Consider the following 140,221-nt stretch of genomic DNA (forward strand, 5'->3'; position numbering starts at 1 on the left):
AGTCAGCTTTGCAACGGTGCCATCCGCATTGCTGTCGCTCCTCCATTTCCCAACTCAAAGTCCATTACAATGGAACCTCTTTGGCACCCGTACTCGGCTGCCCAGCATCCCAGGGAGTAGAGCACGAACGGTTGGCCTCTACTCCCACAGCCGAAGAGCCAGGGCAAAAAACTTGAGCTGTGCCTCTTCTGCAGAAAGTCAGCTTTGCAACGGTGCCATCCGCATTGCTGTCGCTCCTCCATTTCCCAACTCAAAGTCCATTACAATGGAACCTCTTTGGCACCCGTGCTGGGCTGCCCAGCATCCCAGGGAGTAGAGCACGAACGGTTGGCCTCTGCTCCCACAGCCGAAGAGCCAGGGCAAAAAACTGGAGCTGTGCCTCTTCTGCAGAAAGTCAGCTTTGCAACGGTGCCATCCGCATTGCTGTCGCTCCTCGATTTCCCAACTCAAAGTCCATTACAATGGAACCTCTTTGGCACCCGTGCTCGGCTGCCCAGCATCCCAGGGAGTAGAGCACGAACGGTTGGCCTCTGCTCTCACAGCCGAAGAGCCAGGGCAAAAAACTTGAGCTGTGTCTCTTCTGCAGAAAGTCAGCTTTGCAACGGTGCCATCCGCATTGCTGTCGCTCCTCCATTTCCCAACTCAAAGTCCATTACAATGGAACCTCTTTGGCACCCGTGCTCGGCTGCCCAGCATGCCAGGGAGTGGAGCACGAACGGTTGGCCTCTGCTCCCACAGCCGAAGAGCCAGGGCAAAAAACTTGAGCTGTGCCTCTTCTGCAGAAAGTCAGCTTTGCAACGGTGCCATCGGCATTGCTGTCGCTCCTCGATTTCCCAACTCAAAGTCCATTACAATGGAACCTCTTTGGCACCCGTGCTCGGCTGCCCAGCATCCCAGGGAGTAGAGCACGAACGGTTGGCCTCTGCTCCCACAGCCGAAGAGCCAGGGCAAAAAACTGGAGCTGTGCCTCTTCTGCAGAAAGTCAGCTTTGCAACGGTGCCATCCGCATTGCTGTCGCTCCTCCATTTCCCAACTCAAAGTCCATTACAATGGAACCTCTTTGGCACCCGTGCTCGGCTGCCCAGCATCCCAGGGAGTAGAGCACGAACGGTTGGCCTCTGCTCTCACAGCCGAAGAGCCAGGGCAAAAAACTGGAGCTGTGCCTCTTCTGCAGAAAGTCAGCTTTGCAACGGTGCCATCCGCATTGCTGTCGCTCCTCGATTTCCCAACTCAAAGTCCATTACAATGGAACCTCTTTGGCACCCGTGCTCGGCTGCCCAGCATCCCAGGGAGTAGAGCACGAACGGTTGGCCTCTGCTCCCACAGCCGAAGAGCCAGGGCAAAAAACTGGAGCTGTGCCTCTTCTGCAGAAAGTCAGCTTTGCAACGGTGCCATCCGCATTGCTGTTGCTCCTCGATTTCCCAACTCAAAGTCCATTACAATGGAACCTCTTTGGCACCCGTGCTCGGCTGCCCAGCATCCCAGGGAGTAGAGCACGAACGGTTGGCCTCTACTCCCACAGCCGAAGAGCCAGGGCAAAAAACTTGAGCTGTGCCTCTTCTGCAGAAAGTCAGCTTTGCAACGGTGCCATCCGCATTGCTGTCGCTCCTCCATTTCCCAACTCAAAGTCCATTACAATGGAACCTCTTTGGCACCCGTGCTGGGCTGCCCAGCATCCCAGGGAGTAGAGCACGAACGGTTGGCCTCTGCTCCCACAGCCGAAGAGCCAGGGCAAAAAACTGGAGCTGTGCCTCTTCTGCAGAAAGTCAGCTTTGCAACGGTGCCATCCGCATTGCTGTCGCTCCTCGATTTCCCAACTCAAAGTCCATTACAATGGAACCTCTTTGGCACCCGTGCTCGGCTGCCCAGCATCCCAGGGAGTAGAGCACGAACGGTTGGCCTCTGCTCTCACAGCCGAAGAGCCAGGGCAAAAAACTTGAGCTGTGCCTCTTCTGCAGAAAGTCAGCTTTGCAACGGTGCCATCCGCATTGCTGTCGCTCCTCCATTTCCCAACTCAAAGTCCATTACAATGGAACCTCTTTGGCACCCGTGCTCGGCTGCCCAGCATGCCAGGGAGTGGAGCACGAACGGTTGGCCTCTGCTCCCACAGCCGAAGAGCCAGGGCAAAAAACTTGAGCTGTGCCTCTTCTGCAGAAAGTCAGCTTTGCAACGGTGCCATCGGCATTGCTGTCGCTCCTCGATTTCCCAACTCAAAGTCCATTACAATGGAACCTCTTTGGCACCCGTGCTCGGCTGCCCAGCATCCCAGGGAGTAGAGCACGAACGGTTGGCCTCTGCTCCCACAGCCGAAGAGCCAGGGCAAAAAACTGGAGCTGTGCCTCTTCTGCAGAAAGTCAGCTTTGCAACGGTGCCATCCGCATTGCTGTCGCTCCTCCATTTCCCAACTCAAAGTCCATTACAATGGAACCTCTTTGGCACCCGTGCTCGGCTGCCCAGCATCCCAGGGAGTAGAGCACGAACGGTTGGCCTCTGCTCTCACAGCCGAAGAGCCAGGGCAAAAAACTGGAGCTGTGCCTCTTCTGCAGAAAGTCAGCTTTGCAACGGTGCCATCCGCATTGCTGTCGCTCCTCGATTTCCCAACTCAAAGTCCATTACAATGGAACCTCTTTGGCACCCGTGCTCGGCTGCCCAGCATCCCAGGGAGTAGAGCACGAACGGTTGGCCTCTGCTCCCACAGCCGAAGAGCCAGGGCAAAAAACTGGAGCTGTGCCTCTTCTGCAGAAAGTCAGCTTTGCAACGGTGCCATCCGCATTGCTGTTGCTCCTCGATTTCCCAACTCAAAGTCCATTACAATGGAACCTCTTCGGCACCCGTGCCCGGCTGCCCAGCATCCCGGGGAGTGGAGCACGAACGGTTGGCCTCTGCTCCCACAGCCGAAGAGCCAGGGCAAAAAACTGGAGCTGTGCCTCTTCTGCAGAAAGTCAGCTTTGCAACACTGCCATCCGCATTGCTGTCGCTCCTCCATTTCCCAACTCAAAGTCCATTACAATGGAACCTCTTTGGCACCCGTGCTCGGCTGCCCAGCATCCCAGGGAGTAGAGCACGAACGGTTGGCCTCTGCTCCCACAGCCGAAGAGCCAGGGCAAAAAACTGGAGCTGTGCCTCTTCTGCAGAAAGTCAGCTTTGCAACGGTGCCATCCGCATTGCTGTCGCTCCTCCATTTCCCAACTCAAAGTCCATTACAATGGAACCTCTTTGGCACCCGTGCTCGGCTGCCCAGCATCCCAGGGAGTGGAGCACGAATGGTTGGCCTCTGCTCCCACAGCCGAAGAGCCAGGGCAAAAAACTGGAGCTGTGCCTCTTCTGCAGAAAGTCAGCTTTGCAACGGTGCCATCCGCATTGCTGTCGCTCCTCCATTTCCCAACTCAAAGTCCATTACAATGGAACCTCTTTGGCACCCCTTCTCGGCTGCCCAGCATCCCAGGGAGTGGAGCACGAACGGTTGGCCTCTGCTCCCACAGCCGAAGAGCCAGGGCAAAAAACTGGAGCTGTGCCTCTTCTGCAGAAAGTCAGCTTTGCAACGGTGCCATCCGCATTGCTGTTGCTCCTCCATTTCCCAACTCAAAGTCCATTACAATGGAACCTCTTTGGCACCCGTGCTCGGCTGCCCAGCATCCGAGGGAGTAGAGCACAAACGGTTGGCCTCTGCTCCCACAGCCGAAGAGCCAGGGCAAAAAACTGGAGCTGTGCCTCTTCTGCAGAAAGTCAGCTTTGCAACGGTGCCATCCGCATTGCTGTCGCTCCTCCATTTCCCAACTCAAAGTCCATTACAATGGAACCTCTTTGGCACCCGTGCTCGGCTGCCCAGCATGCCAGGGAGTAGAGCACGAACGGTTGGCCTCTGCTCCCACAGCCGAAGAGCCAGGGCAAAAAACTTGAGCTGTGCCTCTTCTGCAGAAAGGCAGCTTTGCAACGGTGCCACCGCATTGCTGTCGCTCCTCGATTTCCCAACTCAAAGTCCATTACAATGGAACCTCTTTGGCACCCGTGCTCGGCTGCCCAGCATCCCAGGGAGTAGAGCACGAACGGTTGGCCTCTGCTCCCACAGCCGAAGAGCCAGGGCAAAAAACTGGAGCTGTGCCTCTTCTGCAGAAAGGCAGCTTTGCAACGGTGCCATCCGCATTGCTGTCGCTCCTCCATTTCCCAACTCAAAGTCCATTACAATGGAACCTCTTTGGAACTCGTGCCCGGCTGCCCATCATCCCAGGGATTAGAGCACGAACGGTTGGCCTCTGCTCCCACAGCCGAAGAGCCAGGGCAAAAAACTGCAGCTGTGCCTCTTCTGCAGAAAGTCAGCTTTGCAACGGTGCCATCCGCATTGCTGTCGCTCCTCCATTTCCCAACTCAAAGTCCATTACAATGGAACCTCTTTGGCACCCGTGCTGGGCTGCCCAGCATCCCAGGGAGTAGAGCACAAACGGTTGGCCTCTGCTCCCACAGCCGAAGAGCCAGGGCAAAAAACTTGAGCTGTGCCTCTTCTGCAGAAAGTCAGCTTTGCAACGGTGCCATCCGCATTGCTGTCGCTTCTCCATTTCCCAACTCAAAGTCCATTACAATGGAACCTCTTTGGCACCCGTGCTCGGCTGCCCAGCATCCCAGGGAGTAGAGCACGAACGGTTGGCCTCTGCTCCCACAGCCAAAGAGCCAGGGCAAAAAACTTGAGCTGTGCCTCTTCTGCAGAAAGTCAGCTTTGCAACGGTGCCATCGGCATTGCTGTCGCTCCTCCATTTCCCAACTCAAAGTCCATTACAATGGAACCTCTTTGGCACCCGTGCTCGGCTGCCCAGCATGCCAGGGAGTGTAGCACGAACGGTTGGCCTCTGCTCCCACAGCTGAAGAGCCAGTGCCAAAAACTTGAGCTGTGCCTCTTCTGCAGAAAGGCAGCTTTGCAACGGTGCCATCGGCATTGCTGTCGCTCCTCCATTTCCCAACTCAAAGTCCATTACAATGGAACCTCTTTGGCACCCGTGCTGGGCTGCCCAGCATCCCAGGGAGTAGAGCACGAACGGTTGGCCTCTGCTCCCACAGCCGAAGAGCCAGGGCAAAAAACTGGAGCTGTGCCTCTTCTGCAGAAAGTCAGCTTTGCAACGGTGCCATCCGCATTGCTGTCTCTCCTCGATTTCCCAACTCAAAGTCCATTTCAATGGAACCTCTTTGGCACCCGTGCTCGGCTGCCCAGCATCCCAGGGAGTAGAGCACGAACGGTTGGCCTCTGCTCCCACAGCCGAAGAGCCAGGGCAAAAAATTGGAGCTGTGCCTCTTCTGCAGAAAGTCAGCTTTGCAACGCTGCCATCCGCATTGCTGTCGCTCCTCGATTTCCCAACTCAAAGTCCATTACAATGGAACCTCTTTGGCACCCGTGCTCGGCTGCCCAGCATCCGAGGGAGTAGAGCACGAACGGTTGGCCTCTGCTCCCACAGCCGAAGAGCCAGGGCAAAAAACTTGAGCTGGGCCTCTTCTGCAGAAAGTCAGCTTTGCAACGGTGCCATCGGCATTGCTGTCGCTCCTCGATTTCCCAACTCAAAGTCCATTACAATGGAACCTCTTTGGCACCCGTGCTCGGCTGCCCAGCATCCCAGGGAGTAGAGCACGAACGGTTGGCCTCTGCTCCCACAGCCGAAGAGCCAGGGCAAAAAACTGGAGCTGTGCCTCTTCTGCAGAAAGTCAGCTTTGCAACGGTGCCATCCGCATTGCTGTCGCTCCTCGATTTCCAAACTCAAAGTCCATTACATTGGAACCTCTTTGGCACCCGTGCTCGGCTGCCCAGCATCCCAGGGAGTAGAGCACGAACGGTTGGCCTCTGCTCCCACAGCCGAAGAGCCAGGGCAAAAAACTGGAGCTGTGCCTCTTCTGCAGAAAGTCAGCTTTGCAACGGTGCCATCCGCATTGCTGTCGCTCCTCCATTTCCCAACTCAAAGTCCATTACAATGGAACCTCTTTGGCACCCGTGCCCGGCTGCCCAGCATCCCAGGGAGTGGAGCACGAACGGTTGGCCTATGATCCCACAGCCGAAGAGCCAGGGCAAAAAACTGGAGCTGTGCCTCTTCTGCAGAAAGTCAGCTTTGCAACGGTGCCATCGGCATTGCTGTCGCTCCTCGATTTCCCAACTCAAAGTCCATTACAATGGAACCTCTTTGGCACCCGTGCTCGGCTGCCCAGCATCCCAGGGAGTAGAGCACGAACGGTTGGCCTCTGCTCCCACAGCCGAAGAGCCAGGGCAAAAAACTTGAGCTGTGCCTCTTCTGCAGAATGTCACCTTTGCAACGGTGCCATCGGCATTGCTGTCGCTCCTCGATTTCCCAACTCAAAGTCCATTACAATGGAACCTCTTTGGCACCCGTGCTCGGCTGCCCAGCATCCCAGGGAGTAGAGCACGAACGGTTGGCCTCTGCTCCCACAGCCGAAGAGCCAGGGCAAAAAACTGGAGCTGTGCCTCTTCTGCAGAAAGGCAGCTTTGCAACGGTGCCATCCGCATTGCTGTCGCTCCTCCATTTCCCAACTCAAAGTCCATTACAATGGAACCTCTTTGGAACTCGTGCCCGGCTGCCCATCATCCCAGGGATTAGAGCACGAACGGTTGGCCTCTTCTCCCACAGCCGAAGAGCCAGGGCAAAAAACTGGAGCTGTGCCTCTTCTGCAGAAAGTCAGCTTTGCAACGGTGCCATCCGCATTGCTGTCGCTCCTCCATTTCCCAACTCAAAGTCCATTACAATGGAACCTCTTTGGCACCTGTGCTGGGCTTCCCAGTATCCCAGGGAGTGGAGCACGAACGGTTGGCCTCTGCTCCCACAGCCGAAGAGCCAGGGCAAAAAACTGGAGCTGTGCCTCTTCTGCAGAAAGTCAGCTTTGCAACGGTGCCATCCACATTGCTGTCGCTCCTCCATTTCCCAACTCAAAGTCCATTACAATGGAACCTCTTTGGCACCCGTGCTCGGCTGCCCAGCATCCCAGGGAGTAGAGCACGAACGGTTGGCCTCTGCTCCCACAGCCGAAGAGCCAGGGCAAAAAACTGGAGCTGTGCCTCTTCTGCAGAAAGTCAGCTTTGCAACAGTGCCATCCGCATTGCTGTCGCTCCTCGATTTCCCAACTCAAAGTCCATTACAATGGAACCTCTTTGGCACCCGTGCTCGGCTGCCCAGCATCCCAGGGAGTAGAGCACGAACGGTTGGCCTCTGCTCCCACAGTCGAAGAGCCAAGGCAAAAAACTGGAGCTGTGCCTCTTCTGCAGAAAGGCAGCTTTGCAACGGTGCCATCCGCATTGCTGTCACTAATCCATTTCCCAACTCAAAGTCCATTACAATGGAACCTCTTTGTAACTCGTGCTGGGCTGCCCAGCATCCCAGGAAGAAGAGCACGAACGGTTGGCCTCTGCTCCCACAGCCGAAGAGCCAGGGCAAAAAACTGGAGCTGTGCCTCTTCTGCAGAAAGTCAGCTTTGCAACGGTGCCATCCGCATTGCTGTCGCTCCTCCATTTCCCAACTCAAAGTCCATTACAATGGAACCTCTTTGGCACCCGTGCTCGGCTGCCCAGCATCCCAGGGAGTAGAGCACGAACGGTTGGCCTCTGCTCCCACAGCCGAAGAGCCAGGGCAAAAACCTTGAGCTGTGCCTCTTCTGCAGAATGTCACCTTTGCAACGGTGCCATCGGCATTGCTGTCGCTCCTCGATTTCCCAACTCAAAGTCCATTACAATGGAACCTCTTTGGCACCCATGCTCGGCTGCCCAGCATCCCAGGGAGTAGAGCACGAACGGTTGGCCTCTGCTCCCACAGCCGAAGAGCCAGGGCAAAAAACTTGAGCTGTGCCTCTTCTGCAGAAAGTCAGCTTTGCAACGGTGCCATCCGTATTGCTGTCGCTCCTCGATTTCCCAACTCAAAGTCCATTACAATGGAACCTCTTTGGCACCCGTGCCCGGCTGCCCAGCATCCCAGGGAGTGGAGCACCAACGGTTGGCCTCTGCTCTCACAGCCGAAGAGCCAGGGCAAAAAACTGGAGCTGTGCCTCTTCTGCAGAAAGTCAGCTTTGCAACGGTGCCATCGGCATTGCTGTCGCTCCTCGATTTCCCAACTCAAAGTCCATTACAATGGAACCTCTTTGGCACCCGTGCTCGGCTGCCCAGCATCCCAGGGAGTAGAGCACGAACGGTTGGCCTCTGCTCCCACAGCCGAAGAGCCAGGGCAAAAAACTGGAGCTGTGCCTCTTCTGCAGAAAGGCAGCTTTGCAACGGTGCCATCCGCATTGCTGTCGCTCCTCGATTTCCCAACTCAAAGTCCATTACAATGGAACCTCTTTGGAACTCGTGCCCGGCTGCCCATCATCCCAGGGATTAGAGCACGAACGGTTGGCCTCTGCTCCCACAGCCGAAGAGCCAGGGCAAAAAACTGGAGCTGTGCCTCTTCTGCAGAAAGGCAGCTTTGCAACGGTGCCATCCGCATTGCTGTCGCTCCTCCATTTCCCAACTCAAAGTCCATTACAATGGAACCTCTTTGGCACCCGTGCTCGGCTGCCCAGCATCCCAGGGAGTAGAGCACGAACGGTTGGCCTCTGCTCCCACAGCCGAAGAGCCAGGGCAAAAAACTGGAGCTGTGCCTCTTCTGCAGAAAGTCAGCTTTGCAACGGTGCCATCCGCATTGCTGTCGCTCCTCCATTTCCCAACTCAAAGTCCATTACAATGGAACCTCTTTGGCACCCGTGCCCGGCTGCCCAGCATCCCGGGGAGTAGAGCACGAACGGTTGGCCTCTGATCCCACAGCCGAAGAGCCAGGGCAAAAAACTGGAGCTGTGCCTCTTCTGCAGAAAGTCAGCTTTGCAACGGTGCCATCGGCATTGCTGTCGCTCCTCCATTTCCCAACTCAAAGTCCATTACAATGGAACCTCTTTGGCACCCGTGCTCGGCTGCCCAGCATCCCAGGGAGTAGAGCACGAACGGTTGGCCTCTGCTCCCACAGCCGAAGAGCCAGGGCAAAAAACTTGAGCTGTGCCTCTTCTGCAGAAAGTCAGCTTTGCAACGGTGCCATCCGCATTGCTGTCGCTCCTCGATTTCCCAACTCAAAGTCCATTACAATGGAACCTCTTTGGCACCCGTGCTCGGCTGCCCAGCATCCGAGGGAGTAGAGCACGAACGGTTGGCCTCTGCTCCCACAGCCGAAGAGCCAGGGCAAAAAACTTGAGCTGTGCCTCTTCTGCAGAAAGTCAGCTTTGCAACGGTGCCATCGGCATTGCTGTCGCTCCTCGATTTCCCAACTCAAAGTCCATTACAATGGAACCTCTTTGGCACCCGTGCTCGGCTGCCCAGCATCCCAGGGAGTAGAGCACGAACGGTTGGCCTCTGCTCCCACAGCCGAAGAGCCAGGGCAAAAAACTTGAGCTGTGCCTCTTCTGCAGAAAGTCAGCTTTGCAACGGTGCCATCCGCATTGCTGTCGCTCCTCGATTTCCCAACTCAAAGTCCATTACAATGGAACCTCTTTGGCACCCGTGCTCGGCTGCCCAGCATCCCAGGGAGTAGAGCACGAACGGTTGGCCTCTGCTCCCACAGCCGAAGAGCCAGGGCAAAAAACTGGAGCTGTGCCTCTTCTGCAGAAAGTCAGCTTTGCAACGGTGCCATCCGCATTGCTGTCGCTCCTCCATTTCCCAACTCAAAGTCCATTACAATGGAACCTCTTTGGCACCCGTGCCCGGCTGCCCAGCATCCCAGGGAGTGGAGCACGAACAGTTGGCCTCTGCTCCCACAGCCGAAGAGCCAGGGCAAAAAACTGGAGCTGTGCCTCTTCTGCAGAAAGTCAGCTTTGCAACGGTGCCATCCGCATTGCTGTCGCTCCTCGATTTCCCAACTCAAAGTCCATTACAATGGAACCTCTTTGGCACCCGTGCTCGGCTGCCCAGCATCCCAGGGAGTAGAGCACGAACGGTTGGCCTCTGCTCCCACAGCCGAAGAGCCAGGGCAAAAAACTTGAGCTGTGCCTCTTCTGCAGAAAGTCAGCTTTGCAACGGTGCCGTCCGTATTGCTGTCGCTCCTCGATTTCCCAACTCAAAGTCCATTACAATGGAACCTCTTTGGCACCCGTGCCCGGCTGCCCAGCATCCCAGGGAGTGGAGCACCAACGGTTGGCCTCTGCTCTCACAGCCGAAGAGCCAGGGCAAAAAACTGGAGCTGTGCCTCTTCTGCAGAAAGTCAGCTTTGCAACGGTGCCATCGGCATTGCTGTCGCTCCTCGATTTCCCAACTCAAAGTCCATTACAATGGAACCTCTTTGGCACCCGTGCTGGGCTGCCCAGCATCCCAGGGAGTAGAGCACGAACGGTTGGCCTCTGCTCCCACAGCCGAAGAGCCAGGGCAAAAAACTGGAGCTGTGCCTCTTCTGCAGAAAGGCAGCTTTGCAACGGTGCCATCCGCATTGCTGTCGCTCCTCGATTTCCCAACTCAAAGTCCATTACAATGGAACCTCTTTGGAACTCGTGCCCGGCTGCCCAGCATCCCAGGGATTAGAGCACGAACGGTTGGCCTCTGCTCCCACAGCCGAAGAGCCAGGGCAAAAAACTGGAGCTGTGCCTCTTCTGCAGAAAGTCAGCTTCGCAACGGTGCCATCGGCATTGCTGTCGCTCCTCCATTTCCCAACTCAAAGTCCATTACAATGGAACCTCTTTGGCACCCGTGCTGGGCTTCCCAGTATCCCAGGGAGTGGAGCACGAACGGTTGGCCTCTGCTCCCACAGCCGAAGAGCCAGGGCAAAAAACTGGAGCTGTGCCTCTTCTGCAGAAAGTCAGCTTTGCAACGGTGCCATCCACATTGCTGTCGCTCCTCCATTTCCCAACTCAAAGTCCATTACAATGGAACCTCTTTGGCACCCGTGCTCGCCTGCCCAGCATCCCAGGGAGTAGAGCACGAACGGTTGGCCTCTGCTCCCACAGTCGAAGAGCCAAGGCAAAAAACTGGAGCTGTGCCTCTTCTGCAGAAAGGCAGCTTTGCAACGGTGCCATCCGCATTGCTGTCGCTCCTCCATTTCCCAACTCAAAGTCCATTACAATGGAACCACTTTGGAACTCGTGCTGGGCTGCCCAGCATCCCAGGAAGAAGAGCACGAACGGTTGGCCTCTGCTCCCACAGCCGAAGAGCCAGGGCAAAAAACTGGAGCTGTGCCTCTTCTGCAGAAAGTCAGCTTTGCAACGGTGCCATCCGCATTGCTGTCGCTCCTCCATTTCCCAACTCAAAGTCCATTACAATGGAACCTCTTTGGCACCCGTGCTCGGCTGCCCAGCATCCCAGGGAGTAGAGCACGAACGGTTGGCCTCTGCTCCCACAGCCGAAGAGGCAGGGCAAAAACCTTGAGCTGTGCCTCTTCTGCAGAATGTCACCTTTGCAACGGTGCCATCGGCATTGCTGTCGCTCCTCGATTTCCCAACTCAAAGTCCATTACAATGGAACCTCTTTGGCACCCGTGCTCGGCTGCCCAGCATCCCAGGGAGTAGAGCACGAACGGTTGGCCTCTGCTCCCACAGCCGAAGAGCCAGGGCAAAAAACTGGAGCTGTGCCTCTTCTGCAGAAAGGCAGCTTTGCAACGGTGCCATCCGCATTGCTGTCGCTCCTCCATTTCCCAACTCAAAGTCCATTACAATGGAACCTCTTTGGAACTCGTGCCCGGCTGCCCATCATCCCAGGGATTAGAGCACGAACGGTTGGCCTCTGCTCCCACAGCCGAAGAGCCAGGGCAAAAAACTGGAGCTGTGCCTCTTCTGCAGAAAGTCAGCTTTGCAACGGTGCCATCCGCATTGCTGTCGCTCCTCCATTTCCCAACTCAAAGTCCATTACAATGGAACCTCTTTGGCACCCGTGCTGGGCTGCCCAGTATCCCAGGGAGTGGAGCACGAACGGTTGGCCTCTGCTCCCACAGCCGAAGAGCCAGGGCAAAAAACTGCAGCTGTGCCTCTTCTGCAGAAAGTCAGCTTTGCAACGGTGCCATCCACATTGCTGTCGCTCCTCCATTTCCCAACTCAAAGTCCATTACAATGGAACCTCTTTGGCACCCGTGCTCGGCTGCCCAGCATCCCAGGGAGTAGAGCACGAACGGTTGGCCTCTGCTCCCACAGCCGAAGAGCCAGGCCAAAAAACTGGAGCTGTGCCTCTTCTGCAGAAAGTCAGCTTTGCAACGGTGCCATCCGCATTGCTGTCGCTCCTCCATTTCCCAACTCAAAGTCCATTACAATGGAACCTCTTTGGCACCCGTGCTCGGCTGCTCTGCATCCCAGGGAGTAGAGCACGAACGGTTGGCCTCTGCTCCCACAGCCGAAGAGCCAGGGCAAAAAACTGGAGCTGTGCCTCTTCTGCAGAAAGTCAGCTTTGCAACAGTGCCATCCGCATTGCTGTCGCTCCTCGATTTCCCAACTCAAAGTCCATTACAATGGAACCTCTTTGGCACCCGTGCCCGGCTGCCCAGCATCCCAGGGAGTAGAGCACGAACGGTTGGCCTCTGCTCCCACAGCCGAAGAGCCAGGGCAAAAAACTGGAGCTGTGCCTCTTCTGCAGAAAGTCAGCTTTGCAACGGTGCCATCCGCATTGCTGTCGCTCCTCCATTTCCCAACTCAAAGTCCATTAAAATGGAACCTCTTTGGAACTCGTGCTGGGCTGCCCAGCATCCCAGGAAGAAGAGCACGAACGGTTGGCCTCTGCTCCCACAGCCGAAGAGCCAGGGCAAAAAACTGGAGCTGTGCCTCTTCTGCAGAAAGTCAGCTTTGCAACGGTGCCATCCGCATTGCTGTCGCTCCTCCATTTCCCAACTCAAAGTCCATTACAATGGAACCTCTTTGGCACCCGTGCTCGGCTGCCCAGCATCCCAGGGAGTAGAGCACGAACGGTTGGCCTCTGCTCCCACAGCCGAAGAGCCAGGGCAAAAAACTGGAGCTGTGCCTCTTCTGCAGAAAGTCAGCTTTGCAACGGTGCCATCCGCATTGCTGTCGCTCCTCCATTTCCCAACTCAAAGTCCATTACAATGGAACCTCTTTGGCACCCGTGCTCGGCTGCCCAGCATCCCAGGGAGTAGAGCACGAACGGTTGGCCTCTGCTCCCACAGCCGAAGAGCCAGGGCAAAAAACTTGAGCTGTGCCTCTTCTGCAGAAAGTCAGCTTTGCAACGGTGCCATCGGCATTGCTGTCGCTCCTCGATTTCCCAACTCAAAGTCCATTACAATGGAACCTCTTTGGCACCCGTGCTGGGCTGCCCAGCATCCCAGGGAGTAGAGCACGAACGGTTGGCCTCTGCTCCCACAGCCGAAGAGCCAGGGCAAAAAACTGGAGCTGTGCCTCTTCTGCAGAAAGTCAGCTTTGCAACGGTGCCATCCGCATTGCTGTCGCTCCTCCATTTCCCAACTCAAAGTCCATTACAATGGAACCTCTTTGGCACCCGTGCTCGGCTGCCCAGCATCCCGGGGAGTAGAGCACGAACGGTTGGCCTCTGATCCCACAGCCGAAGAGCCAGGCCAAAAAACTGGAGCTGTGCCTCTTCTGCAGAAAGTCAGCTTTGCAACGGTGCCATCGGCATTGCTGTCGCTCCTCCATTTCCCAACTCAAAGTCCATTACAATGGAACCTCTTTGGCACCCGTGCTCGGCTGCCCAGCATCCCAGGGAGTAGAGCACGAACGGTTGGCCTCTGCTCCCACATCCGAAGAGCCTGGGCAAAAAACTTGAGCTGTGCCTCTTCTGCAGAATGTCACCTTTGCAAGGGTGCCATCGGCATTGCTGTCGCTCCTCGATTTCCCAACTCAAAGTCCATTACAATGGAACCTCTTTGGCACCCGTGCTCGGCTGCCCAGCATCCCAGGGAGTAGAGCACGAACGGTTGGCCTCTGCTCCCACAGCCGAAGAGCCAGGGCAAAAAACTGGAGCTGTGCCTCTTCTGCAGAAAGTCAGCTTTGCAACGGTGCCGTCCGTATTGCTGTTGCTCCTCGATTTCCCAACTCAAAGTCCATTACAATGGAACGTCTTTGGCACCCGTGCCCGGCTGCCCAGCATCCCAGGGAGTGGAGCACCAACGGTTGGCCTCTGCTCTCACAGCCGAAGAGGCAGGGCAAAAAACTGGAGCTGTGCCTCTTCTGCAGAAAGTCAGCTTTGCAACGGTGCCATCGGCATTGCTGTCGCTCCTCGATTTCCCAACTCAAAGTCCATTACAATGGAACCTCTTTGGCACCCGTGCTCGACTGCCCAGCATCCCAGGGAGTAGAGCACGAACGGTTGGCCTCTGCTCCCACAGCCGAAGAGCCAGGGCAAAAAACTGGAGCTGTGCCTCTTCTGCAGAAAGGCAGCTTTGCAACGGTGCCATCCGCATTGCTGTCGCTCCTCGATTTCCCAACTCAAAGTCCATTACAATGGAACCTCTTTGGAACTCGTGCCCGGCTGCCCATCATCCCAGGGAGTAGAGCACGAACGGTTGGCCTCTGCTCCCACAGCCGAAGAGCCAGGGCAAAAAACTGGAGCTGTGCCTCTTCTGCAGAAAGTCAGCTTTGCAACGGTGCCATCCGCATTGCTGTCGCTCCTCCATTTCCCAACTCAAAGTCCATTACAATGGAACCTCTTTGGCACCCGTGGTGGGCTTCCCAGTATCCCAGGGAGTGGAGCACGAACGGTTGGCCTCTGCTCCCACAGCCGAAGAGCCAGGGCAAAAAACTGGAGCTGTGCCTCTTCTGCAGAAAGTCAGCTTTGCAACGGTGCCATCCACATTGCTGTCGCTCCTCCATTTCCCAACTCAAAGTCCATTAAAATGGAACCTCTTTGGCATCCGTGCTCGGCTGCCCAGCATCCCAGGGAGTAGAGCACGAACGGTTGGCCTCTGCTCCCACAGACGAAGAGCCAGGGCAAAAAACTGGAGCTGTGCCTCTTCTGCAGAAAGTCAGCTTTGCAACGGTGCCATCCGCATTGCTGTCGCTCCTCCATTTCCCAACTCAAAGTCCATTACAATGGAACCTCTTTGGCACCCGTGCTCGGCTGCCCAGCATCCCAGGGAGTGGAGCACGAACGGTTGGCCTCTGCTCCCACAGCCGAAGAGCCAGGGCAAAAAACTGGAGCTGTGCCTCTTCTGCAGAAAGGCAGCTTTGCAACGGTGCCATCCGCATTGCTGTCGCTCCTCCATTTCCCAACTCAAAGTCCATTACAATGGAACCTCTTTGGAACTCGTGCCCGGCTGCCCAGCATCCCAGGAAGTAGAGCACGAACGGTTGGCCTCTGCTCCCACAGCCGAAGAGCCAGGGCAAAAAACTGGAGCTGTGCCTCTTCTGCAGAAAGTCAGCTTTGCAACGGTGCCATCCGCATTGCTGTCGCTCCTCCATTTCCCAACTCAAAGTCCATTACAATGGAACCTCTTTGGCACCCGTGCTGGGCTTCCCAGTATCCCAGGGAGTGGAGCACGAACGGTTGGCCTCTGCTCCCACAGCTGAAGAGCCAGGGCAAAAAACTTGAGCTGTGCCTCTTCTGCAGAATGTCACCTTTGCAACGGTGCCATCCGCATTGCTGTCGCTCCTCGATTTCCCAACTCAAAGTCCATTACAATGGAACCTCTTTGGCACCCGTGCTCGGCTGCCCAGCATCCCAGGGAGTAGAGCACGAACGGTTGGCCTCTGCTCCCACAGCCGAAGAGCCAGGCCAAAAAACTGGAGCTGTGCCTCTTCTGCAGAAAGTCAGCTTTGCAACAGTGCCATCCGCATTGCTGTCGCTCCTCCATTTCCCAACTCAAAGTCCATTACAATGGAACCTCTTTGGCACCCCTTCTCGGCTGCCCAGCATCCCAGGGAGTGGAGCACGAATGGTTGGCCTCTGCTCCCACAGCCGAAGAGCCAGGGCAAAAAACTTGAGCTGTGCCTCTTCTGCAGAAAGTCAGCTTTGCAACGGTGCCATCCGCATTGCTGTCGCTCCTCCATTTCCCAACTCAAAGTCCATTACAATGGAACCTCTTTGGCACCCCTTCTCGGCTGCCCAGCATCCCAGGGAGTGGAGCACGAATGGTTGGCCTCTGCTCCCACAGCCGAAGAGCCAGGGCAAAAAACTTGAGCTGTGCCTCTTCTGCAGAAAGTCAGCTTTGCAACGGTGCCATCCGCATTGCTGTCGCTCCTCCATTTCCCAACTCAAAGTCCATTACAATGGAACCTCTTTGGCACCCCTGCCCGGCTGCCCAGCATCCCAGGGAGTAGAGCACGAACGGTTGGCCTCTGCTCCCACAGCCGAAGAGCCAGGGCAAAAAACTGCAGCTGTGCCTCTTCTGCAGAAAGTCAGCTTTGCAACGGTGCCATCCGCATTGCTGTCGCTCCTCGATTTCCCAACTCAAAGTCCATTACAGTGGAACCTCTTTGGCACCCGTGCTCGGCTGCCCAGCATCCCAGGGAGTAGAGCACGAACGGTTGGCCTCTGCTCCCACAGCCGAAGAGCCAGGGCAAAAAACTGCAGCTGTGCCTCTTCTGCAGAAAGTCAGCTTTGCAACGGTGCCATCCGCATTGCTGTCGCTCCTCCATTTCCCAACTCAAAGTCCATTACAATGGAACCTCTTTGGCACCCGTGCTCGGCTGCCCAGCATCCCAGGGAGTGGAGCACGAACGGTTGGCCTCTGCTCCCACAGCCGAAGAGCCAGGGCAAAAAACTGGAGCTGTGCCTCTTCTGCAGAAAGTCAGCTTTGCAACGGTGCCATCCGCATTGCTGTCGCTCCTCCATTTCCCAACTCAAAGACCATTACAATGGAACCTCTTTGGCACCCGTGCTCGGCTGCCCAGCATCCCAGGGAGTAGAGCACGAACGGTTGGCCTCTGCTCCCACAGCCGAAGAGCCAGGGCAAAAAACTGGAGCTGTGCCTCTTCTGCAGAAAGTCAGCTTTGCAACGGTGCCATCGGCATTGCTGTCGCTCCTCCATTTCCCAACTCAAAGTCCATTACAATGGAACCTCTTTGGCACCCGTGCTCGGCTGCCCAGCATCCCAGGGAGTAGAGCACGAACGGTTGGCCTCTGCTCCCACAGCCGAAGAGCCAGGGCAAAAAACTGGAGCTGTGCCTCTTCTGCAGAAAGTCAGCTTTGCAACGGTGCCATCCGCATTGCTGTCGCTCGTCGATTTCCCATCTCAAAGTCCAATAGCGTGGAACCTCTTTGGCACCCGTGCTGGGCTGCCCAGCATCCCAGGGAGTGGAGCACGAACGGTTGGCCTCTGCTCCCACAGCCGAAGAGCCAGGGCAAAAAATATGAGCTGTGCCTCTTCTGCAGAAAGTCAGCTTTGCAACGGTGCTATCTGCATTGCTGTCGCTCCTCCATTTCCCAACTCAAAGTCCATTACAATGGAACCTCTTTGGCACCCCTTCTCGGCTGCCTAGCATGCCAGGGAGTAGAGCACGAACGGTTGGCCTCTGCTCCCAGAGCCGAAGAGCCAGGGCAAAAAACTGGAGCTGTGCCTCTTCTGCAGAAAGTCAGCTTTGCAACGGTGCCATCCGCATTGCTGTCGCTCCTCGATTTCCCAACTCAAAGTCCATTACAATGGAACCTCTTTGGAACTCGTGCTGGGCTGCCCAGCATCCCAGGGAGTAGAGCACGAACGGTTGGCCTCTGCTCCCACAGCCGAAGAGCCAGGGCAAAAAACTGGAGCTGTGCCTCTTCTGCAGAAAGTCAGCTTTGCAACGGTGCCTTCGGCATTGCTGTCGCTCCTCCATTTCCCAACTCAAAGTCCATTACAATGGAACCTCTTTGGCACCCGTGCCCGGCTGCCCATCATCCCAGGGAGTAGAGCACGAACGGTTGGCCTCTGCTCCCACAGCCGAAGAGCCAGGGCAAAAAACTGGAGCTGTGCCTCTTCTGCAGAAAGTCAGCTTTGCAACGGTGCTATCTGCATTGCTGTCGCTCCTCCATTTCCCAACTCAAAGTCCATTACAATGGAACCTCTTTGGCACCCATTCTCGGCTGCCCAGCATGCCAGGGAGTAGAGCACGAACGGTTGGCATCTGCTCCCACAGCCGAAGAGCCAGGGCAAAAAACTGGAGCTGTGCCTCTTCTGCAGAAAGTCAGCTTTGCAACGGTGCCATCCGCATTGCTGTCGCTCGTCGATTTCCCATCTCAAAGTCCAATAGCGTGGAACATCTTTGGCACCCGTGCCCGGCTGCCCAGCATCCCAGGGAGTGGAGCACGAACGGTTGGCCTCTGCTCCCACAGCCGAAGAGCCAGGGCAAAAAACTGGAGCTGTGCCTCTTCTGCAGAAAGTCAGCTTTGCAACGGTGCCATCCGCATTGCTGTCGCTCCTCGATTTCCCAACTCAAAGTCCAATACAGTGGAACCTCTTTTTCACCCGTGCTCGGCTGCCCAGCATCCCAGGGAGTAGAGCACGAACGGTTGGCCTCTGCTCCCACAGCCGAAGAGCCAGGGCAAAAAACTGGAGCTGTGCCTCTTCTGCAGAAAGTCAGCTTTGCAACGGTGCCATCCGCATTGCTGTCGCTCCTCGATTTCCCAACTCAAAGTCCATTACAATGGAACCTCTTTGGCACCCCTTCTCGGCTGCCCAGAATCCCAGGGAGTGGAGCACGAACGGTTGGCCTCTGCTCCCACAGCCGAAGAGCCAGGGCAAAAAACTGCAGCTGTGCCTCTTCTGCAGAAAGTCAGCTTTGCAACGGTGCCATCGGCATTGCTGTCGCTCCTCCATTTCCCAACTCAAAGTCCATTACAATGGAACCTCTTTGGCACCCGTGCTGGGCTGCCCAGCATCCCAGGGAGTAGAGCACGAACGGTTGGCCTCTGCTCCCACAGCCGAAGAGCCAGGGCAAAAAACTTGAGCTGTGCCTCTTCTGCAGAAAGTCAGCTTTGCAACGGTGCCATCCGCATTGCTGTCGCTCCTCCATTTCCCAACTCAAAGTCCATTACAATGGAACCTCTTTGGCACCCCTTCTCGGCTGCCTAGCATGCCAGGGAGTAGAGCACGAACGGTTGGCCTCTGCTCCCAGAGCCGAAGAGCCAGGGCAAAAAACTGGAGCTGTGCCTCTTCTGCAGAAAGTCAGCTTTGCAACGGTGCCATCCGCATTGCTGTCGCTCCTCGATTTCCCAACTCAAAGTCCATTACAATGGAACCTCTTTGGAACTCGTGCTGGGCTGCCCAGCATCCCAGGGAGTAGAGCACGAACGGTTGGCCTCTGCTCCCACAGCCGAAGAGCCAGGGCAAAAAACTGGAGCTGTGCCTCTTCTGCAGAAAGTCAGCTTTGCAACGGTGCTATCCGCATTGCTGTCGCTCCTCCATTTCCCAACTCAAAGTCCATTACAATGGAACCTCTTTGGCACCCGTGCCCGGCTGCCCAGCATCCCAGGGAGTAGAGCACGAACGGTTGGCCTCTGCTCCCACAGCCGAAGAGCCAGGGCAAAAAACTGGAGCTGTGCCTCTTCTGCAGAAAGTCAGCTTTGCAACGGTGCTATCTGCATTGCTGTCGCTCCTCCATTTCCCAACTCAAAGTCCATTACAATGGAACCTCTTTGGCACCCGTGCTCGGCTGCCCAGCATGCCAGGGAGTAGAGCACGAACGGTTGGCCTCTGCTCCCACAGCCGAAGAGCCAGGGCAAAAAACTGGAGCTGTGCCTCTTCTGCAGAAAGTCAGCTTTGCAACGGTGCCATCCGCATTGCTGTCGCTCGTCGATTTCCCATCTCAAAGTCCAATAGCGTGGAACATCTTTGGCACCCGTGCCCGGCTGCCCAGCATCCCAGGGAGTAGAGCACGAACGGTTGGCCTCTGCTCCCACAGCCGAAGAGTCAGGGCAAAAAACTGGAGCTGTGCCTCTTCTGCAGAAAGTCAGCTTTGCAACGGTGCCATCCGCATTGCTGTCGCTCCTCGATTTCCCAACTCAAAGTCCAATACAGTGGAAGCTCTTTTTCACCCGTGCTCGGCTGCCCAGCATCCCAGGGAGTAGAGCACGAACGGTTGGCCTCTGCTCCCACAGCCGAAGAGCCAGGGCAAAAAACTTGAGCTGTGCCTCTTCTGCAGAAAGTCAGCTTTGCAACGGTGCCATCCGCATTGCTGTCGCTCCTCGATTTCCCAACTCAAAGTCCATTACAATGGAACCTCTTTGGCACCCCTTCTCGGCTGCCCAGAATCCCAGGGAGTGGAGCACGAACGGTTGGCCTCTGCTCCCACAGCCGAAGAGCCAGGGCAAAAAACTGGAGCTGTGCCTCTTCTGCAGAAAGTCAGCTTTGCAACGGTGCCATCGGCATTGCTGTCGCTCCTCCATTTCCCAACTCAAAGTCCATTACAATGGAACCTCTTTGGCACCCGTGCCCGGCTGCCCAGCATCCCAGGGAGTAGAGCACGAACGGTTGGCCTCTGCTCCCACAGCCGAAGAGCCAGGGCAAAAAACTTGAGCTGTGCCTCTTCTGCAGAAAGTCAGCTTTGCAACGGTGCCATCCGCATTGCTGTCGCTCCTCCATTTCCCAACTCAAAGTCCATTACAATGGAAGCTCTTTGGCACCCGTGCTCGGCTGCCCAGCATGGCAGGGAGTGGAGCATGAACGGTTGGCCTCTGCTCCCACAGCCGAAGAGCCAGGGCAAAAAACTGGAGCTGTGCCTCTTCTGCAGAAAGTCAGCTTTGCAACGGTGCCATCGGCATTGCTGTCGCTCCTCGATTTCCCAACTCAAAGTCCATTACAGTGGAACCTCTTTGGCACCCGTGCTCGGCTGCCCAGCATCCCAGGGAGTAGAGCACGAACGGTTGGCCTCTGCTCCCACAGCCGAAGAGCCAGGGCAAAAAACTGGAGCTGTGCCTCTTCTGCAGAAAGTCAGCTTTGCAACGGTGCCATCGGCATTGCTGTCGCTCCTCGATTTCCCAACTCAAAGTCCATTACAGTGGAACCTCTTTGGCACCCGTGCTCGGCTGCCCAGCATCCCAGGGAGTAGAGCACGAACGGTTGGCCTCTGCTCCCACAGCCGAAGAGCCAGGGCAAAAAACTGGAGCTGTGCCTCTTCTGCAGAAAGTCAGCTTTGCAACGGTGCCATCGGCATTGCTGTCGCTCCTCTTTTTCCCAACTCAAAGTCCATTACAATGGAACCTCTTTGGCACCCGTGCTCGGCAGCCCAGCATCCCAGGGAGTGGAGCACGAACGGTTGGCCTCTGCTCCCACAGCCGAAGAGCCAGGGCCAAAAAATTGAGCTGTGCCTCTTCTGCAGAAAGTCAGCTTTGCAACGGTGCCATCCGCATTGCTGTCGCTCCTCCATTTCCCAACTCAAAGTCCATTACAATGGAACCTCTTTGGCACCCGTGCTCGGCTGCCCAGCATCCCAGGCAGTGGAGCACGAACGGTTAGCCTCTGCTCCCACAGCTGAAGAGCCAGGGCAAAAACCTTGAGCTGTGCCTCTTCTGCAGAAAGTCAGCTTTGCAACGGTGCCATCCGCATTGCTGTCGCTCCTCGATTTCCCAACTCAAAGTCCATTACAATGGAACCTCTTTGGCACCCGTGCTCGGCTGCCCAGCATCCCAGGGAGTAGAGCACGAACGGTTGGCCTCTGCTCCCACAGCCGAAGAGCCAGGGCAAAAAACTTGAGCTGTGCCTCTTCTGCAGAAAGTCAGCTTTGCAACGGTGCCATCCGCATTGCTGTCGCTCCTCCATTTCCCAACTCAAAGTCCATTACAATGGAACCTCTTTGGCACCCCTTCTCGGCTGCCCAGCATCCCAGGGAGTGGAGCACGAACGGTTGGCCTCTGCTCCCACAGCCGAAGAGCCAGGGCAAAAAACTTGACCTGTGCCTCTTCTGCAGAAAGTCAGCTTTGCAACGGTGCCATCCGCATTGCTGTCGCTCCTCGATTTCCCAACTCAAAGGCCATTACAATGGAACCTCTTTGGCACCCGTGCTCGGCTGCCCAGCATCCCAGGGAGTAGAGCACGAACGGTTGGCCTCTGCTCCCACAGCCGAAGAGCCAGGGCAAAAACTGGAGCTGTGCCTCTTCTGCAGAATGTCAGCTTTGCAACGGTGCCATCCGCATTGCTGTCGCTCCTCCATTTCCCAACTCAAAGTCCATTACAATGGAACCGCTTTGGCAACCGTGCCCGGCTGCCCAGCATCCCAGGGAGTAGAGCACGAACGGTTGGCCTCTGCTCCCACAGCCGAAGAGCCAGGGCAAAAAACTGGAGCTGTGCCTCTTCTGCAGAAAGTCAGCTTTGCAACGGTGCCATCCGCATTGCTGTCGCTCCTCCATTTCCCAACTCAAAGTCCATTACAATGGAACCTCTTTGGCACCCGTGCCCGGCTGCCCAGCATGCCAGGGAGTGGAGCACGAACGGTTGGACTCTGCTCCCACAGCCGAAGAGCCAGGGCAAAAACCTTGAGCTGTGCCTCTTCTGCAGAAAGTCAGCTTTGCAACGGTGCCATCCGCATTGCTGTCGCTCCTCCATTTCCCAACTCAAAGTCCATTACAATGGAACCTCTTTGGCACCCGTGCTGGGCTGCCCAGCATCCCAGGGAGTAGAGCACGAACGGTTGGCCTCTGCTCCCACAGCCGAAGAGCCAGGGCAAAAAACTTGAGCTGTGCCTCTTCTGCAGAAAGTCAGCTTTGCAACGGTGCCATCCGCATTGCTGTCGCTCCTCCATTTCCCAACTCAAAGTCCATTAAAATGGAACCTCTTTGGTACCCGTGCCCGGCTGCCCAGCATGCCAGGGAGTAGAGCACAAACGGTTGGCCTCTGCTCCCACAGCCGAAGAGCCAGGGCAAAAAACTGGAGCTGTGCCTCTTCTGCAGAAAGTCAGCTTTGCAACGGTGCCATCCGCATTGCTGTCGCTCCTCCATTTCCCAACTCAAAGGCCATTACAATGGAACCTCTTTGGCACCCCTTCTCGGCTGCCCAGCATCCCAGGGAGTAGAGCACGAACGGTTGGCCTCTGCTCCCACAGCCGAAGAGCCAGGGCAAAAAACTTGAGCTGTGCCTCTTCTGCAGAAAGTCAGCTTTGCAACGGTGCCATCCGCATTGCTGTCGCTCCTCCATTTCCCAACTCAAAGTCCATTACAATGGAACCTCTTTGGCACCCGTGCTCGGCTGCCCAGCATCCCAGGGAGTAGAGCACGAACGGTTGGCCTCTGCTCCCACAGCCGAAGAGCCAGGGCAAAAAACTGGAGCTGTGCCTCTTCTGCAGAAAGTCAGCTTTGCAACGGTGCCATCCGCATTGCTGTCGCTCCTCCATTTCCCAACTCAAAGTCCATTACAATGGAACCTCTTTGGCACCCGTGCTCGGCTGCCCAGCATCCCAGGGAGTAGAGCACAAACGGTTGGCCTCTGCTCTCACAGAAGAAGAGCCAGGGCAAAAAACTTGAGCTGTGCCTCTTCTGCAGAAAGTCAGCTTTGCAACGGTGCCATCCGCATTGCTGTCGCTCCTCCATTTCCCAACTCAAAGTCCATTACAATGGAAGCTCTTTGGCACCCGTGCTCGGCTGCCCAGCGTCCCAGGGAGTGGAGCACGAACGGTTGGCCTCTGCTCCCACAGCCGAAGAGCCAGGGCAAAAAACTGGAGCTGTGCCTCTTCTGCAGAAAGTCAGCTTTGCAACACTGCCATCCGCATTGCTGTCGCTCCTCCATTTCCCAACTCAAAGTCCATTACAATGGAACCTCTTTGGCACCCGTGCTCGGCTGCCCAGCATCCCAGGGAGTAGAGCACAAACGGTTGGCCTCTGCTCCCACAGCCGAAGAGCCAGGGCAAAAAACTGGAGCTGTGCCTCTTCTGCAGAAAGTCAGCTTTGCAACACTGCCATCCGCATTGCTGTCGCTCCTCCATTTCCCAACTCAAAGTCCATTACAATGGAACCTCTTTGGCACCCGTGCTCGGCTGCCCAGCATCCCAGGGAGTAGAGCACAAACGGTTGGCCTCTGCTCCCACAGCCGAAGAGCCAGGACAAAAACCTTGAGCTGTGCCTCTTCTGCAGAAAGTCAGCTTTGCAACGGTGCCATCCGCATTGCTGTCGCTCCTCCATTTCCCAACTCAAAGTCCATTACAATGGAACCTCTTTGGCACCCATGCTCGGCTGCCCAGCATCCCAGGGAGTAGAGCACGAACGGTTGGCCTCTGCTCCCACAGCCGAAGAGCCAGGGCAAAAAACTTGAGCTGTGCCTCTTCTGCAGAAAGTCAGCTTTGCAACGGTGCCATCCGCATTGCTGTCGCTCCTCCATTTCCCAACTCAAAGTCCATTACAATGGAACCTCTTTGGCACCCGTGCTCGGCTGCCCAGCATCCCAGGGAGTGGAGCACGAACGGTTGGCCTCTGCTCCCACAGCCGAAGAGCCAGGGCAAAAAACTTGAGCTGTGCCTCTTCTGCAGAAAGTCAGCTTTGCAACGATGCCATCCGCATTGCTGTCGCTCCTCCATTTCCCAACTCAAAGTCCATTACAATGGAAGCTCTTTGGCACCCGTGCTCGGCTGCCCAGCATCCCAGGGAGTAGAGCACGATCGGTTGGCCTCTGCTCCCACAGCCGAAGAGCCAGGGCAAAAAACTGGAGCTGTGCCTCTTCTGCAGAAAGTCAGCTTTGCAACACTGCCATCCGCATTGCTGTCGCTCCTCCATTTCCCAACTCAAAGTCCATTACAATGGAACCGCTTTGGCACCCGTGCCCGCCTGCCCAGCATGCCTGGGAGTGGAGCACGAACGGTTGGCCTCTGCTCCCACAGCCGAAGAGCCAGGCCAAAAAACTGGAGCTGTGCCTCTTCTGCAGAAAGTCAGCTTTGCAACGGTGCCATCCGCATTGCTGTCGCTCCTCCATTTCCCAACTCAAAGTCCATTACAATGGAACCTCTTTGGCACCCGTGCCCGGCTGCCCAGCATCCCAGGGAGTAGAGCACGAACGGTTGGCCTCTGCTCCCACAGCCGAAGAGCCAGGGCAAAAAACTGGAGCTGTGCCTCTTCTGCAGAAAGTCAGCTTTGCAACGGTGCCATCTGCATTGCTGTCGCTCCTCCATTTCCCAACTCAAAGTCCATTACAATGGAACCTCTTTGGCACCCGTGCTCGGCTGCCCAGCATCCCAGGGAGTAGAGTACAAACGGTTGGCCTCTGCTCCCACAGCCTAAGAGCCAGGGCAAAAAACGAGCTCTGCCTCTTCTGCAGAAAGTCAGCTTTGCAACGGTGCCATCCGCATTGCTGTCGCTCCTCCATTTCCCAACTCAAAGTCCATTACAATGGAACCTCTTTGGCACCCGTGCTCGGCTGCCCAGCATCCCAGGGAGTAGAGCACGAACGGTTGGCCTCTGCTCCCACAGCCGAAGAGCCAGGTCAAAAAACTTGAGCTGTGCCTCTTCTGCAGAAAGTCAGCTTTGCAACTGTGCCATCCGCATTGCTGTCGCTCCTCGATTTCCCAACTCAAAGTCCATTACAATGGAACCTCTTTGGCACCCGTGCCCGGCTGCCCAGCATCCCAGGGAGTAGAGCACGAACGGTTGGCCTCTGCTCCCACAGCCAAAGAGCCAGGGCAAAAAACTGGAGCTGTGCCTCTTCTGCAGAAAGTCAGCTTTGCAACGGTGCCATCCGCATTGCTGTCGCTCCTCCATTTCCCAACTCAAAGTCCATTACAATGGAACCTCTTTGGCACCCGTGCTCGGCTGCCCAGCATGCCAGGGAGTAGAGCACGAACGGTTGGCCTCTGCTCCCACAGCCGAAGAGCCAGGGCAAAAAACTTGAGCTGTGCCTCTTCTGCAGAAAGTCAGCTTTGCAACGGTGCCATCCGCATTGCTGTCGCTCCTCCATTTCCCAACTCAAAGTCCATTACAATGGAACCTCTTTGGCACCCGTGCTCGGCTGCCCAGCATCCCAGGGAGTAGAGCACGAACGGTTGGCCTCTGCTCCCACAGACGAAGAGCCAGGCCAAAAAACTGGAGCTGTGCCTCTTCTGCAGAAAGTCAGCTTTGCAACGGTGCCATCCGCATTGCTGTCGCTCCTCCATTTCCCAACTCAAAGTCCATTACAATGGAACCTCTTTGGCACCCGTGCCCGGCTGCCCAGCATGCCAGGGAGTGGAGCACGAACGGTTGGACTCTGCTCCCACAGCCGAAGAGCCAGGGCAAAAACCTTGAGCTGTGCCTCTTCTGCAGAAAGTCAGCTTTGCAACGGTGCCATCCGCATTGCTGTCGCTCCTCCATTTCCCAACTCAAAGTCCATTACAATGGAACCTCTTTGGCACCCGTGCCCGGCTGCCCAGCATCCCAGGGAGTAGAGCACGAACGGTTGGCCTCTGCTCCCACAGCCGAAGAGCCAGGGCAAAAAACTTGAGCTGTGCCTCTTCTGCAGAAAGTCAGCTTTGCAACGGTGCCATCCGCATTGCTGTCGCTCCTCGATTTCCCAACTCAAAGTCCATTACAGTGGAACCTCTTTGGCACCCGTGCTCGGCTGCCCAGCATCCGAGGGAGTAGAGCACGAACGGTTGGCCTCTGCTCCCACAGCCGAAGAGCCAGGGCAAAAAACTGGAGCTGTGCCTCTTCTGCAGAAAGTCAGCTTTGCAACGGTGCCATCGGCATTGCTGTCGCTCCTCTTTTTCCCAACTCAAAGTCCATTACAATGGAACCTCTTTGGCACTCGTGCTCGGCAGCCCAGCATCCCAGGGAGTGGAGCACGAACGGTTGGCCTCTGCTCCCACAGCCGAAGAGCCAGGGCAAAAAACTTGAGCTGTGCCTCTTCTGCAGAAAGTCAGCTTTGCAACGGTGCCATCCGCATTGCTGTCGCTCCTCCATTTCCCAACTCAAAGTCCATTACAATGGAAGCTCTTTGGCACCCGTGCTCGGCTGCCCAGCATGGCAGGGAGTGGAGCATGAACGGTTGGCCTCTGCTCCCACAGCCGAAGAGCCAGGGCAAAAAACTGGAGCTGTGCCTCTTCTGCAGAAAGTCAGCTTTGCAACGGTGCCATCGGCATTGCTGTCGCTCCTCGATTTCCCAACTCAAAGTCCATTACAGTGGAACCTCTTTGGCACCCGTGCTCGGCTGCCCAGCATCCCAGGGAGTAGAGCACGAACGGTTGGCCTCTGCTCCCACAGCCGAAGAGCCAGAGCAAAAAACTGGAGCTGTGCCTCTTCTGCAGAAAGTCAGCTTTGCAACGGTGCCATCGGCATTGCTGTCGCTCCTCTTTTTCCCAACTCAAAGTCCATTACAATGGAACCTCTTTGGCACCCGTGCTCGGCAGCCCAGCATCCCAGGGAGTGGAGCACGAACGGTTGGCCTCTGCTCCCACAGCCGAAGAGCCAGGGCAAAAAATTGAGCTGTGCCTCTTCTGCAGAAAGTCAGCTTTGCAACGGTGCCATCCGCATTGCTGTCGCTCCTCGATTTCCCAACTCAAAGTCCATTACAATGGAACCTCTTTGGCACCCGTGCTCGGCTGCCCAGCATCCCAGGCAGTGGAGCACGAACGGTTAGCCTCTGCTCCCACAGCTGAAGAGCCAGGGCAAAAACCTTGAGCTGTGCCTCTTCTGCAGAAAGTCAGCTTTGCAACGGTGCCATCCGCATTGCTGTCGCTCCTCGATTTCCCAACTCAAAGTCCATTACAATGGAACCTCTTTGGCACCCGTGCTCGGCTGCCCAGCATCCCAGGGAGTAGAGCACGAACGGTTGGCCTCTGCTCCCACAGCCGAAGAGCCAGGGCAAAAAACTTGAGCTGTGCCTCTTCTGCAGAAAGTCAGCTTTGCAACGGTGCCATCCGCATTGCTGTCGCTCCTCCATTTCCCAACTCAAAGTCCATTACAATGGAACCTCTTTGGCACCCCTTCTCGGCTGCCCAGCATCCCAGGGAGTGGAGCACGAACGGTTGGCCTCTGCTCCCACAGCCGAAGAGCCAGGGCAAAAAACTTGACCTGTGCCTCTTCTGCAGAAAGTCAGCTTTGCAACGGTGCCATCCGCATTGCTGTCGCTCCTCGATTTCCCAACTCAAAGGCCATTACAATGGAACCTCTTTGGCACCCGTGCTCGGCTGCCCAGCATCCCAGGGAGTAGAGCACGAACGGTTGGCCTCTGCTCCCACAGCCGAAGAGCCAGGGCAAAAAACTGGAGCTGTGCCTCTTCTGCAGAATGTCACCTTTGCAACGGTGCCATCCGCATTGCTGTCGCTCCTCCATTTCCCAACTCAAAGTCCATTACAATGGAACCGCTTTGGCAACCGTGCCCGGCTGCCCAGCATCCCAGGGAGTAGAGCACGAACGGTTGGCCTCTGCTCCCACAGCCGAAGAGCCAGGGCAAAAAACTGGAGCTGTGCATCTTCTGCAGAAAGTCAGCTTTGCAACGGTGCCATCCGCATTGCTGTCGCTCCTCCATTTCCCAACTCAAAGTCCATTACAATGGAACCTCTTTGGCACCCGTGCCCGGCTGCCCAGCATGCCAGGGAGTGGAGCACGAACGGTTGGACTCTGCTCCCACAGCCGAAGAGCCAGGGCAAAAACCTTGAGCTGTGCCTCTTCTGCAGAAAGTCAGCTTTGCAACGGTGCCATCCGCATTGCTGTCGCTCCTCCATTTCCCAACTCAAAGTCCATTACAATGGAACCTCTTTGGCACCCGTGCTGGGCTGCCCAGCATCCCAGGGAGTAGAGCACGAACGGTTGGCCTCTGCTCCCACAGCCGAAGAGCCAGGGCAAAAAACTTGAGCTGTGCCTCTTCTGCAGAAAGTCAGCTTTGCAACGGTGCCATCCGCATTGCTGTCGCTCCTCCATTTCCCAACTCAAAGTCCATTAAAATGGAACCTCTTTGGTACCCGTGCCCGGCTGCCCAGCATGCCAGGGAGTAGAGCACAAACGGTTGGCCTCTGCTCCCACAGCCGAAGAGCCAGGGCAAAAAACTGGAGCTGTGCCTCTTCTGCAGAAAGTCAGCTTTGCAACGGTGCCATCCGCATTGCTGTCGCTCCTCCATTTCCCAACTCAAAGGCCATTACAATGGAACCTCTTTGGCACCCCTTCTCGGCTGCCCAGCATCCCAGGGAGTAGAGCACGAACGGTTGGCCTCTGCTCCCACAGCCGAAGAGCCAGGGCAAAAAACTTGAGCTGTGCCTCTTCTGCAGAAAGTCAGCTTTGCAACGGTGCCATCCGCATTGCTGTCGCTCCTCCATTTCCCAACTCAAAGTCCATTACAATGGAACCTCTTTGGCACCCGTGCTCGGCTGCCCAGCATCCCAGGGAGTAGAGCACGAACGGTTGGCCTCTGCTCCCACAGCCGAAGAGCCAGGGCAAAAAACTGGAGCTGTGCCTCTTCTGCAGAAAGTCAGCTTTGCAACGGTGCCATCCGCATTGCTGTCGCTCCTCGATTTCCCAACTCAAAGTCCATTACAATGGAACCTCTTTGGCACCCGTGCTCGGCTGCCCAGCATCCCAGGGAGTAGAGCACAAACGGTTGGCCTCTGCTCTCACAGCCGAAGAGCCAGGGCAAAAAACTTGAGCTGTGCCTCTTCTGCAGAAAGTCAGCTTTGCAACGGTGCCATCCGCATTGCTGTCGCTCCTCCATTTCCCAACTCAAAGTCCATTACAATGGAAGCTCTTTGGCACCCGTGCTCGGCTGCCCAGCGTCCCAGGGAGTGGAGCACGAACGGTTGGCCTCTGCTCCCACAGCCGAAGAGCCAGGGCAAAAAACTGGAGCTGTGCCTCTTCTGCAGAAAGTCAGCTTTGCAACACTGCCATCCGCATTGCTGTCGCTCCTCCATTTCCCAACTCAAAGTCCATTACAATGGAACCTCTTTGGCACCCGTGCTCGGCTGCCCAGCATCCCAGGGAGTAGAGCACAAACGGTTGGCCTCTGCTCCCACAGCCGAAGAGCCAGGGCAAAAAACTGGAGCTGTGCCTCTTCTGCAGAAAGTCAGCTTTGCAACACTGCCATCCGCATTGCTGTCGCTCCTCGATTTCCCAACTCAAAGTCCATTACAATGGAACCTCTTTGGCACCCGTGCTCGGCTGCCCAGCATCCCAGGGAGTAGAGCACAAACGGTTGGCCTCTGCTCCCACAGCCGAAGAGCCAGGACAAAAACCTTGAGCTGTGCCTCTTCTGCAGAAAGTCAGCTTTGCAACGGTGCCATCCGCATTGCTGTCGCTCCTCCATTTCCCAACTCAAAGTCCATTACAATGGAACCTCTTTGGCACCCATGCTCGGCTGCCCAGCATCCCAGGGAGTAGAGCACGAACGGTTGGCCTCTGCTCCCACAGCCGAAGAGCCAGGGCAAAAAACTTCAGCTGTGCCTCTTCTGCAGAAAGTCAGCTTTGCAACGGTGCCATCCGCATTGCTGTCGCTCCTCGATTTCCCAACTCAAAGTCCATTACAATGGAACCTCTTTGGCACCCGTGCTCGGCTGCCCAGCATCCCAGGGAGTAGAGCACGAACGGTTGGCCTCTGCTCCCACAGCCGAAGAGCCAGGGCAAAAAACTTGAGCTGTGCCTCTTCTGCAGAAAGTCAGCTTTGCAACGATGCCATCCGCATTGCTGTCGCTCCTCCATTTCCCAACTCAAAGTCCATTACAATGGAAGCTCTTTGGCACCCGTGCTCGGCTGCCCAGCATCCCAGGGAGTAGAGCACGATCGGTTGGCCTCTGCTCCCACAGCCGAAGAGCCAGGGCAAAAAACTGGAGCTGTGCCTCTTCTGCAGAAAGTCAGCTTTGCAACGGTGCCATCCGCATTGCTGTCGCTCCTCGATTTCCCAACTCAAAGTCCATTACAATGGAACCTCTTTGGCACCCGTGCCCGCCTGCCCAGCATGCCTGGGAGTGGAGCACGAACGGTTGGCCTCTGCTCCCACAGCCGAAGAGCCAGGGCAAAAAACTTGAGCTGTGCCTCTTCTGCAGAAAGTCAGCTTTGCAACGGTGCCATCCGCATTGCTGTCGCTCCTCCATTTCCCAACTCAAAGTCCATTACAATGGAACCTCTTTGGCACCCGTGCCCGGCTGCCCAGCATCCCAGGGAGTAGAGCACGAACGGTTGGCCTCTGCTCCCACAGCCGAAGAGCCAGGGCAAAAAACTGGAGCTGTGCCTCTTCTGCAGAAAGTCAGCTTTGCAACGGTGCCATCTGCATTGCTGTCGCTCCTCCATTTCCCAACTCAAAGTCCATTACAATGGAACCTCTTTGGCACCCGTGCTCGGCTGCCCAGCATCCCAGGGAGTAGAGTACAAACGGTTGGCCTCTGCTCCCACAGCCTAAGAGCCAGGGCAAAAAACGAGCTCTGCCTCTTCTGCAGAAAGTCAGCTTTGCAACGGTGCCATCCGCATTGCTGTCGCTCCTCCATTTCCCAACTCAAAGTCCATTACAATGGAACCTCTTTGGCACCCGTGCTCGGTTGCCCAGCATCCCAGGGAGTAGAGCACGATCGGTTGGCCTCTGCTCCCACAGCCGAAGAGGCAGGGCAAAAAACTGGAGCTGTGCCTCTTCTGCAGAAAGTCAGCTTTGCAACGGTGCCATCCGCATTGCTGTCGCTCCTCGATTTCCCAACTCAAAGTCCATTACAATGGAACCTCTTTGGCACCCGTGCCCGCCTGCCCAGCATGCCTGGGAGTCGAGCACGAACGGTTGGCCTCTGCTCCCACAGCCGAAGAGCCAGGGCAAAAAACTTGAGCTGTGCCTCTTCTGCAGAAAGTCAGCTTTGCAACGGTGCCATCCGCATTGCTGTCGCTCCTCGATTTCCCAACTCAAAGTCCATTACAATGGAACCTCTTTGGCACCCGTGCTCGGCTGCCCAGCATGCCAGGGAGTAGAGCACGAATGGTTGGCCTCTGCTCCCACGGCCGAAGAGCCAGGGCTAAAAACTTGAGCTGTGCCTCTTCTGCAGAAAGTCAGCTTTGCAACGGTGCCATCCGCATTGCTGTCGCTCCTCCATTTCCCAACTCAAAGTCCATTACAATGGAACCTCTTTGGCACCCGTGCTCGGCTGCCCAGCATCCCAGGGAGTAGAGCACGAACGGTTGGCCTCTGCTCCCACAGCCGAAGAGCCAGGGCAAAAAACTGGAGCTGTGCCTCTTCTGCAGAAAGTCAGCTTTGCAACGGTGCCATCTGCATTGCTGTCGCTCCTCCATTTCCCAACTCAAAGTCCATTACAATGGAACCTCTTTGGCACCCGTGCTGGGCTGCCCAGCATCCCAGGGAGTAGAGTACAAACGGTTGGCCTCTGCTCCCACAGCCGAAGAGCCAGGGCAAAAAACGAGCTCTGCCTCTTCTGCAGAAAGTCAGCTTTGCAACGGTGCCATCCGCATTGCTGTCGCTCCTCCATTTCCCAACTCAAAGTCCATTACAATGGAACCTCTTTGGCACCCGTGCTCGGCTGCCCAGCATCCCAGGGAGTAGAGCACGAACGGTTGGCCTCTGCTCCCACAGCCGAAGAGCCAGGGCAAAAAACTTGAGCTGTGCCTCTTCTGCAGAAAGTCAGCTTTGCAACGGTGCCATCCGCATTGCTGTCGCTCCTCCATTTCCCAACTCAAAGTCCATTACAATGGAACCTCTTTGGCACCCGTGCCCGGCTGCCCAGCATCCCAGGGAGTAGAGCACGAACGGTTGGCCTCTGCTCCCACAGCCGAAGAGCCAGGGCAAAAAACTGGAGCTGTGCCTCTTCTGCAGAAAGTCAGCTTTGCAACGGTGCCATCCGCATTGCTGTCGCTCCTCGATTTCCCAACTCAAAGTCCATTACAATGGAACCTCTTTGGCACCCGTGCTCGGCTGCCCAGCATGCCAGGGAGTAGAGCACGAACGGTTGGCCTCTGCTCCCACAGCCAAAGAGCCAGGGCAAAAAACTTGAGCTGTGCCTCTTCTGCAGAAAGTCAGCTTTGCAACGGTGCCATCCGCATTGCTGTCGCTCCTCCATTTCCCAACTCAAAGTCCATTACAATGGAACCTCTTTGGCACCCGTGCTCGGCTGCCCAGCATCCCAGGGAGTGGAGCACGAACGGTTGGCCTCTGCTCCCACAGCCGAAGAGCCAGGGCAAAAAACTTGAGCTGTGCCTCTTCTGCAGAAAGTCAGCTTTGCAACGGTGCCATCCGCATTGCTGTCGCTCCTCCATTTCCCAACTCAAAGTCCATTACAATGGAACCTCTTTGGCACCCGTGCCCGGCTGCCCAGCATCCCAGGGAGTAGAGCACGAACGGTTGGCCTCTGCTCCCACAGCCGAAGAGCCAGGGCAAAAAACTGGAGCTGTGCCTCTTCTGCAGAAAGTCAGCTTTGCAACGGTGCCATCTGCATTGCTGTCGCTCCTCCATTTCCCAACTCAAAGTCCATTACAATGGAACCTCTTTGGCACCCGTGCTCGGCTGCCCAGCATCCCAGGGAGTAGAGTACAAACGGTTGGCCTCTGCTCCCACAGCCTAAGAGCCAGGGCAAAAAACGAGCTCTGCCTCTTCTGCAGAAAGTCAGCTTTGCAACGGTGCCATCCGCATTGCTGTCGCTCCTCCATTTCCCAACTCAAAGTCCATTACAATGGAACCTCTTTGGCACCCGTGCTCGGTTGCCCAGCATCCCAGGGAGTAGAGCACGATCGGTTGGCCTCTGCTCCCACAGCCGAAGAGGCAGGGCAAAAAACTGGAGCTGTGCCTCTTCTGCAGAAAGTCAGCTTTGCAACGGTGCCATCCGCATTGCTGTCGCTCCTCGATTTCCCAACTCAAAGTCCATTACAATGGAACCTCTTTGGCACCCGTGCCCGCCTGCCCAGCATGCCTGGGAGTCGAGCACGAACGGTTGGCCTCTGCTCCCACAGCCGAAGAGCCAGGGCAAAAAACTTGAGCTGTGCCTCTTCTGCAGAAAGTCAGCTTTGCAACGGTGCCATCCGCATTGCTGTCGCTCCTCGATTTCCCAACTCAAAGTCCATTACAATGGAACCTCTTTGGCACCCGTGCTCGGCTGCCCAGCATGCCAGGGAGTAGAGCACGAATGGTTGGCCTCTGCTCCCACAGCCGAAGAGCCAGGGCTAAAAACTTGAGCTGTGCCTCTTCTGCAGAAAGTCAGCTTTGCAACGGTGCCATCCGCATTGCTGTCGCTCCTCCATTTCCCAACTCAAAGTCCATTACAATGGAACCTCTTTGGCACCCGTGCTCGGCTGCCCAGCATCCCAGGGAGTAGAGCACGAACGGTTGGCCTCTGCTCCCACAGCCGAAGAGCCAGGGCAAAAAACTGGAGCTGTGCCTCTTCTGCAGAAAGTCAGCTTTGCAACGGTGCCATCTGCATTGCTGTCGCTCCTCCATTTCCCAACTCAAAGTCCATTACAATGGAACCTCTTTGGCACCCGTGCTGGGCTGCCCAGCATCCCAGGGAGTAGAGTACAAACGGTTGGCCTCTGCTCCCACAGCCTAAGAGCCAGGGCAAAAAACGAGCTCTGCCTCTTCTGCAGAAAGTCAGCTTTGCAACGGTGCCATCCGCATTGCTGTCGCTCCTCCATTTCCCAACTCAAAGTCCATTACAATGGAACCTCTTTGGCACCCGTGCTCGGCTGCCCAGCATCCCAGGGAGTAGAGCACGAACGGTTGGCCTCTGCTCCCACAGCCGAAGAGCCAGGGCAAAAAACTTGAGCTGTGCCTCTTCTGCAGAAAGTCAGCTTTGCAACGGTGCCATCCGCATTGCTGTCGCTCCTCCATTTCCCAACTCAAAGTCCATTACAATGGAACCTCTTTGGCACCCGTGCCCGGCTGCCCAGCATCCCAGGGAGTAGAGCACGAACGGTTGGCCTCTGCTCCCACAGCCGAAGAGCCAGGGCAAAAAACTGGAGCTGTGCCTCTTCTGCAGAAAGTCAGCTTTGCAACGGTGCCATCCGCATTGCTGTCGCTCCTCGATTTCCCAACTCAAAGTCCATTACAATGGAACCTCTTTGGCACCCGTGCTCGGCTGCCCAGCATGCCAGGGAGTAGAGCACGAACGGTTGGCCTCTGCTCCCACAGCCAAAGAGCCAGGGCAAAAAACTTGAGCTGTGCCTCTTCTGCAGAAAGTCAGCTTTGCAACGGTGCCATCCGCATTGCTGTCGCTCCTCCATTTCCCAACTCAAAGTCCATTACAATGGAACCTCTTTGGCACCCGTGCTCGGCTGCCCAGCATCCCAGGGAGTGGAGCACGAACGGTTGGCCTCTGCTCCCACAGCCGAAGAGCCAGGGCAAAAAACTTGAGCTGTGCCTCTTCTGCAGAAAGTCAGCTTTGCAACGGTGCCATCCGCATTGCTGTCGCTCCTCCATTTCCCAACTCAAAGTCCATTACAATGGAACCTCTTTGGCACCCGTGCCCGGCTGCCCAGCATCCCAGGGAGTAGAGCACGAACGGTTGGCCTCTGCTCCCACAGCCGAAGAGCCAGGGCAAAAAACTGGAGCTGTGCCTCTTCTGCAGAAAGTCAGCTTTGCAACGGTGCCATCCACATTGCTGTCGCTCCTCCATTTCCCAACTCAAAGTCCATTACAATGGAACCTCTTTGGCACCCGTGCTCGGCTGCCCAGCATCCCAGGGAGTAGAGCACGAACGGTTGGCCTCTGCTCCCACAGCCGAAGAGCCAGGGCAAAAAACTTGAGCTGTGCCTCTTCTGCAGAAAGTCAGCTTTGCAACGGTGCCATCCGCATTGCTGTCGCTCCTCCATTTCCCAACTCAAAGTCCATTACAATGGAACCTCTTTGGCACCCGTGCCCGACTGGCCAGCATCCCGGGGAGTGGAGCACGAACGGTTGGCCTCTGCTCCCACAGCCGAAGAGCCAGGGCAAAAAACTGGAGCTGTGCCTCTTCTGCAGAAAGTCAGCTTTGCAACGGTGCCATCCGCATTGCTGTCGCTCCTCCATTTCCCAACTCAAAGTCCATTACAATGGAACCTCTTTGGCACCCGTGCCCGGCTGCCCAGCATCCCAGGGAGTGGAGCATGAACGGTGGTGTTCTGCTCCCACAGCCGAAGAGCCAGGGCAAAAAACTGGAGCTGTGCCTCTTCTGCAGAAAGTCAATTTGCAATGGTGCCATCCGCATTGCTGTCGCTCCTCCATTTCCCAACTCAAAGTCCATTACAATGGAACCTCTTTAGCACCCGTGCCCGGCTGCCCAGCATCCCAGGGAGTAGAGCACGAACGGTTGGCCTCTGCTCCCACAGCCGAAGAGCCAGGGCAAAAAATATGAGCTGTGCCTCTTCTGCAGAAAGTCAGCTTTGCAACGGTGCCATCCGCATTGCTGTCGCTCCTCGATTTCCCAACTCAAAGTCCATTACAATGGAACCTCTTTGGCACCCGTGCTCGTCTGCCCAGCATCCCAGGGAGTAGAGCACGAACGGTTGGCCTCTGCTCCCACAGCCGAAGAGCCAGGGCAAAAAACTTGAGCTGTGCCTCTTCTGCAGAAAGTCAGCTTTGCAACGGTGCCATCCGCATTGCTGTCGCTCCTCGATTTCCCAACTCAAAGTCCATTACAATGGAACCTCTTTGGCACCCGTGCTCGTCTGCCCAGCATCCCAGGGAGTAGAGCACGAACGGTTGGCCTCTGCTCCCACAGCCGAAGAGCCAGGGCAAAAAACTTGAGCTGTGCCTCTTCTGCAGAAAGTCAGCTTTGCAACGGTGCCATCCGCATTGCTGTCGCTCCTCCATTTCCCAACTCAAAGTCCATTACAATGGAACCTCTTTGGCACCCGTGCTCGGCTGCCCAGCATCCCAGGGAGTAGAGCACGAACGGTTGGCCTCTGCTCCCACAGCCGAAGAGCCAGGGCAAAAAACTGGAGCTGTGCCTCTTCTGCAGAAAGTCAGCTTTGCAACGGTGCCATCCGCATTGCTGTCGCTCCTCCATTTCCCAACTCAAAGTCCATTACAATGGAACCTCTTTGGCACCCGTGCCCGGCTGCCCAGCATCCCAGGGAGTAGAGCACGAACGGTTGGCCTCTGCTCCCACAGCCGAAGAGCCAGGGCAAAAAACGTGAGCTGTGCCTCTTCTGCAGAAGGTCAGCTTTGCAACGGTGCCATCCGCATTGCTGTCGCTCCTCGATTTCCCAACTCAAAGTCCATTACAATGGAACCTCTTTGGCACCCGTGCTCGTCTGCCCAGCATCCCAGGGAGTAGAGCACGAACGGTTGGCCTCTGCTCCCACAGCCGAAGAGCCAGGGCAAAAAACTGGAGCTGTGCCTCTTCTGCAGAAAGTCAGCTTTGCAACGGTGCCATCCGCATTGCTGTCGCTCCTTGATTTCCCAACTCAAAGTCCATTACAATGGAACCTCTTCGGCACCCGTGCCCGGCTGCCCAGCATCCCGGGGAGTGGAGCACGAACGGTTGGCCTCTGCTCCCACAGCCGAAGAGCCAGGCCAAAAAACTGGAGCTGTGCCTCTTCTGCAGAAAGTCAGCTTTGCAACGGTGCCATCGGCATTGCTGTCGCTCCTCGATTTCCCAACTCAAAGTCCATTACAATGGAACCTCTTTGGCACCCGTGCTCGGCTGCCCAGCATCCCAGGGAGTAGAGCACGAACGGTTGGCCTCTGCTCCCACAGCCGAAGAGCCAGGGCAAAAAACTGGAGCTGTGCCTCTTCTGCAGAAAGTCAGCTTTGCAACGGTGCCATCGGCATTGCTGTCGCTCCTTCATTTCCCAACTCAAGTCCATTACAATGGAACCTCTTTGGCACCCGTGCTCGGCTGCCCAGCATCCCAGGGAGTAGAGCACGAACGGTTGGCCTCTGCTCCCACAGCCGAAGAGCCAGGGCAAAAAACTTGAGCTGTGCCTCTTCTGCAGAAAGTCAGCTTTGCAACGGTGCCATCCGCATTGCTGTCGCTCCTCGATTTCCCAACTCAAAGTCCATTACAATGGAACCTCTTTGGCACCCGTGCTCGGCTGCCCAGCATCCCAGGGAGTGGAGCACGAATGGTTGGCCTCTGCTCCCACAGCCGAAGAGCCAGGGCAAAAAACTGGAGCTGTGCCTCTTCTGCAGAAAGTCAGCTTTGCAACGGTGCCATCCGCATTGCTGTCGCTCCTCCATTTCCCAACTCAAAGTCCATTACAATGGAACCTCTTTGGCACCCGTGCTCGGCTGCCCAGCATCCCAGGGAGTGGAGCACGAACGGTTGGCCTCTGCTCCCACAGCCGAAGAGCCAGGGCAAAAAACTGGAGCTGTGCCTCTTCTGCAGAAAGTCAGCTTTGCAACGGTGCCATCCGCATTGCTGTCGCTCCTCGATTTCCCAACTCAAAGTCCATTACAATGGAACCTCTTTGGCACCCGTGCTCGGCTGCCCAGCATCCCAGGGAGTAGAGCACGAACGGTTGGCCTCTGCTCCCACAGCCGAAGAGCCAGGGCAAAAAACTTGAGCTGTGCCTCTTCTGCAGAAAGTCAGCTTTGCAACGGTGCCATCCGCATTGCTGTCGCTCCTCGATTTCCCAACTCAAAGTCCATTACAATGGAACCTCTTTGGCACCCGCGCCCGGCTGCCCAGCATCCCGGGGAGTGGAGCACGAACGGTTGGCCTCTGTTCCCACAGCCGAAGAGCCAGGCCAAAAAACTGGAGCTGTGCCTCTTCTGCAGAAAGTCAGCTTTGCAACGGTGCCATCCGCATTGCTGTCGCTCCTCCATTTCCCAACTCAAAGTCCATTACAATGGAACCTCTTTGGCACCCGTGCTCGGCTGCCCAGCATCCCAGGGAGTGGAGCACGAACGGTTGGCCTCTGCTCCCACAGCCGAAGAGCCAGGGCAAAAAACTTGAGCTGTGCCTCTTCTGCAGAAAGTCAGCTTTGCAACGGTGCCATCCGCATTGCTGTCGCTCCTCCATTTCCCAACTCAAAGTCCATTACAATGGAACCTCTTTAGCACCCGTGCTCGGCTGCCCAGCATCCCAGGGAGTGAAGCACGAACGGTTGGCCTCTGCTCCCACAGCCGAAGAGCCAGGGCAAAAAACTGGAGCTGTGCCTCTTCTGCAGAAAGTCAGCTTTGCAACGGTGCCATCCGCATTGCTGTCGCTCCTCGATTTCCCAACTCAAAGTCCATTACAATGGAACCTCTTTGGCACCCGTGCTCGGCTGCCCAGCATCCCAGGGAGTGGAGCACGAACGGTTGGCCTATGATCCCACAGCCGAAGAGCCAGGCCAAAAAACTGGAGCTGTGCCTCTTCTGCAGAAAGTCAGCTTTGCAACGGTGCCATCCGCATTGCTGTCGCTCCTCGATTTCCCAACTCAAAGTCCATTAAAATGGAACCTCTTTGGCACCCCTTCTCGGCTGCCCAGCATCCCAGGGAGTGGAGCACGAACGGTTGGCCTCTGCTCCCACAGCCGAAGAGCCAGGGCAAAAAACTTGAGCTGTGCCTCTTCTGCAGAAAGTCAGCTTTGCAACGGTGCCATCCGCATTGCTGTCGCTCCTCCATTTCCCAACTCAAAGTCCATTACAATGGAACCTCTTTGGCACCCCTTCTCGGCTGCCCAGCATCCCAGGGAGTGGAGCACGAACGGTTGGCCTCTGCTCCCACAGCCGAAGAGCCAGGGCAAAAAACTTGAGCTGTGCCTCTTCTGCAGAAAGTCAGCTTTGCAACGGTGCCATCCGCATTGCTGTCGCTCCTCCATTTCCCAACTCAAAGTCCATTACAATGGAACCTCTTTGGCACCCGTGCTCGGCTGCCCAGCATCCCAGGGAGTGGAGCACGAACGGTTGGCCTCTGCTCCCACAGCCGAAGAGCCAGGGCAAAAAACTTGAGCTGTGCCTCTTCTGCAGAAAGTCAGCTTTGCAACGGTGCCATCCGCATTGCTGTCGCTCCTCCATTTCCCAACTCAAAGTCCATTACAATGGAACCTCTTTGGCACCCGTGCTCGGCTGCCCAGCATGCCAGGGAGTGGAGCACGAACGGTTGGCCTCTGCTCCCACAGCCGAAGAGCCAGGGCAAATAACTTGAGCTGTGCCTCTTCTGCAGAAAGTCAGCTTTGCAACGGTGCCATCCGCATTGCTGTCGCTCCTCCATTTCCCAACTCAAAGTCCATTACAATGGAACCTCTTTGGCACCCGTGCTCGGCTGCCCAGCATGCCAGGGAGTAGAGCACGAACGGTTGGCCTCTGCTCCCACAGCCGAAGAGCCAGGGCAAAAAACTGGAGCTGTGCCTCTTCTGCAGAAAGTCAGCTTTGCAACGGTGCCATCCGCATTGCTGTCGCTCCTCCATTTCCCAACTCAAAGTCCATTACAATGGAACCTCTTTGGCACCCGTGCTCGGCTGCCCAGCATCCCAGGGAGTAGAGCACGAACGGTTGGCCTCTGCTCCCACAGCCGAAGAGCCAGGGCAAAAAACTGGAGCTGTGCCTCTTCTGCAGAAAGTCAGCTTTGCAACGGTGCCATCCGCATTGCTGTCGCTCCTCCATTTCCCAACTCAAAGTCCATTACAATGGAACCTCTTTGGCACCCGTGCTCGGCTGCCCAGCATCCCAGGGAGTAGAGCACGAACGGTTGGCCTCTGCTCCCACAGCCGAAGAGCCAGGGCAAAAAACTTGAGCTGTGCCTCTTCTGCAGAAAGTCAGCTTTGCAACGGTGCCATCCGCATTGCTGTCGCTCCTCGATTTCCCAACTCAAAGTCCATTACAATGGAACCTCTTTGGCACCCGTGCCCGGCTGCCCAGCATCCCGGGGAGTGGAGCACGAACGGTTGGCCTCTGCTCCCACAGCCGAAGAGCCAGGCCAAAAAACTGGAGCTGTGCCTCTTCTGCAGAAAGTCAGCTTTGCAACGGTGCCATCGGCATTGCTGTCGCTCCTCTATTTCCCAACTCAAAGTCCATTACAATGGAACCTCTTTGGCACCCGTGCTCGGCTGCCCAGCATGCCAGGGAGTAGAGCACGAACGGTTGGCCTCTGCTCCCACAGCCGAAGAGCCAGGGCAAAAAACTGGAGCTGTGCCTCTTCTGCAGAAAGTCAGCTTTGCAACGGTGCCATCGGCATTGCTGTCGCTCCTTCATTTCCCAACTCAAGTCCATTACAATGGAACCTCTTTGGCACCCGTGCTCGGCTGCCCAGCATCCCAGGGAGTAGAGCACGAACGGTTGGCCTCTGCTCCCACAGCCGAAGAGCCAGGGCAAAAAACTTGAGCTGTGCCTCTTCTGCAGAAAGTCAGCTTTGCAACGGTGCCATCCGCATTGCTGTCGCTCCTCCATTTCCCAACTCAAAGTCCATTACAATGGAACCTCTTTGGCACCCGTGCTCGGCTGCCCAGCATCCCAGGGAGTGGAGCACGAATGGTTGGCCTCTGCTCCCACAGCCGAAGAGCCAGGGCAAAAAACTGGAGCTGTGCCTCTTCTGCAGAAAGTCAGCTTTGCAACGGTGCCATCCGCATTGCTGTCGCTCCTCCATTTCCCAACTCAAAGTCCATTACAATGGAACCTCTTTGGCACCCGTGCTCGGCTGCCCAGCATCCGAGGGAGTAGAGCACAAACGGTTGGCCTCTGCTCCCACAGCCGAAGAGCCAGGGCAAAAAACTTGAGCTGTGCCTCTTCTGCAGAAAGTCAGCTTTGCAACGGTGCCATCCGCATTGCTGTCGCTCCTCCATTTCCCAACTCAAAGTCCATTACAATGGAACCTCTTTGGCACCCGTGCTCGGCTGCCCAGCATCCCAGGAAGTAGAGCACGAACGGTTGGCCTCTGCTCCCACAGCCGAAGAGCCAGGGCAAAAAACTGGAGCTGTGCCTCTTCTGCAGAAAGGCAGCTTTGCAACGGTGCCATCCGCATTGCTGTCCCTCCTCGATTTCCCAACTCAAAGTCCATTACAATGGAACCTCTTTGGAACTCGTGCCCGGCTGCCCATCATCCCAGGGATTAGAGCACGAACGGTTGGCCTCTGCTCCCACAGCCGAAGAGCCAGGGCAAAAAACTGGAGCTGTGCCTCTTCTGCAGAAAGTCAGCTTTGCAACGGTGCCATCCGCATTGCTGTCGCTCCTCCATTTCCCAACTCAAAGTCCATTACAATGGAACCTCTTTGGCACCCGTGCTGGGCTGCCCAGCATCCCAGGGAGTAGAGCACAAACGGTTGGCCTCTGCTCCCACAGCCGAAGAGCCAGGGCAAAAAACTGGAGCTGTGCCTCTTCTGCAGAAAGTCAGCTTTGCAACGGTGCCATCCGCATTGCTGTCGCTCCTCGATTTCCCAACTCAAAGTCCATTACAATGGAACCTCTTTGGCACCCGTGCTCGGCTGCCCAGCATCCCAGGGAGTGGAGCACGAATGGTTGGCCTCTGCTCCCACAGCCGAAGAGCCAGGGCAAAAAACTGGAGCTGTGCCTCTTCTGCAGAAAGTCAGCTTTGCAACGGTGCCATCCGCATTGCTGTCGCTCCTCCATTTCCCAACTCAAAGTCCATTACAATGGAACCTCTTTGGCACCCGTGCTCGGCTGCCCAGCATCCCAGGGAGTGGAGCACGAACGGTTGGCCTCTGCTCCCACAGCCGAAGAGCCAGGGCAAAAAACTGGAGCTGTGCCTCTTCTGCAGAAAGTCAGCTTTGCAACGGTGCCATCCGCATTGCTGTCGCTCCTCCATTTCCCAACTCAAAGTCCATTACAATGGAACCTCTTTGGCACCCCTGCTCGGCTGCCCAGCATCCGAGGGAGTAGAGCACAAACGGTTGGCCTCTGCTCCCACAGCCTAAGAGCCAGGGCAAAAAAATTGAGCTGTGCCTCTTCTGCAGAAAGTCAGCTTTGCAACGGTGCCATCCGCATTGCTGTCGCTCCTCCATTTCCCAACTCAAAGTCCATTACAATGGAACCTCTTTGGCACCCGTGCTCGTCTGCCCAGCATCCCAGGGAGTAGAGCACGAACGGTTGGCCTCTGCTCCCACAGCCGAAGAGCCAGGGCAAAAAACTTGAGCTGTGCCTCTTCTGCAGAAAGGCAGCTTTGCAACGGTGCCATCCGCATTGCTGTCGCTCCTCGATTTCCCAACTCAAAGTCCATTACAATGGAACCTCTTTGGCACCCGTGCTCGGCTGCCCAGCATGCCAGGGAGTGGAGCACGAACGGTTGGCCTCTGCTCCCACAGCCGAAGAGCCAGGGCAAAAAACTGGAGCTGTGCCTCTTCTGCAGAAAGTCAGCTTTGCAACGGTGCCTTCGGCATTGCTGTCGCTCCTCGATTTCCCAACTCAAAGTCCATTACAATGGAACCTCACTGGCACCCGTGCTCGGCTGCCCAGCATCCCAGGGAGTAGAGCACGAACGGTTGGCCTCTGCTCCCACAGCCGAAGAGCCAGGGCAAAAAGCTGGAGCTGTGCCACTTCTGCAGAAAGGCAGCTTTGCAACGGTGCCATCCGCATTGCTGTCGCTCCTCCATTTCCCAACTCAAAGTCCATTACAATGGAACCTCTTTGGCACCCGTGCTGGGCTGCCCAGCATCCCAGGGAGTAGAGTACGAACGGTTGGCCTCTGCTCCCACAGCCGAAGAGCCAGGGCAAAAAACTGGAGCTGTGCCTCTTCTGCAGAAAGTCAGCTTTGCAACGGTGCCATCGGCATTGCTGTCGCTCCTCGATTTCCCAACTCAAAGTCCATTACAATGGAAACTCTTTGGCACCCGTGCTCGGCTGCCCAGCATCCCAGGCAGTAGAGCACGAACGGTTGGCCTCTGCTCCCACAGCCGAAGAGGCAGGGCAAAAAACTGGAGCTGTGCCTCTTCTGCAGAAAGTCAGCTTTGCAACGGTGCCATCGGCATTGCTGTCGCTCCTCGATTTCCCAACTCAAAGTCCATTACAATGGAACCTCTTTGGCACCCGTGCTCGGCTGCCCAGCATCCCAGGGAGTAGAGCACGAACGGTTGGCCTCTGCTCCCACAGCCGAAGAGCCAGGGCAAAAAACTGGAGCTGTGCCTCTTCTGCAGAAAGTCAGCTTTGCAACGGTGCCATCCGCATTGCTGTCGCTCCTCCATTTCCCAACTCAAAGTCCATTACAATGGAACCTCTTTGGCACCCGTGCCCGGCTGCCCAGCATCCCGGGGAGTGGAGCACAAACGGTTGGCCTCTGCTCCCACAGCCGAAGAGCCAGGCCAAAAAACTGGAGCTGTGCCTCTTCTGCAGAAAGTCAGCTTTGCAACAGTGCCATCCGCATTGCTGTCGCTCCTCGATTTCCCAACTCAAAGTCCATTACAATGGAACCTCTTTGGCACCCGTGCTCGGCTGCCCAGCATCCCAGGGAGTAGAGCACGAACGGTTGGCCTCTGCTCCCACAGCCGAAGAGCCAGGGCAAAAAACTGGAGCTGTGCCTCTTCTGCAGAAAGTCAGCTTTGCAACGGTGGCATCCGCATGGCTGTCGCTCCTCGATTTCCCAACTCAAAGTCCATTACAGTGGAACCTCTTTGGCACCCGTGCTCGGCTGCCCAGCATCCGAGGGAGTAGAGCACGAACGGTTGGCCTCTGCTCCCACAGCCGAAGAGCCAGGGCAAAAAACTTGAGCTGTGCCTCTTCTGCAGAAAGTCAGCTTTGCAACGGTGCCATCGGCATTGCTGTCGCTCCTCGATTTCCCAACTCAAAGTCCATTACAATGGAACCTCTTTGGCACCCGTGCTCGGCTGCCCAGCATCCCAGGGAGTAGAGCACGAACGGTTGGCCTCTGCTCCCACAGCCGAAGAGCCAGGGCAAAAAACTTGAGCTGTGCCTCTTCTGCAGAAAGTCAGCTTTGCAACGGTGCCATCCGCATTGCTGTCCCTCCTCGATTTCCCAACTCAAAGTCCATTACAATGGAACCTCTTTGGCACCCGTGCTCGGCTGCCCAGCATCCCAGGGAGTAGAGCACGAACGGTTGGCCTCTGCTCCCACAGCCGAAGAGCCAGGGCAAAAAACTGGAGCTGTGCCTCTTCTGCAGAAAGTCAGCTTTGCAACGGTGCCATCCGCATTGCTGTCGCTCCTCCATTTCCCAACTCAAAGTCCATTACAATGGAACCTCTTTGGCACCCGTGCCCGGCTGCCCAGCATCCCGGGGAGTGGAGCACGAACGGTTGGCCTATGATCCCACAGCCGAAGAGCCAGGCCAAAAAACTGGAGCTGTGCCTCTTCTACAGAAAGTCAGCTTTGCAACGGTGCCATCGGCATTGCTGTCGCTCCTCGATTTCCCAACTCAAAGTCCATTACAATGGAACCTCTTTGGCACCAGTGCTCGGCTGCCCAGCATCCCAGGGAGTAGAGCACGAACGGTTGGCCTCTGCTCCCACAGCCGAAGAGCCAGGGCAAAAAACTTGAGCTGTGCCTCTTCTGCAGAATGTCACCTTTGCAACGGTGCCATCGGCACTGCTGTCGCTCCTCGATTTCCCAACTCAAAGTCCATTACAATGGAACCTCTTTGGCACCCGTGCTCGGCTGCCCAGCATCCCAGGGAGTAGAGCACGAACGGTTGGCCTCTGCTCCCACAGCCGAAGAGCCAGGGCAAAAAACTTGAGCTGTGCCTCTTCTGCAGAAAGTCAGCTTTGCAACGGTGCCATCCGTATTGCTGTCGCTCCTCGATTTCCCAACTCAAAGTCCATTACAATGGAACCTCTTTGGCACCCGTGCCCGGCTGCCCAGCATCCCAGGGAGTGGAGCACCAACGGTTGGCCTCTGCTCTCACAGCCGAAGAGCCAGGGCAAAAAACTGGAGCTGTGCCTCTTCTGCAGAAAGTCAGCTTTGCAACGGTGCCATCCGCATTGCTGTCGCTCCTCGATTTCCCAACTCAAAGTCCATTACAATGGAACCTCTTTGGCACCCGTGCTCGGCTGCCCAGCATCCCAGGGAGTAGAGCACGAACGGTTGGCCTCTGCTCCCACAGCCGAAGAGCCAGGGCAATAAACTGGAGCTGTGCCTCTTCTGCAGAAAGGCAGCTTTGCAACGGTGCCATCCGCATTGCTGTCGCTCCTCGATTTCCCAACTCAAAGTCCATTACAATGGAACCTCTTTGGAACTCGTGCCCGGCTGCCCATCATCCCAGGGATTAGAGCACGAACGGTTGGCCTCTGCTCCCACAGCCGAAGAGCCAGGGCAAAAAACTGGAGCTGTGCCTCTTCTGCAGAAAGTCAGCTTTGCAACGGTGCCATCCGCATTGCTGTCGCTCCTCCATTTCCCAACTCAAAGTCCATTACAATGGAACCTCTTTGGCACCCGTGGTGGGCTTCCCAGTATCCCAGGGAGTGGAGCACGAACGGTTGGCCTCTGCTCCCACAGCCGAAGAGCCAGGGCAAAAAACTGGAGCTGTGCCTCTTCTGCAGAAAGTCAGCTTTGCAACGGTGCCATCCACATTGCTGTCGCTCCTCGATTTCCCAACTCAAAGTCCATTACAATGGAACCTCTTTGGCACCCGTGCTCGGCTGCCCAGCATCCCAGGGAGTAGAGCACGAACGGTTGGCCTCTGCTCCCACAGCCGAAGAGCCAGGGCAAAAAACTGGAGCTGTGCCTCTTCTGCAGAAAGTCAGCTTTGCAACGGTGCCATCCGCATTGCTGTCGCTCCTCCATTTCCCAACTCAAAGTCCATTACAATGGAACCTCTTTGGCACCCGTGCTGGGCTGCCCAGCATCCCAGGGAGTAGAGCACGAACGGTTGGCCTCTGCTCCCACAGCCGAAGAGCCAGGGCAAAAAACTGGAGCTGTGCCTCTTCTGCAGAAAGTCAGCTTTGCAACAGTGCCATCCGCATTGCTGTCGCTCCTCCATTTCCCAACTCAAAGTCCATTACAATGGAACCTCTTTGGCACCCGTGCCCGGCTGCCCAGCATCCCAGGGAGTAGAGCACGAACGGTTGGCCTCTGCTCCCACAGCCGAAGAGCCAGGCCAAAAAACTGGAGCTGTGCCTCTTCTGCAGAAAGTCAGCTTTGCAACGGTGCCATCGGCATTGCTGTCGCTCCTCGATTTCCCAACTCAAAGTCCATTACAATGGAACCTCTTTGGCACCCGTGCTCGGCTGCACAGCATCCCAGGGAGTAGAGCACGAACGGTTGGCCTCTGCTCCCACAGCCGAAGAGCCAGGGCAAAAAACTGGAGCTGTGCCTCTTCTGCAGAAAGTCAGCTTTGCAACGGTGGCATCCGCATGGCTGTCGCTCCTCGATTTCCCAACTCAAAGTCCATTACAGTGGAACCTCTTTGGCACCCGTGCCCGGCTGCCCAGCATCCCAGGGAGTAGAGCACGAACGGTTGGCCTCTGCTCCCACAGCCGAAGAGCCAGGGCAAATAACTTGAGCTGTGCCTCTTCTGCAGAAAGTCAGCTTTGCAACGGTGCCATCGGCATTGCTGTCGCTCCTCGATTTCCCAACTCAAAGTCCATTACAATGGAACCTCTTTGGCACCCGTGCTCGGCTGCACAGCATCCCAGGGAGTAGAGCACGAACGGTTGGCCTCTGCTCCCACAGCCGAAGAGCCAGGGCAAAAAACTGGAGCTGTGCCTCTTCTGCAGAAAGTCAGCTTTGCAACGGTGCCATCCGCATTGCTGTCGCTCCTCCATTTCCCAACTCAAAGTCCATTACAATGGAACCTCTTTGGAACTCGTGCCCGGCTGCCCAGCATCCCAGGAAGTAGAGCACGAACGGTTGGCCTCTGCTCCCACAGCCGAAGAGCCAGGGCAAAAAACTGGAGCTGTGCCTCTTCTGCAGAAAGTCAGCTTTGCAACGGTGCCATCGGCATTGCTGTCGCTCCTCGATTTCCCAACTCAAAGTCCATTACAATGGAACCTCTTTGGCACCCGTGCTCGGCTGCCCAGCATCCCAGGGAGTAGAGCACGAACGGTTGGCCTCTGCTCCCACAGCCGAAGAGCCAGGGCAAAAAACTTGAGCTGTGTCTCTTCTGCAGAATGTCACCTTTGCAACGGTGCCATCGGCATTGCTGTCGCTCCTCGATTTCCCAACTCAAAGTCCATTACAATGGAACCTCTTTGGCACCCGTGCTCGGCTGCCCAGCATCCCAGGGAGTAGAGCACGAACGGTTGGCCTCTGCTCCCACAGCCGAAGAGCCAGGGCAAAAAACTTGAGCTGTGCCTCTTCTGCAGAAAGTCAGCTTTGCAACGGTGCCATCGGCATTGCTGTCGCTCCTCGATTTCCCAACTCAAAGTCCATTACAATGGAACCTCTTTGGAACTCGTGCCCGGCTGCCCATCATCCCAGGGATTAGAGCACGAACGGTTGGCCTCTGCTCCCACAGCCGAAGAGCCAGGGCAAAAAACTGGAGCTGTGCCTCTTCTGCAGAAAGTCAGCTTTGCAACGGTGCCATCCGCATTGCTGTCGCTCCTCGATTTCCCAACTCAAAGTCCATTACAATGGAACCTCTTTGGCACCCGTGGTGGGCTTCCCAGTATCCCAAGGAGTGGAGCACGAACGGTTGGCCTCTGCTCCCACAGCCGAAGAGCCAGGGCAAAAAACTTGAGCTGTGCCTCTTCTGCAGAAAGTCAGCTTTGCAACGGTGCCATCCACATTGCTGTCGCTCCTCCATTTCCCAACTCAAAGTCCATTACAATGGAACCTCTTTGGCACCCGTGCTCGGCTGCCCAGCATCCCAGGGAGTAGAGCACGAACGGTTGGCCTCTGCTCCCACAGCCGAAGAGCCAGGGCAAAAAACTGGAGCTGTGCCTCTTCTGCAGAAAGTCAGCTTTGCAACGGTGCCATCCGCATTGCTGTCGCTCCTCCATTTCCCAACTCAAAGTCCATTACAATGGAACCTCTTTGGCACCCGTGCCCGGCTGCCCAGCATCCCAGGGAGTAGAGCACGAACGGTTGGCCTCTGCTCCCACAGCCGAAGAGCCAGGGCAAAAAACTGGAGCTGTGCCTCTTCTGCAGAAAGTCAGCTTTGCAACGCTGCCATCCGCATTGCTGTCGCTCCTCCAATTCCCAACTCAAAGTCCATTACAATGGAACCTCTTTGGCACCCGTGCCCGGCTGCCCAGCATGCCAGGGAGTAGAGCACGAACGGTTGGCCTCTGCTCCCACAGCCGAAGAGCCAGGGCAAAAAACTGGAGCTGTGCCTCTTCTGCAGAAAGTCAGCTTTGCAACGGTGCCATCGGCATTGCTGTCGCTCCTCGATTTCCCAACTCAAAGTCCATTACAATGGAACCTCTTTGGCACCCGTGCTCGGCTGCCCAGCATCCCAGGGAGTAGAGCACGAACGGTTGGCCTCTGCTCCCACAGCCGAAGAGCCAGGGCAAAAAACTGGAGCTGTGCCTCTTCTGCAGAAAGTCAGCTTTGCAACGGTGCCATCCGCATTGCTGTCGCTCCTCCATTTCCCAACTCAAAGTCCATTACAATGGAACCTCTTTGGAACTCGTGCCCGGCTGCCCAGCATCCCAGGAAGTAGAGCACGAACGGTTGGCCTCTGCTCCCACAGCCGAAGAGCCAGGGCAAAAAACTGGAGCTGTGCCTCTTCTGCAGAAAGTCAGCTTTGCAACGGTGCCATCCGCATTGCTGTCGCTCCTCGATTTCCCAACTCAAAGTCCATTACAATGGAACCTCTTTGGCACCCGTGCTGGGCTTCCCAGTATCCCAGGGAGTGGAGCACGAACGGTTGGCCTCTGCTCCCACAGCCGAAGAGCCAGGGCAAAAAACTTGAGCTGTGCCTCTTCTGCAGAATGTCAGCTTTGCAACGGTGCCATCGGCATTGCTGTCGCTCCTCGATTTCCCAACTCAAAGTCCATTACAATGGAACCTCTTTGGCACCCGTGCTCGGCTGCCCAGCATACCAGGGAGTAGAGCACGAACGGTTGGCCTCTGCTCCCACAGCCGAAGAGCCAGGCCAAAAAACTGGAGCTGTGCCTCTTCTGCAGAAAGTCAGCTTTGCAACGGTGCCATCCGCATTGCTGTCGCTCCTCCATTTCCCAACTCAAAGTCCATTACAATGGAACCTCTTTGGAACTCGTGCTCGGCTGCCCAGCATCCCAGGGAGTAGAGCACGAACGGTTGGCCTCTGCTCCCACAGCCGAAGAGCCAGGGCAAAAAACTGGAGCTGTGCCTCTTCTGCAGAAAGTCAGCTTTGCAACGGTGCCATCCGCATTGCTGTCGCTCCTCCATTTCCCAACTCAAAGTCCATTACAATGGAACCTCTTTGGCACCCCTTCTCGGCTGCCCAGCATCCCAGGGAGTGGAGCACGAATGGTTCGCCTCTGCTCCCACAGGCGAAGAGCCAGGGCAAAAAACTTGAGCTGTGCCTCTTCTGCAGAAAGTCAGCTTTGCAACAGTGCCATCCGCATTGCTGTCGCTCCTCGATTTCCCAACTCAAAGTCCATTACAATGGAACCTCTTTGGCACCCGTGCTCGGCTGCCCAGCATCCCAGGGAGTGGAGCATGAACGGTTGGCCTCAGCTCCCACAGCCGAAAAGCCAGGGCAAAAAACTGGAGCTGTGCCTCTTCTGCAGAAAGTCAGCTTTGCAACGGTGCCATCCGCATTGCTGTCGCTCCTTGATTTCCCAACTCAAAGTCCATTACAATGGAACCTCTTTGGCACCCGTGCTCGGCTGCCCAGCATGCCAGGGAGTAGAGCACGAACGGTTGGCCTCTGCTCCCACAGCCGAAGAGCCAGGCCAAAAAACTGGAGCTGTGCCTCTTCTGCAGAAAGTCAGCTTTGCAACGGTGCCATCCGCATTGCTGTCGCTCCTCCATTTCCCAACTCAAAGTCCATTACAATGGAACCTCTTTGGCACCCGTGCTCGGCTGCCCAGCATCCCAGGGAGTAGAGCACGAACGGTTGGCCTCTGCTCCCACAGCCGAAGAGCCAGGGCAAAAAACTGGAGCTGTGCCTCTTCTGCAGAAAGTCAGCTTTGCAACGGTGCCATCCGCATTGCTGTCGCTCCTCGATTTCCCAACTCAAAGTCCATTACAATGGAACCTCTTTGGCACCCGTGCCCGGCTGCCCAGCATTCCGGGGAGTGGAGCACGAACGGTTGGCCTCTGCTCCCACAGCCGAAGAGCCACGGCAGAAAACTGGAACTGTGCCTCTTCTGCAGAAAGTCAGCTTTGCAACGGTGCCATCCGCATTGTTGTCGCTCCTCCATTTCCCAACTCAAAGTCCATTACAATGGAACCTCTTTGGCACCCGTGCTCGGCTGCCCAGCATCCCAGGGAGTAGAGCACGAACGGTTGGCCTCTGCTCCCACAGCCAAAGAGCCAGGGCAAAAAACTTGAGCTGTGCCTCTTCTGCAGAAAGGCAGCTTTGCAACGGTGCCATCCGCATTGCTGTCGCTCCTCCATTTCCCAACTCAAAGTCCATTACAATGGAACATCTTTGGCACCCGTGCTCGGCTGCCCAGCATCCCAGGGAGTGGAGCACGAACGGTTGGCCTCTGCTCCCACAGCCGAAGAGCCAGGGCAAAAAACTGGAGCTGTGCCTCTTCTGCAGAAAGTCAGCTTTGCAACGGTGCCATCCGCATTGCTGTCGCTCCTCCATTTCCCAACTCAAAGTCCATTACAATGGAACCTCTTTGGCACCCGTGCTCGGCTGCCCAGCATCCCAGGGAGTAGAGCACGAACGGTTGGCCTCTGCTCCCACAGCCGAAGAGCCAGGGCAAAAAACTTGAGCTGTGCCTCTTCTGCAGAAAGTCAGCTTTGCAACGGTGCCATCCGCATGGCTGTCGCTCCTCCATTTCCCAACTCAAAGTCCATTACAATGGAACCTCTTTGGCACCCGTGCTCGGATGCCCAGCATCCCAGGGAGTAGAGCACGAACGGTTGGCCTCTGCTCCCACAGCCGAAGAGCCAGGGCAAAAAACTGGAGCTGGGCCTCTTCTGCAGAAAGTCAGCTTTGCAACGGTGCCATCGGCATTGCTGTCGCTCCTCCATTTCCCAACTCAAAGTCCATTACAATGGAACCTCTTTGGCACCCGTGCTCGGCTGCCCAGCATCCCAGGGAGTAGAGCACGAACGGTTGGCCTCTGCTCCGACAGCCGAAGAGCCTGGGCAAAAAACTTGAGCTGTGCCTCTTCTGCAGAAAGTCAGCTTTGCAACGGTGCCATCCGCATTGCTGTCGCTCCTCGATTTCCCAACTCAAAGTCCATTACAATGGAACCTCTTTGGCACCCGTGCTCGGCTGCCCAGCATCCCAGGGAGTGGAGCACGAACGGTTGGCCTCTGCTCCCACAGCCGAAGAGCCAGGGCAAAAAACTGGAGCTGTGCCTCTTCTGCAGAAAGTCAGCTTTGCAACGGTGCCATCCGCATTGCTGTCGCTCCTCCATTTCCCAACTCAAAGTCCATTACAATGGAACCTCTTTGGCACCCGTGCTCGGCTGCCCAGCATCCCAGGGAGTGGAGCACGAACGGTTGGCCTCTGCTCCCACAGCCAAAGAGCCAGGGCAAAAAACTGGAGCTGTGCCTCTTCTGCAGAAAGTCAGCTTTGCAACGGTGCCTTCGGCATTGCTGTCGCTCCTCGATTTCCCAACTCAAAGTCCATTACAATGGAACCTCTTTGGCACCCGTGCTCGGCTGCCCAGCATGCCAGGGAGTGGAGCATGAACGGTTGGCCTCTGCTCCCACAGCCGAAGAGCCAGGGCAAAAAACTGGAGCTGTGCCTCTTCTGCAGAAAGTCAGCTTTGCAACGGTGCCTTCGGCATTGCTGTCGCTCCTCGATTTCCCAACTCAAAGTCCATTACAATGGAACCTCTTTGGCACCCGTGCTCGGCTGCCCAGCATCCCAGGGAGTAGAGCACGAACGGTTGGCCTCTGCTCCCACAGCCGAAGAGCCAGGGCAAAAACCTTGAGCTGTGCCTCTTCTGCAGAAAGTCAGCTTTGCAACGGTGCCATCCGCATTGCTGTCGCTCCTCCATTTCCCAACTCAAAGTCCATTACAATGGAACCTCTTTGCCACCCGTGCTGGGCTGCCCAGCATTCCAGGGAGTGGAGCACGAAAGGTTGGCCTCTGCTCCCACAGCCGAAGAGCCAGGGCAAAAAACTGGAGCTGTGCCTCTTCTGCAGAAAGTCAGCTTTGCAACGGTGCCATCCGCATTGCTGTCGCTCCTCCATTTCCCAACTCAAAGTCCATTACAATGGAACCTCTTTGGCACCCGTGCTCGGCTGCCCAGCATCCCAGGGAGTGGAGCACGAACGGTTGGCCTCTGCTCCCACAGCCGAAGAGCCAGGGCAAAAAACTTGAGCTGTGCCTCTTCTGCAGAAAGTCAGCTTTGCAACGGTGCCATCCGCATTGCTGTCACTCCTCCATTTCCCAACTCAAAGTCCATTAAAATGGAACCTCTTTGGCACCCGTGCTCGGCTGCCCAGCATCCCAGGGAGTAGAGCACGAACATTTGGCCTCTTCTCCCACAGCCGAAGAGCCAGGGCAAAAAACTGGAGCTGTGCCTCTTCTGCAGAAAGTCAGCTTTGCAACGGTGCCATCCGCATTGCTGTCGCTCCTCGATTTCCCAACTCAAAGTCCATTACAATGGAACCTCTTTGGCACCCAAGCCCGGCTGCCCAGCATCCCAGGGAGTGGAGCACGAACGGTTGGCCTCTGCTCCCACAGCCAAAGAGCCAGGGCAAAAAACTGGAGCTGTGCCTCTTCTGCAGAAAGTCAGCTTTGCAACGGTGCCATCCGCATTGCTGTCGCTCCTCCATTTCCCAACTCAAAGTCCATTACAATGGAACCTCTTTGGCACCCGTGCCCGGCTGCCCAGCAACCCAGGGAGTAGAGCACGAACGGTTGGCCTCTGCTCCCACAGCCTAAGAGCCAGGGCAAAAAACTGGAGCTGTGCCTCTTCTGCAGAACGTCAGCTTGCAACGGTGCCATCCGCATTGCTGTCGCTCCTCAATTTCCCAACTCAATGTCCATTACAATGGAACCTCTTTGGCACCTGTGCTCGGCTGCCCAGCATCCCAGGGAGTAGAGCACGAACGGTTGGCCTCTGCTCCCACAGCCGAAGAGCCAGGGCAAAAAACTTGAGCTGTGCCTCTTCTGCAGAAAGGCAGCTTTGCAACTGTGCCATCCGCATTGCTGTCGCTCCTCGATTTCCCAACTCAAAGTCCATTACAATGGAACCTCTTTGGCACCCAAGCCTGGCTGCCCAGCATCCCAGGGAGTAGAGCACGAACGGTTGGCCTCTGCTCCCACAGCCGAAGAGCCAGGGCAAAAAACTGGAGCTGTGCCTCTTCTGCAGAAAGTCAGCTTTGCAACTGTGCCATCCGCATTCCTGTCGCTCCTCGATTTCCCAACTCAAAGTCCATTACAATGGAACCTCTTTGGCACCCGTGCTCGGCTGCCCAGCATCCCAGGGAGTAGAGGACGAACGGTTGGCCTTTGCTCCCACAGACGAAGAGCCAGGGCAAAAAACTTGAGCTGTGCCTCTTCTGCAGAAAGTCAGCTTTGCAACGGTGCCATCCGCATTGCTGTCGCTCCTCGATTTCCCAACTCAAAGTCCATTACAATGGAACCTCTTTGGCACCCGTGCTCGGCTGCCCAACATCCCAGGGAGTAGAGCACGAACGGTTGGCCTCTGCTCCCACAGCCGAAGAGCCAGGGCAAAAAACTTGAGCTGTGCCTCTTCTGCAGAAAGTCAGCTTTGCAACGGTGCCATCCGCATTGCTGTCGCTCCTCCATTTCCCAACTCAAAGTCCATTACAATGGAACCTCTTTGGCACCCGTGCTCGGCTGCTCAGCATTCCAGGGAGTAGAGCACGAACGGTTGGCCTCTGCTCCCACAGCCGAAGAGCCAGGGCAAAAAACTTGAGCTGTGCCTCTTCTGCAGAAAGTCAGCTTTGCAACGGTGCCATCCGCATTGCTGTCGCTCCTCGATTTCCCAACTCAAAGTCCATTACAATGGAATCTCTTTGGCACCCGTGCCCGGCTGCCCAACATCCCAGGGAGTAGAGCACGAACGGTTGGCCTCTGCTCCCACAGCCGAAGAGCCAGGGCAAAAAATTTGAGCTGTGCCTCTTCTGCAGAAAGTCAGCTTTGCAACGGTGCTATCCGCATTGCTGTCGCTCCTCGATTTCCCAACTCAAAGTCCATTACAATGGAACCTCTTTGGCACCCGTGCTCGGCTGCCCAGCATCCCAGGGAGTAGAGAACGAACGGTTGGCCTCTGCTCCCACAGCCGAAGAGCCAGGGCAAAAATTTGAGCTGTGCCTCTTCTGCAGAAAGTCAGCTTTGCAACGGTGCCATCCGCATTGCTGTCGCTCCTCCATTTCCCAACTCAAAGTCCATTACAATGGAACCTCTTTGGCACCCGTGCTCGGCTGCTCAGCATTCCAGGGAGTAGAGCAGGAATGGTTGGCCTCTGCTCCCACAGACGAAGAGCCAGGGCAAAAAACTTGAGCTGTGCCTCTTCTGCAGAAAGGCAGCTTTGCAACGGTGCCATCCGCATTGCTGTCGCTCCTCGATTTCCCAACTCAAAGTCCATTACAATGGAACCTCTTTGGCAGCCTTGCTCGGCTGCCCAGCATGCCAGGGAGTGGAGCACGAACGGTTGGCCTCTGCTCCCACAGCCGAAGAGCCAGGGCAAAAAACTGGAGCTGTGCCTCTTCTGCAGAAAGTCAGCTTTGCAACGGTGCCATCCGCATTGCTGTCGCTCCTCCATTTCCCAACTCAAAGTCCATTACAATGGAACCTCTTTGGCACCCGTGCCCGGCTTCCCAGCATCCCAGGGAGTGGAGCACGAACGGTTGGCCTCTGCTCCCACAGCCGAAGAGCCAGGGCAAAAAACTTGAGCTGTGCCTCTTCTGCAGAAAGGCAGCTTTGCAACGGTGCCATCCGCATTGCTGTCGCTCCTCCATTTCCCAACTCAAAGTCCATTACAATGGAACCTCTTTGGCACCCGTGCCCGGCTGCCCAGCATCCCAGGGAGTAGAGCACGAACGGTTGGCCTCTGCTCCCACAGCCAAAGAGCCAGGGCAAAAAACTTGAGCTGTGCCTCTTCTGCAGAAAGTCAGCTTTGCAACGGTGCCATCCGCATTGCTGTCGCTCCTCGATTTCCCAACTCAAAGTCCATTACAATGGAACCTCTTTGGCACCCGTGCTCGGCTGCCCAGCATGCCAGGGAGTGGAGCACAAACGGTTGGCCTCTGCTCCCACAGCCGAAGAGCCAGGGCAAAAAACTTGAACTGTGCCTCTTCTGCAGAAAGTCAGCTTTGCAACGGTGCCATCCGCATTGCTGTCGCTCCTCAATTTCCCAACTCAAAGTCCATTACAATGGAACCTCTTTGGCACCCGTGCTCGGCTGCCCAGCATCCCAGGGAGTAGAGCACGAACGGTTGGCCTCTGCTCCCACAGCCGAAGAGCCAGGGCAAAAAACTTGAGCTGTGCCTCTTCTGCAGAAAGGCAGCTTTGCAACGGTGCCATCCGCATTGCTGTCTCTCCTCGATTTCCCAACTCAAAGTCCATTTCAATGGAACCTCTTTGGCAACCGTGCTCGGCTGCCCAGCATGCCAGGCAGTAGAGCACGAACGGTTGGCCTCTGCTCCCACAGCCGAAGAGCCAGGGCAAAAAACTGGAGCTGTGCCTCTTCTGCAGAAAGTCAGCTTTGCAACGGTGCCTTCGGCATTGCTGTTGCTCCTCGAATTCCCAACTCAAAGTCCATTACAATGGAACCTCTTTGGCACCCGTGCTCGGCTGCCCAGCATCCCAGGGAGTAGAGAACGAACGGTTGGCCTCTGCTCCCACAGCCGAAGAGCCAGGGCAAAAAACTGGAGCTGTGCCTCTTCTGCAGAAAGTCAGCTTTGCAACGGTGCCATCCGCATTGCTGTCGCTCCTTGATTTCCCAACTCAAAGTCCATTAAAATGGAACCTCTTTGGCACCCGTGCTCGGCTGCCCAGCATGCCAGGGAGTAGAGCACGAACGGTTGGCCTCTGCTCCCACAGACGAAGAGCCAGGGCAAAAAACTGGAGCTGTGCCTCTTCTGCAGAAAGTCAGCTTTGCAACGGTGCCATCCGCATTGCTGTCGCTCCTCCATTTCCCAACTCAAAGTCCATTACAATGGAACCTCTTTGGCACCCGTGCTCGGCTGCCCAGCATCCCAGGGAGTAGAGCACGAACGGTTGGCCTCTGCTCCCACAGCCGAAGAGCCAGGGCAAAAAACTTGAGCTGTGCCTCTTCTGCAGAAAGTCAGCTTTGCAACGGTGCCATCCGCATTGCTGTCGCTCCTCCATTTCCCAAACCAAAGTCCATTACAATGGAACCTCTTTGGCACCCGTGCCCGGCTGCCCAGCATCCCAGGGAGAGGAGCACGAACGGTTGGCCTCTGCTCCCACAACCGAAGAGCCAGGGCAAAAAACTTGAGCTGTGCCTCTTCTGCAGAAAGTCAGCTTTGCAACGGTGCCATCCGCATTGCTGTCGCTCCTTGATTTCCCAACTCAAAGTCCATTACAATGGAACCTCTTTGGCACCCGTGCCCGGCTGCCCAGCATGCCAGGGAGTAGAGCACGAACGGTTGGCCTCTGCTCCCACAGCCGAAGAGCCAGGGCAAAAAACTGGAGCTGTGCCTCTTCTGCAGAAAGTCAGCTTTACAACGGTGCCATCCGCATTGCTGTCGCTTCTCCATTTCCCAACTCAAAGTCCATTACAATGGAACCTCTTTGGCACCCGTGCTCGGCTGCCCAGCATCCCAGGGAGTGGAGCACGAACGGTTGGCCTCTGCTCCCACAGCCGAAGAGCCAGGGCAAAAAACTGGAGCTGTGCCTCTTCTGCAGAAAGTCAGCTTTGCAACGGTGCCATCCGCATTCCTCTCGCTCCTCGATTTCCCAACTCAAAGTCCATTACAATGGACACTCTTTGGCACCCGTGCTCGGCTGCCCAGCATCCCAAGGAGTAGAGCACGAACGGTTGGCCTCTGCTCTCACAGCCGAAGAGCCAGGGCAAAAAACTTGAGCTGTGCCTCTTCTGCAGAAAGTCAGCTTTGCAACGGTGCCATCCGCATTGCTGTCACTCCTCTATTTCCCAACTCAAAGTCCATTACAATGGAACCTCTTTGGCACCCGTGCTCGGCTGCCCAGCATCCCAGGGAGTAGAGCACGAACGGTTGGCCTCTGCTCCCACAGCCGAAGAGCCAGGGCAAAAAACTTGAGCTGTGCCTCTTCTGCAGAAAGTCAGCTTTGCAACGGTGCCATCCGCATTGCTGTCGCTCCTCCATTTCCCAACTCAAAGTCCATTACAATGGAACCTCTTTGGCGCCTGTGCTCGGCTGCCCAGCATCCCAGGGAGTGGAGCACGAACGGTTGGCCTCTGCTCCCACAGCCGAAGAGCCAGGGCAAAAAACTGGAGCTGTGCCTCTTCTGCAGAAAGTCAGCTTTGCAACGGTGCCATCCGCATTGCTGTCGCTCCTCCATTTCCCAACTCAAAGTCCATTACAATGGAACCTCTTTGGCACCCGTGCTCGGCTGCCCAGCATCCCAGGGAGTAGAGCACGAACATTTGGCCTCTGCTCCCACAGCCGAAGAGCCAGGGCAAAAAACTGGAGCTGTGCCTCTTCTGCAGAAAGTCAGCTTTGCAACGGTGCCATAAGCATTGCTGTCGCTCCTCGATTTCCCAACTCAAAGTCCATTACAATGGAACCTCTTTGGCACCCGTGCTCGGCTGCCCAGCATCCCAGGGAGTAGAGCACGAACGGTTGGCCTCTGCTCCCACAGCCGAAGAGCCAGGGCAAAAAACTGGAGCTGTGCCTCTTCTGCAGAAAGTCAGCTTTGCAACGGTGCCATCCGCATTGCTGTCGCTCCTCGATTTCCCAACTCAAAGTCCATTACAATGGAACCTCTTTGGCACCTGTGCTCGGCTGCCCAGCATCCCAGGGAGTAGAGCACGAACGGTTGGCCTCTGCTCCCACAGCCGAAGAGCCAGGGCAAAAAACTGGAGCTGTGCCTCTTCTGCAGAAAGTCAGCTTTGCAACGGTGCCATCCACATTGCTGTCGCTCCTCCATTTCCCAACTCAAAGTCCATTACAATGGAACCTCTTTGGCACCCGTGCTCGGCTGCCCAGCATCCCAGGGAGTAGAGCACGAACATTTGGCCTCTGCTCCCACAGCCGAAGAGCCAGGGCAAAAAACTTGAGCTGTGCCTCTTCTGCAGAAAGTCAGCTTTGCAACGGTGCCATCCGCATTGCTGTCGCTCCTCGATTTCCCAACTCAAAGTCCATTACAATGGAACCTCTTTGGCACCCGTGCTTGGCTGCCCAGCATCCCAGGGAGAGGAGAACGAACATTTGGCCTCTGCTTCCACAACCTAAGAGCCAGGGCAAAAAACTGGAGCTGTGCCTCTTCTGCAGAAAGTCAGCTTTGCAACGGTGCCATCCGCATTGCTGTCGCTCCTCGATTTCCCAACTCAAAGTCCATTACAATGGAACCTCTTTGGTACCCAAACCCGGCTGCCCAGCATGCCAGGGAGTGGAGCACGAACTGTTGGCCTCTGCTCCCACAGCCAAAGAGCCAGGGCAAAAAACTTGAGCTGTGCCTCTTCTGCAGAAAGTCAGCTTTGCAACGGTGCCATCCGCATTGCTGTCGCTCCTTCATTTCCCAACTCAAAGTCCATTACAATGGAACCTCTTTGGCAGCCTTGCTCGGCTGCCCAGCATCCCAGGGAGTAGAGCACGAACGGTTGGCCTCTGCTCCCACAGCCGAAGAGCCAGGGCAAAAAACTGGAGCTGTGCCTCTTCTGCAGAAAGGCAGCTTTACAACGGTGCCATCCGCATTGCTGTCGCTCCTCCATTTCCCAACTCAAAGTCCATTACAATGGACCCTCTTTGGCACCCGTGCTCGGCTGCCCAGCATCCCAGGGAGTAGAGCACGAACGGTTGGCCTCTGCTCCCACAGCCGAAGAGCCAGGGCAAAAAACTTGAACTGTGCCTCTTCTGCAGAAAGTCAGCTTTGCAACGGTGCCATCCGCATTGCTGTCGCTCCTCGATTTCCCAACTCAAAGTCCATTACAATGGAACCTCTTTGGCACCCGTGCTCGGCTGCCCAGCATCCCAGGGAGTAGAGCACGAACGGTTGGCCTCTGCTCCCACAGCCGAAGAGCCAGGGCAAAAAACTTGAGCTGTGCCTCTTCTGCAGAAAGTCAGCTTTGCAACGGTGCCATCCGCATTGCTGTCGCTCCTCGATTTCCCAACTCAAAGTCCATTTCAATGGAACCTCTTTGGCACCCGTGCTCGGCTGCCCAGCATCCCAGGGAGTAGAGCACGAACATTTGGCCTCTGCTCCCACAGCCGAAGAGCCAGGGCAAAAAACTGGAGCTGTGCCTCTTCTGCAGAAAGTCAGCTTTGCAACGGTGCCATCCGCATTGCTGTCGCTCCTCGATTTCCCAACTCAAAGTCCATTACAATGGAACCTCTTTGGCACCTGTGCTCGGCTGCCCAGCATCCCAGGGAGTAGAGCACGAACGGTTGGCCTCTGCTCCCACAGCCGAAGAGCCAGGGCAAAAAACTTGAACTGTGCCTCTTCTGCAGAAAGTCAGCTTTGCAACGGTGCCATCCGCATTGCTGTCGCTCCTCTCTTTCCCAACTCAAAGTCCATTACAATGGAACCTCTTTGGCACCCGTGCTCGGCTGCCCAGCATCCCAGGGAGTAGAGCACGAACGGTTGGCCTCTGCTCCCACAGCCGAAGAGCCAGGGCAAAAAACTTGAGCTGTGCCTCTTCTGCAGAAAGTCAGCTTTGCAACGGTGCCATCCGCATTGCTGTCGCTCCTCCATTTCCCAACTCAAAGTCCTTTACAATGGAACCTCTTTGGCACCCAAGCCCGGCTGCCCAGCATCCCAGGGAGTGGAGCACGAACGGTTGGCCTCTGCTCCCACAGCCGAAGAGCCAGGGCAAAAAACTTGAGCTGTGCCTCTTCTGCAGAAAGTCAGCTTTGCAACGGTGCCATCCACATTGCTGTCGCTCCTCGATTTCCCAACTCAAAGTCCATTACAATGGAACCTCTTTGGCACCCGTGCTCGGCTGCCCAGCATCCCAGGGAGTAGAGCACGAACGGTTGGCCTCTACTCCCACAGCCGAAGAGCCAGGGCAAAAAACTTGAGCTGTGCCTCTTCTGCAGAAAGTCAGCTTTGCAACGGTGCCATCCGCATTGCTGTCGCTCCTCGATTTCCCAACTCAAAGTCCATTACAATGGAACCTCTTTGGCACCCGTGCTCGTTAGCTCAGCATTCCAGGGAGTAGAGCACGAACGGTTGGCCTCTGCTCCCACAGCCGAAGAGCCAGGGCAAAAAACTTGAGCTGTGCATCTTCTGCAGAAAGTCAGCTTTGCAACGGTGCCATCCGCATTCCTCTCGCTCCTCGATTTCCCAACTCAAAGTCCATTACAATGGAACCTCTTTGGCACCCGTGCCCGGCTGCCCAGCATCCCAGGGAGTAGAGCACGAACGGTTGGCCTCTGCTCCCACAGCCGAAGAGCCAGGGCAAAAAACTTGAGCTGTGCCTCTTCTGCAGAAAGGCAGCTTTGCAACGGTGCCATCCGCATTGCTGTCGCTCCTCCATTTCCCAACTCAAAGTCCATTACAATGGAACCTCTTTGGCACCCGTGCTCGACTGCCCAGCATCCCAGGGAGTAGAGCACGAACGGTTGGCCTCTGCTCCCACAGTCAAAGATCCAGTGCAAAAAACTGGAGCTGTGCCTCTTCTGCAGAAAGTCAGCTTTACAATGGTGCCATCCGCATTGCTGTCGCTCCTTGATTTCCCAACTCAAAGTCCATTACAATGGAACCTCTTTGGCACCCGTGCTCGGCTGCCCAGCATGCCAGGGAGTAGAGCACGAACGGTTGGCCTCTGCTCCCACAGCCGAAGAGCCAGGGCAAAAAACTGGAGCTGTGCCTCTTCTGCAGAAAGGCAGCTTTGCAGTGGTGCCATCCGCATTGCTGTCGCTCCTCCATTTCCCAACTCAAAGTCCATTTCAATGGAACCTCTTTGGCACCCGTGCTCGGCTGCCCAGCATCCCAGGGAGTAGAGCACGAACGGTTGGCCTCTGCTCCCACAGTTGAAGCGCCAGGGCAAAAAACTTGAGCTGTGCCTCTTCTGCAGAAAGTCAGCTTTGCAACGGTGCCATCCGCATTGCTGTCGCTCCTCGATTTCCCAACTCAAAGTCCATTACAATGGAGCCTCTTTGGCACCCGGCTCGGCTGCCCAGCATCCCAGGGATTAGAGCACGAACATTTGGCCTCTGCTCCCACAGCCGAAGAGCCAGGGCAAAAAACTTGAGCTGTGCCTCTTCTGCAGAAAGTCAGCTTTGCAACGGTGCATCCGCATTGCTGTCGCTCCTCGATTTCCAACTCAAAGTCCATTACAATGGAACCTCTTTGGCACCCGTGCTCGGCTGCCCAGCATCCCAGGGAGTAGAGCACGAACGGTTGGCCTCTGCTCCCACAGCCGAAGAGCCAGGGCAAAAAACTTGAGCTGTGCCTCTTCTGCAGAAAGTCAGCTTTGCAACGGTGCCATCCGCATTGCTGTCGCTCCTCCATTTCCCAACTCAAAGTCCATTACAATGGAACCGCTTTGGCACCCGTGCTCGGCTGCCCAGCAACCCAGGGAGTAGAGCACGAACGGTTGGCCTCTGCTCCCACAGCCGAAGAGCCAGTGCAAAAAACTTGAACTGTGCCTCTTCTGCAGAAAGTCAGCTTTGCAACGGTGCCATCCGCATTGCTGTCGCTCCTCGATTTCCCAACTCAAAGTCCATTACAATGGAACCTCTTTGGCACCCGTACTCGGCTGCTCAGCATTCCAGGGAGTAGAGCACGAACGGTTGGCCTCTGCTCCCACAGACGAAGAGCCAGGGCAAAAAACTTGAGCTGTGCCTCTTCTGCAGAAAGTCAGCTTTGCAACGGTGCCATCCGCATTGCTGTCGCTCCTCCATTTCCCAACTCAAAGTCCATTACAATGGAACATCTTTGGCACCCGTGCTCGGCTGCCCAGCATCCCAGGGAGTAGAGCACGAACGGTTGGCCTCTGCTCTCACAGCCGAAGAGCCAGTTCAAAAAACTTGAGCTGTGCCTCTTCTCCAGAAAGTCAGCTTTGCAACGGTGCCATCCGCATTGCTGTCGCTCCTCGATTTCCCAACTCAAAGTCCATTACAATGGAACCTCTTTGGCACCCGTGCCCGGCTGCCCAGCATCCCAGGGAGTAGAGCACGAACGGTTGGCCTCTGCTCCCACAGCCGAAGAGCCAGGGCAAAAAACTGGAGCTGTGTCTCTTCTGCAGAAAGTCAGCTTTGCAACGGTGCCATCTGCATTCCTGTCGCTCCTCGATTTCCCAACTCAAAGTCCATTACAATGGAACCTCTTTGGCACCCGTGCTCGGCTGCCCAGCATCCCAGGGAGTAGAGCACGAACGGTTGGCCTCTGCTCCCACAGCCGAAGAGCCAGGGCAAAAAACTGGAGCTGTGCCTCTTCTGCAGAAAGTCAGCTTTGCAACGGTGCCATCGGCATTGCTCTCTCTCCTCGATTTCCCAACTCAAAGTCCATTCCAATGGAACCTCTTTGGCACCCGTGCTCGGCTGCCCAGCATGCCAGGGAGTGGAGCACGAACGGTTGGCCTCTGCTCCCACAGCCAAAGAGCCAGGGCAAAAAACTGGAGCTGTGTCTCTTCTGCAGAAAGTCAGCTTTGCAACGGTGCCATCCGCATTGCTGTCGCTCCTCGATTTCCCAACTCAAAGTCCATTACAATGGAACCTCTTTGGCACCCGTGCTCGGCTGCCCAGCATCCCAGGGAGTAGAGTACGAACGGTTGGCCTCTGCTCTCACAGCCGAAGAGCCAGAGCAAAAAACTTGAGCTGCGCCTCTTCTGCAGAAAGTCAGCTTTGCAACGGTGCCATCCGCATTGCTGTCGCTCCTCAATTTCCCAACTCAAAGTCCATTACAATGGAACCTCTTTGGCACCCGTGCTCGGCTGCCCAGCATCCCAGGGAGTAGAGCACGAACGGTTGGCCTCTGCTCCCACAGCCGAAGAGCCAGGGCAAAAAACTGGAGCTGTGCCTCTTCTGCAGAAAGTCAGCTTTGCAACGGTGCCATCCGCATTGCTGTCGCTCCTCGATTTCCCAACTCAAAGTCCATTACAATGGAACCTCTTTGGCACCCGTGCTCGGCTGCCCAGCATCCCAGGGAGTAGAGCACGAACGGTTGGCCTCTGCTCTCACAGCCGAAGAGCCAGAGCAAAAAACTTGAGCTGTGCCTCTTCTGCAGAAAGTCAGCTTTGCAACGGTGCCATCCGCATTGCTGTCGCTCCTCGATTTCCCAACTCAAAGTCCATTTCAATGGAACCTCTTTGGCACCCGTGCTGGGCTGCCCAGCATCCCAGGGAGTAGAGCACGAACGGTTGGCCTCTGCTCCCACAGCCGAAGAGCAAGGGCAAAAAACTTGAGCTGTGCCTCTTCTGCAGAAAGTCAGCTTTGCAACGGTGCCATCCGCATTGCTGTCACTCCTCGATTTCCCAACTCAAAGTCCATTACAATGGAACCTCTTTGGCACCTGTGCTCGACTGCCCAGCATCCCAGGCAGTAGAGCACGAACGGTTGGCCTCTGCTCCCACGGCCGAAGAGCAAGGGCAAAAAACTTGAGCTGTGCCTCTTCTGCAGAAAGGCAGCTTTGCAACGGTGCCATCCTCATTGCTGTCGCTCCTCAATTTCCCAACTCAAAGTCCATTACAATGGAACCTCTTTGTAACAAGTGCTCGGCTGCCCAGCATCCCAGGGAGTAGAGCACGAACGGTTGGCCTCTGCTCCCACAGCCGAAGAGCCAGGGCAAAAAACTTGAGCTGTGCCTCTTCTGCAGAAAGTCAGCTTTGCAACGGTGCCATCCGCATTGCTGTCGCTCCTCAATTTCCCGACTCAAAGTCCATTACAATGGAACCTCTTTGGCACCCGTACTCGGCTGCCCAGCATCCCAGGGAGTAGAGCACGAACGGTTGGCCTCTGCTCCCACAGCCGAAGAGCCAGGGCAAAAAACTTGAGCTGTGCCTCTTCTGCAGAAAGTCAGCTTTGCAACGGTGCCATCCGCATTCTTCTCGCTCCTCGATTTCCCAACTCAAAGTCCATTACAATGGAACCTCTTTGGCACCCGTGCTCGGCTGCCCAGCATCCCAGGGAGTAGAGCACGAACGGTTGGCCTCTGCTCCCACAGCCGAAGAGCCAGGGCAAAAAACTTGAGCTGTGCCTCTTCTGCAGAAAGTCAGCTTTGCAACGGTGCCATCCGCATTCCTGTCGCTCCTCGATTTCCCAACTCAAAGTCCATTACAATGGAACCTCTTTGGCACCCGTGCTGGGCTGCCCAGCATCCCAGGGAGTAGAGCACGAACGGTTGGCCTCTGCTCCCACAGCCGAAGAGCCAGGGCAAAAAACTGGAGCTGTGCCTCTTCTGCAGAAAGTCAGCTTTGCAATGGTGCTATCCGCATTGCTGTCGCTCCTCGATTTCCCAACTCAAAGTCCATTACAATGGAACCTCTTTGGCACCCGTGCTCGGCTGCCCAGCATCCCAGGGAGTAGAGCACGAACGGTTGGCCTCTGCTCCCACAGCCGAAGAGCCAGGGCAAAAAACTTGAGCTGTGCCTCTTCTGCAGAAAGGCAGCTTTGCAACGGTGCCATCCGCATTGCTGTCGCTCCTCGATTTCCCAACTCAAAGTCCATTACAATGGAACCTCTTTGGCACCCGTGCTCGGCTGCCCAGCATCCCAGGGAGTAGAGCACGAACGGTTGGCCTCTGCTCCCACAGCCGAAGAGCCAGGGCAAAAAAGTTGAGCTGTGCCTCTTCTGCAGAAAGGCAGCTTTGCAACGGTGCCATCCGCATTGCTGTCGCTCCTCGATTTCCCAACTCAAAGTCCATTACAATGGAACCTCTTTGGCACCCGTGCTCGGCTGCCCAGCATGCCAGGGAGTGGAGCACGAACGGTTGGCCTCTGCTCCCACAGCCGAAGAGCCAGGGCAAAAAACTGGAGCTGTGTCTCTTCTGCAGAAAGTCAGCTTTGCAACGGTGCCATCCGCATTCTTGTCTCTCCTCGATTTCCCAACTCAAAGTCCATTACAATGGAACCTCTTTGGCACCCGTGCTCGGCTGCCCAGCATCCCAGGCAGTAGAGCACGAACGGTTGGCCTCTGCTCTCACAGCCGAAGAGCCAGGGCAAAAAACTTGAGCTGTGCCTCTTCTGCAGAAAGTCAGCTTTGCAACGGTGCCATCCGCATTCCTGTCGCTCCTCGATTTCCCAAATCAAAGTCCATTACAATGGAACCTCTTTGGCACCCGTGCTCGGCTGCCCAGCATGCCAGGGAGTGGAGCACGAACGGTTGGCCTCTGCTCCCACAGCCGAAGAGCCAGGGCAAAAAACTGGCGCTGTGTCTCTTCTGCAGAAAGTCAGCTTTGCAACGGTGCCATCCGCATTGCTGTCGCTCCTCGATTTCCCAACTCAAAGTCCATTACAATGGAACCTCTTTGGCACCCGTGCTCGGCTGCCCAGCATGCCAGGGAGTGGAGCACGAACGGTTGGCCTCTGCTCCCACAGCCGAAGAGCCAGGGCAAAAAACTGGAGCTGTGCCTCTTCTGCAGAAAGTCAGCTTTGCAACGGTGCCATCCGCATTGCTGTCGCTCCTCGATTTCCCAACTCAAAGTCCATTACAATGGAACCTCTTTGGCACCCGTGCTCGGCTGCCCAGCATCCCAGGGAGTAGAGCACGAACGGTTGGCCTCTGCTCCAACAGCCGAAGAGCCAGGGCAAAAAACTTGAGCTGTGCCTCTTCTGCAGAAAGTCAGCTTTGCAACGGTGCCATCCGCATTGCTGTCGCTCCTCGATTTCCCAACTCAAAGTCCATTACAATGGAACCTCTTTGGCACCCGTGCTCGGCTGCCCAGCATCCCAGGGAGTGGAGCACGAACGGTTGGCCTCTGCTCCCACAGCCGAAGAGCCAGGGCAAAAAACTGGAGCTGTGTCTCTTCTGCAGAAAGTCAGCTTTGCAACGGTGCCATCCGCATTCTTGTCGCTCCTCCATTTCCCAGCTCAAAGTCCATTACAATGGAACCTCTTTGGCACCCGTGCTCGGCTGCCCAGCATGCCAGGGAGTAGAGCACGAACGGTTGGCCTCTGCTCCCACAGCCGAAGAGCCAGGGCAAAAAACTTGAGCTGTGCCTCTTCTGCAGAAAGTCAGCTTTGCAACGGTGCCATCCGCATTGCTGTCGCTCCTCGATTTCCCAACTCAAAGTCCATTACAATGGAACATCTTTGGCACCCGTGCTCGGCTGCCCAGCATCCCAGGGAGTAGAGCACGAACGGTTGGCCTCTGCTCCCACGGCCGAAGAGCCAGGGCAAAAAACTTGAGCTGTGCCTCTTCTGCAGAAAGGCAGCTTTGCAACGGTGCCATCCTCATTGCTGTCGCTCCTCGATTTCCCAACTCAAAGTCCATTACAATGGAACCTCTTTGTCACAAGTGCTCGGCTGCCCAGCATCCCAGGGAGTAGAGCACGAACGGTTGGCCTCTGCTCCCACAGCCGAAGAGCCAGGGCAAAAAACTTGAGCTGTGCCTCTTCTGCAGAAAGTCAGCTTTGCAACGGTGCCATCCGCATTGCTGTCGCTCCTCAATTTCCCGACTCAAAGTCCATTTCAATGGAACCTCTTTGGCACCCGTACTCGGCTGCCCAGCATCCCAGGGAGTAGAGCACGAACGGTTGGCCTCTGCTCCCACAGCCGAAGAGCCAGGGCAAAAAACTTGAGCTGTGCCTCTTCTGCAGAAAGTCAGCTTTGCAACGGTGCCATCCGCATTGCTGTCGCTCCTCGATTTCCCAACTCAAAGTCCATTACAATGGAACCTCTTTGGCACCCGTGCTCGGCTGCCCAGCATCCCAGGGAGTAGAGCACGAACGGTTGGCCTCTGCTCCCACAGCCGAAGAGCCAGGGCAAAAAACTTGAGCTGTGCCTCTTCTGCAGAAAGTCAGCTTTGTAACGGTGCCATCCGCATTGCTCTCGCTCCTCGATTTCCCAACTCAAAGTCCATTCCAATGGAACATATTTGGCACCCGTGCTCGGCTGCCCAGCATGCCAGGGAGTGGAGCACGAACGGTTGGCCTCTGCTCCCAGAGCCGAAGAGCCAGGGCAAAAAACTGGAGCTGTGTCTCTTCTGCAGAAAGTCAGCTTTGCAACGGTGCCATCCGCATTGCTGTCGCTCCTCGATTTCCCAACTCAAAGTCCATTACAATGGAACCTCTTTGGCACCCGTGCTCGGCTGCCCAGCATCCCAGGGAGTAGAGTACGAACGGTTGGCCTCTGCTCTCACAGCCGAAGAGCCAGAGCAAAAAACTTGAGCTGTGCCTCTTCTGCAGAAAGTCAGCTTTGCAACGGTGCCATCCGCATTCTTGTCGCTCCTCGATTTCCCAGCTCAAAGTCCATTACAATGGAACCTCTTTGGCACCCGTGCTCGGCTGCCCAGCATCCCAGGGAGTAGAGCACGAACGGTTGGCCTCTGCTCCCACAGCCGAAGAGCCAGGGCAAAAAACTTGAGCTGTGCCTCTTCTGCAGAAAGTCAGCTTTGCAACGGTGCCATCCGCATTCCTGTCGCTCCTCGATTTCCCAACTCAAAGTCCATTACAATGGAACCTCTTTGGCACCCGTGCTGGGCTGCCCAGCATCCCAGGGAGTAGAGCACGAACGGTTGGCCTCTGCTCCCACAGCCGAAGAGCCAGGGCAAAAAACTTGAGCTGTGCCTCTTCTGCAGAAAGTCAGCTTTGCAATGGTGCTATCCGCATTGCTGTCGCTCCTCGATTTCCCAACTCAAAGTCCATTACAATGGAACCTCTTTGGCACCCGTGCTCGGCTGCCCAGCATCCCAGGGAGTAGAGCACGAACGGTTGGCCTCTGCTCCCACAGCCGAAGAGCCAGGGCAAAAAACTTGAGCTGTGCCTCTTCTGCAGAAAGGCAGCTTTGCAACGGTGCCATCCGCATTCCTGTCGCTCCTCGATTTCCCAACTCAAAGTCCATTACAATGGAACCTCTTTGGCACCCGTGCTCGGCTGCCCAGCATCCCAGGGAGTAGAGCACGAACGGTTGGCCTCTGCTCCCACAGCCGAAGAGCCAGGGCAAAAAACTTGAGCTGTGCCTCTTCTGCAGAAAGGCAGCTTTGCAACGGTGCCATCCGCATTGCTGTCGCTCCTCCATTTCCCAACTCAAAGTCCATTACAATGGAACCTCTTTGGCACCCGTGCTCGGCTGCCCAGCATGCCAGGGAGTGGAGCACGAACGGTTGGCCTCTGCTCCCACAGCCGAAGAGCCAGGGCAAAAAACTGGAGCTGTGTCTCTTCTGCAGAAAGTCAGCTTTGCAACGGTGCCATCCGCATTCTTGTCTCTCCTCGATTTCCCAACTCAAAGTCCATTACAATGGAACCTCTTTGGCACCCGTGCTCGGCTGCCCAGCATCCCAGGCAGTAGAGCACGAACGGTTGGCCTCTGCTCTCACAGCCGAAGAGCCAGGGCAAAAAACTTGAGCTGTGCCTCTTCTGCAGAAAGTCAGCTTTGCAACGGTGCCATCCGCATTCCTGTCGCTCCTCGATTTCCCAACTCAAAGTCCATTACAATGGAACCTCTTTGGCACCCGTGCTCGGCTGCCCAGCATGCCAGGGAGTGGAGCACGAACGGTTGGCCTCTGCTCCCACAGCCGAAGAGCCAGGGCAAAAAACTGGAGCTGTGCCTCTTCTGCAGAAAGTCAGCTTTGCAACGGTGCCATCCGCATTCCTGTCGCTCCTCGATTTCCCAACTCAAAGTCCATTACAATGGAACATCATTGGCACCCGTGCTCGGCTGCCCAGCATCCCAGGGAGTAGAGCACGAACGGTTGGCCTCTGCTCCAACAGCCGAAGAGCCAGGGCAAAAAACTTGAGCTGTGCCTCTTCTGCAGAAAGTCAGCTTTGCAACGGTGCCATCCGCATTGCTGTCGCTCCTCGATTTCCCAACTCAAAGTCCATTACAATGGAACCTCTTTGGCACCCGTGCTCGGCTGCCCAGCATCCCAGGGAGTGGAGCACGAACGGTTGGCCTCTGCTCCCACAGCCGAAGAGCCAGGGCAAAAAACTGGAGCTGTGTCTCTTCTGCAGAAAGTCAGCTTTGCAACGGTGCCATCCGCATTGCTGTCGCTCCTCCATTTCCCAGCTCAAAGTCCATTACAATGGAACCTCTTTGGCACCCGTGCTCGGCTGCCCAGCATGCCAGGGAGTAGAGCACGAACGGTTGGCCTCTGCTCCCACAGCCGAAGAGCCAGGGCAAAAAACTTGAGCTGTGCCTCTTCTGCAGAAAGTCAGCTTTGCAATGGTGCTATCCGCATTGCTGTCGCTCCTCGATTTCCCAACTCAAAGTCCATTACAATGGAACCTCTTTGGCACCCGTGCTCGGCTGCCCAGCATCCCAGGGAGTAGAGCACGAACGGTTGGCCTCTGCTCCCACAGCCGAAGAGCCAGGGCAAAAAACTTGAGCTGTGCCTCTTCTGCAGAAAGGCAGCTTTGCAACGGTGCCATCAGCATTGCTGTCGCTCCTCGATTTCCCAACTCAAAGTCCATTACAATGGAACCTCTTTGGCACCCGTGCTCGGCTGCCCAGCATCCCAGGGAGTAGAGCACGAACGGTTGGCCTCTGCTCCCACAGCCGAAGAGCCAGGGCAAAAAACTGGAGCTGTGCCTCTTCTGCAGAAAGTCAGCTTTGCAACGGTGCCATCCGCATTGCTGTCACTCCTCGATTTCCCAACTCAAAGTCCATTACAATGGAACCTCTTTGGCACCCGTGCTCGGCTGCCCAGCATGCCAGGGAGTGGAGCACGAACGGTTGGCCTCTGCTCCCACAGCCGAAGAGCCAGGGCAAAAAACTGGAGCTGTGCCTCTTCTGCAGAAAGTCTCCTTTACAACGGTGCCATCCGCATTGCTGTCGCTCCTCGATTTCCCAACTCAAAGTCCATTACAATGGAACCTCTTTGGCACCCGTGCTTGGCTGCCCAGCATCCCAGGGAGTGGAGCACGAACGGTTGGCCTCTGCTCCCACAGCCGAAGAGCCAGGGCAAAAAACTGGAGCTGTGTCTCTTCTGCAGAAAGTCAGCTTTGCAACGGTGCCATCCGCATTCTTGTCGCTCCTCGATTTCCCAGCTCAAAGTCCATTACAATTGAACCTCTTTGGCACCCGTGCTCGGCTGCCCAGCATCCCAGGGAGTAGAGCACGAACGGTTGGCCTCTGCTCCCACAGCCGAAGAGCCAGGGCAAAAAACTTGAGCTGTGCCTCTTCTGCAGAAAGTCAGCTTTGCAATGGTGCTATCCGCATTGCTGTCGCTCCTCGATTTCCCAACTCAAAGTCCATTACAATGGAACCTCTTTGGCACCCGTGCTCGGCTGCCCAGCATCCCAGGGAGTAGAGCACGAACGGTTGGCCTCTGCTCCCACAGCCGAAGAGCCAGGGCAAAAAACTGGAGCTGTGCCTCTTCTGCAGAAAGTCAGCTTTGCAACGGTGCCATCCGCATTCCTGTCGCTCCTCGATTTCCCAACTCAAAGTCCATTACAATGGAACATCATTGGCACCCGTGCTCGGCTGCCCAGCATCCCAGGGAGTAGAGCACGAACGGTTGGCCTCTGCTCCAACAGCCGAAGAGCCAGGGCAAAAAACTTGAGCTGTGCCTCTTCTGCAGAAAGTCAGCTTTGCAACGGTGCCATCCGCATTGCTGTCGCTCCTCGATTTCCCAACTCAAAGTCCATTACAATGGAACCTCTTTGGCACCCGTGCTCGGCTGCCCAGCATCCCAGGGAGTGGAGCACGAACGGTTGGCCTCTGCTCCCACAGCCGAAGAGCCAGGGCAAAAAACTGGAGCTGTGTCTCTTCTGCAGAAAGTCAGCTTTGCAACGGTGCCATCCGCATTGCTGTCGCTCCTCCATTTCCCAGCTCAAAGTCCATTACAATGGAACCTCTTTGGCACCCGTGCTCGGCTGCCCAGCATGCCAGGGAGTAGAGCACGAACGGTTGGCCTCTGCTCCCACAGCCGAAGAGCCAGGGCAAAAAACTTGAGCTGTGCCTCTTCTGCAGAAAGTCAGCTTTGCAATGGTGCTATCCGCATTGCTGTCGCTCCTCGATTTCCCAACTCAAAGTCCATTACAATGGAACCTCTTTGGCACCCGTGCTCGGCTGCCCAGCATCCCAGGGAGTAGAGCACGAACGGTTGGCCTCTGCTCCCACAGCCGAAGAGCCAGGGCAAAAAACTTGAGCTGTGCCTCTTCTGCAGAAAGGCAGCTTTGCAACGGTGCCATCAGCATTGCTGTCGCTCCTCGATTTCCCAACTCAAAGTCCATTACAATGGAACCTCTTTGGCACCCGTGCTCGGCTGCCCAGCATCCCAGGGAGTAGAGCACGAACGGTTGGCCTCTGCTCCCACAGCCGAAGAGCCAGGGCAAAAAACTGGAGCTGTGCCTCTTCTGCAGAAAGTCAGCTTTGCAACGGTGCCATCCGCATTGCTGTCACTCCTCGATTTCCCAACTCAAAGTCCATTACAATGGAACCTCTTTGGCACCCGTGCTCGGCTGCCCAGCATGCCAGGGAGTGGAGCACGAACGGTTGGCCTCTGCTCCCACAGCCGAAGAGCCAGGGCAAAAAACTGGAGCTGTGCCTCTTCTGCAGAAAGTCTCCTTTACAACGGTGCCATCCGCATTGCTGTCGCTCCTCGATTTCCCAACTCAAAGTCCATTACAATGGAACCTCTTTGGCACCCGTGCTTGGCTGCCCAGCATCCCAGGGAGTGGAGCACGAACGGTTGGCCTCTGCTCCCACAGCCGAAGAGCCAGGGCAAAAAACTGGAGCTGTGTCTCTTCTGCAGAAAGTCAGCTTTGCAACGGTGCCATCCGCATTCTTGTCGCTCCTCGATTTCCCAGCTCAAAGTCCATTACAATTGAACCTCTTTGGCACCCGTGCTCGGCTGCCCAGCATCCCAGGGAGTAGAGCACGAACGGTTGGCCTCTGCTCCCACAGCCGAAGAGCCAGGGCAAAAAACTTGAGCTGTGCCTCTTCTGCAGAAAGTCAGCTTTGCAATGGTGCTATCCGCATTGCTGTCGCTCCTCGATTTCCCAACTCAAAGTCCATTACAATGGAACCTCTTTGGCACCCGTGCTCGGCTGCCCAGCATCCCAGGGAGTAGAGCACGAACGGTTGGCCTCTGCTCCCACAGCCGAAGAGCCAGGGCAAAAAACTTGAGCTGTGCCTCTTCTGAAGAAAGGCAGCTTTGCAACGGTGCCATCCGCATTGCTGTCGCTCCTCGATTTCCCAACTCAAAGTCCATTACAATGGAACCTCTTTGGCACCCGTGCTCGGCTGCCCAGCATCCCAGGGAGTGGAGCACGAACGGTTGGCCTCTGCTCCCACAGCCGAAGAGCCAGGGCAAAAAACTGGAGCTGTGTCTCTTCTGTAGAAAGTCAGCTTTGCAACGGTGCCATCCGCATTCTTGTCTCTCCTCGATTTCCCAACTCAAAGTCCATTACAATGGAACCTCTTTGGCACCCGTGCTCGGCTGCCCAGCATCCCAGGGAGTAGAGCACGAACGGTTGGCCTCTGCTCTCACAGCCGAAGAGCCAGGGCAAAAAACTTGAGCTGTGCCTCTTCTGCAGAAAGTCAGCTTTGCAACGGTGCCATCCGCATTGCTGTCGCTCCTCGATTTCCCAACTCAAAGTCCATTACAATGGAACATCATTGGCACCCGTGCTCGGCTGCCCAGCATCCCAGGGAGTAGAGCACGAACGGTTGGCCTCTGCTCCCACAGCCGAAGAGCCAGGGCAAAAAACTTGAGCTGTGCCTCTTCTGCAGAAAGTCAGCTTTGCAACGGTGCCATCCGCATTGCTGTCGCTCCTCCATTTCCCAACTCAAAGTCCATTACAATGGAACCTCTTTGGCACCCGTGCTGGGCTGCCCAGCATCCCAGGGAGTAGAGCACGAACGGTTGGCCTCTGCTCCCACAGCCGAAGAGCCAGGGCAAAAAACTTGAGCTGTGCCTCTTCTGCAGAAAGGCAGCTTTGCAACGGTGCCATCCGCATTGCTGTCGCTCCTCGATTTCCCAACTCAAAGTCCATTACAATGGAACCTCTTTGGCACCCGTGCTCGGCTGCCCAGCATCCCAGGGAGTAGAGCACGAACGGTTGGCCTCTGCTCCCACAGCCGAAGAGCCAGGGCAAAAAACTTGAGCTGTGCCTCTTCTGCAGAAAGGCAGATTTGCAACGGTGCCATCCGCATTGCTGTCGCTCCTCGATTTCCCAACTCAAAGTCCATTACAATGGAACATCTTTGGCACCCGTGCTCGGCTGCCCAGCATCCCAGGGAGTGGAGCACGAACGGTTGGCCTCTGCTCCCACAGCCGAAGAGCCAGGGCAAAAAACTGGAGCTGTGCCTCTTCTGCAGAAAGTCAGCTTTGCAACGGTGCCATCCGCATTGCTGTCGCTCCTCCATTTCCCAGCTCAAAGTCCATTACAATGGAACCTCTTTGGCACCCGTGCTCGGCTGACCAGCATCCCAGGGAGTGGAGCACGAACGGTTGGCCTCTGCTCCCACAGCCGAAGAGCCAGGACAAAAAACTGGAGCTGTGTCTCTTCTGCAGAAAGTCAGCTTTGCAACGGTGCCATCCGCATTCTTGTCGCTCCTCGATTTCCCAGCTCAAAGTCCATTACAATGGAACCTCTTTGGCACCCGTGCTCGGCTGCCCAGCATCCCAGGGAGTAGAGCACGAACGGTTGGCCTCTGCTCCCACAGCCGAAGAGCCAGGGCAAAAAACTTGAGCTGTGCCTCTTCTGCAGAAAGTCAGCTTTGCAATGGTGCTATCCGCATTGCTGTCGCTCCTCGATTTCCCAACTCAAAGTCCATTACAATGGAACCTCTTTGGCACCCGTGCTCGGCTGCCCAGCATCCCAGGGAGTAGAGCACGAACGGTTGGCCTCTGCTCCCACAGCCGAAGAGCCAGGGCAAAAAACTTGAGCTGTGCCTCTTCTGCAGAAAGTCAGCTTTGCAACGGTGCCATCCGCATTGCTGTCGCTCCTCGATTTCCCAACTCAAAGTCCATTACAATGGAACCTCTTTGGCACCCGTGCTCGGCTGCCCAGCATGCCAGGGAGTGGAGCACGAACGGTTGGCCTCTGCTCCCACAGCCGAAGAGCCAGGGCAAAAAACTGGAGCTGTGTCTCTTCTGCAGAAAGTCAGCTTTGCAACGGTGCCATCCGCATTGCTGTCGCTCCTCCATTTCCCAACTCAAAGTCCATTACAATGGAACCTCTTTGGCACCCGTGCTCGGCTGCCCAGCATCCCAGGGAGTAGAGCACGAACGGTTGGCCTCTGCTCCCACAGCCGAAGAGCCAGGGCAAAAAACTTGAGCTGTGCCTCTTCTGCAGAAAGTCTCCTTTACAACGGTGCCATCCGCATTGCTGTCGCTCCTCGATTTCCCAACTCAAAGTCCATTACAATGGAACCTCTTTGGCACCCGTGCTCGGCTGCCCAGCATCCCAGGGAGTGGAGCACGAACGGTTGGCCTCTGCTCCCACAGCCGAAGAGCCAGGGCAAAAAACTGGAGCTGTGCCTCTTCTGCAGAAAGTCAGCTTTGCAACGGTGCCATCCGCATTCTTGTCGCTCCTCGATTTCCCAGCTCAAAGTCCATTACAATGGAACCTCTTTGGCACCCGTGCTCGGCTGCCCAGCATCCCAGGGAGTAGAGCACGAACGGTTGGCCTCTGCTCCCACAGCCGAAGAGCCAGGGCAAAAAACTTGAGCTGTGCCTCTTCTGCAGAAAGTCAGCTTTGCAATGGTGCCATCCACATTGCTGTCGCTCCTCGATTTCCCAACTCAAAGTCCATTACAATGGAACCTCTTTGGCACCCGTGCTCGGCTGCCCAGCATCCCAGGGAGTAGAGCACGAACGGTTGGCCTCTGCTCCCACAGCCGAAGAGCCAGGGCAAAAAACTTGAGCTGTGCCTCTTCTGCAGAAAGGCAGCTTTGCAACGGTGCCATCCGCATTGCTGTCACTCCTCGATTTCCCAACTCAAAGTCCATTCAAATGGAACCTCTTTGGCACCCGTGCTCGGCTGCCCAGCATGCCAGGGAGTGGAGCACGAACGGTTGGCCTCTGCTCCCACAGCCGAAGAGCCAGGGCAAAAAACTGGAGCTGTGTCTCTTCTGCAGAAAGTCAGCTTTGCAATGGTGCTATCCTCATTGCTGTCACTCCTCGATTTCCCAACTCAAAGTCCATTACAATGGAACCTCTTTGGCACCCGTGCTCGGCTGCCCAGCATCCCAGGGAGTAGAGCACGAACGGTTGGCCTCTACTCCCACAGACGAAGAGCCAGGGCAAAAAACTGGAGCTGTGCCTCTTCTGCAGAAAGTCAGCTTTGCAACGGTGCCATCCGCATTGCTGTCGCTCCTCAATTTCCCAACTCAAAGTCCATTACAATGGAACCTCTTTGGCACCCGTGCTCGGCTGCTCAGCATTCCAGGGAGTAGAGCACGAACGGTTGGCCTCTGCTTCCACAGACGAAGCGCCAGGGCAAAAAACTTGAGCTGTGCCTCTTCTGCAGAAAGTCAGCTTTGCAACGGTGCCATCCGCATTGCTGTCGCTCCTCGATTTCCCAACTCAAAGTCCATTACAATGGAACATCTTTGGCAACCGTGCTCGGCTGCCCAGCATCCCAGGGAGTAGAGCACGAACGGTTGGCCTTGGTTCTCACAGCCGAAGAGCCAGGGCAAAAACTTTGAACTGTGCCTCTTCTGCAGAAAGTCAGCTTTGCAACGGTGCCATCCGCATTGCTGTTGCTCCTCGATTTCCCAACTCAAAGTCCATTACAATGGAACCTCTTTGGCAACCGTGCTCGGCTGCCCAGCATCCCAGGGAGTAGAGCACGAACGGTTGGCCTCTGCTCCCACAGCCGAAGAGCCATGGCAAAAAACTGGAGCTGTGCCTCTTCTGCAGAAAGGCAGCTTTGCAAAGGTGCCATCCGCATTGCTGTCGCTCCTCGATTTCCCAACTCAAAGTCCATTACAATGGAGCCTCTTTGGCACCCGTGCTCGGCTGCCCAGCATCCCAGGGATTAGAGCACGAGCATTTGGCCTCTGCTCCCACAGCCGAAGAGCCAGGGCAAAAAACTTGAGCTGTGCCTCTTCTGCAGAAAGTCAGCTTTGCAACTGTGCCATCCGCATTGCTGTCACTCCTCGATTTCCCAACTCAAAGTCCATTACAATGGAACCTCTTTGGCACCTGTGCTCGGCTGCCCAGCATGCCAGGGAGTAGAGCACGAACGGTTGGCCTCTGCTCCCACAGCCGAAGAGCCAGGGCAAAAAACTTGAGCTGTGCCTCTTCTGCAGAAAGGCAGCTTTGCAACGGTGCGATCCGCATTGCTGTCGCTCCTCGATTTCCCAACTCAAAGTCCATTACAATGGAACATCTTTGGCACCCGTGCTCGGCTGCCCAGCATCCCAGGGAGTAGAGCACGAACGGTTGGCCTCTGCTCCCACAGCCGAAGAGCCAGGGCAAAAAACTTGAGCTGTGCCTCTTCTGCAGAAAGTCAGCTTTACAACGGTGCCATCCGCATTGCTGTCGCTCCTCGATTTCCCAACTCAAAGTCCATTCCAATGGAACCTCTTTGGCACCCGTGCTCGGCTGCCCAGCATCCCAGGGAGTGGAGCACGAACGGTTGGCCTCTGCTCCCACAGCCGAAGAGCCAGGGCAAAAAACTGGAGCTGTGTCTCTTCTGCAGAAAGTCAGCTTTGCAACGGTGCCATCCGCATTCCTGTCGCTCCTCGATTTCCCAACTCAAAGTCCATTACAATGGAACCTCTTTGGCACCCGTGCTCGGCTGCCCAGCATCCCAGGGAGTAGAGCACGAACGGTTGGCCTCTGCTCCCACAGCCGAAGAGCCAGGGCAAAAAACTGGAGCTGTGCCTCTTCTGCAGAAAGTCAGCTTTGCAACGGTGCCATCCGCATTGCTGTTGATCCTCGATTTCCCAACTCAAAGTCCATTACAATGGAACCTCTTTGGCACCCGTGCTCGGCTGCTCAGCATTCCAGGGAGTAGAGCACGAACGGTTGGCCTCTGCTTCCAAAGACGAAGCGCCAGGGCAAAAAACTTGAGCTGTGCCTCTTCTGCAGAAAGTCAGCTTTGCAACGGTGCCATCCGCATTGCTGTCGCTCCTCCATTTCCCAACTAAAAGTCCATTAAAATGGAACCTCTTTGGCACCCGTGCTGGGCTGCCCAGCATCCCAGGGAGTGGAGCACGAACGGTTGGCCTCTGCTCCCACAGCCGAAGAGCCAGGGCAAAAAACTGGAGCTGTGCCTCTTCTGCAGAAAGTCAGCTTTGCAACGGTGCCATCCGCATTCCTGTCGCTCCTCGATTTCCCAACTCAAAGTCCATTACAATGGAACCTCTTTGGCACCCGTGCTCGGCTGCCCAGCATCCCAGGGAGTAGAGCACGAACGGTTGGCCTCTGCTCCCACAGCCGAAGAGCCAGGGCAAAAAACTTGAGCTGTGCCTCTTCTGCAGAAAGTCAGCTTTGCAACGGTGCCATCCGCATTGCTGTCACTCCTCGATTTCCCAACTCAAAGTCCATTACAATGGAACCTCTTTGGCACCCGTGCTCGGCTGCCCAGCATCCCAGGGAGTGGAGCACGAACGGTTGGCCTCTGCTCCCACAGCCGAAGAGCCAGGGCAAAAAACTGGAGCTGTGTCTCTTCTGCAGAAAGTCAGCTTTGCAACGGTGCCATCCGCATTGCTGTCGCTCCTCGATTTCCCAGCTCAAAGTCCATTACAATGGAACCTCTTTGGCACCCGTGCTCGGCTGCCCAGCATCCCAGGGATTAGAGCACGAACGGTTGGCCTCTGCTCTCACAGCCGAAGAGCCAGAGCAAAAAACTTGAGCTGTGCCTCTTCTGCAGAAAGTCAGCTTTGCAACGGTGCCATCCGCATTGCTGTCGCTCCTCGATTTCCCAACTCAAAGTCCATTTCAATGGAACCTCTTTGGCACCCGTGCTCGGCTGCCCAGCATCCCAGGGAGTAGAGCACGAACGGTTGGCCTCTGCTCCCACAGCCGAAGAGCCAGGGCAAAAAACTTGAGCTGTGCCTCTTCTGCAGAAAGTCAGCTTTGCAACGGTGCCATCCGCATTGCTGTCGCTCCTCCATTTCCCAACTCAAAGTCCATTACAATGGAACCTCTTTGGCACCCGTGCTCGGCTGCCCAGCATCCCAGGGAGTAGAGCACGAACGGTTGGCCTCTGCTCCCACAGCCGAAGAGCCAGGGCAAAAAACTTGAGCTGTGCCTCTTCTGCAGAAAGTCAGCTTTACAACGGTGCCATCCGCATTGCTGTCGCTCCTCGATTTCCCAACTCAAAGTCCATTCCAATGGAACCTCTTTGGCACCCGTGCTCGGCTGCCCAGCATCCCAGGGAGTGGAGCACGAACGGTTGGCCTCTGCTCCCACAGCCTAAGAGCCAGGGCAAAAAACTTGAACTGTGCCTCTTCTGCAGAAAGTCAGCTTTGCAACGGTGCCATCCGCATTCCTGTCGCTCCTCGATTTCCCAACTCAAAGTCCATTACAATGGAACCTCTTTGGCACCCGTGCTCGGCTGCCCAGCATCCCAGGGAGTAGAGCACGAACGGTTGGCCTCTGCTCCCACAGCCGAAGAGCCAGGGCAAAAAACTTGAGCTGTGCCTCTTCTGCAGAAAGTCAGCTTTGCAACGGTGCCATCCTCATTGCTGTCGCTCCTCGATTTCCCAACTCAAAGTCCATTTCAATGGAACCTCTTTGGCACCCGTGCTCGGCTGCCCAGCATCCCAGGGAGTAGAGCACGAACGGTTGGCCTCTCCTCCCACAGCCGAAGAGCCAGGGCAAAAAACTTGAGCTGTGCCTCTTCTGCAGAAAGTCAGCTTTGCAATGGTGCTATCCGCATTACTGTCACTCCTCGATTTCCCAACTCAAAGTCCATTACAATGGAACCTCTTTGGCACCCGTGCTCGGCTGCCCAGCATCCCAGGGAGTAGAGCACGAACGGTTGGCCTCTGCTCCCACAGCCGAAGAGCCAGGGCAAAAAACTGCAGCTGTGCCTCTTCTGCAGAAAGTCAGCTTTGCAACGGTGCCATCCGCATTGCTGTCGCTCCTCCATTTCCCAACTCAAAGTCCATTACAATGGAACCTCTTTGGCACCCGTGCTCGGCTGCCCAGCATGCCAGGGAGTGGAGCACGAACGGTTGGCCTCTGCTCCCACAGCCGAAGAGCCAGGGCAAAAAACTTGAGCTGTGCCTCTTCTGCAGAAAGGCAGCTTTGCAATGGTGCTATCCGCATTGCTGTCGCTCCTCGATTTCCCAACTCAAAGTCCATTACAATGGAACCTCTTTGGCACCCGTGCTCGGCTGCCCAGCATCCCAGGGAGTAGAGCACGAACGGTTGGCCTCTGCTCCCACAGCCGAAGAGCCAGGGCAAAAAACTGGAGCTGTGCCTCTTCTGCAGAAAGTCAGCTTTGCAACGGTGCCATCCGCATTGCTGTCGCTCCTCGATTTCCCAACTCAAAGTCCATTACAATGGAACCTCTTTGGCACCCGTGCTCGGCTGCCCAGCATCCCAGGGAGTAGAGCACGAACGGTTGGCCTCTGCTCCCACAGCCGAAGAGCCAGGGCAAAAAACTTGAGCTGTGCCTCTTCTGCAGAAAGGCAGCTTTGCAACGGTGCCATCCGCATTGCTGTCGCTCCTCGATTTCCCAACTCAAAGTCCATTACAATGGAACCTCTTTGGCACCCGTGCTCGGCTGCCCAGCATCCCAGGGAGTAGAGCACGAACGGTTGGCCTCTGCTCTCACAGCCGAAGAGCCAGGGCAAAAAACTTGAGCTGTGCCTCTTCTGCAGAAAGTCAGCTTTGCAACGGTGCCATCCGCATTCCTGTCGCTCCTCGATTTCCCAACTCAAAGTCCATTTCAATGGAACCTCTTTGGCACCCGTGCTCGGCTGCCCAGCATCCCAGGGAGTAGAGCACGAACGGTTGGCCTCTGCTCCCACAGCCGAAGAGCCAGGGCAAAAAACTTGAGCTGTGCCTCTTCTGCAGAAAGTCAGCTTTACAACGGTGCCATCCGCATTGCTGTCGCTCCTCGATTTCCCAACTCAAAGTCCATTACAATGGAACCTCTTTGGCACCCGTGCTCGGCTGCCCAGCATCCCAGGGAGTGGAGCACGAACGGTTGGCCTCTGCTCCCACAGCCGAAGAGCCAGGGCAAAAAACTGGAGCTGTGTCTCTTCTGCAGAAAGTCAGCTTTGCAACGGTGCCATCCGCATTCTTGTCGCTCCTCGATTTCCCAACTCAAAGTCCATTACAATGGAACCTCTTTGGCACCCATGCTCGGCTGCCCAGCATCCCAGGGAGTAGAGCACGAACGGTTGGCCTCTGCTCTCACAGCCGAAGAGCCAGAGCAAAAAACTTGAGCTGTGCCTCTTCTGCAGAAAGTCAGCTTTGCAACGGTGCCATCCGCATTGCTGTCGCTCCTCGATTTCCCAACTCAAAGTCCATTTCAATGGAACCTCTTTGGCACCCGTGCTCGGCTGCCCAGCATCCCAGGGAGTAGAGCACGAACGGTTGGCCTCTGCTCCCACAGCCGAAGAGCCAGGGCAAAAAACTGGAGCTGTGCCTCTTCTGCAGAAAGTCAGCTTTGCAACGGTGCGATCCGCATTGCTGTCGCTCCTCGATTTCCCAACTCAAAGTCCATTAAAATGGAACCTCTTTGGCACCCGTGCTCGGCTGCCCAGCATCCCAGGGAGTAGAGCACGAACGGTTGGCCTCTTCTCCCACAGCCAAAGAGCCAGGGCAAAAAACTGGAGCTGTGCCTCTTCTGCAGAAAGTCAGCTTTACAACGGTGCCATCCGCATTGCTGTCGCTCCTCGATTTCCCAACTCAAAGTCCATTCCAATGGAACCTCTTTGGCACCCATGCCCGGCTGCCCAGCATCGCAGGGAGTGGAGCACGAAAGGTTGGCCTCTGCTCCCACAGCCGAAGAGCCAGGGCAAAAAACTTGAGCTGTGCCTCTTCTGCAGAAAGTCAGCTTTGCAACGGTGCCATCCGCATTCCTGTCGCTCCTCGATTTCCCAACTCAAAGTCCATTACAATGGAACCTCTTTGGCACCCGTGCTCGGCTGCCCAGCATCCCAGGGAGTAGAGCACGAACATTTGGCCTCTGCTCCCACAGCCGAAGAGCCAGGGCAAAAAACTTGAGCTGTGCCTCTTCTGCAGAAAGGCAGCTTTACAACGGTGCCATCCTCATTGCTGTCGCTCCTCGATTTCCCAACTCAAAGTCCATTTCAATGGAACCTCTTTGGCACCCGTGCTCGGCTGCCCAGCATCCCAGGGAGTAGAGCACGAACGGTTGGCCTCTGCTCCCACAGCCGAAGAGCCACGGCAAAAAACTTGAGCTGTGCCTCTTCTGCAGAAAGTCAGCTTTGCAATGGTGCTATCCGCATTGCTGTCACTCCTCGATTTCCCAACTCAAAGTCCATTACAATGGAACCTCTTTGGCACCCGTGCTCGGCTGCCCAGCATCCCAGGGAGTAGAGCACGAACGGTTGGCCTCTGCTCCCACAGACGAAGAGCCAGGGCAAAAAACTGGAGCTGTGCCTCTTCTGCAGAAAGTCAGCTTTGCAACGGTGCCATCCGCATTGCTGTCGCTCCTCCATTTCCCAACTCAAAGTCCATTCCAATGGAACCTCTTTGGCACCCGTGCTCGGCTGCTCAGCATTCCAGGGAGTAGAGCACGAACGGTTGGCCTCTGCTTCCACAGACGAAGCGCCAGGGCAAAAAACTTGAGCTGTGCCTCTTCTGCAGAAAGTCAGCTTTGCAACGGTGCCATCCGCATTGCTGTCGCTCCTCGATTTCCCAACTCAAAGTCCATTACAATGGAACCTCTTTGGCACCCGTGCTCGGCTGCCCAGCATCCCAGGGAGTAGAGCACGAACGGTTGGCCTCTGCTCCCACAGCCGAAGAGCCTGGGCAAAAAACTTGAGCTGTGCCTCTTCTGCAGAAAGGCAGCTTTGCAACGGTGCCATCCGCATTGCTGTCGCTCCTCGATTTCCCAACTCAAAGTCCATTACAATGGAACCTCTCTGGCACCCGTGCTCGGCTGCCCAGCATGCCAGGGAGTAGAGCACGAACGGTTGGCCTCTGCTCCCACAGCCGAAGAGCCAGGGCAAAAAACTTGAGCTGTGCCTCTTCTGCAGAAAGTCAGCTTTGCAACGGTGCCATCCGCATTGCTGTCGCTCCTCGATTTCCCAACTCAAAGTCCATTACAATGGAACATCTTTGGCAACCGTGCTCGGCTGCCCAGCATCCCAGGGAGTAGAGCACGAACGGTTGGCCTTGGTTCTCACAGCCGAAGAGCCAGGGCAAAAAACTTGAACTGTGCCTCTTCTGCAGAAAGTCAGCTTTGCAACAGTGCCATCCGCATTGCTGTTGCTCCTCGATTTCCCAACTCAAAGTCCATTACAATGGAACCTCTTTGGCAACCGTGCTCGGCTGCCCAGCATCCCAGGGAGTAGAGCACGAACGGTTGGCCTCTGCTCCCACAGCCGAAGAGCCAGGGCAAAAAACTGGAGCTGTGCCTCTTCTGCAGAAAGGCAGCTTTGCAACGGTGCCATCTGCATTGCTGTCGCTCCTCGATTTCCCAACTCAAAGTCCATTTCAATGGAACCTCTTTGGCACCCGTGCTCGGCTGCCCAGCATCCCAGGGAGTAGAGCACGAACGGTTGGCCTCTGCTCCCACAGTTGAAGCGCCAGGGCAAAAAACTTGAGCTGTGCCTCTTCTGCAGAAAGTCAGCTTTGCAACGGTGCCATCCGCATTGCTGTCGCTCCTCGATTTCCCAACTCAAAGTCCATTACAATGGAGCCTCTTTGGCACCCGTGCTCGGCTGCCCAGCATCCCAGGGATTAGAGCACGAACATTTGGCCTCTGCTCCCACAGACGAAGAGCCAGGGCATAAAACTGGAGCTGTGCCTCTTCTGCAGAAAGTCAGCTTTGCAACGGTGCCATCCGCATTGCTGTCGCTCCTCGATTTCCAACTCAAAGTCCATTTCAATGGAACCTCTTTGGCACCCGTGCTGGGCTGCCCAGCATCCCAGGGATTAGAGCATGAACGGTTGGCCTCTGCTCCCACAGCCGAAGAGCCAGGGCAAAAAACTTGAGCTGTGCCTCTTCTGCAGAAAGTCAGCTTTGCAACGGTGCCATCCGCATTGCTGTCGCTCCTCCATTTCCCAACTCAAAGTCCATTACAATGGAACCTCTTTGGCACCCGTGCTCGGCTGCCCAGCATCCCAGGGAGTGGAGCACGAACGGTTGGCCTCTGCTCCCACAGCCGAAGAGCCAGGGCAAAAAACTTGAGCTGTGCCTCTTCTGCAGAAAGTCAGCTTTGCAACTGTGCCATCCGCATTGCTGTCACTCCTCGATTTCCCAACTCAAAGTCCATTACAATGGAACCTCTTTGGCACCCGTGCTCGGCTGCCCAGCGTACCAGGGAGTAGAGCACGAACGGTTGGCCTCTGCTCCCACAGCCGAAGAGCCAGGGCAAAAAACTGGAGCTGTGCCTCTTCTGCAGAAAGTCAGCTTTGCAACGGTGCCATCCGCATTGCTGTCGCTCCTCGATTTCCCAACTCAAAGTCCATTACAATGGAACCTCTTTGGCACCCGTGCTCGGCTGCCCAGCATCCCAGGGAGTAGAGCACGAACGGTTGGCCTCTGCTCCCACAGCCGAAGAGCCAGGGCAAAAAACTTGAGCTGTGCCTCTTCTGCAGAAAGTCAGCTTTACAACGGTGCCATCCGCATTGCTGTCGCTCCTCGATTTCCCAACTCAAAGTCCATTCCAATGGAACCTCTTTGGCACCCGTGCTCGGCTGCCCAGCATCGCAGGGAGTGAATCACGAACGGTTGGCCTCTGCTCCCACAGCCGAAGAGCCAGGGCAAAAAACTGGAGCTGTGCCTCTTCTGCAGAAAGTCAGCTTTGCAACGGTGCCATCCGCATTGCTGTCGCTCCTCCATTTCCCAACTCAAAGTCCATTACAATGGAACCTCTTTGGCACCCGTGCTCGGCTGCCCAGCATCCCAGGGAGTAGAGCACGAACGGTTGGCCTCTGCTATCACAGCCGAAGAGGCAGAGCAAAAAACTTGAGCTGTGCCTCTTCTGCAGAAAGTCAGCTTTGCAACGGTGCCATCCGCATTGCTGTCGCTCCTCGATTTCCCAACTCAAAGTCCATTACAATGGAACCTCTTTGGCACCCGTGCTCGGCTGCCCAGCATCCCAGGGAGTAGAGCACGAACGGTTGGCCTCTGCTCCCACAGCCGAAGAGCCTGGGCAAAAAACTTGAGCTGTGCCTCTTCTGCAGAAAGGCAGCTTTGCAACGGTGCCATCCTCATTGCTGTCGCTCCTCGATTTCCCAACTCAAAGTCCATTTCTATGGAACCTCTTTGGCACCCGTGCTCGGCTGCCCAGCATCCCAGGGAGTAGAGCACGAACGGTTGGCCTCTGCTCCCACACCCGAAGAGCCAGGGCAAAAAACTTGAGCTGTGCCTCTTCTGCAGAAAGTCAGCTTTGCAATGGTGCTATCCGCATTGCTGTCACTCCTCCATTTCCCAACTCAAAGTCCATTACAATGGAACCTCTTTGGCACCCGTGCTCGGCTGCCCAGCATCCCAGGGAGTAGAGCACGAACGGTTGGCCTCTGCTCCCACAGCCGAAGAGCCAGGGCAAAAAACTTGAGCTGTGCCTCTTCTGCAGAAAGTCAGCTTTGCAACGGTGCCATCCGCATTGCTGTCGCTCCTCCATTTCCCAACTCAAAGTCCATTCCAATGGAACCTCTTTGGCACCCGTGCTCGGCTGCTCAGCATTCCAGGGAGTAGAGCACGAACGGTTGGCCTCTGCTTCCACAGACGAAGCGCCAGGGCAAAAAACTGGAGCTGTGCCTCTTCTGCAGAAAGTCAGCTTTGCAACGGTGCCATCCGCATTGCTGTCGCTCCTCGATTTCCCAACTCAAAGTCCATTACAATGGAACCTCTTTGGCACCCGTGCTCGGCTGCCCAGCATCCAAGGGAGTGGATCACGAACGGTTGGCCTCTGCTCCCACAGCCGAAGAGCCTGGGCAAAAAACTTGAGCTGTGCCTCTTCTGCAGAAAGTCAGCTTTGCAACGGTGCCATCCTCATTGCTGTCGCTCCTCGATTTCCCAACTCAAAGTCCATTACAATGGAACCTCTTTGGCACCCGTGCTCGGCTGCCCAGCATCCCAGGGAGTAGAGCACGAACGGTTGGCCTCTGCTCCCACACCTGAAGAGCCAGGGCAAAAAACTTGAGCTGTGCCTCTTCTGCAGAAAGTCAGCTTTGCAATGGTGCTATCCGCATTGCTGTCACTCCTCCATTTCCCAACTCAAAGTCCATTACAATGGAACCTCTTTGGCACCCGTGCTCGGCTGCCCAGCATCCCAGGGAGTAGAGCACGAACGGTTGGCCTCTGCTCCCACAGCCGAAGAGCCAGGGCAAAAAACTGGAGCTGTGCCTCTTCTGCAGAAAGTCAGCTTTGCAACGGTGCCATCCGCATTGCTGTCGCTCCTCCATTTCCCAACTCAAAGTCCATTACAATGGAACCTCTTTGGCACCCGTGCTCGGCTGCCCAGCATCCCAGGGAGTAGAGCACGAACGGTTGGCCTCTGCTTCCACAGACGAAGCGCCAGGGCAAAAAACTTGAGCTGTGCCTCTTCTGCAGAAAGGCAGCTTTGCAACGGTGCCATCGGCATTGCTGTCGCTCCTCGATTTCCCAACTCAAAGTCCATTACAATGGAACCTCTTTGGCACCCGTGCTCGGCTGCCCAGCATCCCAGGGAGTAGAGCACGAACGGTTGGCCTCTGCTCCCACAGCCGAAGAGCCAGGGCAAAAAACTTGAGCTGTGCCTCTTCTGCAGAAAGTCAGCTTTGCAACGGTGCCATCCGCATTGCTGTCGCTCCTCGATTTCCCAACTCAAAGTCCATTACAATGGAACCTCTCTGGCACCCGTGCTCGGCTGCCCAGCATCCCAGGGAGTAGAGCACGAACGGTTGGCCTCTGCTCCCACAGCCAAAGAGCCAGGGCAAAAAACTTGAGCTGTGCCTCTTCTGCAGAAAGTCAGCTTTGCAACGGTGCCATCCGCATTGCTGTCGCTCCTCGATTTCCCAACTCAAAGTCCATTACAATGGAACCTCTTTGGCACCCGTGCTCGGCTGCCCAGCATCCCAGGGAGTGGATCACGAACGGTTGGCCTCTGCTCCCACAGCCGAAGAGCCAGGGCAAAAAACTGGAGCTGTGCCTCTTCTGCAGAAAGTCAGCTTTGCAACAGTGCCATCCGCATTGCTGTCGCTCCTCGATTTCCCAACTCAAAGTCCATTCCAATGGAACCTCTTTGGCACCCGTGCTCGGCTGCCCAGCATCCCAGGGAGTAGAGCACGAACGGTTGGCCTCTGCTCCCACAGCCGAAGAGCCAGGGCAAAAAACTGGAGCTGTGCCTCTTCTGCAGAAAGTCAGCTTTGCAACGGTGCCATCCGCATTGCTGTCGCTCCTCGATTTCCCAACTCAAAGTCCATTACAATGGAGCCTCTTTGGCACCCGTGCTCGGCTGCCCAGCATCCCAGGGATTAGAGCACGAACATTTGGCCTCTGCTCCCACAGCCGAAGAGCCAGGGCAAAAAACTTGAGCTGTGCCTCTTCTGCAGAAAGTCAGCTTTGCAACGGTGCCATCCGCATTGCTGTCGCTCCTCGATTTCCAACTCAAAGTCCATTTCAATGGAACCTCTTTGGCACCCGTGCTCGGCTGCCCAGCATTCCAGGGATTAGAGCATGAACGGTTGGCCTCTGCTCCCACAGCCGAAGAGCCAGGGCAAAAAACTTGAGCTGTGCCTCTTCTGCAGAAAGTCAGCTTTGCAACGGTGCCATCCGCATTGCTGTCGCTCCTCCATTTCCCAACTCAAAGTCCATTACAATGGAACCTCTTTGGCACCCGTGCTCGGCTGCCCAGCATGCCAGGGAGTGGAGCACGAACGGTTGGCCTCTGCTCCCACAGCCGAAGAGCCAGGGCAAAAAACTGGAGCTGTGTCTCTTCTGCAGAAAGTCAGCTTTGCAACGGTGCCATCCGCATTGCTGTCGCTCCTCGATTTCCCAACTCAAAGTCCATTACAATGGAACCTCTTTGGCACCCGTGCCTGGCTGCCCAGCATCCCAGGGAGTAGAGCACCAACGGTTGGCCTCTGCTATCACATCCGAAGAGTCAAAGCAAAAAACTTGAGCTGTGCCTCTTCTGCAGAAAGTCAGCTTTGCAACGGTGCCATCCGCATTGCTGTCGCTCCTCCATTTCCCAACTCAAAGTCCATTACAATGGAACCTCTTTGGCACCCGTGCTCGGCTGCCCAGCATCCCAGGGAGTAGAGCACGAACGGTTGGCCTCTGCTCCCACAGCCGAAGAGCCAGGGCAAAAAACTTGAGCTGTGACTCTTCTGCAGAAAGGCAGCTTTGCAACGGTGCCATCCTCATTGCTGTCGCTCCTCGATTTCCCAACTCAAAGTCCATTTCAATGGAACCTCTTTGGCACCCGTGCCCGCCTGCCCAGCATCCCAGGGAGTAGAGCACGAACGGTTGGCCTCTGCTCCCACAGCCGAAGAGCCAGGTCAAAAAACTGGAGCTGTGCCTCTTCTGCAGAAAGTCAGCTTTGCAACGGTGCCATCCGCATTGCTGTCACTCCTCGATTTCCCAACTCAAAGTCCATTTCAAAGGAACCTCTATGGCACCCGTGCTCGGCTGCCCAGCATCCCAGGGAGTAGAGCACGAACGGTTGGCCTCTGCTCCCACAGCCGAAGAGCAAGGGCAAAAAACTGGAGCTGTGCCTCTTCTGCAGAAAGTCAGCTTTGCAACGGTGCCATCCGCATTGCTGTCGCTCCTCGATTTCCCAACTCAAAGTCCATTACAATGGAACCTCTTTGGCACCCGTGCTCGGCTGCCCAGCATGCCAGGGAGTGGAGCACGAACGGTTGGCCTCTGCTCCCACAGCCGAAGAGCCAGGGCAAAAAACTGGAGCTGTGTCTCTTCTGCAGAAAGTCAGCATTGCAACGGTGCCATCCGCATTGCTGTCACTCCTCCATTTCCCAACTCAAAGTCCATTACAATGGAACCTCTTTGGCACCCGTGCTCGGCTGCCCAGCATGCCAGGGAGTGGAGCACGAACGGTTGGCCTCTGCTCCCACAGCCGAAGAGCCAGGCCAAAAAACTGGAGCTGTGCCTCTTCTGCAGAAAGTCAGCTTTGCAACGGTGCCATCCGCATTCCTGTCGCTCCTCGATTTCCCAACTCAAAGTCCATTACAATGGAACCTCTTTGGCACCCGTGCTCGGCTGCCCAGCATCCCAGGGAGTAGAGCACGAACGGTTGGCCTCTGCTCCCACAGCCGAAGAGCCAGGGCAAAAAACTTGAGCTGTGTCTCTTCTGCAGAAAGTCAGCTTTGCAACGGTGCCATCCGCATTCTTGTCGCTCCTCGATTTCCCAACTCAAAGTCCATTACAATGGAACCTCTTTGGCACCCGTGCTCGGCTGCCCAGCATCCCAGGGAGTAGAGCACGAACGGTTGGCCTCTGCTCTCACAGCCGAAGAGCCAGAGCAAAAAACTTGAGCTGTGCCTCTTCTGCAGAAAGTCAGCTTTGCAACGGTGCCATCCGCATTGCTGTCGCTCCTCGATTTCCCAACTCAAAGTCCATTTCAATGGAACCTCTTTGGCACCCGTGCTCGGCTGCCCAGCATCCCAGGGAGTAGAGCACGAACGGATAGCCTCTGCTCTCACAGCCGAAGAGCCAGAGCAAAAAACTTGAGCTGTGCCTCTTCTGCAGAAAGTCAGCTTTGCAACGGTGCCATCCGCATTGCTGTCGCTCCTCCATTTCCCAACTCAAAGTCCATTACAATGGAACCTCTTTGGCACCCGTGCTGGGCTGCCCAGCATCCCAGGGAGTAGAGCACGAACGGTTGGCCTCTGCTCCCACAGCCGAAGAGCCAGGGCAAAAAACTGGAGCTGTGCCTCTTCTGCAGAAAGTCAGCTTTGCAACGGTGCCATCCGCATTGCTGTCGCTCCTCCATTTCCCAACTCAAAGTCCATTACAATGGAACCTCTTTGGCATCCGTGCTGGGCTGCCCAGCATCCCAGGGAGTAGAGCACGAACGGTTGGCCTCTGCTCCCACAGCCGAAGAGCCAGGGCAAAAAACTGGAGCTGTGCCTCTTCTGCAGAAAGTCAGCTTTGCAACGGTGCCATCCGCATTGCTGTCGCTCCTCCATTTCCCAACTCAAAGTCCATTACAATGGAACCTCTTTGGCACCCGTGCTCGGCTGCCCAGCATCCCAGGGAGTAGAGCACGAACATTCGGCCTCTGCTCCCACAGCCGAAGAGCCAGGGCAAAAAACTTGAGCTGTGCCTCTTCTGCAGAAAGTCAGCTTTGCAACGGTGCCATCCGCATTGCTGTCTCTCCTCGATTTCCCAACTCAAAGTCCATTACAATGGAACCTCTTTGGCACCCGTGCCCGGCTGCCCAGCATCCCAGGGAGTAGAGCACGAACGGTTGGCCTCTGCTCCCACAGCCGAAGAGCCAGGGCAAAAAACTTGAGCTGTGCCTCTTCTGCAGAAAGTCAGCTTTGTAACGGTGCCATCCGCATTGCTGTCGCTCCTCGATTTCCCAACTCAAAGTCCATTACAATGGAACCTCTTTGGCACCCGTGCTGGGCTGCCCAGCATCCCAGGGAGTAGAGCACGAACGGTTGGCCTCTGCTCCCACAGCCGAAGAGCCAGGGCAAAAAACTTGAGCTGTGCCTCTTCTGCAGAAAGTCAGCTTTGCAACGGTGCCATCCGCATGGCTGTCGCTCCTCGATTTCCCAACTCAAAGTCCATTACAATGGAACCTCTTTGGCACCCGTGCTCGGATGCCCAGCATCCCAGGGAGTAGAGCACGAACGGTTGGCCTCTGCTCCCACAGCCGAAGAGCCAGGGCAAAAAACTTGAGCTGTGCCTCTTCTGCAGAAAGTCAGCTTTGCAATGGTGCCATCCGCATGGCTGTTGCTCCTCGATTTCCCAACTCAAAGTCCATTTCAATGGAACCTCTTTGGCACCCGTGCTGGGCTGCCCAGCATCCCAGGGAGTAGAGCACGAACGGTTGGCCTCTGCTCCCACAGCCGAAGAGCCAGGGCAAAAAACTTGACCTGTGCCTCTTCTGCAGAAAGTCAGCTTTGCAACGGTGCCATCCGCATTGCTGTCGCTCCTCGATTTCCCAACTCAAAGTCCATTACAATGGAACCTCTTTGGCACCCGTGCCCGGCTGCCCAGCATCCCAGGGAGTAGAGCACGAACGGTTGGCCTCTGCTCCCACAGCCGAAGAGCCAGGGCAAAAAACTTGAGCTGGGCCTCTTCTGCAGAAAGTCAGCTTTGCAACGGTGCCATCCGCATTGCTGTCGCTCCTCCATTTCCCAACTCAAAGTCCATTACAATGGAACATCTTTGGCACCCGTGCTCGGCTGCCCAGCATCCCAGGGAGTAGAGCACGAACGGTTGGCCTCTGCTCCCACAGCCGAAGAGCCAGGGCAAAAAACTTGAGCTGTGCCTCTTCTGCAGAAAGTCAGCTTTGCAACGGTGCCATCGGCATTGCTGTCGCTCCTCCATTTCCCAACTCAAAGTCCATTACAATGGAACCTCTTTGGCACCCGTGCTCGGCTGCCCAGCATCCCAGGGAGTAGAGCACGAACGGTTGGCCTCTGTTCCCACAGCCGAAGAGCCAGGGCAAAAAACTTGAGCTGTGCCTCTTCTGCAGAAAGGCAGCTTTGCAACGGTGCCATCCGCATTGCTGTCGCTCCTCCATTTCCCAACTCAAAGTCCATTACAATGGAACCTCTTTGGCACCCGTGCTCGGCTGCCCAGCATCCCAGGGAGTGGAGCACGAATGGTTGGCCTCTGCTCCCACAGCCAAAGAGCCAGGGCAAAAAACTGGAGCTGTGCCTCTTCTGCAGAAAGTCAGCTTTGCAACGGTGCCATCCGCATTGCTGTCGCTCCTCGATTTCCCAACTCAAAGTCCGTTACAATGGAACCTCTTTGGCACCCCTTCTCGGCTGCCCAGCATCCCAGGGAGTGGAGCACGAACGGTTGGCCTCTGCTCCCACAGCCGAAGAGCCAGGGCAAAAAACTGGAGCTGTGCCTCTTCTGCAGAAAGTCAGCTTTGCAACGGTGCCATCCGCATTGCTGTCGCTCCTCGATTTCCCAACTCAAAGTCCATTACAATGGAACCTCTTTGGCACCCCTTCTCGGCTGCCCAGCATCCCAGGGAGTGGAGCACGAACGGTTGGCCTCTGCTCCCACAGCCGAAGAGCCAGGGCAAAAAACTTGAGCTGTGCCTCTTCTGCAGAAAGTCAGCTTTGCAACGGTGCCATCCGCATTGCTGTCGCTCCTCGATTTCCCAACTCAAAGTCCATTACAATGGAACCTCTTTGGCACCCCTTCTCGGCTGCCCAGCATCCCAGGGAGTGGAGCACGAACGGTTGGCCTCTGCTCCCACAGCCGAAGAGCCAGGGCAAAAAACTTGAGCTGTGCCTCTTCTGCAGAAAGTCAGCTTTGCAACGGTGCCATCCGCATTGCTGTCGCTCCTCCATTTCCCAACTCAAAGTCCATTACAATGGAACCTCTTTGGCACCCGTGCTCGGCTGCCCAGCATGCCAGGGAGTAGAGCACGAACGGTTGGCCTCTGCTCCCACAGCCGAAGAGCCAGGGCAAAAAACTGGAGCTGTGCCTCTTCTGCAGAAAGTCCGCTTTGCAACGGTGCCATCCGCATTGCTGTCGCTCCTCCATTTCCCAACTCAAAGTCCATTACAATGGAACCTCTTTGGCACCCGTGCTCGGCTGCCCAGCATCCCAGGGAGTAGAGCACGAACGGTTGGCCTCTGCTCCCACAGCCGAAGAGCCAGGGCAAAAAACTGGAGCTGTGCCTCTTCTGCAGAAAGTCAGCTTTGCAACGGTGCCATCCGCATTGCTGTCGCTCCTCGATTTCCCAACTCAAAGTCCATTACAATGGAACCTCTTTGGCACCCGTGCTCGGCTGCCCAGCATCCCAGGGAGTAGAGCACGAACGGTTGGCCTCTGCTCTCACAGCCGAAGAGCCAGGGCAAAAAACTTGAGCTGTGCCTCTTCTGCAGAAAGTCAGCTTTGCAACGGTGCCATCCGCATTGCTGTCGCTCCTCGATTTCCCAACTCAAAGTCCATTACAATGGAACGTCTTTGGCACCCCTTCTCGGCTGCCCAGCATCCCAGGGAGTGGATCACGAACGGTTGGCCTCTGCTCCCACAGCCGAAGAGCCAGGGCAAAAAACTGGAGCTGTGCCTCTTCTGCAGAAAGTCAGCTTTGCAACGGTGCCATCCGCATTGCTGTCGCTCCTCGATTTCCCAACTCAAAGTCCATTACAATGGAACCTCTTTGGCACCCCTTCTCGGCTGCCCAGCATCCCAGGGAGTGGAGCACGAACGGTTGGCCTCTGCTCCCACAGCCGAAGAGCCAGGGCAAAAAACTTGAGCTGTGCCTCTTCTGCAGAAAGTCAGCTTTGCAACGGTGCCATCCGCATTGCTGTCGCTCCTCGATTTCCCAACTCAAAGTCCATTACAATGGAACCTCTTTGGCACCCCTTCTCGGCTGCCCAGCATCCCAGGGAGTGGAGCACGAACGGTTGGCCTCTGCTCCCACAGCCGAAGAGCCAGGGCAAAAAACTTGAGCTGGGCCTCTTCTGCAGAAAGTCAGCTTTGCAACGGTGCCATCCGCATTGCTGTCGCTCCTCCATTTCCCAACTCAAAGTCCATTACAATGGAACCTCTTTGGCACCCGTGCTCGGCTGCCCAGCATGCCACGGAGTGGAGCACGAACGGTTGGCCTCTGCTCCCACAGCCGAAGAGCCAGGGCAAAAAACTGCAGCTGTGCCTCTTCTGCAGAAAGTCAGCTTTGCAACGGTGCCATCCGCATTGCTGTCGCTCCTCCATTTCCCAACTCAAAGTCCATTACAATGGAACCTCTTTGGCACCCGTACTCGGCTGCCCAGCATCCCAGGGAGTAGAGCACGAACGGTTGGCCTCTACTCCCACAGCCGAAGAGCCAGGGCAAAAAACTTGAGCTGTGCCTCTTCTGCAGAAAGTCAGCTTTGCAACGGTGCCATCCGCATTGCTGTCGCTCCTCCATTTCCCAACTCAAAGTCCATTACAATGGAACCTCTTTGGCACCCGTGCTGGGCTGCCCAGCATCCCAGGGAGTAGAGCACGAACGGTTGGCCTCTGCTCCCACAGCCGAAGAGCCAGGGCAAAAAACTGGAGCTGTGCCTCTTCTGCAGAAAGTCAGCTTTGCAACGGTGCCATCCGCATTGCTGTCGCTCCTCGATTTCCCAACTCAAAGTCCATTACAATGGAACCTCTTTGGCACCCGTGCTCGGCTGCCCAGCATCCCAGGGAGTAGAGCACGAACGGTTGGCCTCTGCTCTCACAGCCGAAGAGCCAGGGCAAAAAACTTGAGCTGTGTCTCTTCTGCAGAAAGTCAGCTTTGCAACGGTGCCATCCGCATTGCTGTCGCTCCTCCATTTCCCAACTCAAAGTCCATTACAATGGAACCTCTTTGGCACCCGTGCTCGGCTGCCCAGCATGCCAGGGAGTGGAGCACGAACGGTTGGCCTCTGCTCCCACAGCCGAAGAGCCAGGGCAAAAAACTTGAGCTGTGCCTCTTCTGCAGAAAGTCAGCTTTGCAACGGTGCCATCGGCATTGCTGTCGCTCCTCGATTTCCCAACTCAAAGTCCATTACAATGGAACCTCTTTGGCACCCGTGCTCGGCTGCCCAGCATCCCAGGGAGTAGAGCACGAACGGTTGGCCTCTGCTCCCACAGCCGAAGAGCCAGGGCAAAAAACTGGAGCTGTGCCTCTTCTGCAGAAAGTCAGCTTTGCAACGGTGCCATCCGCATTGCTGTCGCTCCTCCATTTCCCAACTCAAAGTCCATTACAATGGAACCTCTTTGGCACCCGTGCTCGGCTGCCCAGCATCCCAGGGAGTAGAGCACGAACGGTTGGCCTCTGCTCTCACAGCCGAAGAGCCAGGGCAAAAAACTGGAGCTGTGCCTCTTCTGCAGAAAGTCAGCTTTGCAACGGTGCCATCCGCATTGCTGTCGCTCCTCGATTTCCCAACTCAAAGTCCATTACAATGGAACCTCTTTGGCACCCGTGCTCGGCTGCCCAGCATCCCAGGGAGTAGAGCACGAACGGTTGGCCTCTGCTCCCACAGCCGAAGAGCCAGGGCAAAAAACTGGAGCTGTGCCTCTTCTGCAGAAAGTCAGCTTTGCAACGGTGCCATCCGCATTGCTGTTGCTCCTCGATTTCCCAACTCAAAGTCCATTACAATGGAACCTCTTTGGCACCCGTGCTCGGCTGCCCAGCATCCCAGGGAGTAGAGCACGAACGGTTGGCCTCTACTCCCACAGCCGAAGAGCCAGGGCAAAAAACTTGAGCTGTGCCTCTTCTGCAGAAAGTCAGCTTTGCAACGGTGCCATCCGCATTGCTGTCGCTCCTCCATTTCCCAACTCAAAGTCCATTACAATGGAACCTCTTTGGCACCCGTGCTGGGCTGCCCAGCATCCCAGGGAGTAGAGCACGAACGGTTGGCCTCTGCTCCCACAGCCGAAGAGCCAGGGCAAAAAACTGGAGCTGTGCCTCTTCTGCAGAAAGTCAGCTTTGCAACGGTGCCATCCGCATTGCTGTCGCTCCTCGATTTCCCAACTCAAAGTCCATTACAATGGAACCTCTTTGGCACCCGTGCTCGGCTGCCCAGCATCCCAGGGAGTAGAGCACGAACGGTTGGCCTCTGCTCTCACAGCCGAAGAGCCAGGGCAAAAAACTTGAGCTGTGCCTCTTCTGCAGAAAGTCAGCTTTGCAACGGTGCCATCCGCATTGCTGTCGCTCCTCCATTTCCCAACTCAAAGTCCATTACAATGGAACCTCTTTGGCACCCGTGCTCGGCTGCCCAGCATCCCAGGGAGTAGAGCACGAACGGTTGGCCTCTGCTCCCACAGCCGAAGAGCCAGGGCAAAAAACTGCAGCTGTGCCTCTTCTGCAGAAAGTCAGCTTTGCAACGGTGCCATCCGCATTGCTGTCGCTCCTCCATTTCCCAACTCAAAGTCCATTACAATGGAACCTCTTTGGCACCCGTGCTCGGCTGCCCAGCATCCCAGGGAGTAGAGCACGAACGGTTGGCCTCTGCTCTCACAGCCGAAGAGCCAGGGCAAAAAACTGGAGCTGTGCCTCTTCTGCAGAAAGTCAGCTTTGCAACGGTGCCATCCGCATTGCTGTCGCTCCTCGATTTCCCAACTCAAAGTCCATTACAATGGAACCTCTTTGGCACCCGTGCTCGGCTGCCCAGCATCCCAGGGAGTAGAGCACGAACGGTTGGCCTCTGCTCCCACAGCCGAAGAGCCAGGGCAAAAAACTGGAGCTGTGCCTCTTCTGCAGAAAGTCAGCTTTGCAACGGTGCCATCCGCATTGCTGTTGCTCCTCGATTTCCCAACTCAAAGTCCATTACAATGGAACCTCTTCGGCACCCGTGCCCGGCTGCCCAGCATCCCGGGGAGTGGAGCACGAACGGTTGGCCTCTGCTCCCACAGCCGAAGAGCCAGGGCAAAAAACTGGAGCTGTGCCTCTTCTGCAGAAAGTCAGCTTTGCAACACTGCCATCCGCATTGCTGTCGCTCCTCCATTTCCCAACTCAAAGTCCATTACAATGGAACCTCTTTGGCACCCGTGCTCGGCTGCCCAGCATCCCAGGGAGTAGAGCACGAACGGTTGGCCTCTGCTCCCACAGCCGAAGAGCCAGGGCAAAAAACTGGAGCTGTGCCTCTTCTGCAGAAAGTCAGCTTTGCAACGGTGCCATCCGCATTGCTGTCGCTCCTCCATTTCCCAACTCAAAGTCCATTACAATGGAACCTCTTTGGCACCCGTGCTCGGCTGCCCAGCATCCCAGGGAGTGGAGCACGAATGGTTGGCCTCTGCTCCCACAGCCGAAGAGCCAGGGCAAAAAACTGGAGCTGTGCCTCTTCTGCAGAAAGTCAGCTTTGCAACGGTGCCATCCGCATTGCTGTCGCTCCTCCATTTCCCAACTCAAAGTCCATTACAATGGAACCTCTTTGGCACCCCTTCTCGGCTGCCCAGCATCCCAGGGAGTGGAGCACGAACGGTTGGCCTCTGCTCCCACAGCCGAAGAGCCAGGGCAAAAAACTGGAGCTGTGCCTCTTCTGCAGAAAGTCAGCTTTGCAACGGTGCCATCCGCATTGCTGTTGCTCCTCCATTTCCCAACTCAAAGTCCATTACAATGGAACCTCTTTGGCACCCGTGCTCGGCTGCCCAGCATCCGAGGGAGTAGAGCACAAACGGTTGGCCTCTGCTCCCACAGCCGAAGAGCCAGGGCAAAAAACTGGAGCTGTGCCTCTTCTGCAGAAAGTCAGCTTTGCAACGGTGCCATCCGCATTGCTGTCGCTCCTCCATTTCCCAACTCAAAGTCCATTACAATGGAACCTCTTTGGCACCCGTGCTCGGCTGCCCAGCATGCCAGGGAGTAGAGCACGAACGGTTGGCCTCTGCTCCCACAGCCGAAGAGCCAGGGCAAAAAACTTGAGCTGTGCCTCTTCTGCAGAAAGGCAGCTTTGCAACGGTGCCACCGCATTGCTGTCGCTCCTCGATTTCCCAACTCAAAGTCCATTACAATGGAACCTCTTTGGCACCCGTGCTCGGCTGCCCAGCATCCCAGGGAGTAGAGCACGAACGGTTGGCCTCTGCTCCCACAGCCGAAGAGCCAGGGCAAAAAACTGGAGCTGTGCCTCTTCTGCAGAAAGGCAGCTTTGCAACGGTGCCATCCGCATTGCTGTCGCTCCTCCATTTCCCAACTCAAAGTCCATTACAATGGAACCTCTTTGGAACTCGTGCCCGGCTGCCCATCATCCCAGGGATTAGAGCACGAACGGTTGGCCTCTGCTCCCACAGCCGAAGAGCCAGGGCAAAAAACTGCAGCTGTGCCTCTTCTGCAGAAAGTCAGCTTTGCAACGGTGCCATCCGCATTGCTGTCGCTCCTCCATTTCCCAACTCAAAGTCCATTACAATGGAACCTCTTTGGCACCCGTGCTGGGCTGCCCAGCATCCCAGGGAGTAGAGCACAAACGGTTGGCCTCTGCTCCCACAGCCGAAGAGCCAGGGCAAAAAACTTGAGCTGTGCCTCTTCTGCAGAAAGTCAGCTTTGCAACGGTGCCATCCGCATTGCTGTCGCTTCTCCATTTCCCAACTCAAAGTCCATTACAATGGAACCTCTTTGGCACCCGTGCTCGGCTGCCCAGCATCCCAGGGAGTAGAGCACGAACGGTTGGCCTCTGCTCCCACAGCCAAAGAGCCAGGGCAAAAAACTTGAGCTGTGCCTCTTCTGCAGAAAGTCAGCTTTGCAACGGTGCCATCGGCATTGCTGTCGCTCCTCCATTTCCCAACTCAAAGTCCATTACAATGGAACCTCTTTGGCACCCGTGCTCGGCTGCCCAGCATGCCAGGGAGTGTAGCACGAACGGTTGGCCTCTGCTCCCACAGCTGAAGAGCCAGTGCCAAAAACTTGAGCTGTGCCTCTTCTGCAGAAAGGCAGCTTTGCAACGGTGCCATCGGCATTGCTGTCGCTCCTCCATTTCCCAACTCAAAGTCCATTACAATGGAACCTCTTTGGCACCCGTGCTGGGCTGCCCAGCATCCCAGGGAGTAGAGCACGAACGGTTGGCCTCTGCTCCCACAGCCGAAGAGCCAGGGCAAAAAACTGGAGCTGTGCCTCTTCTGCAGAAAGTCAGCTTTGCAACGGTGCCATCCGCATTGCTGTCTCTCCTCGATTTCCCAACTCAAAGTCCATTTCAATGGAACCTCTTTGGCACCCGTGCTCGGCTGCCCAGCATCCCAGGGAGTAGAGCACGAACGGTTGGCCTCTGCTCCCACAGCCGAAGAGCCAGGGCAAAAAATTGGAGCTGTGCCTCTTCTGCAGAAAGTCAGCTTTGCAACGCTGCCATCCGCATTGCTGTCGCTCCTCCATTTCCCAACTCAAAGTCCATTACAATGGAACCTCTTTGGCACCCGTGCTCGGCTGCCCAGCATCCGAGGGAGTAGAGCACGAACGGTTGGCCTCTGCTCCCACAGCCGAAGAGCCAGGGCAAAAAACTTGAGCTGGGCCTCTTCTGCAGAAAGTCAGCTTTGCAACGGTGCCATCGGCATTGCTGTCGCTCCTCGATTTCCCAACTCAAAGTCCATTACAATGGAACCTCTTTGGCACCCGTGCTCGGCTGCCCAGCATCCCAGGGAGTAGAGCACGAACGGTTGGCCTCTGCTCCCACAGCCGAAGAGCCAGGGCAAAAAACTTGAGCTGTGCCTCTTCTGCAGAAAGTCAGCTTTGCAACGGTGCCATCCGCATTGCTGTCGCTCCTCGATTTCCAAACTCAAAGTCCATTACATTGGAACCTCTTTGGCACCCGTGCTCGGCTGCCCAGCATCCCAGGGAGTAGAGCACGAACGGTTGGCCTCTGCTCCCACAGCCGAAGAGCCAGGGCAAAAAACTGGAGCTGTGCCTCTTCTGCAGAAAGTCAGCTTTGCAACGGTGCCATCCGCATTGCTGTCGCTCCTCCATTTCCCAACTCAAAGTCCATTACAATGGAACCTCTTTGGCACCCGTGCCCGGCTGCCCAGCATCCCAGGGAGTGGAGCACGAACGGTTGGCCTATGATCCCACAGCCGAAGAGCCAGGGCAAAAAACTGGAGCTGTGCCTCTTCTGCAGAAAGTCAGCTTTGCAACGGTGCCATCGGCATTGCTGTCGCTCCTCGATTTCCCAACTCAAAGTCCATTACAATGGAACCTCTTTGGCACCCGTGCTCGGCTGCCCAGCATCCCAGGGAGTAGAGCACGAACGGTTGGCCTCTGCTCCCACAGCCGAAGAGCCAGGGCAAAAAACTTGAGCTGTGCCTCTTCTGCAGAATGTCACCTTTGCAACGGTGCCATCGGCATTGCTGTCGCTCCTCGATTTCCCAACTCAAAGTCCATTACAATGGAACCTCTTTGGCACCCGTGCTCGGCTGCCCAGCATCCCAGGGAGTAGAGCACGAACGGTTGGCCTCTGCTCCCACAGCCGAAGAGCCAGGGCAAAAAACTGGAGCTGTGCCTCTTCTGCAGAAAGGCAGCTTTGCAACGGTGCCATCCGCATTGCTGTCGCTCCTCCATTTCCCAACTCAAAGTCCATTACAATGGAACCTCTTTGGAACTCGTGCCCGGCTGCCCATCATCCCAGGGATTAGAGCACGAACGGTTGGCCTCTTCTCCCACAGCCGAAGAGCCAGGGCAAAAAACTGGAGCTGTGCCTCTTCTGCAGAAAGTCAGCTTTGCAACGGTGCCATCCGCATTGCTGTCGCTCCTCCATTTCCCAACTCAAAGTCCATTACAATGGAACCTCTTTGGCACCTGTGCTGGGCTTCCCAGTATCCCAGGGAGTGGAGCACGAACGGTTGGCCTCTGCTCCCACAGCCGAAGAGCCAGGGCAAAAAACTGGAGCTGTGCCTCTTCTGCAGAAAGTCAGCTTTGCAACGGTGCCATCCACATTGCTGTCGCTCCTCCATTTCCCAACTCAAAGTCCATTACAATGGAACCTCTTTGGCACCCGTGCTCGGCTGCCCAGCATCCCAGGGAGTAGAGCACGAACGGTTGGCCTCTGCTCCCACAGCCGAAGAGCCAGGGCAAAAAACTGGAGCTGTGCCTCTTCTGCAGAAAGTCAGCTTTGCAACAGTGCCATCCGCATTGCTGTCGCTCCTCGATTTCCCAACTCAAAGTCCATTACAATGGAACCTCTTTGGCACCCGTGCTCGGCTGCCCAGCATCCCAGGGAGTAGAGCACGAACGGTTGGCCTCTGCTCCCACAGTCGAAGAGCCAAGGCAAAAAACTGGAGCTGTGCCTCTTCTGCAGAAAGGCAGCTTTGCAACGGTGCCATCGGCATTGCTGTCACTAATCCATTTCCCAACTCAAAGTCCATTACAATGGAACCTCTTTGTAACTCGTGCTGGGCTGCCCAGCATCCCAGGAAGAAGAGCACGAACGGTTGGCCTCTGCTCCCACAGCCGAAGAGCCAGGGCAAAAAACTGGAGCTGTGCCTCTTCTGCAGAAAGTCAGCTTTGCAACGGTGCCATCCGCATTGCTGTCGCTCCTCCATTTCCCAACTCAAAGTCCATTACAATGGAACCTCTTTGGCACCCGTGCTCGGCTGCCCAGCATCCCAGGGAGTAGAGCACGAACGGTTGGCCTCTGCTCCCACAGCCGAAGAGCCAGGGCAAAAACCTTGAGCTGTGCCTCTTCTGCAGAATGTCACCTTTGCAACGGTGCCATCGGCATTGCTGTCGCTCCTCGATTTCCCAACTCAAAGTCCATTACAATGGAACCTCTTTGGCACCCATGCTCGGCTGCCCAGCATCCCAGGGAGTAGAGCACGAACGGTTGGCCTCTGCTCCCACAGCCGAAGAGCCAGGGCAAAAAACTTGAGCTGTGCCTCTTCTGCAGAAAGTCAGCTTTGCAACGGTGCCATCCGTATTGCTGTCGCTCCTCGATTTCCCAACTCAAAGTCCATTACAATGGAACCTCTTTGGCACCCGTGCCCGGCTGCCCAGCATCCCAGGGAGTGGAGCACCAACGGTTGGCCTCTGCTCTCACAGCCGAAGAGCCAGGGCAAAAAACTGGAGCTGTGCCTCTTCTGCAGAAAGTCAGCTTTGCAACGGTGCCATCGGCATTGCTGTCGCTCCTCGATTTCCCAACTCAAAGTCCATTACAATGGAACCTCTTTGGCACCCGTGCTCGGCTGCCCAGCATCCCAGGGAGTAGAGCACGAACGGTTGGCCTCTGCTCCCACAGCCGAAGAGCCAGGGCAAAAAACTGGAGCTGTGCCTCTTCTGCAGAAAGGCAGCTTTGCAACGGTGCCATCCGCATTGCTGTCGCTCCTCGATTTCCCAACTCAAAGTCCATTACAATGGAACCTCTTTGGAACTCGTGCCCGGCTGCCCATCATCCCAGGGATTAGAGCACGAACGGTTGGCCTCTGCTCCCACAGCCGAAGAGCCAGGGCAAAAAACTGGAGCTGTGCCTCTTCTGCAGAAAGGCAGCTTTGCAACGGTGCCATCCGCATTGCTGTCGCTCCTCCATTTCCCAACTCAAAGTCCATTACAATGGAACCTCTTTGGCACCCGTGCTCGGCTGCCCAGCATCCCAGGGAGTAGAGCACGAACGGTTGGCCTCTGCTCCCACAGCCGAAGAGCCAGGGCAAAAAACTGGAGCTGTGCCTCTTCTGCAGAAAGTCAGCTTTGCAACGGTGCCATCCGCATTGCTGTCGCTCCTCCATTTCCCAACTCAAAGTCCATTACAATGGAACCTCTTTGGCACCCGTGCCCGGCTGCCCAGCATCCCGGGGAGTAGAGCACGAACGGTTGGCCTCTGATCCCACAGCCGAAGAGCCAGGGCAAAAAACTGGAGCTGTGCCTCTTCTGCAGAAAGTCAGCTTTGCAACGGTGCCATCGGCATTGCTGTCGCTCCTCCATTTCCCAACTCAAAGTCCATTACAATGGAACCTCTTTGGCACCCGTGCTCGGCTGCCCAGCATCCCAGGGAGTAGAGCACGAACGGTTGGCCTCTGCTCCCACAGCCGAAGAGCCAGGGCAAAAAACTGGAGCTGTGCCTCTTCTGCAGAAAGTCAGCTTTGCAACGGTGCCATCCGCATTGCTGTCGCTCCTCGATTTCCCAACTCAAAGTCCATTACAATGGAACCTCTTTGGCACCCGTGCTCGGCTGCCCAGCATCCGAGGGAGTAGAGCACGAACGGTTGGCCTCTGCTCCCACAGCCGAAGAGCCAGGGCAAAAAACTTGAGCTGTGCCTCTTCTGCAGAAAGTCAGCTTTGCAACGGTGCCATCGGCATTGCTGTCGCTCCTCGATTTCCCAACTCAAAGTCCATTACAATGGAACCTCTTTGGCACCCGTGCTCGGCTGCCCAGCATCCCAGGGAGTAGAGCACGAACGGTTGGCCTCTGCTCCCACAGCCGAAGAGCCAGGGCAAAAAACTTGAGCTGTGCCTCTTCTGCAGAAAGTCAGCTTTGCAACGGTGCCATCCGCATTGCTGTCGCTCCTCGATTTCCCAACTCAAAGTCCATTACAATGGAACCTCTTTGGCACCCGTGCTCGGCTGCCCAGCATCCCAGGGAGTAGAGCACGAACGGTTGGCCTCTGCTCCCACAGCCGAAGAGCCAGGGCAAAAAACTGGAGCTGTGCCTCTTCTGCAGAAAGTCAGCTTTGCAACGGTGCCATCCGCATTGCTGTCGCTCCTCCATTTCCCAACTCAAAGTCCATTACAATGGAACCTCTTTGGCACCCGTGCCCGGCTGCCCAGCATCCCAGGGAGTGGAGCACGAACAGTTGGCCTCTGCTCCCACAGCCGAAGAGCCAGGGCAAAAAACTGGAGCTGTGCCTCTTCTGCAGAAAGTCAGCTTTGCAACGGTGCCATCCGCATTGCTGTCGCTCCTCGATTTCCCAACTCAAAGTCCATTACAATGGAACCTCTTTGGCACCCGTGCTCGGCTGCCCAGCATCCCAGGGAGTAGAGCACGAACGGTTGGCCTCTGCTCCCACAGCCGAAGAGCCAGGGCAAAAAACTTGAGCTGTGCCTCTTCTGCAGAAAGTCAGCTTTGCAACGGTGCCGTCCGTATTGCTGTCGCTCCTCGATTTCCCAACTCAAAGTCCATTACAATGGAACCTCTTTGGCACCCGTGCCCGGCTGCCCAGCATCCCAGGGAGTGGAGCACCAACGGTTGGCCTCTGCTCTCACAGCCGAAGAGCCAGGGCAAAAAACTGGAGCTGTGCCTCTTCTGCAGAAAGTCAGCTTTGCAACGGTGCCATCGGCATTGCTGTCGCTCCTCGATTTCCCAACTCAAAGTCCATTACAATGGAACCTCTTTGGCACCCGTGCTGGGCTGCCCAGCATCCCAGGGAGTAGAGCACGAACGGTTGGCCTCTGCTCCCACAGCCGAAGAGCCAGGGCAAAAAACTGGAGCTGTGCCTCTTCTGCAGAAAGGCAGCTTTGCAACGGTGCCATCCGCATTGCTGTCGCTCCTCGATTTCCCAACTCAAAGTCCATTACAATGGAACCTCTTTGGAACTCGTGCCCGGCTGCCCAGCATCCCAGGGATTAGAGCACGAACGGTTGGCCTCTGCTCCCACAGCCGAAGAGCCAGGGCAAAAAACTGGAGCTGTGCCTCTTCTGCAGAAAGTCAGCTTCGCAACGGTGCCATCGGCATTGCTGTCGCTCCTCCATTTCCCAACTCAAAGTCCATTACAATGGAACCTCTTTGGCACCCGTGGTGGGCTTCCCAGTATCCCAGGGAGTGGAGCACGAACGGTTGGCCTCTGCTCCCACAGCCGAAGAGCCAGTTCAAAAAACTGGAGCTGTGCCTCTTCTGCAGAAAGTCAGCTTTGCAACGGTGCCATCCACATTGCTGTCGCTCCTCCATTTCCCAACTCAAAGTCCATTACAATGGAACCTCTTTGGCACCCGTGCTCGCCTGCCCAGCATCCCAGGGAGTAGAGCACGAACGGTTGGCCTCTGCTCCCACAGTCGAAGAGCCAAGGCAAAAAACTGGAGCTGTGCCTCTTCTGCAGAAAGGCAGCTTTGCAACGGTGCCATCCGCATTGCTGTCGCTCCTCCATTTCCCAACTCAAAGTCCATTACAATGGAACCACTTTGGAACTCGTGCTGGGCTGCCCAGCATCCCAGGAAGAAGAGCACGAACGGTTGGCCTCTGCTCCCACAGCCGAAGAGCCAGGGCAAAAAACTGGAGCTGTGCCTCTTCTGCAGAAAGTCAGCTTTGCAACGGTGCCATCGGCATTGCTGTCGCTCCTCGATTTCCCAACTCAAAGTCCATTACAATGGAACCTCTTTGGCACCCGTGCTCGGCTGCCCAGCATCCCAGGGAGTAGAGCACGAACGGTTGGCCTCTGCTCCCACAGCCGAAGAGGCAGGGCAAAAACCTTGAGCTGTGCCTCTTCTGCAGAATGTCACCTTTGCAACGGTGCCATCGGCATTGCTGTCGCTCCTCGATTTCCCAACTCAAAGTCCATTACAATGGAACCTCTTTGGCACCCGTGCTCGGCTGCCCAGCATCCCAGGGAGTAGAGCACGAACGGTTGGCCTCTGCTCCCACAGCCGAAGAGCCAGGGCAAAAAACTTGAGCTGTGCCTCTTCTGCAGAAAGTCAGCTTTGCAACGGTGCCGTCCGTATTGCTGTCGCTCCTCGATTTCCCAACTCAAAGTCCATTACAATGGAACCTCTTTGGCACCCGTGCCCGGCTGTCCAGCATCCCAGGGAGTGGAGCACCAACGGTTGGCCTCTGCTCTCACAGCCGAAGAGCCAGGGCAAAAAACTGGAGCTGTGCCTCTTCTGCAGAAAGTCAGCTTTGCAACGGTGCCATCGGCATTGCTGTCGCTCCTCGATTTCCCAACTCAAAGTCCATTACAATGGAACCTCTTTGGCACCCGTGCTCGGCTGCCCAGCATCCCAGGGAGTAGAGCACGAACGGTTGGCCTCTGCTCCCACAGCCGAAGAGCCAGGGCAAAAAACTGGAGCTGTGCCTCTTCTGCAGAAAGGCAGCTTTGCAACGGTGCCATCCGCATTGCTGTCGCTCCTCGATTTCCCAACTCAAAGTCCATTACAATGGAACCTCTTTGGAACTCGTGCCCGGCTGCCCATCATCCCAGGGATTAGAGCACGAACGGTTGGCCTCTGCTCCCACAGCCGAAGAGCCAGGGCAAAAAACTGGAGCTGTGCCTCTTCTGCAGAAAGTCAGCTTTGCAACGGTGCCATCCGCATTGCTGTCGCTCCTCCATTTCCCAACTCAAAGTCCATTACAATGGAACCACTTTGGAACTCGTGCTGGGCTGCCCAGCATCCCAGGAAGAAGAGCACGAACGGTTGGCCTCTGCTCCCACAGCCGAAGAGCCAGGGCAAAAAACTGGAGCTGTGCCTCTTCTGCAGAAAGTCAGCTTTGCAACGGTGCCATCCGCATTGCTGTCGCTCCTCCATTTCCCAACTCAAAGTCCATTACAATGGAACCTCTTTGGCACCCGTGCTCGGCTGCCCAGCATCCCAGGGAGTAGAGCACGAACGGTTGGCCTCTGCTCCCACAGCCGAAGAGGCAGGGCAAAAACCTTGAGCTGTGCCTCTTCTGCAGAATGTCACCTTTGCAACGGTGCCATCGGCATTGCTGTCGCTCCTCGATTTCCCAACTCAAAGTCCATTACAATGGAACCTCTTTGGCACCCGTGCTCGGCTGCCCAGCATCCCAGGGAGTAGAGCACGAACGGTTGGCCTCTGCTCCCACAGCCGAAGAGCCAGGGCAAAAAACTGGAGCTGTGCCTCTTCTGCAGAAAGGCAGCTTTGCAACGGTGCCATCCGCATTGCTGTCGCTCCTCCATTTCCCAACTCAAAGTCCATTACAATGGAACCTCTTTGGAACTCGTGCCCGGCTGCCCATCATCCCAGGGATTAGAGCACGAACGGTTGGCCTCTGCTCCCACAGCCGAAGAGCCAGGGCAAAAAACTGGAGCTGTGCCTCTTCTGCAGAAAGTCAGCTTTGCAACGGTGCCATCCGCATTGCTGTCGCTCCTCCATTTCCCAACTCAAAGTCCATTACAATGGAACCTCTTTGGCACCCGTGGTGGGCTTCCCAGTATCCCAGGGAGTGGAGCACGAACGGTTGGCCTCTGCTCCCACAGCCGAAGAGCCAGGGCAAAAAACTGCAGCTGTGCCTCTTCTGCAGAAAGTCAGCTTTGCAACGGTGCCATCCACATTGCTGTCGCTCCTCCATTTCCCAACTCAAAGTCCATTACAATGGAACCTCTTTGGCACCCGTGCTCGGCTGCCCAGCATCCCAGGGAGTAGAGCACGAACGGTTGGCCTCTGCTCCCACAGCCGAAGAGCCAGGCCAAAAAACTGGAGCTGTGCCTCTTCTGCAGAAAGTCAGCTTTGCAACGGTGCCATCCGCATTGCTGTCGCTCCTCCATTTCCCAACTCAAAGTCCATTACAATGGAACCTCTTTGGCACCCGTGCTCGGCTGCTCTGCATCCCAGGGAGTAGAGCACGAACGGTTGGCCTCTGCTCCCACAGCCGAAGAGCCAGGGCAAAAAACTGGAGCTGTGCCTCTTCTGCAGAAAGTCAGCTTTGCAACAGTGCCATCCGCATTGCTGTCGCTCCTCGATTTCCCAACTCAAAGTCCATTACAATGGAACCTCTTTGGCACCCGTGCCCGGCTGCCCAGCATCCCAGGGAGTAGAGCACGAACGGTTGGCCTCTGCTCCCACAGCCGAAGAGCCAGGGCAAAAAACTGGAGCTGTGCCTCTTCTGCAGAAAGTCAGCTTTGCAACGGTGCCATCCGCATTGCTGTCGCTCCTCCATTTCCCAACTCAAAGTCCATTAAAATGGAACCTCTTTGGAACTCGTGCTGGGCTGCCCAGCATCCCAGGAAGAAGAGCACGAACGGTTGGCCTCTGCTCCCACAGCCGAAGAGCCAGGGCAAAAAACTGGAGCTGTGCCTCTTCTGCAGAAAGTCAGCTTTGCAACGGTGCCATCCGCATTGCTGTCGCTCCTCCATTTCCCAACTCAAAGTCCATTACAATGGAACCTCTTTGGCACCCGTGCTCGGCTGCCCAGCATCCCAGGGAGTAGAGCACGAACGGTTGGCCTCTGCTCCCACAGCCGAAGAGCCAGGGCAAAAAACTGGAGCTGTGCCTCTTCTGCAGAAAGTCAGCTTTGCAACGGTGCCATCCGCATTGCTGTCGCTCCTCCATTTCCCAACTCAAAGTCCATTACAATGGAACCTCTTTGGCACCCGTGCTCGGCTGCCCAGCATCCCAGGGAGTAGAGCACGAACGGTTGGCCTCTGCTCCCACAGCCGAAGAGCCAGGGCAAAAAACTTGAGCTGTGCCTCTTCTGCAGAAAGTCAGCTTTGCAACGGTGCCATCGGCATTGCTGTCGCTCCTCGATTTCCCAACTCAAAGTCCATTACAATGGAACCTCTTTGGCACCCGTGCTGGGCTGCCCAGCATCCCAGGGAGTAGAGCACGAACGGTTGGCCTCTGCTCCCACAGCCGAAGAGCCAGGGCAAAAAACTGGAGCTGTGCCTCTTCTGCAGAAAGTCAGCTTTGCAACGGTGCCATCCGCATTGCTGTCGCTCCTCCATTTCCCAACTCAAAGTCCATTACAATGGAACCTCTTTGGCACCCGTGCTCGGCTGCCCAGCATCCCGGGGAGTAGAGCACGAACGGTTGGCCTCTGATCCCACAGCCGAAGAGCCAGGCCAAAAAACTGGAGCTGTGCCTCTTCTGCAGAAAGTCAGCTTTGCAACGGTGCCATCGGCATTGCTGTCGCTCCTCCATTTCCCAACTCAAAGTCCATTACAATGGAACCTCTTTGGCACCCGTGCTCGGCTGCCCAGCATCCCAGGGAGTAGAGCACGAACGGTTGGCCTCTGCTCCCACAGCCGAAGAGCCTGGGCAAAAAACTTGAGCTGTGCCTCTTCTGCAGAATGTCACCTTTGCAAGGGTGCCATCGGCATTGCTGTCGCTCCTCGATTTCCCAACTCAAAGTCCATTACAATGGAACCTCTTTGGCACCCGTGCTCGGCTGCCCAGCATCCCAGGGAGTAGAGCACGAACGGTTGGCCTCTGCTCCCACAGCCGAAGAGCCAGGGCAAAAAACTGGAGCTGTGCCTCTTCTGCAGAAAGTCAGCTTTGCAACGGTGCCGTCCGTATTGCTGTTGCTCCTCGATTTCCCAACTCAAAGTCCATTACAATGGAACGTCTTTGGCACCCGTGCCCGGCTGCCCAGCATCCCAGGGAGTGGAGCACCAACGGTTGGCCTCTGCTCTCACAGCCGAAGAGGCAGGGCAAAAAACTGGAGCTGTGCCTCTTCTGCAGAAAGTCAGCTTTGCAACGGTGCCATCGGCATTGCTGTCGCTCCTCGATTTCCCAACTCAAAGTCCATTACAATGGAACCTCTTTGGCACCCGTGCTCGACTGCCCAGCATCCCAGGGAGTAGAGCACGAACGGTTGGCCTCTGCTCCCACAGCCGAAGAGCCAGGGCAAAAAACTGGAGCTGTGCCTCTTCTGCAGAAAGGCAGCTTTGCAACGGTGCCATCCGCATTGCTGTCGCTCCTCGATTTCCCAACTCAAAGTCCATTACAATGGAACCTCTTTGGAACTCGTGCCCGGCTGCCCATCATCCCAGGGAGTAGAGCACGAACGGTTGGCCTCTGCTCCCACAGCCGAAGAGCCAGGGCAAAAAACTGGAGCTGTGCCTCTTCTGCAGAAAGTCAGCTTTGCAACGGTGCCATCCGCATTGCTGTCGCTCCTCCATTTCCCAACTCAAAGTCCATTACAATGGAACCTCTTTGGCACCCGTGGTGGGCTTCCCAGTATCCCAGGGAGTGGAGCACGAACGGTTGGCCTCTGCTCCCACAGCCGAAGAGCCAGGGCAAAAAACTGGAGCTGTGCCTCTTCTGCAGAAAGTCAGCTTTGCAACGGTGCCATCCACATTGCTGTCGCTCCTCCATTTCCCAACTCAAAGTCCATTAAAATGGAACCTCTTTGGCATCCGTGCTCGGCTGCCCAGCATCCCAGGGAGTAGAGCACGAACGGTTGGCCTCTGCTCCCACAGACGAAGAGCCAGGGCAAAAAACTGGAGCTGTGCCTCTTCTGCAGAAAGTCAGCTTTGCAACGGTGCCATCCGCATTGCTGTCGCTCCTCCATTTCCCAACTCAAAGTCCATTACAATGGAACCTCTTTGGCACCCGTGCTCGGCTGCCCAGCATCCCAGGGAGTGGAGCACGAACGGTTGGCCTCTGCTCCCACAGCCGAAGAGCCAGGGCAAAAAACTGGAGCTGTGCCTCTTCTGCAGAAAGTCAGCTTTGCAACGGTGCCATCCGCATTGCTGTCGCTCCTCCATTTCCCAACTCAAAGACCATTACAATGGAACCTCTTTGGCACCCGTGCTCGGCTGCCCAGCATCCCAGGGAGTAGAGCACGAACGGTTGGCCTCTGCTCCCACAGCCGAAGAGCCAGGGCAAAAAACTTGAGCTGTGCCTCTTCTGCAGAAAGTCAGCTTTGCAACGGTGCCATCGGCATTGCTGTCGCTCCTCCATTTCCCAACTCAAAGTCCATTACAATGGAACCTCTTTGGCACCCGTGCTCGGCTGCCCAGCATCCCAGGGAGTAGAGCACGAACGGTTGGCCTCTGCTCCCACAGCCGAAGAGCCAGGGCAAAAAACTGGAGCTGTGCCTCTTCTGCAGAAAGGCAGCTTTGCAACGGTGCCATCCGCATTGCTGTCGCTCCTCCATTTCCCAACTCAAAGTCCATTACAATGGAACCTCTTTGGAACTCGTGCCCGGCTGCCCAGCATCCCAGGAAGTAGAGCACGAACGGTTGGCCTCTGCTCCCACAGCCGAAGAGCCAGGGCAAAAAACTGGAGCTGTGCCTCTTCTGCAGAAAGTCAGCTTTGCAACGGTGCCATCCGCATTGCTGTCGCTCCTCCATTTCCCAACTCAAAGTCCATTACAATGGAACCTCTTTGGCACCCGTGCTGGGCTTCCCAGTATCCCAGGGAGTGGAGCACGAACGGTTGGCCTCTGCTCCCACAGCTGAAGAGCCAGGGCAAAAAACTTGAGCTGTGCCTCTTCTGCAGAATGTCACCTTTGCAACGGTGCCATCCGCATTGCTGTCGCTCCTCGATTTCCCAACTCAAAGTCCATTACAATGGAACCTCTTTGGCACCCGTGCTCGGCTGCCCAGCATCCCAGGGAGTAGAGCACGAACGGTTGGCCTCTGCTCCCACAGCCGAAGAGCCAGGCCAAAAAACTGGAGCTGTGCCTCTTCTGCAGAAAGTCAGCTTTGCAACAGTGCCATCCGCATTGCTGTCGCTCCTCCATTTCCCAACTCAAAGTCCATTACAATGGAACCTCTTTGGCACCCCTTCTCGGCTGCCCAGCATCCCAGGGAGTGGAGCACGAATGGTTGGCCTCTGCTCCCACAGCCGAAGAGCCAGGGCAAAAAACTTGAGCTGTGCCTCTTCTGCAGAAAGTCAGCTTTGCAACGGTGCCATCCGCATTGCTGTCGCTCCTCCATTTCCCAACTCAAAGTCCATTACAATGGAACCTCTTTGGCACCCCTTCTCGGCTGCCCAGCATCCCAGGGAGTGGAGCACGAATGGTTGGCCTCTGCTCCCACAGCCGAAGAGCCAGGGCAAAAAACTTGAGCTGTGCCTCTTCTGCAGAAAGTCAGCTTTGCAACGGTGCCATCCGCATTGCTGTCGCTCCTCCATTTCCCAACTCAAAGTCCATTACAATGGAACCTCTTTGGCACCCCTGCCCGGCTGCCCAGCATCCCAGGGAGTAGAGCACGAACGGTTGGCCTCTGCTCCCACAGCCGAAGAGCCAGGGCAAAAAACTGCAGCTGTGCCTCTTCTGCAGAAAGTCAGCTTTGCAACGGTGCCATCCGCATTGCTGTCGCTCCTCGATTTCCCAACTCAAAGTCCATTACAGTGGAACCTCTTTGGCACCCGTGCTCGGCTGCCCAGCATCCCAGGGAGTAGAGCACGAACGGTTGGCCTCTGCTCCCACAGCCGAAGAGCCAGGGCAAAAAACTGCAGCTGTGCCTCTTCTGCAGAAAGTCAGCTTTGCAACGGTGCCATCCGCATTGCTGTCGCTCCTCCATTTCCCAACTCAAAGTCCATTACAATGGAACCTCTTTGGCACCCGTGCTCGGCTGCCCAGCATCCCAGGGAGTGGAGCACGAACGGTTGGCCTCTGCTCCCACAGCCGAAGAGCCAGGGCAAAAAACTGGAGCTGTGCCTCTTCTGCAGAAAGTCAGCTTTGCAACGGTGCCATCCGCATTGCTGTCGCTCCTCCATTTCCCAACTCAAAGACCATTACAATGGAACCTCTTTGGCACCCGTGCTCGGCTGCCCAGCATCCCAGGGAGTAGAGCACGAACGGTTGGCCTCTGCTCCCACAGCCGAAGAGCCAGGCCAAAAAACTGGAGCTGTGCCTCTTCTGCAGAAAGTCAGCTTTGCAACGGTGCCATCGGCATTGCTGTCGCTCCTCCATTTCCCAACTCAAAGTCCATTACAATGGAACCTCTTTGGCACCCGTGCTCGGCTGCCCAGCATCCCAGGGAGTAGAGCACGAACGGTTGGCCTCTGCTCCCACAGCCGAAGAGCCAGGGCAAAAAACTGGAGCTGTGCCTCTTCTGCAGAAAGTCAGCTTTGCAACGGTGCCATCCGCATTGCTGTCGCTCGTCGATTTCCCATCTCAAAGTCCAATAGCGTGGAACCTCTTTGGCACCCGTGCTGGGCTGCCCAGCATCCCAGGGAGTGGAGCACGAACGGTTGGCCTCTGCTCCCACAGCCGAAGAGCCAGGGCAAAAAATATGAGCTGTGCCTCTTCTGCAGAAAGTCAGCTTTGCAACGGTGCTATCTGCATTGCTGTCGCTCCTCCATTTCCCAACTCAAAGTCCATTACAATGGAACCTCTTTGGCACCCCTTCTCGGCTGCCTAGCATGCCAGGGAGTAGAGCACGAACGGTTGGCCTCTGCTCCCAGAGCCGAAGAGCCAGGGCAAAAAACTGGAGCTGTGCCTCTTCTGCAGAAAGTCAGCTTTGCAACGGTGCCATCCGCATTGCTGTCGCTCCTCGATTTCCCAACTCAAAGTCCATTACAATGGAACCTCTTTGGAACTCGTGCTGGGCTGCCCAGCATCCCAGGGAGTAGAGCACGAACGGTTGGCCTCTGCTCCCACAGCCGAAGAGCCAGGGCAAAAAACTGGAGCTGTGCCTCTTCTGCAGAAAGTCAGCTTTGCAACGGTGCTATCCGCATTGCTGTCGCTCCTCCATTTCCCAACTCAAAGTCCATTACAATGGAACCTCTTTGGCACCCGTGCCCGGCTGCCCATCATCCCAGGGAGTAGAGCACGAACGGTTGGCCTCTGCTCCCACAGCCGAAGAGCCAGGGCAAAAAACTGGAGCTGTGCCTCTTCTGCAGAAAGTCAGCTTTGCAACGGTGCTATCTGCATTGCTGTCGCTCCTCCATTTCCCAACTCAAAGTCCATTACAATGGAACCTCTTTGGCACCCATTCTCGGCTGCCCAGCATGCCAGGGAGTAGAGCACGAACGGTTGGCATCTGCTCCCACAGCCGAAGAGCCAGGGCAAAAAACTGGAGCTGTGCCTCTTCTGCAGAAAGTCAGCTTTGCAACGGTGCCATCCGCATTGCTGTCGCTCGTCGATTTCCCATCTCAAAGTCCAATAGCGTGGAACATCTTTGGCACCCGTGCCCGGCTGCCCAGCATCCCAGGGAGTGGAGCACGAACGGTTGGCCTCTGCTCCCACAGCCGAAGAGCCAGGGCAAAAAACTGGAGCTGTGCCTCTTCTGCAGAAAGTCAGCTTTGCAACGGTGCCATCCGCATTGCTGTCGCTCCTCGATTTCCCAACTCAAAGTCCAATACAGTGGAACCTCTTTTTCACCCGTGCTCGGCTGCCCAGCATCCCAGGGAGTAGAGCACGAACGGTTGGCCTCTGCTCCCACAGCCGAAGAGCCAGGGCAAAAAACTGGAGCTGTGCCTCTTCTGCAGAAAGTCAGCTTTGCAACGGTGCCATCCGCATTGCTGTCGCTCCTCGATTTCCCAACTCAAAGTCCATTACAATGGAACCTCTTTGGCACCCCTTCTCGGCTGCCCAGAATCCCAGGGAGTGGAGCACGAACGGTTGGCCTCTGCTCCCACAGCCGAAGAGCCAGGGCAAAAAACTGCAGCTGTGCCTCTTCTGCAGAAAGTCAGCTTTGCAACGGTGCCATCGGCATTGCTGTCGCTCCTCCATTTCCCAACTCAAAGTCCATTACAATGGAACCTCTTTGGCACCCGTGCTGGGCTGCCCAGCATCCCAGGGAGTAGAGCACGAACGGTTGGCCTCTGCTCCCACAGCCGAAGAGCCAGGGCAAAAAACTTGAGCTGTGCCTCTTCTGCAGAAAGTCAGCTTTGCAACGGTGCCATCCGCATTGCTGTCGCTCCTCCATTTCCCAACTCAAAGTCCATTACAATGGAACCTCTTTGGCACCCCTTCTCGGCTGCCTAGCATGCCAGGGAGTAGAGCACGAACGGTTGGCCTCTGCTCCCAGAGCCGAAGAGCCAGGGCAAAAAACTGGAGCTGTGCCTCTTCTGCAGAAAGTCAGCTTTGCAACGGTGCCATCCGCATTGCTGTCGCTCCTCGATTTCCCAACTCAAAGTCCATTACAATGCAACCTCTTTGGAACTCGTGCTGGGCTGCCCAGCATCCCAGGGAGTAGAGCACGAACGGTTGGCCTCTGCTCCCACAGCCGAAGAGCCAGGGCAAAAAACTGGAGCTGTGCCTCTTCTGCAGAAAGTCAGCTTTGCAACGGTGCTATCCGCATTGCTGTCGCTCCTCCATTTCCCAACTCAAAGTCCATTACAATGGAACCTCTTTGGCACCCGTGCCCGGCTGCCCAGCATCCCAGGGAGTAGAGCACGAACGGTTGGCCTCTGCTCCCACAGCCGAAGAGCCAGGGCAAAAAACTGGAGCTGTGCCTCTTCTGCAGAAAGTCAGCTTTGCAACGGTGCTATCTGCATTGCTGTCGCTCCTCCATTTCCCAACTCAAAGTCCATTACAATGGAACCTCTTTGGCACCCGTGCTCGGCTGCCCAGCATGCCAGGGAGTAGAGCACGAACGGTTGGCCTCTGCTCCCACAGCCGAAGAGCCAGGGCAAAAAACTGGAGCTGTGCCTCTTCTGCAGAAAGTCAGCTTTGCAACGGTGCCATCCGCATTGCTGTCGCTCGTCGATTTCCCATCTCAAAGTCCAATAGCGTGGAACATCTTTGGCACCCGTGCCCGGCTGCCCAGCATCCCAGGGAGTAGAGCACGAACGGTTGGCCTCTGCTCCCACAGCCGAAGAGTCAGGGCAAAAAACTGGAGCTGTGCCTCTTCTGCAGAAAGTCAGCTTTGCAACGGTGCCATCCGCATTGCTGTCGCTCCTCGATTTCCCAACTCAAAGTCCAATACAGTGGAAGCTCTTTTTCACCCGTGCTCGGCTGCCCAGCATCCCAGGGAGTAGAGCACGAACGGTTGGCCTCTGCTCCCACAGCCGAAGAGCCAGGGCAAAAAACTTGAGCTGTGCCTCTTCTGCAGAAAGTCAGCTTTGCAACGGTGCCATCCGCATTGCTGTCGCTCCTCGATTTCCCAACTCAAAGTCCATTACAATGGAACCTCTTTGGCACCCCTTCTCGGCTGCCCAGAATCCCAGGGAGTGGAGCACGAACGGTTGGCCTCTGCTCCCACAGCCGAAGAGCCAGGGCAAAAAACTGGAGCTGTGCCTCTTCTGCAGAAAGTCAGCTTTGCAACGGTGCCATCGGCATTGCTGTCGCTCCTCCATTTCCCAACTCAAAGTCCATTACAATGGAACCTCTTTGGCACCCGTGCCCGGCTGCCCAGCATCCCAGGGAGTAGAGCACGAACGGTTGGCCTCTGCTCCCACAGCCGAAGAGCCAGGGCAAAAAACTTGAGCTGTGCCTCTTCTGCAGAAAGTCAGCTTTGCAACGGTGCCATCCGCATTGCTGTCGCTCCTCCATTTCCCAACTCAAAGTCCATTACAATGGAAGCTCTTTGGCACCCGTGCTCGGCTGCCCAGCATGGCAGGGAGTGGAGCATGAACGGTTGGCCTCTGCTCCCACAGCCGAAGAGCCAGGGCAAAAAACTGGAGCTGTGCCTCTTCTGCAGAAAGTCAGCTTTGCAACGGTGCCATCGGCATTGCTGTCGCTCCTCGATTTCCCAACTCAAAGTCCATTACAGTGGAACCTCTTTGGCACCCGTGCTCGGCTGCCCAGCATCCCAGGGAGTAGAGCACGAACGGTTGGCCTCTGCTCCCACAGCCGAAGAGCCAGGGCAAAAAACTGGAGCTGTGCCTCTTCTGCAGAAAGTCAGCTTTGCAACGGTGCCATCGGCATTGCTGTCGCTCCTCGATTTCCCAACTCAAAGTCCATTACAGTGGAACCTCTTTGGCACCCGTGCTCGGCTGCCCAGCATCCCAGGGAGTAGAGCACGAACGGTTGGCCTCTGCTCCCACAGCCGAAGAGCCAGGGCAAAAAACTGGAGCTGTGCCTCTTCTGCAGAAAGTCAGCTTTGCAACGGTGCCATCGGCATTGCTGTCGCTCCTCTTTTTCCCAACTCAAAGTCCATTACAATGGAACCTCTTTGGCACCCGTGCTCGGCAGCCCAGCATCCCAGGGAGTGGAGCACGAACGGTTGGCCTCTGCTCCCACAGCCGAAGAGGCAGGGCCAAAAACTTGAGCTGTGCCTCTTCTGCAGAAAGTCAGCTTTGCAACGGTGCCATCGGCATTGCTGTCGCTCCTCGATTTCCCAACTCAAAGTCCATTACAGTCGAACCTCTTTGGCACCCGTGCTCGGCTGCCCAGCATCCCAGGGAGTAGAGCACGAACGGTTGGCCTCTGCTCCCACAGCCGAAGAGCCAGGGCAAAAAACTGGAGCTGTGCCTCTTCTGCAGAAAGTCAGCTTTGCAACGGTGCCATCGGCATTGCTGTCGCTCCTCGATTTCCCAACTCAAAGTCCATTACAGTGGAACCTCTTTGGCACCCGTGCTCGGCTGCCCAGCATCCCAGGGAGTAGAGCACGAACGGTTGGCCTCTGCTCCCACAGCCGAAGAGCCAGGGCAAAAAACTGGAGCTGTGCCTCTTCTGCAGAAAGTCAGCTTTGCAACGGTGCCATCGGCATTGCTGTCGCTCCTCTTTTTCCCAACTCAAAGTCCATTACAATGGAACCTCTTTGGCACCCGTGCTCGGCAGCCCAGCATCCCAGGGAGTGGAGCACGAACGGTTGGCCTCTGCTCCCACAGCCGAAGAGGCAGGGCCAAAAACTTGAGCTGTGCCTCTTCTGCAGAAAGTCAGCTTTGCAACGGTGCCATCCGCATTGCTGTCGCTCCTCGATTTCCCAACTCAAAGTCCATTACAATGGAACCTCTTTGGCACCCGTGCTCGGCTGCCCAGCATCCCAGGCAGTGGAGCACGAACGGTTAGCCTCTGCTCCCACAGCTGAAGAGCCAGGGCAAAAACCTTGAGCTGTGCCTCTTCTGCAGAAAGTCAGCTTTGCAACGGTGCCATCCGCATTGCTGTCGCTCCTCGATTTCCCAACTCAAAGTCCATTACAATGGAACCTCTTTGGCACCCGTGCTCGGCTGCCCAGCATCCCAGGGAGTAGAGCACGAACGGTTGGCCTCTGCTCCCACAGCCGAAGAGCCAGGGCAAAAAACTTGAGCTGTGCCTCTTCTGCAGAAAGTCAGCTTTGCAACGGTGCCATCCGCATTGCTGTCGCTCCTCCATTTCCCAACTCAAAGTCCATTACAATGGAACCTCTTTGGCACCCCTTCTCGGCTGCCCAGCATCCCAGGGAGTGGAGCACGAAAGGTTGGCCTCTGCTCCCACAGCCGAAGAGCCAGGGCAAAAAACTTGACCTGTGCCTCTTCTGCAGAAAGTCAGCTTTGCAACGGTGCCATCCGCATTGCTGTCGCTCCTCGATTTCCCAACTCAAAGGCCATTACAATGGAACCTCTTTGGCACCCGTGCTCGGCTGCCCAGCATCCCAGGGAGTAGAGCACGAACGGTTGGCCTCTGCTCCCACAGCCGAAGAGCCAGGGCAAAAAACTGGAGCTGTGCCTCTTCTGCAGAATGTCACCTTTGCAACGGTGCCATCCGCATTGCTGTCGCTCCTCGATTTCCCAACTCAAAGTCCATTACAATGGAACCGCTTTGGCAACCGTGCCCGGCTGCCCAGCATCCCAGGGAGTAGAGCACGAACGGTTGGCCTCTGCTCCCACAGACGAAGAGCCAGGGCAAAAAACTGGAGCTGTGCCTCTTCTGCAGAAAGTCAGCTTTGCAACGGTGCCATCCGCATTGCTGTCGCTCCTCCATTTCCCAACTCAAAGTCCATTACAATGGAACCTCTTTGGCACCCGTGCCCGGCTGCCCAGCATCCCAGGGAGTAGAGCACGAACGGTTGGCCTCTGCTCCCACAGCCGAAGAGCCAGGGCAAAAAACTTGAGCTGTGCCTCTTCTGCAGAAAGTCAGCTTTGCAACGGTGCCATCCGCATTGCTGTCGCTCCTCGATTTCCCAACTCAAAGTCCATTACAGTGGAACCTCTTTGGCACCCGTGCTCGGCTGCCCAGCATCCGAGGGAGTAGAGCACGAACGGTTGGCCTCTGCTCCCACAGCCGAAGAGCCAGGGCAAAAAACTGGAGCTGTGCCTCTTCTGCAGAAAGTCAGCTTTGCAACGGTGCCATCGGCATTGCTGTCGCTCCTCTTTTTCCCAACTCAAAGTCCATTACAATGGAACCTCTTTGGCACCCGTGCTCGGCAGCCCAGCATCCCAGGGAGTGGAGCACGAACGGTTGGCCTCTGCTCCCACAGCCGAAGAGCCAGGGCCAAAAACTTGAGCTGTGCCTCTTCTGCAGAAAGTCAGCTTTGCAACGGTGCCATCCGCATTGCTGTCGCTCCTCCATTTCCCAACTCAAAGTCCATTACAATGGAAGCTCTTTGGCACCCGTGCTCGGCTGCCCAGCATGGCAGGGAGTGGAGCATGAACGGTTGGCCTCTGCTCCCACAGCCGAAGAGCCAGGGCAAAAAACTGGAGCTGTGCCTCTTCTGCAGAAAGTCAGCTTTGCAACGGTGCCATCGGCTTTGCTGTCGCTCCTCGATTTCCCAACTCAAAGTCCATTACAGTGGAACCTCTTTGGCACCCGTGCTCGGCTGCCCAGCATCCCAGGGAGTAGAGCACGAACGGTTGGCCTCTGCTCCCACAGCCGAAGAGCCAGGGCAAAAAACTGGAGCTGTGCCTCTTCTGCAGAAAGTCAGCTTTGCAACGGTGCCATCGGCATTGCTGTCGCTCCTCTTTTTCCCAACTCAAAGTCCATTACAATGGAACCTCTTTGGCACCCGTGCTCGGCAGCCCAGCATCCCAGGGAGTGGAGCACGAACGGTTGGCCTCTGCTCCCACAGCCGAAGAGCCAGGGCCAAAAAATTGAGCTGTGCCTCTTCTGCAGAAAGTCAGCTTTGCAACGGTGCCATCCGCATTGCTGTCGCTCCTCCATTTCCCAACTCAAAGTCCATTACAATGGAACCTCTTTGGCACCCGTGCTCGGCTGCCCAGCATCCCAGGCAGTGGAGCACGAACGGTTAGCCTCTGCTCCCACAGCTGAAGAGCCAGGGCAAAAAACTTCAGCTGTGCCTCTTCTGCAGAAAGTCAGCTTTGCAACGGTGCCATCCGCATTGCTGTCGCTCCTCGATTTCCCAACTCAAAGTCCATTACAATGGAACCTCTTTGGCACCCGTGCTCGGCTGCCCAGCATCCCAGGGAGTAGAGCACGAACGGTTGGCCTCTGCTCCCACAGCCGAAGAGCCAGGGCAAAAAACTTGAGCTGTGCCTCTTCTGCAGAAAGTCAGCTTTGCAACGGTGCCATCCGCATTGCTGTCGCTCCTCCATTTCCCAACTCAAAGTCCATTACAATGGAACCTCTTTGGCACCCCTTCTCGGCTGCCCAGCATCCCAGGGAGTGGAGCACGAACGGTTGGCCTCTGCTCCCACAGCCGAAGAGCCAGGGCAAAAAACTTGACCTGTGCCTCTTCTGCAGAAAGTCAGCTTTGCAACGGTGCCATCCGCATTGCTGTCGCTCCTCGATTTCCCAACTCAAAGGCCATTACAATGGAACCTCTTTGGCACCCGTGCTCGGCTGCCCAGCATCCCAGGGAGTAGAGCACGAACGGTTGGCCTCTGCTCCCACAGCCGAAGAGCCAGGGCAAAAAACTGGAGCTGTGCCTCTTCTGCAGAATGTCAGCTTTGCAACGGTGCCATCCGCATTGCTGTCGCTCCTCCATTTCCCAACTCAAAGTCCATTACAATGGAACCGCTTTGGCAACCGTGCCCGGCTGCCCAGCATCCCAGGGAGTAGAGCACGAACGGTTGGCCTCTGCTCCCACAGCCGAAGAGCCAGGGCAAAAAACTGGAGCTGTGCCTCTTCTGCAGAAAGTCAGCTTTGCAACGGTGCCATCCGCATTGCTGTCGCTCCTCCATTTCCCAACTCAAAGTCCATTACAATGGAACCTCTTTGGCACCCGTGCCCGGCTGCCCAGCATGCCAGGGAGTGGAGCACGAACGGTTGGACTCTGCTCCCACAGCCGAAGAGCCAGGGCAAAAACCTTGAGCTGTGCCTCTTCTGCAGAAAGTCAGCTTTGCAACGGTGCCATCCGCATTGCTGTCGCTCCTCCATTTCCCAACTCAAAGTCCATTACAATGGAACCTCTTTGGCACCCGTGCTGGGCTGCCCAGCATCCCAGGGAGTAGAGCACGAACGGTTGGCCTCTGCTCCCACAGCCGAAGAGCCAGGGCAAAAAACTTGAGCTGTGCCTCTTCTGCAGAAAGTCAGCTTTGCAACGGTGCCATCCGCATTGCTGTCGCTCCTCCATTTCCCAACTCAAAGTCCATTAAAATGGAACCTCTTTGGTACCCGTGCCCGGCTGCCCAGCATGCCAGGGAGTAGAGCACAAACGGTTGGCCTCTGCTCCCACAGCCGAAGAGCCAGGGCAAAAAACTGGAGCTGTGCCTCTTCTGCAGAAAGTCAGCTTTGCAACGGTGCCATCCGCATTGCTGTCGCTCCTCCATTTCCCAACTCAAAGGCCATTACAATGGAACCTCTTTGGCACCCCTTCTCGGCTGCCCAGCATCCCAGGGAGTAGAGCACGAACGGTTGGCCTCTGCTCCCACAGCCGAAGAGCCAGGGCAAAAAACTTGAGCTGTGCCTCTTCTGCAGAAAGTCAGCTTTGCAACGGTGCCATCCGCATTGCTGTCGCTCCTCCATTTCCCAACTCAAAGTCCATTACAATGGAACCTCTTTGGCACCCGTGCTCGGCTGCCCAGCATCCCAGGGAGTAGAGCACGAACGGTTGGCCTCTGCTCCCACAGCCGAAGAGCCAGGGCAAAAAACTGGAGCTGTGCCTCTTCTGCAGAAAGTCAGCTTTGCAACGGTGCCATCCGCATTGCTGTCGCTCCTCCATTTCCCAACTCAAAGTCCATTACAATGGAACCTCTTTGGCACCCGTGCTCGGCTGCCCAGCATCCCAGGGAGTAGAGCACAAACGGTTGGCCTCTGCTCTCACAGAAGAAGAGCCAGGGCAAAAAACTTGAGCTGTGCCTCTTCTGCAGAAAGTCAGCTTTACAACGGTGCCATCCGCATTGCTGTCGCTCCTCCATTTCCCAACTCAAAGTCCATTACAATGGAACCTCTTTGGCACCCGTGCTCGGCTGCCCAGCGTCCCAGGGAGTGGAGCACGAACGGTTGGCCTCTGCTCCCACAGCCGAAGAGCCAGGGCAAAAAACTGGAGCTGTGCCTCTTCTGCAGAAAGTCAGCTTTGCAACACTGCCATCCGCATTGCTGTCGCTCCTCCATTTCCCAACTCAAAGTCCATTACAATGGAACCTCTTTGGCACCCGTGCTCGGCTGCCCAGCATCCCAGGGAGTAGAGCACAAACGGTTGGCCTCTGCTCCCACAGCCGAAGAGCCAGGGCAAAAAACTGGAGCTGTGCCTCTTCTGCAGAAAGTCAGCTTTGCAACACTGCCATCCGCATTGCTGTCGCTCCTCCATTTCCCAACTCAAAGTCCATTACAATGGAACCTCTTTGGCACCCGTGCTCGGCTGCCCAGCATCCCAGGGAGTAGAGCACAAACGGTTGGCCTCTGCTCCCACAGCCGAAGAGCCAGGACAAAAACCTTGAGCTGTGCCTCTTCTGCAGAAAGTCAGCTTTGCAACGGTGCCATCCGCATTGCTGTCGCTCCTCCATTTCCCAACTCAAAGTCCATTACAATGGAACCTCTTTGGCACCCATGCTCGGCTGCCCAGCATCCCAGGGAGTAGAGCACGAACGGTTGGCCTCTGCTCCCACAGCCGAAGAGCCAGGGCAAAAAACTTGAGCTGTGCCTCTTCTGCAGAAAGTCAGCTTTGCAACGGTGCCATCCGCATTGCTGTCGCTCCTCCATTTCCCAACTCAAAGTCCATTACAATGGAACCTCTTTGGCACCCGTGCTCGGCTGCCCAGCATCCCAGGGAGTAGAGCACGAACGGTTGGCCTCTGCTCCCACAGCCGAAGAGCCAGGGCAAAAAACTTGAGCTGTGCCTCTTCTGCAGAAAGTCAGCTTTGCAACGATGCCATCCGCATTGCTGTCGCTCCTCCATTTCCCAACTCAAAGTCCATTACAATGGAAGCTCTTTGGCACCCGTGCTCGGCTGCCCAGCATCCCAGGGAGTAGAGCACGATCGGTTGGCCTCTGCTCCCACAGCCGAAGAGCCAGGGCAAAAAACTGGAGCTGTGCCTCTTCTGCAGAAAGTCAGCTTTGCAACACTGCCATCCGCATTGCTGTCGCTCCTCCATTTCCCAACTCAAAGTCCATTACAATGGAACCTCTTTGGCACCCGTGCCCGCCTGCCCAGCATGCCTGGGAGTGGAGCACGAACGGTTGGCCTCTGCTCCCACAGCCGAAGAGCCAGGCCAAAAAACTGGAGCTGTGCCTCTTCTGCAGAAAGTCAGCTTTGCAACGGTGCCATCCGCATTGCTGTCGCTCCTCCATTTCCCAACTCAAAGTCCATTACAATGGAACCTCTTTGGCACCCGTGCCCGGCTGCCCAGCATCCCAGGGAGTAGAGCACGAACGGTTGGCCTCTGCTCCCACAGCCGAAGAGCCAGGGCAAAAAACTGGAGCTGTGCCTCTTCTGCAGAAAGTCAGCTTTGCAACGGTGCCATCTGCATTGCTGTCGCTCCTCCATTTCCCAACTCAAAGTCCATTACAATGGAACCTCTTTGGCACCCGTGCTCGGCTGCCCAGCATCCCAGGGAGTAGAGTACAAACGGTTGGCCTCTGCTCCCACAGCCTAAGAGCCAGGGCAAAAAACGAGCTCTGCCTCTTCTGCAGAAAGTCAGCTTTGCAACGGTGCCATCCGCATTGCTGTCGCTCCTCCATTTCCCAACTCAAAGTCCATTACAATGGAACCTCTTTGGCACCCGTGCTCGGCTGCCCAGCATCCCAGGGAGTAGAGCACGAACGGTTGGCCTCTGCTCCCACAGCCGAAGAGCCAGGTCAAAAAACTTGAGCTGTGCCTCTTCTGCAGAAAGTCAGCTTTGCAACTGTGCCATCCGCATTGCTGTCGCTCCTCGATTTCCCAACTCAAAGTCCATTACAATGGAACCTCTTTGGCACCCGTGCCCGGCTGCCCAGCATCCCAGGGAGTAGAGCACGAACGGTTGGCCTCTGCTCCCACAGCCAAAGAGCCAGGGCAAAAAACTGGAGCTGTGCCTCTTCTGCAGAAAGTCAGCTTTGCAACGGTGCCATCCGCATTGCTGTCGCTCCTCCATTTCCCAACTCAAAGTCCATTACAATGGAACCTCTTTGGCACCCGTGCTCGGCTGCCCAGCATGCCAGGGAGTAGAGCACGAACGGTTGGCCTCTGCTCCCACAGCCGAAGAGCCAGGGCAAAAAACTTGAGCTGTGCCTCTTCTGCAGAAAGTCAGCTTTGCAACGGTGCCATCCGCATTGCTGTCGCTCCTCCATTTCCCAACTCAAAGTCCATTACAATGGAACCTCTTTGGCACCCGTGCTCGGCTGCCCAGCATCCCAGGGAGTAGAGCACGAACGGTTGGCCTCTGCTCCCACAGACGAAGAGCCAGGGCAAAAAACTGGAGCTGTGCCTCTTCTGCAGAAAGTCAGCTTTGCAACGGTGCCATCCGCATTGCTGTCGCTCCTCCATTTCCCAACTCAAAGTCCATTACAATGGAACCTCTTTGGCACCCGTGCCCGGCTGCCCAGCATGCCAGGGAGTGGAGCACGAACGGTTGGACTCTGCTCCCACAGCCGAAGAGCCAGGGCAAAAACCTTGAGCTGTGCCTCTTCTGCAGAAAGTCAGCTTTGCAACGGTGCCATCCGCATTGCTGTCGCTCCTCCATTTCCCAACTCAAAGTCCATTACAATGGAACCTCTTTGGCACCCGTGCCCGGCTGCCCAGCATCCCAGGGAGTAGAGCACGAACGGTTGGCCTCTGCTCCCACAGCCGAAGAGCCAGGGCAAAAAACTTGAGCTGTGCCTCTTCTGCAGAAAGTCAGCTTTGCAACGGTGCCATCCGCATTGCTGTCGCTCCTCGATTTCCCAACTCAAAGTCCATTACAGTGGAACCTCTTTGGCACCCGTGCTCGGCTGCCCAGCATCCGAGGGAGTAGAGCACGAACGGTTGGCCTCTGCTCCCACAGCCGAAGAGCCAGGGCAAAAAACTGGAGCTGTGCCTCTTCTGCAGAAAGTCAGCTTTGCAACGGTGCCATCCGCATTGCTGTCGCTCCTCTTTTTCCCAACTCAAAGTCCATTACAATGGAACCTCTTTGGCACTCGTGCTCGGCAGCCCAGCATCCCAGGGAGTGGAGCACGAACGGTTGGCCTCTGCTCCCACAGCCGAAGAGCCAGGGCAAAAAACTTGAGCTGTGCCTCTTCTGCAGAAAGTCAGCTTTGCAACGGTGCCATCCGCATTGCTGTCGCTCCTCCATTTCCCAACTCAAAGTCCATTACAATGGAAGCTCTTTGGCACCCGTGCTCGGCTGCCCAGCATGGCAGGGAGTGGAGCATGAACGGTTGGCCTCTGCTCCCACAGCCGAAGAGCCAGGGCAAAAAACTGGAGCTGTGCCTCTTCTGCAGAAAGTCAGCTTTGCAACGGTGCCATCGGCATTGCTGTCGCTCCTCGATTTCCCAACTCAAAGTCCATTACAGTGGAACCTCTTTGGCACCCGTGCTCGGCTGCCCAGCATCCCAGGGAGTAGAGCACGAACGGTTGGCCTCTGCTCCCACAGCCGAAGAGCCAGAGCAAAAAACTGGAGCTGTGCCTCTTCTGCAGAAAGTCAGCTTTGCAACGGTGCCATCGGCATTGCTGTCGCTCCTCTTTTTCCCAACTCAAAGTCCATTACAATGGAACCTCTTTGGCACCCGTGCTCGGCAGCCCAGCATCCCAGGGAGTGGAGCACGAACGGTTGGCCTCTGCTCCCACAGCCGAAGAGCCAGGGCAAAAAATTGAGCTGTGCCTCTTCTGCAGAAAGTCAGCTTTGCAACGGTGCCATCCGCATTGCTGTCGCTCCTCGATTTCCCAACTCAAAGTCCATTACAATGGAACCTCTTTGGCACCCGTGCTCGGCTGCCCAGCATCCCAGGCAGTGGAGCACGAACGGTTAGCCTCTGCTCCCACAGCTGAAGAGCCAGGGCAAAAACCTTGAGCTGTGCCTCTTCTGCAGAAAGTCAGCTTTGCAACGGTGCCATCCGCATTGCTGTCGCTCCTCGATTTCCCAACTCAAAGTCCATTACAATGGAACCTCTTTGGCACCCGTGCTCGGCTGCCCAGCATCCCAGGGAGTAGAGCACGAACGGTTGGCCTCTGCTCCCACAGCCGAAGAGCCAGGGCAAAAAACTTGAGCTGTGCCTCTTCTGCAGAAAGTCAGCTTTGCAACGGTGCCATCCGCATTGCTGTCGCTCCTCCATTTCCCAACTCAAAGTCCATTACAATGGAACCTCTTTGGCACCCCTTCTCGGCTGCCCAGCATCCCAGGGAGTGGAGCACGAACGGTTGGCCTCTGCTCCCACAGCCGAAGAGCCAGGGCAAAAAACTTGACCTGTGCCTCTTCTGCAGAAAGTCAGCTTTGCAACGGTGCCATCCGCATTGCTGTCGCTCCTCGATTTCCCAACTCAAAGGCCATTACAATGGAACCTCTTTGGCACCCGTGCTCGGCTGCCCAGCATCCCAGGGAGTAGAGCACGAACGGTTGGCCTCTGCTCCCACAGCCGAAGAGCCAGGGCAAAAAACTGGAGCTGTGCCTCTTCTGCAGAATGTCACCTTTGCAACGGTGCCATCCGCATTGCTGTCGCTCCTCCATTTCCCAACTCAAAGTCCATTACAATGGAACCGCTTTGGCAACCGTGCCCGGCTGCCCAGCATCCCAGGGAGTAGAGCACGAACGGTTGGCCTCTGCTCCCACAGCCGAAGAGCCAGGGCAAAAAACTGGAGCTGTGCCTCTTCTGCAGAAAGTCAGCTTTGCAACGGTGCCATCCGCATTGCTGTCGCTCCTCCATTTCCCAACTCAAAGTCCATTACAATGGAACCTCTTTGGCACCCGTGCCCGGCTGCCCAGCATGCCAGGGAGTGGAGCACGAACGGTTGGACTCTGCTCCCACAGCCGAAGAGCCAGGGCAAAAACCTTGAGCTGTGCCTCTTCTGCAGAAAGTCAGCTTTGCAACGGTGCCATCCGCATTGCTGTCGCTCCTCCATTTCCCAACTCAAAGTCCATTACAATGGAACCTCTTTGGCACCCGTGCTGGGCTGCCCAGCATCCCAGGGAGTAGAGCACGAACGGTTGGCCTCTGCTCCCACAGCCGAAGAGCCAGGGCAAAAAACTTGAGCTGTGCCTCTTCTGCAGAAAGTCAGCTTTGCAACGGTGCCATCCGCATTGCTGTCGCTCCTCCATTTCCCAACTCAAAGTCCATTAAAATGGAACCTCTTTGGTACCCGTGCCCGGCTGCCCAGCATGCCAGGGAGTAGAGCACAAACGGTTGGCCTCTGCTCCCACAGCCGAAGAGCCAGGGCAAAAAACTGGAGCTGTGCCTCTTCTGCAGAAAGTCAGCTTTGCAACGGTGCCATCCGCATTGCTGTCGCTCCTCCATTTCCCAACTCAAAGGCCATTACAATGGAACCTCTTTGGCACCCCTTCTCGGCTGCCCAGCATCCCAGGGAGTAGAGCACGAACGGTTGGCCTCTGCTCCCACAGCCGAAGAGCCAGGGCAAAAAACTTGAGCTGTGCCTCTTCTGCAGAAAGTCAGCTTTGCAACGGTGCCATCCGCATTGCTGTCGCTCCTCGATTTCCCAACTCAAAGTCCATTACAATGGAACCTCTTTGGCACCCGTGCTCGGCTGCCCAGCATCCCAGGGAGTAGAGCACAAACGGTTGGCCTCTGCTCTCACAGCCGAAGAGCCAGGGCAAAAAACTTGAGCTGTGCCTCTTCTGCAGAAAGTCAGCTTTGCAACGGTGCCATCCGCATTGCTGTCGCTCCTCCATTTCCCAACTCAAAGTCCATTACAATGGAAGCTCTTTGGCACCCGTGCTCGGCTGCCCAGCGTCCCAGGGAGTGGAGCACGAACGGTTGGCCTCTGCTCCCACAGCCGAAGAGCCAGGGCAAAAAACTGGAGCTGTGCCTCTTCTGCAGAAAGTCAGCTTTGCAACACTGCCATCCGCATTGCTGTCGCTCCTCCATTTCCCAACTCAAAGTCCATTACAATGGAACCTCTTTGGCACCCGTGCTCGGCTGCCCAGCATCCCAGGGAGTAGAGCACAAACGGTTGGCCTCTGCTCCCACAGCCGAAGAGCCAGGGCAAAAAACTGGAGCTGTGCCTCTTCTGCAGAAAGTCAGCTTTGCAACACTGCCATCCGCATTGCTGTCGCTCCTCCATTTCCCAACTCAAAGTCCATTACAATGGAACCTCTTTGGCACCCGTGCTCGGCTGCCCAGCATCCCAGGGAGTAGAGCACAAACGGTTGGCCTCTGCTCCCACAGCCGAAGAGCCAGGACAAAAACCTTGAGCTGTGCCTCTTCTGCAGAAAGTCAGCTTTGCAACGGTGCCATCCGCATTGCTGTCGCTCCTCCATTTCCCAACTCAAAGTCCATTACAATGGAACCTCTTTGGCACCCATGCTCGGCTGCCCAGCATCCCAGGGAGTAGAGCACGAACGGTTGGCCTCTGCTCCCACAGCCGAAGAGCCAGGGCAAAAAACTTCAGCTGTGCCTCTTCTGCAGAAAGTCAGCTTTGCAACGGTGCCATCCGCATTGCTGTCGCTCCTCGATTTCCCAACTCAAAGTCCATTACAATGGAACCTCTTTGGCACCCGTGCTCGGCTGCCCAGCATCCCAGGGAGTAGAGCACGAACGGTTGGCCTCTGCTCCCACAGCCGAAGAGCCAGGGCAAAAAACTTGAGCTGTGCCTCTTCTGCAGAAAGTCAGCTTTGCAACGATGCCATCCGCATTGCTGTCGCTCCTCCATTTCCCAACTCAAAGTCCATTACAATGGAAGCTCTTTGGCACCCGTGCTCGGCTGCCCAGCATCCCAGGGAGTAGAGCACGATCGGTTGGCCTCTGCTCCCACAGCCGAAGAGCCAGGGCAAAAAACTGGAGCTGTGCCTCTTCTGCAGAAAGTCAGCTTTGCAACGGTGCCATCCGCATTGCTGTCGCTCCTCGATTTCCCAACTCAAAGTCCATTACAATGGAACCTCTTTGGCACCCGTGCCCGCCTGCCCAGCATGCCTGGGAGTGGAGCACGAACGGTTGGCCTCTGCTCCCACAGCCGAAGAGCCAGGGCAAAAAACTTGAGCTGTGCCTCTTCTGCAGAAAGTCAGCTTTGCAACGGTGCCATCCGCATTGCTGTCGCTCCTCCATTTCCCAACTCAAAGTCCATTACAATGGAACCTCTTTGGCACCCGTGCCCGGCTGCCCAGCATCCCAGGGAGTAGAGCACGAACGGTTGGCCTCTGCTCCCACAGCCGAAGAGCCAGGGCAAAAAACTGGAGCTGTGCCTCTTCTGCAGAAAGTCAGCTTTGCAACGGTGCCATCTGCATTGCTGTCGCTCCTCCATTTCCCAACTCAAAGTCCATTACAATGGAACCTCTTTGGCACCCGTGCTCGGCTGCCCAGCATCCCAGGGAGTAGAGTACAAACGGTTGGCCTCTGCTCCCACAGCCTAAGAGCCAGGGCAAAAAACGAGCTCTGCCTCTTCTGCAGAAAGTCAGCTTTGCAACGGTGCCATCCGCATTGCTGTCGCTCCTCCATTTCCCAACTCAAAGTCCATTACAATGGAACCTCTTTGGCACCCGTGCTCGGTTGCCCAGCATCCCAGGGAGTAGAGCACGATCGGTTGGCCTCTGCTCCCACAGCCGAAGAGGCAGGGCAAAAAACTGGAGCTGTGCCTCTTCTGCAGAAAGTCAGCTTTGCAACGGTGCCATCCGCATTGCTGTCGCTCCTCGATTTCCCAACTCAAAGTCCATTACAATGGAACCTCTTTGGCACCCGTGCCCGCCTGCCCAGCATGCCTGGGAGTCGAGCACGAACGGTTGGCCTCTGCTCCCACAGCCGAAGAGCCAGGGCAAAAAACTTGAGCTGTGCCTCTTCTGCAGAAAGTCAGCTTTGCAACGGTGCCATCCGCATTGCTGTCGCTCCTCGATTTCCCAACTCAAAGTCCATTACAATGGAACCTCTTTGGCACCCGTGCTCGGCTGCCCAGCATGCCAGGGAGTAGAGCACGAATGGTTGGCCTCTGCTCCCACAGCCGAAGAGCCAGGGCTAAAAACTTGAGCTGTGCCTCTTCTGCAGAAAGTCAGCTTTGCAACGGTGCCATCCGCATTGCTGTCGCTCCTCCATTTCCCAACTCAAAGTCCATTACAATGGAACCTCTTTGGCACCCGTGCTCGGCTGCCCAGCATCCCAGGGAGTAGAGCACGAACGGTTGGCCTCTGCTCCCACAGCCGAAGAGCCAGGGCAAAAAACTGGAGCTGTGCCTCTTCTGCAGAAAGTCAGCTTTGCAACGGTGCCATCTGCATTGCTGTCGCTCCTCCATTTCCCAACTCAAAGTCCATTACAATGGAACCTCTTTGGCACCCGTGCTGGGCTGCCCAGCATCCCAGGGAGTAGAGTACAAACGGTTGGCCTCTGCTCCCACAGCCGAAGAGCCAGGGCAAAAAACGAGCTCTGCCTCTTCTGCAGAAACTCAGCTTTGCAACGGTGCCATCCGCATTGCTGTCGCTCCTCCATTTCCCAACTCAAAGTCCATTACAATGGAACCTCTTTGGCACCCGTGCTCGGCTGCCCAGCATCCCAGGGAGTAGAGCACGAACGGTTGGCCTCTGCTCCCACAGCCGAAGAGCCAGGTCAAAAAACTTGAGCTGTGCCTCTTCTGCAGAAAGTCAGCTTTGCAACGGTGCCATCCGCATTGCTGTCGCTCCTCCATTTCCCAACTCAAAGTCCATTACAATGGAACCTCTTTGGCACCCGTGCCCGGCTGCCCAGCATCCCAGGGAGTAGAGCACGAACGGTTGGCCTCTGCTCCCACAGCCGAAGAGCCAGGGCAAAAAACTGGAGCTGTGCCTCTTCTGCAGAAAGTCAGCTTTGCAACGGTGCCATCCGCATTGCTGTCGCTCCTCGATTTCCCAACTCAAAGTCCATTACAATGGAACCTCTTTGGCACCCGTGCTCGGCTGCCCAGCATGCCAGGGAGTAGAGCACGAACGGTTGGCCTCTGCTCCCACAGCCAAAGAGCCAGGGCAAAAAACTTGAGCTGTGCCTCTTCTGCAGAAAGTCAGCTTTGCAACGGTGCCATCCGCATTGCTGTCGCTCCTCCATTTCCCAACTCAAAGTCCATTACAATGGAACCTCTTTGGCACCCGTGCTCGGCTGCCCAGCATCCCAGGGAGTGGAGCACGAACGGTTGGCCTCTGCTCCCACAGCCGAAGAGCCAGGGCAAAAAACTTGAGCTGTGCCTCTTCTGCAGAAAGTCAGCTTTGCAACGGTGCCATCCGCATTGCTGTCGCTCCTCCATTTCCCAACTCAAAGTCCATTACAATGGAACCTCTTTGGCACCCGTGCCCGGCTGCCCAGCATCCCAGGGAGTAGAGCACGAACGGTTGGCCTCTGCTCCCACAGCCGAAGAGCCAGGGCAAAAAACTGGAGCTGTGCCTCTTCTGCAGAAAGTCAGCTTTGCAACGGTGCCATCCACATTGCTGTCGCTCCTCCATTTCCCAACTCAAAGTCCATTACAATGGAACCTCTTTGGCACCCGTGCTCGGCTGCCCAGCATCCCAGGGAGTAGAGCACGAACGGTTGGCCTCTGCTCCCACAGCCGAAGAGCCAGGGCAAAAAACTTGAGCTGTGCCTCTTCTGCAGAAAGTCAGCTTTGCAACGGTGCCATCCGCATTGCTGTCGCTCCTCCATTTCCCAACTCAAAGTCCATTACAATGGAACCTCTTTGGCACCCGTGCCCGACTGCCCAGCATCCCGGGGAGTGGAGCACGAACGGTTGGCCTCTGCTCCCACAGCCGAAGAGCCAGGGCAAAAAACTGGAGCTGTGCCTCTTCTGCAGAAAGTCAGCTTTGCAACGGTGCCATCCGCATTGCTGTCGCTCCTCCATTTCCCAACTCAAAGTCCATTACAATGGAACCTCTTTGGCACCCGTGCCCGGCTGCCCAGCATCCCAGGGAGTGGAGCATGAACGGTGGTGTTCTGCTCCCACAGCCGAAGAGCCAGGGCAAAAAACTGGAGCTGTGCCTCTTCTGCAGAAAGTCAATTTGCAATGGTGCCATCCGCATTGCTGTCGCTCCTCCATTTCCCAACTCAAAGTCCATTACAATGGAACCTCTTTAGCACCCGTGCCCGGCTGCCCAGCATCCCAGGGAGTAGAGCACGAACGGTTGGCCTCTGCTCCCACAGCCGAAGAGCCAGGGCAAAAAATATGAGCTGTGCCTCTTCTGCAGAAAGTCAGCTTTGCAACGGTGCCATCCGCATTGCTGTCGCTCCTCGATTTCCCAACTCAAAGTCCATTACAATGGAACCTCTTTGGCACCCGTGCTCGTCTGCCCAGCATCCCAGGGAGTAGAGCACGAACGGTTGGCCTCTGCTCCCACAGCCGAAGAGCCAGGGCAAAAAACTTGAGCTGTGCCTCTTCTGCAGAAAGTCAGCTTTGCAACGGTGCCATCCGCATTGCTGTCGCTCCTCGATTTCCCAACTCAAAGTCCATTACAATGGAACCTCTTTGGCACCCGTGCTCGTCTGCCCAGCATCCCAGGGAGTAGAGCACGAACGGTTGGCCTCTGCTCCCACAGCCGAAGAGCCAGGGCAAAAAACTTGAGCTGTGCCTCTTCTGCAGAAAGTCAGCTTTGCAACGGTGCCATCCGCATTGCTGTCGCTCCTCCATTTCCCAACTCAAAGTCCATTACAATGGAACCTCTTTGGCACCCGTGCTCGGCTGCCCAGCATCCCAGGGAGTAGAGCACGAACGGTTGGCCTCTGCTCCCACAGCCGAAGAGCCAGGGCAAAAAACTGGAGCTGTGCCTCTTCTGCAGAAAGTCAGCTTTGCAACGGTGCCATCCGCATTGCTGTCGCTCCTCCATTTCCCAACTCAAAGTCCATTACAATGGAACCTCTTTGGCACCCGTGCCCGGCTGCCCAGCATCCCAGGGAGTAGAGCACGAACGGTTGGCCTCTGCTCCCACAGCCGAAGAGCCAGGGCAAAAAACGTGAGCTGTGCCTCTTCTGCAGAAGGTCAGCTTTGCAACGGTGCCATCCGCATTGCTGTCGCTCCTCGATTTCCCAACTCAAAGTCCATTACAATGGAACCTCTTTGGCACCCGTGCTCGGCTGCCCAGCATGCCAGGGAGTGGAGCACGAACGGTTGGCCTCTGCTCCAACAGCCGAAGAGCCAGGGCAAAAAACTTGAGCTGTGCCTCTTCTGCAGAAAGTCAGCTTTGAAACGGTGCCATCCGCATTGCTGTCGCTCCTCGATTTCCCAACTCAAAGTCCATTACAATGGAACCGCTTTGGCACCCGTGCTCGGCTGCCCAGCATCCCAGGGAGTAGAGCACGAACGGTTGGCCTCTGCTCCCACAGCCGAAGAGCCAGGGCAAAAAACTGGAGCTGTGCCTCTTCTGCAGAAAGTCAGCTTTGCAACGGTGCCATCCGCATTGCTGTCGCTCCTCCATTTCCCAACTCAAAGTCCATTACAATGGAACATATTTGGCACCCGTGCCCGGCTGCCCAGCATCCCAGGTAGTAGAGCACGTACGGTTGGCCTGTGCTCCCACAGCCGAAGAGCCAGGGCAAAAAACTGGAGCTGTGCCTCTTCTGCAGAAAGTCAGCTTTGCAACGGTGCCATCCGCATGGCTGTCGCTCCTTGATTTCCCAACTCAAAGTCCATTACAATGGAACCTCTTTGGCACCCGTGCTCGGCTGCTCTGCATCCCAGGGAGTAGAGCACGAACGGTTGGCCTCTGCTCCCACAGCCGAAGAGCCAGGGCAAAAAACTGGAGCTGTGCCTCTTCTGCAGAAAGTCAGCTTTGCAACGGTGCCATCCGCATTGCTGTCGCTCCTCCATTTCCCAACTCAAAGTCCATTACAATGGAACCTCTTTGGCACCCGTGCTGGGCTGCTCTGCATCCCAGGGAGTAGAGCACGAACGGTTGGCCTCTGCTCCCACAGCCGAAGAGCCAGGGCAAAAAACTTGAGCTGTGCCTCTTCTGCAGAAAGTCAGCTTTGCAACGGTGCCATCCGCATTGCTGTCGCTCCTCCATTTCCCAACTCAAAGTCCATTACAATGGAACCTCTTTGGCACCCGTGCTCGGCTGCCCAGCATCCCAGGGAGTAGAGCACGAACGGTTGGCCTCTGCTCCCACAGCCGAAGAGCCAGGGCAAAAAACTGGAGCTGTGCCTCTTCTGCAGAAAGTCAGCTTTGCAACGGTGCCATCCGCATTGCTGTCGCTCCTCCATTTCCCAACTCAAAGTCCATTACAATGGAACCTCTTTGGCACCCGTGCTCGGCTGCCCAGCATCCCAGGGAGTAGAGCACGAACGGTTGGCCTCTGCTCCCACAGCCGAAGAGCCAGGGCAAAAAACTGGAGCTGTGCCTCTTCTGCAGAAAGACAGCTTTGCAACAGTGCCATCCGCATTGCTGTCGCTCCTCGATTTCCCAGCTCAAAGTCCATTACAATGGAACATCTTTGGCAGCCGTGCCCGGATGCCCAGCATCCCAGGGAGTAGAGCACGAACGGTTGGCCTCTGCTCCCACAGCCGAAGAGCCAGGGCAAAAAACTTGAGCTGTGCCTCTTCTGCAGAAAGTCAGCTTTGCAACTGTGCCATCCGCATTGCTGTCGCTCCTCCATTTCCCAACTCAAAGTCCATTACAATGGAACCGCTTTGGCACCCGTGATGGGCTTCCCAGCATCCCAGGGAGTAGAGCACGAACAGTTGGCCTCTGCTCCCACAGCCGAAGAGACAGGGCAAAAAACTTGAGCTGTGCCTCTTCTGAAGAAAGTCAGCTTTGCAACGGTGCCATCCGCATTGCTGTCGCTCCTCCATTTCCCAACTCAAAGTCCGTTACAATGGAACATATTTGGCACCCGTGCCCGGCTGCCCAGCATCCCAGGGAGTAGAGCACGAACGGTTGGCCTGTGCTCCCACAGCCGAAGAGCCAGGGCAAAAAACTGGAGCTGTGCCTCTTCTGCAGAAAGTCAGCCTTGCAACGGTGCCATCCGCAATGCTGTCACTCCTTGATTTCCCAACTCAAAGTCCATTACAATGGAACCTCTTTGGCACCCGTGCTGGGCTGCTCTGCATCCCAGGGAGTAGAGCACGAACGGTTGGCCTCTGCTCCCACAGCCGAAGAGCCAGGGCAAAAAACTGGAGCTGTGCCTCTTCTGCAGAAAGTCAGCTTTGCAACGGTGCCATCCGCATTGCTGTCACTCCTCGATTTCCCAACTCAAAGTCCATTACAATGGAACCTCTTTGGCACCCATGCCCGGCTGCCCAGCATCCCAGGGAGTAGAGCATGAACGGTGGTCCTCTGCTCCCACAGCCGAAGAGCCAGGGCAAAAAACTGGAGCTGTGCCTCTTCTGCAGAAAGTCAGCTTTGCAACGGTGCCATCCGCATTGCTGTCGCTCCTCGATTTCCCAACTCAAAGTCCATTACAATGGAACGTCTTTAGCACCCGTGCCCGGCTGCCCAGCATCCCAGGGAGTAGAGCACGAACGGTTGGCCTCTGCTCCCACAGCCGAAGAGCCAGGGCAAAAAACTGGAGCTGTGCCTCTTCTGCAGAAAGTCAGCTTTGCAACGGTGCCATCCGCATTGCTGTCGCTCCTCCATTTCCCAACTCAAAGTCCATTACAATGGAACATATTTGGCACCCGTGCTCGGCTGCCCAGCATCCCAGGGAGTAGAGCACGAACGGTTGGCCTCTGCTCCCACAGCCGAAGAGCCAGGGCAAAAAACTGGAGCTGTGCCTCTTCTGCAGTAAGTCAGCTTTGCAACGGTGCCATCCGCATTGCTGTCGCTCCTCCATTTCCCAACTCAAAGTCCATTACAATGGAACCTCTTTGGCACCCGTGCTGGGCTGCTCTGCATCCCAGGGAGTAGAGCACGAACGGTTGGCCTCTGCTCCCACAGCCGAAGAGCCAGGGCAAAAAACTTGAGCTGTGCCTCTTCTGCAGAAAGTCAGCTTTGCAACGGTGCCATCCGCATTGCTGTCGCTCCTCCATTTCCCAACTCAAAGTCCATTACAATGGAACCTCTTTGGCACCCGTGCTCGGCTGCCCAGCATCCCAGGGAGTAGAGCACGAACGGTTGGCCTCTGCTCCCACAGCCGAAGAGCCAGGGCAAAAAACTGGAGCTGTGCCTCTTCTGCAGAAAGTCAGCTTTGCAACGGTGCCATCCGCATTGCTGTCGCTCCTCCATTTCCCAACTCAAAGTCCATTACAATGGAACCTCTTTGGCACCCGTGCTCGGCTGCCCAGCATCCCAGGGAGTAGAGCACGAACGGTTGGCCTCTGCTCCCACAGCCGAAGAGCCAGGGCAAAAAACTGGAGCTGTGCCTCTTCTGCAGAAAGACAGCTTTGCAACAGTGCCATCCGCATTGCTGTCGCTCCTCGATTTCCCAGCTCAAAGGCCATTACAATGGAACATCTTTGGCAGCCGTGCCCGGATGCCCAGCATCCCAGGGAGTAGAGCACGAACGGTTGGCCTCTGCTCCCACAGCCGAAGAGCCAGGGCAAAAAACTTGAGCTGTGCCTCTTCTGCAGAAAGTCAGCTTTGCAACTGTGCCATCCGCATTGCTGTCGCTCCTCCATTTCCCAACTCAAAGTCCATTACAATGGAACCGCTTTGGCACCCGTGATGGGCTTCCCAGCATCCCAGGGAGTAGAGCACGAACAGTTGGCCTCTGCTCCCACAGCCGAAGAGACAGGGCAAAAAACTTGAGCTGTGCCTCTTCTGAAGAAAGTCAGCTTTGCAACGGTGCCATCCGCATTGCTGTCGCTCCTCCATTTCCCAACTCAAAGTCCGTTACAATGGAACATATTTGGCACCCGTGCCCGGCTGCCCAGCATCCCAGGGAGTAGAGCACGAACGGTTGGCCTCTGCTCCCACAGCCGAAGAGCCAGGGCAAAAAACTGGAGCTGTGCCTCTTCTGCAGAAAGTCAGCCTTGCAACGGTGCCATCCGCAATGCTGTCACTCCTTGATTTCCCAACTCAAAGTCCATTACAATGGAACCTCTTTGGCACCCGTGCTGGGCTGCTCTGCATCCCAGGGAGTAGAGCACGAACGGTTGGCCTCTGCTCCCACAGCCGAAGAGCCAGGGCAAAAAACTGGAGCTGGGCCTCTTCTGCAGAAAGTCAGCTTTGCAACGGTGCCATCCGCATTGCTGTCACTCCTCGATTTCCCAACTCAAAGTCCATTACAATGGAACCTCTTTGGCACCCATGCCCGGCTGCCCAGCATCCCAGGGAGTAGAGCATGAACGGTGGTCCTCTGCTCCCACAGCCGAAGAGCCAGGGCAAAAAACTGGAGCTGTGCCTCTTCTGCAGAAAGTCAGCTTTGCAACGGTGCCATCCGCATTGCTGTCGCTCCTCGATTTCCCAACTCAAAGTCCATTACAATGGAACGTCTTTAGCACCCGTGCCCGGCTGCCCAGCATCCCAGGGAGTAGAGCACGAACGGTTGGCCTCTGCTCCCACAGCCGAAGAGCCAGGGCAAAAAACTGGAGCTGTGCCTCTTCTGCAGAAAGTCAGCTTTGCAACGGTGCCATCCGCATTGCTGTCGCTCCTCCATTTCCCAACTCAAAGTCCATTACAATGGAACATATTTGGCACCCGTGCTCGGCTGCCCAGCATCCCAGGGAGTAGAGCACGAACGGTTGGCCTCTGCTCCCACAGCCGAAGAGCCAGGGCAAAAAACTGGAGCTGTGCCTCTTCTGCAGAAAGTCAGGTTTGCAACGGTGCCATCCGCATTGCTGTCACTCCTCGATTTCCCAACTCAAAGTCCATTACAATGGAACCTCTTTGGCACCCGTGCTGGGCTGCTCTGCATCCCAGGGAGTAGAGCACGAACGGTTGGCCTCTGCTCCCACAGCCGAAGAGCCAGGGCAAAAATCTTGCGCTGTGCCTCTTCTGCAGAAAGTCAGCTTTGCAACGGTGCCATCCGCATTGCTGTCGCTCCTCGATTTCCCAGCTCAAAGTCCATTACAATGGAACATCTTTGGCAGCCGTGCCCGGATGCCCAGCATCCCAGGGAGTAGAGCACGAACGGTTGGCCTCTGCTCCCACAGCCGAAGAGCCAGGGCAAAAAACTGGAGCTGTGCCTCTTCTGCAGAAAGTCAGCTTTGCAACTGTGCCATCCGCATTGCTGTCGCTCCTCCATTTCCCAACTCAAAGTCCATTACAATGGAACGTCTTTAGCACCCGTGGTGGGCTGCCCAGCATCCCAGGGAGTAGAGCACGAACAGTTGGCCTCTGCTCCCACAGCCGAAGAGACAGGGCAAAAAACTTGAGCTGTGCCTCTTCTGAAGAAAGTCAGCTTTGCAACGGTGCCATCCGCATTGCTGTCGCTCCTCCATTTCCCAACTCAAAGTCCATTACAATGGAACCTCTTTGGCACCCGTGCCCGGCTGCCCAGCATCCCAGGTAGTAGAGCACGTACGGTTGGCCTGTGCTCCCACAGTCGAAGAGCCAGGGCAAAAAACTGGAGCTGTGCCTCTTCTGCAGAAAGTCAGCCTTGCAACGGTGCCATCCGCATTGCTGTCACTCCTTGATTTCCCAACTCAAAGTCCATTACAATGGAACCTCTTTGGCACCCGTGCTGGGCTGCTCTGCATCCCAGGGAGTAGAGCACGAACGGTTGGCCTCTGCTCCCACAGCCGAAGAGCCAGGGCAAAAAACTTGAGCTGTGCCTCTTCTGCAGAAAGTCAGCTTTGCAACGGTGCCATCCGCATTGCTGTCGCTCCTCGATTTCCCAACTCAAAGTCCATTACAATGGAACCTCTTTGGCACCCGTGCTCGGCTGCCCAGCATCCCAGGGAGTAGAGCACGAACGGTTGGCCTCTGCTCCCACAGCCGAAGAGCCAGGGCAAAAAACTGGAGCTGTGCCTCTTCTGCAGAAAGTCAGCTTTGCAACGGTGCCGTCCGCATTGCTGTCGCTCCTCCATTTCCCAACTCAAAGTCCATTACAATGGAACCGCTTTGGCACCCGTGGTGGGCTGCCCAGCATCCCAGGGAGTAGAGCACGAACAGTTGGCCTCTGCTCCCACAGCCGAAGAGACAGGGCAAAAAACTTGAGCTGTGCCTCTTCTGCAGAAAGTCAGCTTTGCAACGGTGCCATCCGCATTGCTGTCGCTCCTCCATTTCCCAACTCAAAGTCCGTTACAATGGAACATATTTGGCACCCGTGCCCGGCTGCCCAGCATCCCAGGTAGTAGAGCACGTACGGTTGGCCTGTGCTCCCACAGCCGAAGAGCCAGGGCAAAAAACTGGAGCTGTGCCTCTTCTGCAGAAAGTCAGCCTTGCAACGGTGCCATCCGCATTGCTGTCACTCCTTGATTTCCCAACTCAAAGTCCATTACAATGGAACCTCTTTGGCACCCGTGCTCGGCTGCTCTGCATCCCAGGGAGTAGAGCACGAACGGTTGGCTTCTGCTCCCACAGCCGAAGAGCCAGGGCAAAAAACTGGAGCTGTGCCTCTTCTGCAGAAAGTCAGCTTTGCAACGGTGCCATCCGCATTGCTGTCGCTCCTCGATTTCCCAACTCAAAGTCCATTACAATGGAACCTCTTTGGCACCCGTGCTCGGCTGCCCAGCATCCCAGGGAGTAGAGCACGAACGGTTGGCCTCTGCTCCCACAGCCGAAGAGCCAGGGCAAAAAACTGGAGCTGTGCCTCTTCTGCAGAAAGGCAGCTTTGCAACGGTGCCATCCGCATTGCTGTCGCTCCTCCATTTCCCAACTCAAAGTCCATTACAATGGAACCTCTTTGGCACCCGTGCTCGGGTGCCCAGCATCCCAGGGAGTAGAGCACGAACGGTTGGCCTCTGCTCCCACAGCCGAAGAGCCAGGGCAAAAAACTGGAGCTGTGCCTCTTCTGCAGAAAGACAGCTTTGCAACAGTGCCATCCGCATTGCTGTCGCTCCTCGATTTCCCAGCTCAAAGTCCATTACAATGGAACATCTTTGGCAGCCGTGCCCGGATGCCCAGCATCCCAGGGAGTAGAGCACGAACGGTTGGCCTCTGCTCCCACAGCCGAAGAGCCAGGGCAAAAAACTGGAGCTGTGCCTCTTCTGCAGAAAGTCAGCTTTGCAACTGTGCCATCCGCATTGCTGTCGCTCCTCCATTTCCCAACTCAAAGTCCATTACAATGGAACCGCTTTGGCACCCGTGGTGGGCTGCCCAGCATCCCAGGGAGTAGAGCACGAACAGTTGGCCTCTGCTCCCACAGCCGAAGAGACAGGGCAAAAAACTTGAGCTGTGCCTCTTCTGAAGAAAGTCAGCTTTGCAACGGTGCCATCCGCATTGCTGTCGCTCCTCCATTTCCCAACTCAAAGTCCGTTACAATGGAACATATTTGGCACCCGTGCCCGGCTGCCCAGCATCCCAGGTAGTAGAGCACGTACGGTTGGCCTGTGCTCCCACAGCCGAAGAGCCAGGGCAAAAAACTGGAGCTGTGCCTCTTCTGCAGAAAGTCAGCCTTGCAACGGTGCCATCCGCATTGCTGTCACTCCTTGATTTCCCAACTCAAAGTCCATTACAATGGAACCTCTTTGGCACCCGTGCTGGGCTGCTCTGCATCCCAGGGAGTAGAGCACGAACGGTTGGCCTCTGCTCCCACAGCCGAAGAGCCAGGGCAAAAAACTGGAGCTGTGCCTCTTCTGCAGAAAGTCAGCTTTGCAACGGTGCCATCCGCATTGCTGTCGCTCCTCCATTTCCCAACTCAAAGTCCATTACAATGGAACATATTTGGCACCCGTGCTCGGCTGCCCAGCATCCCAGGGAGTAGAGCACGAACGGTTGGCCTCTGCTCCCACAGCCGAAGAGCCAGGGCAAAAAACTGGAGCTGTGCCTCTTCTGCAGAAAGTCAGCTTTGCAACGGTGCCATCCGCATTGCTGTCACTCCTCGATTTCCCAACTCAAAGTCCATTACAATGGAACCTCTTTGGCACCCATGCCCGGCTGCCCAGCATCCCAG

This window comes from Psittacula echo (genome assembly GCF_963264785.1).
Source record: "Psittacula echo genome assembly, chromosome: 19".
In the NCBI taxonomy this organism is placed as follows: Eukaryota; Metazoa; Chordata; class Aves; order Psittaciformes; family Psittacidae; genus Psittacula; species Psittacula echo.